This window comes from Taudactylus pleione, unplaced genomic scaffold (genome assembly GCF_031769625.1).
Source record: "Taudactylus pleione unplaced genomic scaffold, aTauple2 ptg001314l, whole genome shotgun sequence".
NCBI classification, from domain to species: Eukaryota; Metazoa; Chordata; class Amphibia; order Anura; family Myobatrachidae; genus Taudactylus; species Taudactylus pleione.
Window position 1 is genome coordinate 2,813,113 of NW_028285714.1, and position 144,179 is coordinate 2,957,291.

General features: G+C 45.8%; 1 protein-coding gene across 1 annotated transcript; it reads left to right on the forward strand.

Annotated features, from left to right (window-relative positions):
• Positions 1–45,623: 45,623 nt before the first annotated feature.
• On the forward strand, positions 45,624–111,015 carry LOC148443209 (elastase-1-like). The gene is made up of 6 exons (XM_088463032.1): positions 45,624–45,791; positions 66,536–66,645; positions 70,772–70,866; positions 72,594–72,874; positions 102,230–102,393; positions 108,529–111,015. The coding sequence occupies exons 1-6, from the start codon at positions 45,695–45,697 to the stop codon at positions 108,706–108,708; spliced, it is 927 nt and encodes a 308-aa protein (XP_088319158.1). The 5' UTR covers positions 45,624–45,694; the 3' UTR covers positions 108,709–111,015.
• The last annotated feature ends 33,164 nt before the right edge of the window (positions 111,016–144,179 follow it).

Consider the following 144,179-nt stretch of genomic DNA (forward strand, 5'->3'; position numbering starts at 1 on the left):
AGCCTGGGCTGGCGGACCGGCAGCCAATCCGGAGCAGCCACTCCAGATTGGCTGGCGGTCCACAAGCTGTGATTGGCTCACGGCCGTGCCATATTTGAAATGTTGATGCAGCACTACTACCAGAGCCCCCCGGGCTCTCTCAATATTTTAAATTCTGTTGGCGCTGATTCTCGTTGGTTGGCTGCCCCCAATGCAGCCAGTTGAAGACATTTTAAAACAGATACCCTGCTAATTACTTAATCCCTGACATAGCCCTGTTCTCCCCATGCCCCAGTCCAGCCAGCTGTCCCTGCCCGCTCCCCCCCATTCCAGCCATTCTTTCTTGCCCTGTGCTTCCCCCCCAGCCCTGCCATCCTTCCCTGTCTCCCTCCTAGCCCTGCTAGCCTTCCCTGTCTCCCTCCTAACTCTGCCAGCCTTCCCTGTCTCCCTCCTAACCCTGCTAGCCTTCCATGTCTCCCTCCTAGCTCTGCCAGCCTTCCCTGTCTCCCTCCTAACTCTGCCAGCCTTCCCTGTCTCCCTCCTAGCCCTTCCATCCTTCCCTGTCTCCCTCCTAAAACTGCCAGCCTTCTCTGTCTCCCTCCTAGCCATGCTAGCCTTCCCTGTCTCCCTCCTAGCTCGGCCAGCCTTCCCTGTCTCCCTCCTAACTCTGCCAGCCTTCCCTGTCTCCCTCCTAGCCCTTCCATCCTTTCCTGTCTCCCTCCTAACTCTGCCAGCCTTCTCTGTCTCCCTCCTAGCCATGCCAGCCTTCCCTGTCTCCCTCCTAGCTCTGCCAGCCTTCCCTGTCTCCCTCCTAACTCTGCCAGCCTTCCCTGTCTCCCTCTTAGTCCTGCCAGCCTTCCTTGTCCTGCCCCCCCCCCACCACAGGTCTTAATAGCATTAGTGGTAGATAAGGATTTATCAACTATATGGAGTAGTGTCTCCTTATTTACTACTTTTGCTACTAAGACCTGTGAGTGCCGCCTAGACCCTCTCTCTATGTGTTTGAGGGTGGGGGCCCCAAACTGGTATCTTTCCTAGGACCCCATGAGGTCTAAATTCGGCTCTGCTCTGCTGTGTTAAGATTATGGGATGTAAGGGAATTGCATCACAGCCACAATAATTTCCAAGCACGGGCTTCCAGTGGTACCTCTGTTACAGATGAGCGGGTCTAGTTCTCCAAGAAACGGACCCACCTGAACACACGGGATCCGAGTGTGGCTCGGGTTTTCCTGCCTAACTCAGAATCCAAAGCTAGGAAAAACATCATCATCCCGCTGTCGGATTTTCGCGGGTTTTGGATTCTATAAAGGTCCCAGTGATCGGCGCCATTTTCACTTCGGCTGTGGAGAGTGTACAGAACAGACATGCTCTGTGCTGCTCTGTCTGCATCCCGACAATACTGCACCCTTGAAAAGTTGAGAACATGTGTAGTGTGTAGGGCTGAGGCTGCTGTCACTGTTGTCCTGTCAATCAAGGGGCTGGGGCTGCAGTACATAAAGGGGTACTGCTGTGTTGTCCATAAAGGGGCTGGGGCTACAGTACATAAAGGGGGCTGCTATTATTGTTTGGTAACACTGCCGGCCAGACTGCAGTTTATCATCCACGTATTGTGCATAAGTCGTAGCGCAGTGTGTTATTCTTATTTATAAAAAAATATTGTGACACTGTAAGTGGTAGCAAAGTGTATTATTCTTTTCTTTTTATTCATAAAAAATATTGTGACACTATGGGCCTGATTCAGATCCGCTCGCAAGATGTGGCTGCTCGCTTCCAGCATATGAAAATTCATCTAAGTGATGTCAAGGCAGGCGCTCGCACAGCAAGGCATAAGCACGCCTACTATGTCTTGGTGAGCAATCACTTTGTGTTTACAGATGCCCACCAGCCTGTCTTTAGCCACCCACTAGTGAACGTCATCTCCAGGAAGTATATTCAACCATCGGTACATCGGGTTCCATCGGATCTGACTGCAGCGCTTGCAGTTGACTGTACCCTACCGCAAGCACTGCGAGCACTTCAGTGTAAAATTCAACCAGGTGACATGTACTATGATGCTGGCGGTTAATTATGCACACCTCTGAAACGACGTTGAAACACGCCGGCACGCCTGTGTCCGCAACTCCACTTCCCGTTAATACTGCCCTGGCCCTGTTACCACCCACAAATGGCCTCTCCTCTCACTCATTCCACTTGCATTTGCAGGGCGAGCGAGCGCACTCCGGTCGCTTGTACTAGTTTGCGCACGCGCTCTGCGAACTATACACATGCGCACATTAGCGAACATCGCCAGCAACGAGCCGAGTGCTTGCTGGTGAGCAGGTCTCAATCAGGTCCTATAAGTGGTAGCGCAGCGTATTCATAAAAAATATTGTGACACGGTAAGTGGAAATGCAGTGTAATATTCAACACGTATTGTGACACTGTAAGTCATTGATACTGCAGTGTAATTTTTTAAATTGGTACAAATTGACGTGTGTGCTGTACCCCAATTCATTTGTGTTTGTTGATATGGAGAACAATCAGTTGAGAGGAGAGCAGGAACCAAATACTAATGCTGGAGCTGCCGCCAGTGCCACCAGACATGACGATACTAGTCCGCCTACGTCATCTATTAAAGCCAAAGCTCAAGGGCTTTGGCTTAAGTCAGGGCATAAAATCAAAGAAGCAATCTTTTACATTGGTAAAGAAAAAAACATCAGAGGGAAAGTTAGCTGCAGAATCGCTTCGTTTCAGCTCCTCCTTCAGTTTCTCAAGTTGCTTTCCAACAGTCTAATTAGAGGAATTACCTGACTCAAGCTGGCAGTATCTGAACTCACTTGACAGGTGACTACTTCGAAGGGTTTTAGCACTTTGCACAACACGGAAAGTATTTTCCACTGAGCTTGAGTAAGGTATATTCCTCCTCCTGTTTCTCCATCTGCTGAAGCATGGAGTTCTACCTTGTAACTACCTCTTGCTACAGCTGGTGGCAGGGCAAATTCAACATTTCTTGCAGGTACTGCAATCTTCTACATGAGCCTGCTGAATGGCGAAAATGTACAGACATTTTTTGTCCCACAGAAAGCATCTCCTGCGCGGCCCTTTCATTTAAAAAAAAAAAATTCACCACCAAGTTGATTGCTTGATAAAAACATAGGACGTGTTGGAATTCACCCAGCTGTAATGCTCTCACAATATTGGTGGTGTTGTCAGAAGTAAAAAATCCTGAGGAGAGTACAAGCGGGGTAAGCCATTTTGCAATGACTTCCCTGAGTTTTTCTAAAAGGTTGTCAGCGGTATGCCTCTTAGTGAAACCGGTCATACACAGAGTAGCCTGCCTCTGAATGAGCTGCCGTTTCTTAGATGCTGCTGCTGCTGTTGGTGCCACTGAAGGCAATACACTCACCCAGTGGGATGCTACGTCATTTAATCCTGCGTTTTCTCTGTTCTGCCTGCCCACATATCTGTGGTTAAGTGGACAGTGGGTACAACGGCATTTTGGAGGACACTAATTAAGTTTTTTTAACATCCCTGTTAAGGCTGGGAATTGCTTTTCTAGTGAAGTGGAATCTAGATGGGATTCGGTAGTGGGGACACAGGACCTCAATTAACTGTCTAAAACTCACTGCATTATTGGTGGATATTGGATGCACAGTGATCCACTGTGCAACTGGGTGACTGCTGTCATACTTGCCCCCCCTTACAAAGGATTATTTAACAGTAAATTATTTGGGGTTTTTTTTAACTAGTATTAGTAGTCTTCTTGGTAACCTTCTGGGATGAAGATCCACTCCCAGCAGCAGGCATAGCGCTCAAGGATTCTTCTGGGGCAAGGACTGATGTGAATGACTTAAATATTTTTTGTAAATGCCTCCCCTCCCCTCCTCCCTCATAAGTTTGCTTCGGAATCAAAAAATGAAATGAAATTTACTACTAATCAAACCTTCCTTTCCCTGCCTTCAACTACATACATACTCCCAGGGCTGCCGACAGCTTTGCCGGGCCAAGGTACAGGGAGGGGACGTTGCCAACATGGGGAGGTGTGGCCAGACCCCCTCCTTACTAAAGATAAAAAAATAATGTCCTCGTGGTCACATGTGTCCGGGGATGGGTGGTGCAATCGCACCACCCTTGCATATAATGCTGGTAGCGAGAGAGAGCTAACTGCATCTGCAGAAGCCAGCAAACAGCATGACAGCAGCGCATGTGTGCTGGGCTGGGGAGAGAGGCCAGCCCTGGGTAAATAGTACCTGCCCCCCCTCAGTGCCCCTGCATATTCCAACTCCCTGAGGCCTCTTGAATAATAAAAACATTTGTTTTCTGATGTGCGATGTTGGAAGTTGAACTGCCACAGCTGCTGAAATCTTCTACATGCAGTTGCTGAAAGCCAAAAAATGTCCAGAAATTTTTATGGCCACAGACACCATCCCCTATATTCCCATTTCATTTAAAAAAAAGTAAATGTCTGTTTACAGTGTGTACTATTTAACAGCACCTCCACAAGCAAGGCCACTGCATTTCTATTAGATGTACAAGAAAAACTCCTCCAGATCAAAGATGTATTTTAGGAACTGAAGAACTTGATGCTACATTGATTTCACCTCATAAATTTTCTTTAGAATCAAAACATTAAAATAATAAATTTAAAACTAATCAATCCTTCAGTCCTTTCCCTGGCTTCAGTCCAAAAACATATTCCAACTCCCTTGGGCCTTTGACCTAGTTCTTGATTAATGAAAACATTCTTGGTTTTTAAACTTCCTATGGGGTCGTATAGTTTATTAAACTGCCATCCTGCCAACCACTGCAGTGCCATGTTGGAAGCTGAACTGCCACATGTTAGTGCCACCCTCTGCTGTCGCTTAGCTTAGTCAGCCAGCTAGCTCGATGCAACCTTTTGGCCTAAACTGGATTAAATCAATATTGTGAGCTGTGAGGTGGTCAAAATTGACTGGAAATTACTGGAAATAAATGTTATTGAGGTTAATAATACTGTAGGAGCAAAATCAGGTCCAAATTGTGTGATTTCAGCTGTTTTTATTAATTTTTAGAAAAAATACAGATCCAAAACACACAAGGGTGGTTTTGTGAAACCAAATCCAGATCATTAACCTTGAAAGAGATACAGATCCAAAACCAAAACATGGGGTCGGCGCACATCCCTACATATTACAAAGGAATTGGATGACACCTACAACAATTCTCATTCTTCATATACAAGGAAGAAATACAGTTAGCAAACAGATAAGACATAGCTAATTTTAGAGCACTTTTTTTCCCTTTTTTTCTTTACTACTTAATATTTTTTATATATTGCTAATAAAAGTAAAGTATTATTTGCAAATAAATCCTGTAATTGCTGCACCACATGTAGATCCATTACATGTATTTTCAGATCTGAGAGTTGCATCTTTTAGGATTACTGGACTTTATTTTCTAAAATGTGCATAGTCAGTGGGAAAATCCTATTCCATGAGGAAGCTCTACTTGATCCATTTAAACACATCTTATTTAATCCTTGCACCAGGATCTGCTCTGGAATTGCTACCACTACCAGCCATAGACTATCACATCCTGACTAAAGATAACATAAATAAAGCAAAATTAGTGTGTTCTTATTTTTATAAGAATTATCAAAGCAAACTGGATTTTTTATTTAGTTTAAAAAAAAAAAAAAGTCACAAAATCAAATGCTCCTTACTAGAAATTTGTGCTGACAGTAAATATAAGTATCAATAGTGACAAACTGAAGGTAAGCAATATAAATGCCCTTTAGGGAAGTCACACACTTATTTGAGTGCAAATGATAACGTTACGCTATAACACTGCTTCCAGCTCTTCATCAGGACGGGCTCTTATTGGACCTCATCTCCTGGCAAGAGGATTTTAGTAAGCTTGCTTGAAGATAGTTATCTTCACGTTGCAATTTTACGCAAAAAATATTTATCATATCCACATAAAAAATGTGGATTGTGATAAATTAGTCCCCAAGTAGTCATTGCTTTATAGTTGTTTCTGTTTATTATTAAGTGACCACTATGTGGCAGTAGATTCCCCTAACAGAAAACATATGTGCAATACAATTAAATTAGCAAACTTTATGCTGCTGTTTGGTGTTCTTTTGTTTTTTATTACTTTTTTGAGGTCCGCCCAAATATTCAACCCCTGGGGCAGGAGGATGAACGGGTAATATATGTTGCACTATAGTGTGTTACATTGAGCACCCAAGTATAGCAATAAATTGATTACTGTGTCTTTGTTCCTGTATGTCGTGTCTTGTTCATTTGTTGTCTGTTTTAAATTTATTGGTCCTTGTGTTTTTGTTTTTCATATTGTTCCCTTGTTTATGTGAGTGGTGTATGTTATAACTGTCTGTAGTGTCTTTATTTTTTTGTGCCTTTTTATGTCTTTTTTGTGGTTTGTGTCGGAATGGAGATTAGGAGGAGAGGTAGAAGAGGTTTTTTTTTCATATAGTTCCCGTGTTTATGCGAGTTGTGTATGTTTATAACAGTCTGTAGTGTCTTTATTTTTTCTGTGCCTTTTTGTGTCTTTTTTTGTGTTTTATTTTGGAATGGAGATTAGGAGGAGAGGTAAAAAGAAGCATAGGGACAGTAAGAAACAAGAGCAGATAGAGGAGGAGGGTGGAGAGGTGGCTGAGGATAGAGGTAGTCAGCCTCACCCTTGAAAAACTTGATCTCTACACAATGTGTGGCTTACATATGCTTAGAGCATTGTTTCCATGTACAATATAAGTGCCTTTTGGGAAGCAGGGGTTTCTGAAGCAATGAGTGCTGTTAGGAGAATAAAACAAACTGTGGACAACTGATGCAAATGGTTGTGATCTTACAAGAAGAATGAATCAGAAATTATCAGAAGAGAGGAGAGCTGAAGTCAGTGTCAGAGTGGGGCATGAAGGGCCCATTGGTGGAATGTAGTGGTAGAGACTCAAACTATTAGAGAGAACATAGTCAGCCAGGGGTGTATACAGAAAGCCCACTTTGATTGGCAGAAGGGCAAATATTGGTGTAGTTTCCATAAAAACAAACCAAGCACCCAAGTTCATCCATGGTCCTGCACCACCAAGTTATGATCCCTCTAGTAGAGTAACAATCTGAAACCTAACCCCTAGAGGATGGGCCCACAGACAGTGGGGATTTCCCATTTACACCTGTGGGCTAGCCCGACCCTGGCCGAAGCAAGGACTGGAGGTGGGCCATCCTTCAATACTGAATTTGCTTCATATGAGGAGGCGCTGTGACAAACTTTCACCCCTGACATCCTCAATGACATCCACAACCATCTGTTTCTCTTTGCACCCTTTGTCAATCATATGGGACAGTATTATACAGACTTCTCCAATGTAGTTCTGACACCCTCACTAAAGTACTCTCAGCTGCAGCCCACCCCTCTCCAACAGGGGTGGCTCCTATAGCCACACTGCTCCTGAAGTGACCTCCTTTTAGTGGCAGCTGAGGGTATTTATGCACATGTGACTCTCATTGCCCCTTAAACATAAACATATAGGAGGACTATACTCCAAAGCAGTTCCTCTTACTGGGCTGCTCACACTGCAAGCTTCTGGCTTTTTTTATTCCCAGTCATTCGCTAGGTCATTCTGCAGACCTCTATACTGGTATTTCTCTCCTCTGGCTTAAGATGGGCATTGTGGCAGCTGCCATGGCCTGCCCTTTTTCCCATCCCTCCATAAGATGTCTCCGTAAACGGAGGAAAACCTACATGCTTTATCTGAAAGGGTTTCACTCCCACTTCGCATGACCATGCCCCTTTCTCAGGTGATGTTGTTTGACCATGCCCCTTTTCTGCAAAACTCTCCCAAAGTCTCCAGATGACAATCTTTGGGATGGGCTCTGAACTTTAACACCCAAAGGGATGTTTATCCCAATAACATCCCCTCGAGGGTGTTACAGTATATTTAAGGATGTACTGTATTTGGAGCCATGCCTGAATATATTAAATGTTGCAGTTTCCAGAACCTTAAGGTGCGTACACACAGTACAATATTTATGAACGATATGAACTATAACGATATCGTTCAACAAATCATTGAATTTTATGCAGCGAATGACCAACGAACGATCAACGATGCACGTTCCTGCCTGAACAATAACGATATCTTTGGTCATCCATACATGTAGGCCAACTTGAACGATATCATCAAGAATTGCCTGTTCAGAGATGTGGCAGGATGACTTCACTGAAAGATATCTTTCAAAGATAACTTTCGGTGTGTACACCCAATATCGTTTGTCTGTGGACTACAGAAAGTTCAAGAGAAATCTTTCAACGATAGCGTTCATTGAACAGATAGTACCATGTGCATGCAGCTTTACAGGACAGGAATATTTTTAAACATTGATCATAGGACAGTATCAGAAGCAATCTCAGGGGGAGGTGTTTTCTCCCCCTAGCACTGTACTGACTACACCTGGCATAGAGAGTGCTTCCAATGGGAAGCCACTCCCCTGCTATAATGGCTGCCCTATCTAGCTTCTAGGGCAGGGGTGGGCAATAAGCAGCCCCCAGCTGTTGTAGAACTACAGTACACATCCCAACATGCCCTGCCACAGTTTTGCTATTTGGCCATGCTAAAACTGTTGCAATGCATGCTGGAATTTGTAGTTGAACAGCTGGAGGGCTGCTTATTGCCCACCCCTGTTCTAGGGGCTTCAGCTAATGCAGTCCCTAGAAGCCTGGGCTGCACGTTAATTTCTGTACATGTGCAAGATCGTGATCCCGTGCATGCGTACTGCACAGACCAGCATAGAGCAGAGCAGTGAGCAGACAGGTAAGAGTCGCCGCTGGACAGTATGAGACTTACACATCTGTTTATCTTAACTGTTCCATCACATGCCTACCCATCATGGGCACCTCCACACCAGGATCTGATCAAAAAAAGGCAGAACATTATACTAACTTTGGATCCCAAAGAAAGTCCTGCAGAGGATACCTTGTATGACAATGTTGAAAAGTCCCTCCCCAACATCAGCAACAGACACCATAAGAGCCCGCAGAAGACCCATCTATGGAAATTATCTATGGTCTATAGTACTCTCTATAATATTCACAAACTGTACTTTGTGCATAGCTAAAAAAAACAAATGAGAAACAGAAACCACTTGTGCAAAAAAATTAGCTGCACAGTGGCAGCTTAACATTACACATACACATGCATTGCTATTTACAGGGAATAGACTTTAGGATCATGGAAATGACACAATCTCCAGCATTGCCAGGCCTAGCAGCTGATGACAAAACAGAAAAAGTACATCATATGCCCAGATGCCCTCAACAATTAGGCAACTCGCTACCTACGCGGACCCTGATTCTAGTGATGTTGCCACTACACCTCTCCTGAGTGCTGTGAAGGGTTTCACGGAAACAAACTTGAAAGACATTCCTAAAATGTACAATGTTTTCTAACCTCCCACAATTGGCAGGTTTGTATAGGCTTCATAATGTGTCCTAATAGACTACATATGTGTGCTAAAAGGCCACAGGTGTATGAATGTTTATCTCACCATGCTTTGCAATTTTGGTTGGCAAGTTTTAAACTTGTTGCCTATTATTTCCTACATCTTGTACTTTGAATATTGGATAACTCAGGGCCTGATTAATACCCCTTTCACATCGCCAAAATAACCTGGGTAATTCCCGGGCTGTTGTCTGGTCGACCCTGGTCGACGTGATTTTTAAATGCACCAAAATGAATAACCTGGGTTGACCGACCCGGTATTTCAACCCGGGTTAAAAGGAGGGTTAAACATGGGTCAGACCCGGGTTATTTGGCTCTTAAATGGTATAGTCCCAGGATATTCAACCCGGGTCTGAAAAAATAGTGCTGATTGGCTTTTTCCAGTCAGCTGAGCAGCCTGTACACAGAGCACATGTCTCTGTATTTACATTACTGTCCTGCACTGCACACTTTGGCAGTGCTCGAAGTGTGCCGATATGGGCCGGTATGGCATACCGGCACTTCAAGCAAATAAAATTTTTATTTTCCAAATTGAACGGAGAGAGGGCTGCGCGGGTCTCCGCCCACTAGGTCAGCCCCCTAAGCCAGCCGCAGTGTGTAATGTATCTATGCGGCTGGCTCAGTGAAAACACTGGGCTGTCAGTCAGTGCAGCTCCCGCCCATCCGCTTGCGTGTGCCGTCCGTCCCCCGCCGGAGTCTGGCGTGTGCCTCAGAAATAGTTGGACTTCTGGCCCCCGACTGCTGGGTGTCCGCCCATGGTCTGCATGCACCGGACCCCCGGAGCCGTCCTCCTTCTCAAGGTCTTTGCAGCAACGAAGCTGCAGAGTCCAACAGGTCTGTACCGTCCCTGCGTGTGCCGGGTGTAGTGAGGGCTGCGCTGGTCTCTGCCCGCTAGGACAGCCCCCTAGGCCTAAGCCAGCCGCAGTGTGTATCTTTGTGGCTGGCTCAGTGAAAACACTGGGCTGTCAGTCAGTGCAGCTCCTGCCCATCTGCCCGCGTGTGCCATCCGTACCCCGCTGGTTAGACTTCTGGCCCCTGCCTGCTGCTCGCGTCTGCTGAGTGTCCGCCAGCAGCTTACATGCGCTGGACCCCCGTGCTGGACTCCTGCAGCCGTCCTCCTTCTCAAGGTCTCTGCAGCATCCAAGCTGCAGAGTCCAACAGGCTTGTACAGTGTATAGTTTACCACTGCCACCCTCCTGCCCACCCACCTGCGTTGCCAGGTGCCTGCCCCCAGCGGAAAGACTTTGCAGCAGCATCCTCATTACATGCTGCATGTGTTTGGCATATGTGCCCATCCCCGCTGGTTTCTGTGACAGCCTCAGGAGTCACAGCCTGACCGACCCTCATACTGGCCTCCGCGGTGAGGGGGATTGTCAGCTGACTGAAGGAGCCCTGAAGCTGGTTCAACTGCAGGGGGAAGGCCTCCCCCCTTCCTTAGTACTGCTGTTGGTGCCATTGCACTTCTCCCTGCCTCACTGCTCTGGATGGATCCCTCAGCTATGTGACAGCAACAACCGGTGAGTAATACAAGATTTTAGATATAGTGTGTGCCTCGCCACCTGTTTGTCTCAGCGCTTGGGATCCTGGCGGTTAAAATCCAGACGTCGGCATCCCGACAGGGTTAGGATACCGACACCTGACAGTAGGTATCCTAACCCTCCCTCCCCGGGGCCTAAACATAACCTACCCCCCTAGCGCCTAAACTTAACCTCGCCTCCCTGAAACCTAAACCTAAAGCTGCCCTTCCACTAGACGAGCTGAAAACGACTGCACGATTATGACATTGTAATGATGCAGTCATTTGTCAGCCTGTGATGAGCCTACACTGAACGAGCAGTCGTTCAGTGCAGGCTCATCAATCATCTGCAAACTTGCTGAACCTGACGATATCGTCAGCTTGACCAGCTTGTTTGCACGATGATAGATGTCCAATACCGACCAGCGGTAGCACGCATCACTGGTCGTTTTAGAAATTTTATGAACGATCTTCAAACAATTAATGAGCGGTTGAACGATAACGATGTTGTTATCGTTCAATCGCTCAATTTAATCGCCTAGTGGATGGGCAGCATTACACTCCCCCCTAGTGCCTAACCCTCCCCCTAACCAAACTACTTACCTTCGGGATGCTGTCACCGTGATCCTGACAGGTGTCAGGATCCCAGCGCCGGTATTCTAAGCGCTGGCATCCTCTTTGCCAGGATATTAACCATATCCTGTGTCTCATTACCTGAGTGCCCCACAACATTTTCTTATCGATGCCAATGTGTGTGTGTCTTTTTTTATTTTCCTGTAGCCTATGTCCTTGTTTATTTTCCTATCGGTGCTACTGTGGGCAATTCAATTAAGTGTGAGGTTGAATTGCGCTGGGAATTTGGTCCCAGAGCTATTCTATTGACCGCACTATTACACCTAACTAAAGGAATTTATGCTTGCACTCTCCAGAGGGTGCGAGTAGAAATCCAACTAAAGTGGCGTCCACCATGCTGTTTTTCAATATAGGCGCTGACAGCATCGCACAGGCACTTTATTTTGAAAATGCCGGTTAGCGAACCTAAACACCTGGCTCAAGGTGCACTAATTGGAATTTCCCTACTAAATCGATTGTGTATAAAAACGTTCCCTTTTTCAATCGATTGTGGCAATCTGCAATCGATTGAAAAAAGGAAAGATTTTTATACACAATCGATTGCAAATTGCACAATTGCTGCAATCAATTGCTGATGTATGGGAGCCTTAAAAGTAGGGGGTGGGGGAAATGGTTGAATAGCTCCTGTTTCCCGGTTTCCCGGTGCTATTCACATCACGTTTAATTGAATTGCCACCAATGTGGACAGTATTTTTTTTTTTAGAATTCTTCTTGCAAAACCTATGGGGTTAATTCAATTCCACTGGGAGATGTTTAAAGTAATTGGCACTCAACTAATTAATTATATTTATTTGGGCATGCATTACTTTTGAAGCATCCAGAAGCACTGGGTTTAGCCACGCATAGCGGTTAAACCTGTCTAAACTCATGGTATCAGCACCCAAACTGCCGTTTTGGCATCCAAACTTGGACTTTTGACAGGTTTTTTTTCTCGCCCCTTCCGGAGGCCGCGAGAATCAATGTGTCACCCACAATAATGCTTGCCTGAGTGAGAAGCATTTGAATGAATCCATTGGGCGCCTATTACATTAGGCACCACCCAGAATAATTGAATTCCCCTGTATGTGTTTTATTTCCTGTGTGGCCTATGAACCTGATTTAGCAGCAATCGAAAGTGCAACTGCATATGCAGATTGAGTGATTGTTTGACATTGCCATGTGTATAAGCGGCACTGCAGGTGCGCTGTGATCGCAGAGTGAGTGACAGGCTGTTAGCGTTTGGGGGTGGTGATTGGGGAGTGGTTGGAAAAACCCCAGGCATCCCTGACTGTTTGAACACTGTTACTTGGGTGTGTTATAAATTGGTTACTGGGACTACATACGCAGCTTCAGAGACCACTGCGTGTGAAAAGAGTTGGTGTCTGCGGCAGGTCAGACCTGCTGTAAATGCTGCGTGAGTGGTTGATGTGCGTAGATGGTACCGATGTTTACGCAGGAGAACAACAGTAAACAGATGTGAGAAAGCAGTAGTGGACGTATTTATGCTGGCTGAGCTTTGCAAGCATTAGCATATTATCGCAGTTGCGTTCCGTGCAAATTTGAAAATGTGTTTATTTTTTTCTATACGGCTTACATGATTACTTATTTCTTGTGGGAGCCTATATGTTTGTTTTTTTACCCTATGAGTGCCAATGTGTCTGCATATTTTTTGTTCATGCAAAATCTGTGACTTATATATTTCTGTGGGGCCTATGTGTTTGTCATTTTTCCCTATGGGTGCCAATGTGTTGTGTTTTTTTGATACAACAATTGCCAGTTAAGTTGGAGAATGCCGGTTCTCGTGACTGAACATGGATGTTTAGTCGCGAGAACCGCCATTCTTCCACTAAAGTGCCGGCTGTTAGCGCCGCGCTAAGCAGGAAAACAGCCGTGCGGTCAGCACTTTTGTCAGATTTCTCCTCGCACCCTCAGGGCGAGAAGAAATCCTTTAGTTGGACCAAACAGCGTGGCGAATAGTCCCGGGAGGGAGGTCCCGGAGATATTCAATTCAGCATGGTGCTCAATTGAATCCGCCCTTTAATTTTTAGTTACTCTACAAGCCGGCACTATGTGTGTGTGCGCAGCAGCAGCAGGAGGAAGTTGGAGCTGTCCTGTATACAGCGGCGCTGCTGACCCTCTGCAGGATAATATAACGCTGCGCTGCTGGCTACAGGTCATAATACGAACATGGCCTCTGTACAGCCTGCTAGATCCACCCTCTTCCAGCTGTTCCAGGTATGCTGCAGTGAGTCAGGTAATGAGTTTGGTACATATGTACTATCTATGAGCGCTGTATGACCTGTCTTTAGCATTCACCGACTGGCTATAGGGAGTGGGAGAGGAAAGGAGAGAGTAAGAGGTACAGGGGATGAGAACAGAAAGCAGTGAGAGATGCAGGAGGTTACAAACAGATGGAATAATAGAGTGAGAAGTGCAGAGGGTGAGAAATGGAAGGAGGGAATGAGAGGTGCAAAGCTTGAGAGTAAAAAAAGAAAGAATGAGAGATGGACGCATGACGCCCTCATTTTGAGAGGCCACACTCCTCTTACCACATAGCCACGCCCCCTGATGCATTGACCACACCCATTTTAAGGCACGTACATACACTAGTTCTCCATATCCCCACTTCAAACTTCCCACTTTGACCACTGCACTTTGGGGAAAAAGCAGCTAATAATAACTATATACAGACAGCACAGTGTACTATACTGTACTTTACTTTCACTGGAGGAATCATGGCAAACTGGAGTGATGAAGATATAATGGAGTTGCTGCCGATCAGGGGTGAGGAAGAAATATGTAAACAGATAACTGGCAGTGTCAAGGATGTGATAACTTATAGCAACATCAGCAAAATGTGGGCTGCATCTGTGACATGTGCTCTGTCAGCCATGATTGCTGCACTGCAAGCATTCCCCAGACCCTCCTTTTACTTTACTGAAAACATCATAATAATTGTGAGCCAATAAAATCCTTTAAATATTACATCACACTGTTTTAACTAGGGGTGTGCACCGGCCACTTTTCGTGTTTTGTGTTTTGGTTTTGGATCTGGATCTTTCTTCGTGTTTTGGATCTGGATTGGTTTTGCCAAAACCACCCTTCCGTGTTTTGGGTTCTGGGTTTTGTGTCTTGGATCTGTATTTTTTTGAAAAAAAGCATAAAAACAGCTAAAATCACAGAATTTGTAGGTTTTTCTGCTCCTATGCTATTATTAACCTCAATAACCTTAATTTCCACTCATTTCCAGTCTATTCTGAACACCTCACACCTCACAATTATGAGTTAAGTGTTTTTATGTCCAAAAGGTTGCACCGAGGTAGCTGGATGACTATGCTAAGCGACACGAGTGGGCGGCACAAACACGTGACCAATCTAGGCGTGATACTGCAGTGGCAGACAGGATGGCAGTTTGAAAAACTAGGCCCCAAACTGTACATAATGCAAAGAAAAAAAAGAGGTGCAAGATGGAATTGTCCTTGGGCCCTCCCACCCACCCTTATGTTGTATAAACAGGACATGCACACTTTAACAAACCAATCATTTCAGCGCCAGGGTCTGCCACACAACTGTGGCTGAAATGATTGGTTCGTTTGGGCCCCCACAAAACAAGCTGGCAATTAATCTGTCCCTGCACAAACTGGCTCTACGGAGGCAAGATCTCATCCTCATCCTCCTCATCCACCGATTCCTCACCCTCTTCATCCTCATCCTCACAGAGTATTAACTCGTCCTCCCTGGAATCCACCACCACAGGACCCTCTGTACGTTCTGGAGGCTGGTCTCCCTGGAAGAGCTGATAATTCATTTTGATGAACATCATCTTCTCCACATTCTGTGGAAGCAACCTCCTACGCCTTTCGCTGACAAGGTTCCCGGCTGCACTAAACACTCTTTCGGAGTACACACTGGAGGGGGGGCAACTCAGGTAAAATAGAGCCAGTTTGTACAGGGGCCTCCAAATTGCCTCTTTTTCCTGCCAGTACAGGTATGGACTGTCTGACATGCCTACTTGGATGCTGTCACCGATGTAATCCTCCACCATTCTGTCAATGGTGACAGTATCATATGCAGTGACAGTAGACATGTCAGAAATTGTTGCCAGGTCCTTCAGTCCGGACCAGATGTCCAAACTTGGTCCTGCCTGCCCTGCATCACCGCCAGCGGGTTGCTTAGGATACCTAAGTTTTTTCCTGGCAGCCCCAGTTGCGGGAGAAAATGAAGAAGGAGCTGTTGACGTGTCACGTTCCGCTTCAGCTGACAGTGTGTTCACCAGCAGGTCTTTGCACCTCTGCAGGCTTGTGTTGGCCGGAAAGAGAGACACCACATAGGCTTTAAACCTAGGATCGAGCACGGTGGCCAAAATGTAGTGGTCTGATTTCAACAGATTGACCACCCTGGAATCCTGGCAAAGCGAATGAAGGGCTTCATCCACAAGTCCCACATGCCGAGCGGAATCGCTCCATCTTAGCTCCTCCTTCACTTTCTCCAGCTGCTTCTGCAAAAGCCTGATGAGGGGAATGACCTGACTCAAGCTGGCAGTGTCTGAACTGACTTCACGTGTGGCAAGTTCGAAGGGCTGGAGAACCTTGCACAACACGGAAATCATTCTCCACTGCGCTTCAGTCAGGCGCATACCCCCTCCTTTGCCTATGTCATAGGTGGATGTATAGGCTTGTATGGCCTTTTGCTGCTCCTCCATCCTCTGAAGCATATAGAGGGTTGAGTTCCACCGCGTCACAACCTCTTGCTTCAGGTGATGGCGGGGCAGGTTCAAGAGTGTTTGCTGGCGCTCCAGTCTTCAGCACGCAGTCGCTGAATGGTGAAAGTGGCCAGAAATTTTTCGGGCCACACAAAGCGTCTCCTGCACGCCCCTGTCGCTTTTCAGAAAATTCTGCACCACCAACTTTATTGTGTGAGCAAAACATGGGACGTGCTGGAATTTGCCCAGATGTAATGCCCGCACAATATTGGTGGCATTGTCAGATATCACAAATCCCCAGGAGAGTCTAAGTGGGGTAAGCCACTGGGCGATGATTTCCCTCAGTTTCTCTAAGAGGTTGTCGGCGGTGTGCCTCTTACTGAAACCGGTGATACACAGCATAGCCTGCCTTGGAACGAGCTGGCGTTTCTGAGATGCTGCTACTGGTGACGCTGCTGCTGTTGCTGCGTAAGGTGATACATCTACCCAGTGGGCTGTCACAGTCATATAGTCCTTAGTCTGCCCTGTTCCACTTGTCCACATGTCCGTGGTTAAGTGGACATTGTGTACAACGGCATTTTTCAGGACACTGAGGACACTTTTTCTGACGTTTCTGTACAGTCTCGGTATCGCCTGCCTAGTGAAGTGGAATCTAGACGGGATTTGGAACCGGGGACACACTACCTCCATCAGTTGTCTAAATCCCACTGCACTAATGGCGGATACCGGACGCACGTCTAACACCAACATAGCAGTCAAGGCCTCAGTTATACGTTTTGCTTCAGGATGACTGCTGTCGTACTTCATCCTCCTCGCTAAGGACTGATGGAGGGTCAATTGTTTAGTAAAAGTAGTGGTGTTCCTACTTCCTCTCTGGGATGATGAACGACTCCCAGCAGCAGCAACAGCAGCAGCGGCAGCAGTAGGCGTAGCAATGCAGGATCCTCCGGAGGAATCCCGGATAGGAGAGTCAGTCATGCCAGTGACATGGCCTGCAGGACTACTTCCGATCCTGACTAAGGAGGAAATTGACGAGGAGGGAGTTGACGGTGTGGTTTGCAGGCGCATGGATACAACAGGACAACGGGATTTAGGTGTCCCTGGACTGCTTACGGTCTTAGCCAAAGTTTCTGAACTTGACAGTAACTTTTTATGAACGTGCTGCAGGTGCCGTATAAGGGAGGATGTTCCAAGGTGGTTGATGTCCCTACCCCTACTTATTTCACCTTTACATATGGTACATATGGCAAGACAGTTGTTGTCCGGATTTGGATAGAAATATTGCCAGACCAAAGAGGTGGAATGTTTGGTCTTCTGCCCAGGCATGACCGTGATGGGCTTTTTCATCCCACGGACAACAACTGTCTCCCCCGGAGCCTGATTTAAACAAACCACATCACCATCAGAATCCTCCTCGCCAACTTCCTCCTCAGCGTCAGCTACACCAGTATCCTCATCCTGTTGTACTTCAACAGTGACATCTTCAATTTGCATATCAGCAAGTGGACTGTGGGTGCTGCTTTCAGCACTTGCAGGGGGGCATGCAAATGGTGGAAAGAGCCACCTCTTCCCGTCCAGTGCTGGGAAGGTCAGGCATCGCAACCACCACCACACTTGGACTCTCCTTGGGGATTTGTGATATCTTCTTAGAAAGCACAGTTCTTCGCTGTGCTTTTGTCAGCTTAACTCTTTTGATTATTTTAGTGGGAGGAGGGCTTCCATCGTCATGTTAAGCTGAACCACTAGTCATGAACATACTAGGGATCGACCTTAGCCGTTCCTTGCCACTCCGTGTCGTAAATGGCATATTGGCAAGTTTACGTTTCTCTTCAGCTGATTTAAATGTTTTTTTCAAGGTCATTTTCCTGAACTTTGTCATTTGGGATTGTATGTGCCCTCTACTATGACATTGGGCATCGGCCTTGGCAGACGACGTTGATGGCATGTTATCGTCTATGCCATGACTAGTGGCAGCAGCTTCAGCACTAGAAGGAAGTGGTTCTTGATCTTTCTCTATTTTATTTTCATCTGAGAAAGTTTGGTCCTCCATTTATGTTATATCGATTTGATATATACGTGCGGCTAAACACAGAAAATATTTTTTTATTTTTGCTGGAGAGTAGTGCACTTTGTGGGTCACACCACCCTTTAAGAAATGAGCCAGCCAGCTCTTTACTTATGGGACACAGGCGCACGATTGGCGCTGCTCCTTTGTTGATGCACGTGCGGCTACTGCGCACACAATTCACAAACACAGAAAAAAATTTTTTTTTTGGTTTGGAGTGTACTTTGGTGGTTACAGCACCCTTTAACGGTCAAGCCAGCCGGCCTTTTACTTATGACACAGGCGCACGCTTGGCACTACTTTGTTGATGCACGTGCGGCTACTGCGCACACAATTCACAAACACAGAAAAAATATTTTGTTATTTGGTTTGGAGTGTACTTTGGGGGTTACAGCACCCATTAACGGTCAAGCCAGCCGGCCCTTTACTTATGAAACAGACGCATGCTTGGCACTACTTTGTTGATGCACGTGCGGCTACTGCGCACACAATTCACAAACACAGAAAATATATATTTTTTTGGTTTGGAGTGTACTTTGGGGGTTACAGCACCCTTTAACGGTCAAGCCAGCCGGCCCTTTACTTATGACACAGGCGCACGCTTGGCACTACTTTGTTGATGCACGTTCGGCTACTGCGCACACAATTCACAAACACAGAAAATATTTTTTTTTTTGGTTTGGAGTGTACTTTGGGGGTTACAGCACCCTTTAATGGTCAAGCCAGCCGGCCCTTTACTTATGACACAGGCGCACGCTTGGCACTACTTTGTTGATGCACGTGCGGCTACTTGCGCACACAATTCACAAACACAGAAAAAATATTTTGTTATTTGGTTTGGAGTGTACTTTGGGGGTTACAGCACCCTTTAACGGTCAAGCCAGCCGGCCCTTTACTTATGACACAGACGCACGCTTGGCACTACTTTGTTGATGCACGTGCGGCTACTGCGCACACAATTCACAAACACAGAAAATATATATTTTTTTGGTTTGGAGTGTACTTTGGGGGTTACAGCACCCTTTAATGGTCAAGCCAGCCGGCCCTTTACTTATGACACAGGCGCACGCTTGGCACTACTTTGTTGATGCACGTGCGGCTACTGCGCACACAATTCACAAACACAGAAAATATTTTTTTTTTGGTTTGGACTGGAGTGTACTTTGGGGGTTACAGCACCCTTTAACGGTCAAGCCAGCCGGCCCTTTACTTATGACACAGGCGCACGCTTGGCACTACTTTGTTGATGCACGTGCGACTACTGCGCACACAATTCACAAACACAGAAAATATATATTTTTTTGGTTTGGAGTGTACTTTGGGGGTTACAGCACCCTTTAACGGTCAAGCCAGCCGGCCTTTTACTTATGACACAGGCGCACGCTTGGCACTACTTTGTTGATGCACGTGCGGCTACTGCGCACACAATTCACAAACACAGAAAAAATATTTTGTTATTTGGTTTGGAGTGTACTTTGGGGGTTACAGCACCCTTTAACGGTCAAGCCAGCCGGCCCTTTACTTATGACACAGGCGCACGCTTGGCACTACTTTGTTGATGCACGTGCGGCTACTGCGCACACAATTCACAAACACAGAAAATATATATTTTTTTGGTTTGTAGTGTACTTTGGGGGTTACAGCACCCTTTAACGGTCAAGCCAGCTGGCCCTTTACTTATGACACAGGCGCACGCTTGGCACTACTTTGTTGATGCACGTGCGGCTACTGCGCACACAATTCACAAACACAGAAAATAATAATTTTTTTGGTTTGGACTGGAGTGTACTTTGGGGGTTACAGCACCCTTTAATGGTCAAGCCAGCCGGCCCTTTACTTATGACACAGGCGCACGCTTGGCACTACTTTGTTGATGCACGTGCGGCTACTGCGCACACAATTCACAAACACAGAAAATATTTTTTTTTGGTTTGTAGTGTACTTTGGGGGTTACAGCACCCTTTAATGGTCAAGCCAGCCGGCCCTTTACTTATGACACAGGCGCACGCTTGGCACTACTTTGTTGATGCACGTGCGGCTACTGCGCACACAATTCACAAACACAGAAAATATATATTTTTTTGGTTTGGAGTGTACTTTGGGGGTTACAGCACCCTTTAACGGTCAAGCCAGCCGGCCTTTTACTTATGACACAGGCGCACGCTTGGCACTACTTTGTTGATGCACGTGCGGCTACTGCGCACACAATTCACAAACACAGAAAAAATATTTTGTTATTTGGTTTGGAGTGTACTTTGGGGGTTACAGCACCCTTTAACGGTCAAGCCAGCCGGCCCTTTACTTATGACACAGGCGCACGCTTGGCACTACTTTGTTGATGCACGTGCGGCTACTGCGCACACAATTCACAAACACAGAAAAAATATTTTGTTATTTGGTTTGGAGTGTACTTTGGGGGTTACAGCACCCTTTAACGGTCAAGCCAGCCGGCCCTTTACTTATGACACAGGCACACGCTTGGCACTACTTTGTTGATGCACGTGCGGCTACTGCGCACACAATTCACAAACACAGAAAATATATATTTTTTTGGTTTGTAGTGTACTTTGGGGGTTACAGCACCCTTTAACGGTCAAGCCAGCTGGCCCTTTACTTATGACACAGGCGCACGCTTGGCACTACTTTGTTGATGCACGTGTTGCTACTGCGCACACAATTCACAAACACAGAAAATAATAATTTTTTGGGTTTGGACTGGAGTGTACTTTGGGGGTTACAGCACCCTTTAACGGTCAAGCCAGCCGGCCCTTTACTTATGACACAGGCGCACGCTTGGCACTACTTTGTTGATGCACGTGCGGCTACTGCGCACACAATTCACAAACACAGAAAATATTTTTTTTTTGGTTTGGAGTGTACTTTGGGGGTTACAGCACCCTTTAACGGTCAAGCCAGCCGGCCCTTTACTTATGACACAGACGCACGCTTGGCAATACTTTGTTGATGCACGTGCGGCTACTGCGCACACAATTCACAAACACAGAAAATATATATTTTTTTGGTTTGGAGTGTACTTTGGGGGTTACAGCACCCTTTAATGGTCAAGCCAGCCGGCCCTTTACTTATGACACAGGCGCACGCTTGGCACTACTTTGTTGATGCACGTGCGGCTACTGCACACACAATTCACAAACACAGAAAATATTTTTTTTTTGGTTTGGACTGGAGTGTACTTTGGGGGTTACAGCACCCTTTAATGGTCAAGCCAGCCGGCCCTTTACTTATGACACAGGCGCACGCTTGGCACTACTTTGTTGATGCACGTGCGGCTACTGCGCACACAATTCACAAACACAGAAAATAATAATTTTTTTGGTTTGGACTGGAGTGTACTTTGGGGGTTACAGCACCCTTTAACGGTCAAGCCAGCCGGCCCTTTACTTATGACACAGGCGCACGCTTGGCACTACTTTGTTGATGCACGTGCGGCTACTGCGCACACAATTCACAAACACAGAAAAAATATTTTGTTATTTGGTTTGGAGTGTACTTTGGGGGTTACAGCACCCTTTAACGGTCAAGCCAGCCGGCCCTTTACTTATGACACAGGCGCACGCTTGGCACTACTTTGTTGATGCACGTGCGGCTACTGCGCACACAATTCACAAACACAGAAAATATATATTTTTTTGGTTTGTAGTGTACTTTGGGGGTTACAGCACCCTTTAATGGTCAAGCCAGCTGGCCCTTTACTTATGACACAGGCGCACGCTTGGCACTACTTTGTTGATGCACGTGCGGCTACTGCGCACACAATTCACAAACACAGAAAATAATAATTTTTTTGGTTTGGACTGGAGTGTACTTTGGGGGTTACAGCACCCTTTAACGGTCAAGCCAGCCGGCCCTTTACTTATGACACAGGCGCACGCTTGGCACTACTTTGTTGATGCACGTGCGGCTACTGCGCACACAATTCACAAACACAGAAAATATTTTTTTTTTTGGTTTGGAGTGTACTTTGGGGGTTACAGCACCCTTTAACGGTCAAGCCAGCCGGCCCTTTACTTATGACACAGGCGCACGCTTGGCACTACTTTGTTGATGCACGTGCGGCTACTGCGCACACAATTCACAAACACAGAAAATATATATTTTTTTGGTTTGGAGTGTACTTTAGGGGTTACAGCACCCTTTAATGGTCAAGCCAGCCGGCCCTTTACTTATGACACAGGCGCACGCTTGGCACTACTTTGTTGATGCACGTGCGGCTACTGCGCACACAATTCACAAACACAGAAAAAATATTTTGTTAGTTGGTTTGTAGTGTACTTTGGGGGTTACAACACAGTCCAGCCAGCCCCTATGGACTTTGAAGTAGTGGACACAGCCCCTATTAACAGCAGCACAGCACAACACAGCCAGCCCCTATGGACTTTGAAGTAGTGGACACAGCCCCTATGGACAACAGCAGCGCAGCACAGCACAGCACAACACTACTCTGCACTACACTACACTACACAGCCCAGCCAGCCCTAACTCCCACCCTCCCTCTTCACTGTCCACAGCCGAGTGAGAAAATGGCGCCGACGCGGGTACCTTATATAGGATCCAAAACCCGCGAGACCCGGAAGGCGGGATGATGACGTTTTGCCTCGATTTCAGATCCGAGTCAGGCGGGAAAAGTCGAGCCTGTCTCGGATCGGCCTCGGATCGGGGGGGCTCGGGGGGGTTCGGATTTCAGAAATCCGAACCCGATCACCTCTAGTTTTAACATGGGCAACCCGGGTTGAGTTAAAATGCACCAAATCTGCAATAATCCAGGAATAACCCGGGTTATTAAGGCGATGTGAAAGGCCCAGACCCGTGTTTGCGATGTGAAAGGGTTATAAGAGATGTACGCTAACCCAATGGTTAGCGCACATCTCCGATGTTTGGAGGACTGCACGTGCGCAGCAGGTGCTGCACATATGCAGCCCTCCGACTGCGAGCCCGCTCGCAGTGTGTCCCAGCCGCAGCCTGATTGACAGGCTGCGGCGTTTGGGATGCGGATTGGGGGGCATTCCCTGGCAGCATTCCCAGAAACGTTCCCTTCCCCATTTTCCGGGAGGGTCGATGCCAGAGTCTGCATGGGTGCACGTAGACTTCCTTGCCTCACTAGCTGTCTGTACCTGGCGAGGCTGCGGGAAGCTTTAGCTCCCGCAGCCTGGCCAAAGGAACATCGGCAACAATCGCGATGTTCCTATGGTGACCCCAGGCTGCGACCTGGGTCGCAGAGCTGGGATCACACAAATGCAGCAAGTTGGTGTCTGACACCACCTTCTGCATTTGCATTTTAAATAGGGATGTGCGCCGGACCATTTTTGCCGGATTTGGATTTGGTTCTAATTCGTCGTCCGGCTTTGGATTTGGATTTGCCAAACTGCGGTGACTGGCTTTGGATTTGGTTTTGTATTTGGATTTTTTACAAAAATTTACAAAAAAAAGCTAAAATCACATAAATTGGGCTATATTTTCTTCCTAGAGTACTATTAAACTCAATAACCTTAATTTCCAGTCATTTACAGTCAATTTAGACCACCTCACAGTTTAAATTATAGTTTTCACCATTATTGGCCAAAGGTTGCAGTTAGCTGACTGGTTACCAAGCGACAAAGCAGCATCACAGACACCACAGTTTAAAGCACAGCAATGACACATTGCCACACAGCAGTGGCAGAAATTAAAAGTAGTTCACCTACCCAGTGGGGTTCGGCCAGCAAATCACAGTACGTGTTTACAAAGTGGGCTACCGCCCTAGGAGTCACAGTGCACAATCTTATTCACATTACACCGCACATAGTGTCCCTGATTCACATTACACCATAAAGTAGTGTCTCTTATTTATGTTACGACACACAGTAGTGCCCCTTTTACACAATTCCCACAGTAGTGACCTTTTTACACAATGCCCATAGTAGTGACCCTTATACACAAAGCCCACAGTAGCCCCTTATACAATGCCCACAGTAGTAGTGCCACTTATACAATGCCCCCAGCAGTGGTGTCCCTTACACAATGCCCACAGTAGTGGTGCCCCCTATGCAGTCCCCTTAGTAGTAGGGCTCCCTATGCAGTGCCCACAGTAGTAGTATGCCCCCCAGTAGCAGTGCCCCCATTAGCAGGCCCCCAGTAATAGTGACCCCCGTAGTATGCCCCCCATAGTAGTGCCCCCATTAGCTTGCCACCCAGTAGCAGTGCCCCATTAGCATTTCCCCAGTAGTATGCCCCCTAGTAGTATGCCCCCCCAGTAGTATGTCCCCCAGTAGCAGTGCCTCCACTAGCATGCCCCCAGTAGTATGCCCCCCAGTAGCAGTGCCCCCAGTAGTATGCCCCCCAGTAGTATGCCCCCCATTGCAGGCCCCCAGTAGTAGTGCCCCCATTAGCATGCCCCCCAGTAGCAGTGCCCCCATTAGCATGCCCCCAGTAGTATGCCTCCCAGTAGTATGCCCCCCTTAGGAGGCCCCCAGTAGCAGTGCCCCCATTAGCATGCCCCCAAGTAGCAGTGCCCCCAGTAGTATGACCCCCTAGTAGCAGTGCCCCATTAGCATGCCCCCAGTAGCACCCCCTTAAAAACACACAAATAATTCCCGCTCCTGCCTCCGTCTGTCCCGCTCTGCTGCTCTATTACGCACGGAGAGAGCCGGAAGACGGAGCTCATGAGTGAGCTCCAACCGGCTCCCTCTGTGCAGCAAACAATGAGAGTCTGCCTGACTCTCATTGGCTGCTATTACAAACACGCAGTTGCCGCTGGCAGCTGTGTGTTTGTTTCCATGTAGGGCAGACCGCTATCACAGCGGTCTGCCCTACACTAGAAGAGCCCTGACGTTGGATTCTGTCGCGAGAGTCCGACATCAGGAGGCCGCCGTTCAGCCCCGAACAGGGATCCGAGTCAGCCGGGGAACACCCGAACAGGGTTCGGGTGGACTCGGATCCCCTATGTTCGGAGCGATTAGGATTCCACAGAATCCGTACTGCTCATCTCTAATTTTAAATGGATGGAATTGCAGAGCTGCTTGTGTGCGACTGTGCAATTCCGTCCATCTCTGAATCAGGCCCTCAGCACAGCAACTTCCAGCGATGCATGCTCTGAGTTCTGGCTTATCTGGGGATTTATGGCAGGTTAGCCTCTATTACATACAGCTACTCACTGAAAACTCATGAGAAAACCGATGCAAATGTAAAATGACAGTCAGATTACATTCTTGCCAATGTTTCATGGCAGTCATAATTAAGGTTGGATTCCCTCTTAAAAATGTAAAAATATCTATAGGGAAAAACAGAATATTTACAGTTTACTAAATAATTCTACAAATTGTGTTAGACTGAGCAATTGTTTTGTCTTCTGCTGTCTCAGCAGTGGCATTTGTGTCCTGTAGGTATTTATCTCATTTGCATTTGAATCCTTTAATGCTTCTGTTGGACGCTGCAAAATTTCTTGGCAGTTTCTTCTGCAATCCAATTATCTTCCACACAAAGTAATGCTTCCTTGTGCCCTCTGTTCAATAACAAATACAACGGTCATACTGTAATCTAACACGAAAAACTTCCTACAAAAATAACAAAACTGAAATATCTCAATGTTTATGTTACACTTCTTTGCTAAGAATGCTGCAAAATTACATTGAGTAATGTCCAGAGGAATAACAAAAAAAACAAACAGCAACAAAATGGAATGAGAAAAATGAGGTCATCCTATATACAGTCTCAGTGGTATAAAGGGTACAGACACAATGGGCTCTATTTACTACAATCCGCATTGGTAATGCAGATTGTAGTGTGATATTACCGAGTGAATTCGCATTGCGAATATCACAGGGATTTACAACAAATCCCTTGCAGGGACAGAGCTTGCGATAAAGCTCTGTCCCTGCGAATCCCCCTCGGAGCCTTATCACGGTATTTTCGCAAAAAATACCGTGTTTAAGTGCCCACGCATGCGCCGACCGGTCGCCGCTGCTACCCCCACTGGTGCTAAGCCCCGCCCCCCGGCGCTAAGCCCCGCCCCCCACGATCGCAGACCCCCCGCGACCCCCCCATCCCTTAATAGCACTTACCTGCATGCTCCAGGCCTCCGGTGATGTGCTCCATTTCAGGTGATCTCCCATACTGCACTGGGGCCCGATCACCTGATGACCGGGCCGCAGTGCACTGTGGGAGACCAGCTGACCGGAGGGGAGACATCATCGGAGGCCCGATCACCGGTCCCTGGAGTCAGGTAAGTAATTTTCTTATTACTATTTTTTTTTTCTTTTTTTTACAGTGATCAGCTTGTGGTCTGTTTAGACCACACAGCTGATTACTGGGACCGACTCCCGGCTCTGCTCTCCCCGTTAGAGCGGAGCAGGAGTCCGGTAACCGGGGGAGACCCTGGATAACGCCACCTCCAGGTGGCGTTATTATCACAGGGCTTTCCCCGATATTTTTTTCACATTTATTTTTAGTAACTATGGTTGGATCACATTTTCCATTACAGTTATGGGAAATGCGATCTGCTTTACTAAAAATAAGTGATACTTAGGGGTTGGAGTAGAATTTTACGAATTCTACTCCAATTGCCCTATAGTAACTATAGGTGATACTAAAATAATGTGAAAAGGGTGTGAAAACACCCTTTTTCACTTTATTTTAGTAAAAATAATGTTAGTAAATAGAGCCCAATGCCAGGTCACACTCCTCTCCCAGCCTGGCTCATGTTTAGCAGGAAGAAGAGAAGGGACCCCCTTCTGAGCACAAACTGGTCTGGAACATGCTATTTGAAGTCCTGGCTAGAACTACACTGTACATGCCCTAGGTCTGTCCATCAGTGCCACGAGACATTGGACCTCATTCACAGTCGGTCATAAGCGGCCGCTCGGTCGTACGCATCCGATGTTTCCAAACTACGCATGCATATGGTTAGTTGTGCGCATGTGCGTACGAGACCTTGTGATCCAAAATGCTGTCGATCGTAAGGCTTACGAGCAGGAAGTGGCTTCCGAGAGTTGATTGACATGAAAGGCCGTTTGTGGGTGGTGACGGGAGTGGTGGTCTAAAAACGCAGGTGCTCCTCACCGTTTTCAGGGCGTTTTAGGGGCGTACATAAATTTCCTGCTACGACCGACATAGAAGGCCGGAAGTAGTAAAACGTTATTCTGCGAGCAGGTTAGAGGCCTGGCTGATCGTACAGTTTGAGGTTGGGTATGTGCTCTCTCAAGCCCCAGATTACAATCGATACAATCAAATGTGACTGATGTTATGTTTGATGTTTCTATTTTGAGCCACACAATGCAAATAATAATCGTTTGTTGTAGCTAATAACACTGCTAATTGGCATGTAATTGATTCAGCTGTGTTTGCATTAGCGAATAATAAGAATAAATATATTTCAGGGGATGTCTTATTCTATGCATTTTTTGTTAATTTTTTGGTGTAATTTGCACACAACACAATCGGCCGCAACAATAAGAAAATTAACATACAGAGACTGACAACGACTGACAACGATCGACTCGATCGCTAACTGCTATCACTTGTTAGCTAGAGGAGGTGCTTTGTTCATGTATGGGCGTCACTTTGGTTGCGATCGCCCGGCAATGCGATTGTTTTTTTTTCTGATTCTCGATTGTTAGGCGTACGAACGAGCGGGCGCTTACGACCGACTCTGAATGAGGGCCTTTGTGTGGGCTCTAATATAGAAGGAAGGCATGAGCACTTAAGGAACATGGCTATGCCACATTATGCTCTCCTTATGTGCGTGATGCATGATGCTTCGCATACAGGATGCTATACATCCCGCCACTCTTCGCAATCATGCCAGCATTAATTACGCCAGTATGCATGAACAAACACGCAAAGGATAGCTCTTGGTAAGAGCTCACATTTGTGAGTGTGGGACTTCCAGGTCTATGCGCAGAATGACACATGCGCTGCGGGGGGTGCTGGGAGGAACCCCATTGGATCCATTTCACAGCACTCTTCGAAGAGAAGCCCATAGGCTTCTATAGGGTAACGCCATCTGAAGATGGTGTTACCCACCGCATCCAAGCCTCGGAATGCATCACATTCAGAGGCTTGGTGCATATGAGAAATGCGGTGAAACCTCTGAAAACTGCATTTTCGTTGGTTTGACCGCATTTCTTGCTTTAGTGCATAACGCCCTAGGTGTGGTGCTGAGTGAGACATGGTCGCAGGATACTATGGACCACGTATCCTATAGATATGCTTACCATACTATCCCTTTAAACCGGGACACTATTTAATTACACAGTTTTGGTGGCTGATTAAAACTAGGGGTGAGCGGGTTCGGATTTCTGAAATCCGAACCCCCCCGAGCCCCCCCGATCCGAGGCAGATCCGAGTCAGGCTTGACTTTTCCCGCCTGACTCGGATCTGAAATCGAGGCAAAACGTCATCATCCCGCCTTCCGAGTCTCGCGGGTTTTGGATCCTATATAAGGTACCCGCGTCGGCGCCATTTTCTCACTCGGCTGTGGACAGTGAAGAGGGAGGGTGGGAGTTAGGGCTGTGTAGTGTAGTGTAGTGTAGTGCTGCTGTTGTCCACTACTTCAAAGTCCATAGGGGCTGGCTGGACTGTGTTGTGCAGTCAGTTCTCCATAGGGGCTGTGTCCACTCCAAAGTCCTGTGCAGTGTCCCAGTCCTAAAGGGGTGCTGTAGTGTTGTCCAGGGGGTGCTCTGTCCATCAGGGGTGCTCCCCCCAAGTGCTAAAAAAATAATATATTTTCTGTGTTTGTGAATTGTGTGCGCAGTAGCCGCACGTGCATCAACAAAGTAGTGCCAAGCGTGCGCCTGTGTCATAAGTAAAGGGCCGGCTGGCTTGACCGTTAAAGGGTGCTGTAACCCCCAAAAGTACACTCCAGTCCAAACCAAAAAAAAAATTATTTTCTGTGTTTGTGAATTGTGTGCGCAGTAGCCGCACGTGCATCAACAAAGTAGTGCCAAGCGTGCGCCTGTGTCATAAGTAAAGGGCCGGCTGGCTTGACCGTTAAGGGTGCTGTAACCCCCAAAAGTACACTCCAGTCCAAACCAAAAAAAAAATTATTTTCTGTGTTTGTGAATTGTGTGCGCAGTAGCCGCACGTGCATCAACAAAGTAGTGCCAAGCGTGCGCCTGTGTCATAAGTAAAGGGCCGGCTGGCTTGACCATTAAGGGTGCTGTAACCCCCGAAAGTACACTCCAGTCCAAACCAAAAAAAAAATTATTTTCTGTGCTTGTGAATTGTGTGCGCAGTAGCCGAACGTGCATCAACAAAGTAGTGCCAAGCGTGCGCCTGTGTCATAAGTAAAGGGCCGGCTGGCTTGACCGTTAAAGGGTGCTGTAACCCCCAAAGTACACTCCAGTCCAAACCAAAAAAAATATTATTTTCTGTGTTTGTGAATTGTGTGCGCAGTAGCCGCACGTGCATCAACAAAGTAGTGCCAAGCGTGCGCCTGTGTCATAAGTAAAGGGCCGGCTGGCTTGACCATTAAAGGGTGCTGTAACCCCCGAAAGTACACTCCAGTCCAAACCAAAAAAAAATTATTTTCTGTGTTTGTGAATTGTGTGCGCAGTAGCCGCACGTGCATCAACAAAGTAGTGCCAAGCGTGCGCCTGTGTCATAAGTAAAGGGCCGGCTGGCTTGACCGTTAAAGGGTGCTGTAACCCCCGAAAGTACACTCCAGTCCAAACCAAAAAAAAATTATTTTCTGTGTTTGTGAATTGTGTGCGCAGTAGCCGCACGTGCATCAACAAAGTAGTGCCAAGCGTGCGCCTGTGTCATAAGTAAAGGGCCGGCTGGCTTGACCATTAAAGGGTGCTGTAACCCCCAAAGTACACTCCAGTCCAAACCAAAAAAAAAATTATTTTCTGTGTTTGTGAATTGTGTGCGCAGTAGCCGCACGTGCATCAACAAAGTAGTGCCAAGCGTGCGCCTGTGTCATAAGTAAAGGGCCGGCTGGCTTGACCGTTAAAGGGTGCTGTAACCCCCGAAAGTACACTCCAGTCCAAACCAAAAAAAAAATTATTTTCTGTGTTTGTGAATTGTGTGCGCAGTAGCCGCACGTGCATCAACAAAGTAGTGCCAAGCGTGCGCCTGTGTCATAAGTAAAGGGCCAGCTGGCTTGACCGTTAAGGGTGCTGTAACCCCCGAAAGTACACTCCAGTCCAAACCAAAAAAATATATATTTTCTGTGTTTGTGAATTGTGTGCGCAGTAGCCGCACGTGCATCAACAAAGTAGTGCCAAGCGTGCGCCTGTGTCATAAGTAAAGGGCCGGCTGGCTTGACCGTTAAAGGGTGCTGTAACCCCGAAAGTACACTCCAGTCCAAACCAAAAAAAAAATTATTTTCTGTGTTTGTGAATTGTGCGCGCAGTAGCCGCACGTGCATCAACAAAGTAGTGCCAAGCGTGCGCCTGTGTCATAAGTAAAGGGCCGGCTGGCTTGACCGTTAAGGGTGCTGTAACCCCCAAAGTACACTCCAGTCCAAACCAAAAAAAAATAATTTTCTGTGTTTGTGAATTGTGTGCGCAGTAGCCGCACGTGCATCAACAAAGTAGTGCCAAGCGTGCGCCTGTGTCATAAGTAAAGGGCCAGCTGGCTTGACCGTTAAGGGTGCTGTAACCCCCGAAAGTACACTCCAGTCCAAACCAAAAAAATATATATTTTCTGTGTTTGTGAATTGTGTGCGCAGTAGCCGCACGTGCATCAACAAAGTAGTGCCAAGCGTGCGCCTGTGTCATAAGTAAAGGGCCGGCTGGCTTGACCGTTAAAGGGTGCTGTAACCCCCGAAAGTACACTCCAGTCCAAACCAAAAAAAATATTATTTTCTGTGTTTGTGAATTGTGCGCGCAGTAGCCGCACGTGCATCAACAAAGTAGTGCCAAGCGTGCGCCTGTGTCATAAGTAAAGGGCCGGCTGGCTTGACCGTTAAGGGTGCTGTAACCCCCGAAAGTACACTCCAGTCCAAACCAAAAAAAAAAATATTTTCTGTGTTTGTGAATTGTGTGCGCAGTAGCCGCACGTGCATCAACAAAGTAGTGCCAAGCGTGCGCCTGTGTCATAAGTAAAGGGCCGGCTGGCTTGACCGTTAAAGGGTGCTGTAACCCCCGAAAGTACACTCCAGTCCAAACCAAAAAAAAATAATTTTCTGTGTTTGTGAATTGTGTGCGCAGTAGCCGCACGTGCATCAACAAAGTAGTGCCAAGCGTGCGCCTGTGTCATAAGTAAAGGGCCGGCTGGCTTGACCGTTAAAGGGTGCTGTAACCCCCAAAGTACACTCCAGTCCAAACCAAAAAAAAATAATTTTCTGTGTTTGTGAATTGTGTGCGCAGTAGCCGCACGTGCATCAACAAAGTAGTGCCAAGCGTGCGCCTGTGTCATAAGTAAAGGGCCGGCTGGCTTGACCGTTAAAGGGTGCTGTAACCCCCGAAAGTACACTCCAGTCCAAACCAAAAAAAAAATTATTTTCTGTGTTTGTGAATTGTGTGCGCAGTAGCCGCACGTGCATCAACAAAGTAGTGCCAAGCATGCGCCTGTGTCATAAGTAAAGGGCCAGCTGGCTTGACGGTTAAAGGGTGCTGTAACCCCCAAAGTACACTCCAGTCCAAACCAAAAAAAAAATTATTTTCTGTGTTTGTGAATTGTGTGCGCAGTAGCCGCACGTGCATCAACAAAGTAGTGCCAAGCGTGCGCCTGTGTCATAAGTAAAGGGCCGGCTGGCTTGAACGTTAAGGGTGCTGTAACCCCCGAAAGTACACTCCAGTCCAAACCAAAAAAATATATATTTTCTGTGTTTAGCCGCACGTATATATCAAATCGATATAACATAAATGGAGGACCAAACTTTCTCCGATAAAAATAAAATAGAGAAAGATCAAGAACCACTTCCTCCTAGTGCTGAAGCTGCTGCCACTAGTCATGACATAGACGATAACATGCCATCAACGTCGTCTGCCAAGGCCGATGCCCAGTGTCATAGTAGAGGGCACATACAATCCCAAATGGCAAAGTTCAGGAAAATGACCTTGAAAAAGACATTTAAATCAGCTGAAGAGAAACGTAAACTTGCCAATATGCCATTTACGACACGGAGTGGCAAGGAACGGCTAAGGTCGATCCCTAGTATGTTCATGACTAGTGGTTCAGCTTCACATGACGATGGAAGCCCTCCTCCCACTAAAAAAATCAAAAGAGTTAAGCTGGCAAAAGCACAGCGAAGAACTGTGCTTTCTAAGAAGATATCACAAATCCCCAAGGAGAGTCCAAGTGTGGTGGTGGTTGCGATGCCTGACCTTCCCAGCACTGGACGGGAAGAGGTGGCTCTTTCCACCATTTGCACGCCCCCTGCAAGTGCTGAAAGGAGCACCCACAGTCCACTTGCTGATATGCAAATTGAAGATGTCACTGTTGAAGTACAACAGGATGAGGATACTGGTGTAGCTGGCGCTGAGGAGGAAGTTGGCGAGGAGGATTCTGATGGTGATGTGGTTTGTTTAAATCAGGCTCCGGGGGAGACAGTTGTTGTCCGTGGGATAAAAAAGCCCATCACGGTCATGCCTGGGCAGAAGACCAAACATTCCACCTCTTTGGTCTGGCAATATTTCTATCCAAATCCGGACAACAACTGTCTTGCCATATGTACCATATGTAAAGGTGAAATAAGTAGGGGTAGGGACGTCAACCACCTAGGAACATCCTCCCTTATACGGCACCTGCAGCGCGTTCATAAAAAGTTACTGTCAAGTTCAGAAACTTTGGCTAAGACCGTAAGCAGTCCAGGGACACCTAAATCCCGTTGTCCTGTTGTATCCAAGCGCCTGCAAACCACACCGTCAACTCCCTCCTCGTCAATTTCCTCCTTAGTCAGGATCGGAAGTAGTCCTGCAGGCCATGTCACTGGCATGACTGCCTCTCCTATCCTGGATTCCTCTGGAGGATCCTGCATTGCTACGCCTACTGCTGCCGCTGCTGCTGTTGCTGCTGCTGGGAGTCGTTCATCATCCCAGAGAGGAAGTAGGAACACCACTACTTTTACTAAACAATTGACCCTCCAACAGTCCTTAGCGAGGAGGATGAAGTACGACAGCAGTCATCCTGAAGCAAAAGGTATAACTGAGGCCTTGACTGCTATGTTGGTGTTAGACGTGCGTCCGGTATCCGCCATTAGTGCAGTGGGATTTAGACAATTGATGGAGGTAGTGTGTCCCCGGTTCCAAATCCCGTCTAGATTCCACTTCACTAGGCAGGCGATACCGAGACTGTACAGAAACGTCAGAAAAAGTGTCCTCAGTGTCCTGAAAAATGCCGTTGTACACAATGTCCACTTAACCACGGACATGTGGACAAGTGGAACAGGGCAGACTAAGGACTATATGACTGTGACAGCCCACTGGGTAGATGTATCACCTTACGCAGCAACAGCAGCAGCGTCACCAGTAGCAGCATCTCAGAAACGCCAGCTCGTTACAAGGCAGGCTACGCTGTGTATCACCGGTTTCAGTAAGAGGCACACCGCCGACAACCTCTTAGAGAAACTGAGGGAAATCATCGCCCAGTGGCTTACCCCACTTAGACTCTCCTGGGGATTTGTGATATCTGACAACGCCACCAATATTGTGCGGGCATTACATCTGGGCAAATTCCAGCACGTCCCATGTTTTGCTCACACAATAAACTTGGTGGTGCAGAATTTTCTGAAAAGCGACAGGGGCGTGCAGGAGACGCTTTGGGTGGCCCGAAAAATTTCTGGCCACTTTCGCCATTCAGCGACTGCGTGCCAAAGACTGGAGCGCCAGCAAACACTCTTGAACCTGCCCCGCCATCACCTGAAGCAAGAGGTTGTGACGCGGTGGAACTCAACCCTCTATATGCTTCAGAGGATGGAGGAGCATCAAAAGGCCATACAAGCCTATACATCCACCTATGACATAGGCAAAGGAGGGGGTATGCACCTGACTCAAGCGCAGTGGAGAATGATTTCCGTGTTGTGCAAGGTTCTCCAGCCCTTCGAACTTGCCACACGTGAAGTCAGTTCAGACACAGCCAGCTTGAGTCAGGTCATTCCCCTCATCAGGCTGTTGCAGAAGCAGCTGGAGAAAGTGAAGGAGGAGCTAAGACGGAGCGATTCCGCTCGGCATGTGGGACTTGTGGATGAAGCCCTTCATTCGCTTTGCCAGGATTCCAGGGTGGTCAATCTGTTGAAATCAGACCACTACATTTTGGCCACCGTGCTTGATCCTAGGTTTAAAGCCTATGTGGTGTCTCTCTTTCCGGCCGACACAAGCCTGCAGAGGTGCAAAGACCTGCTGGTGAACACACTGTCAGCTGAAGCGGAACGTGACACGTCAACGGCTCCTTCTTCATTTTCTCCCGCAACTGGGGCTGCCAGGAAAAAACTTAGGTATCCTAAGCAACCCGCTGGCGGTGATGCAGGGCAGGCAGGACCAAGTTTGGACATCTGGTCCGGACTGAAGGACCTGGCAACAATTTCTGACATGTCTACTGTCACTGCATATGATACTGTCACCATTGACAGAATGGTGGAGGATTACATCGGTGACAGCATCCAAGTAGGCATGTCAGACAGTCCATACCTGTACTGGCAGGAAAAAGAGGCAATTTGGAGGCCCCTGTACAAGCTGGCTCTATTTTACCTGAGTTGCCCCCCCCTCCAGTGTGTACTCCGAAAGAGTGTTTAGTGCAGCCGGGAACCTTGTCAGCGAAAGGCGTAGGAGGTTGCTTCCACAGAATGTGGAGAAGATGATGTTCATCAAAATGAATTATCAGCTCTTCCAGGGAGACCAGCCTCCAGAAGGTACAGAGGGACCTGCGGTGGTGGATTCAAGTGGGGACGAGTTAATACTTTGTGAGGATGAGGATGTACACACTGAAGAGGGTGAGGAATCGGTGGATGAGGAGGATGAGGATGACATCTTGCCTCCGTAGAGCCAGTTTGTGCAGGGACACATTAATTGCCAGCTTGTTTTGTGGGGGCCCAAACGAACCAATCATTTCAGCCACAGTTGTGTGGCAGACCCTGGCGCTGAAATGATTAATTTGTTAAAGTGTGCATGTCCTGTTTATACAACATAAGGGTGGGTGGGAGGGCCCAAGGACAATTCCATCTTGCACTTCTTTTTTTTCTTTGCATTATGTACAGTTTGGGGCCTAGTTTTTCTAACTGCCATCCTGTCTGCCACTGCAGTGTCACTCCTAGATGGGTCACGTGTTTGTGCCGCCCACTCGTGTCGCTTAGCATAGTCATCCAGCTACCTCGGTGCAACCTTTTGGACATAAAAACACTATTGTGAGGTGTGAGGTGTTCAGAATAGACTGGAAATGAGTGGAAATTAAGGTTATTGAGGTTAATAATAGCATAGGAGCAGAGAAACCAACAAATTCTGTGATTTTAGCTGTTTTTATGCTTTTTTAAAAAAAAATACAGATCCAAAACACAAAACCCAGAACCCAAAACACGGAAGGGTGGTTTTGGCAAAACCAATCCAGATCCAAAACACGAAGAAAGATCCAGATCCAAAACCAAAACACAAAACACGAAAAGTGGCCGGTGCACACCCCTAATTAAAACCAGGTGAAATCCAGGCTTGAAGTCAGCCAGCCACAGAACCATTTCATGAGTGTCTCGGTTTAAAGAGATAGTATGGTAAGGCCGCCTATAGAGACCCAGGCCCGGTTACCTTTTGGCATCCTCAGAAGGTAAGGCACATTCCAATGCTGAGCACACAAGGCTCGTTCACAAACAAAATGAAACTGTAATTCGGACGCATGTATGCTCAGAAGAGTTCTGCTCTTTTTACCTTGGAAGGTTAGAGCAGCATCGCAGGGATCTCACCCAGTTTTTGCTACGAGCACAGTACTGTTCCACACCTGTACTGTTACATTACACTCTCTAGCTACATTATGGTGCTACAGGTCAGAATTCACCATTCCATTCCAGTGATATGATATTATATAATTAAACATGCTTTTAAGGCTTGGTCAGACTGTTTCTATTATTAATGAGATTTTCACAAGGTAATAAATACATTAAAAACAGATTAACAATAGAACTAATAAGAGTCAATGGTGCCACTCCCAATGTGGCATAATTACATTTTAACACTGTGTTTAATCAACATTCCTTAATTGTCATATGCTTTAGTTTACTTCCAGCACAGCAGATTAGTAAAATTGGAGCACAAAATCAAAAACTGTTAAAAAGTTAAAACGCTTTCTAGCACATACTGTATGTGTGAACAAGCCCTCAAAAACATACATGTGCTATCAGTGATGTAACTATAGAGGGTGCAGGGGGTGCGCCTGCTATGGGGCCTGGCGGCTTAGGGTGCCCGCCACCCTAGCAAGCATCCCCCTGCACCCTCTGTAGCTGGTGCAACTGGGAACGCTGGTCTCTGAAGCGATCAGAGACTAAAGACACCTCTGTTCGCTTCAGAGGCCAGCGTTCCCAGTGTTGCAGTGTGCGTCACCCGACATGTGAGGAGCCTGCTCCTGCTGGATCTAGTTAGATCCAGTCAGCGACGGGCACAGACGCCTGAGTGAAGCTGGAGCGCTGATAAGCGCACAGCATAAGGGGCATTACTGGGGGTACAACATTAGGGGCATTACAGGGGGTACTGCATAATTTGCACTGTATAAGGGGCACAACTGATGGCACTGTATACGGGGCACTACTGGGGCACTGTATAAGGGGCACTACTGGGGGCATAGCATAAGGGGTTCTATTACAGGGGGCATTGCATAATGGGCACAACTACAGGGGGCATTGTATAAGGGGCACTGCATAAGGGCACTACTACAGGGGGTATTGCATAATGAGCACAACTACAGAGGCACTGTATAGGTAGACTTATGGGGCCCCCATACCTCTGGTTACGCCCCTGTGTGCTATTATACCTCAGTAGGAACACGTCAAAAGAGTAATGCAGTGCACACCCCCCTCTTTTGTATAGACCTGGGCCAGCTAAATTATGGCCTGCAGCCATGCACTGCATGACCACTGCCAAAACATGCGCGGCCTGGCAACCTCACTGCCGGACCGGCTCACTCTACAGATGCATGTGATTGTCAGTGTAGGCTGTACTGCCATGCAGATTCGGTAGTTGTGGCAATGGACGGACAGGCTAAGGGAGACAGGACACTGACACAGACCAGAAGACATTCGTCAGGATTACACTTTTTGGACAGGTAAGTAATATAAGGGGGGCTGGGCTGGCATATAATGGAAGATCTGTGCTGACACATAAGTGGGGACTCTGGATTGACACATAAGGGAGGCTCTGGGCTGGCACATAAGTGGGTGCTCTGGACTGACACATAAGGGGGGCTCTAGGCTGGCACATAAGTAAGGGTTTTGGGATGGCACATTAGGAGGGGCTCCAGGCTGGCAAAAAGTGGGGGCTTTGGGCTGACACATTAGAAGGGCTTCGGGCTGGCACATAAGCGGGGACTCAGCAAAGAACCAGTACTTAATTGTTGGGAGGCAAACATAAAATATGTTGTGCCTCTCCTTTCAAAAGCATTTTCTTTACATGGCACTCCAAGAATAAAGTTTGGACGCCCTGGTATAGAGCTTGAAAGGTGGGGTGGTCAACTCGACTGACACTGTAAGTTATGCATGAATAGGAGGATGATTATTGGGGTGTTTTTCTCAGCCCAGCTGGGGGCAGGAGCATGATTATGAACAGAGAGAGGAGATGGGTTTTACAAGTTACATTTCTGTATCTACAATTATTCATAAAGGCAGGAGTGTAGGAATTGGGGGGGGGGCAGAGGAAGCTGTTGCCCCCCATGATTTCTGTTGGGTCTACACAAAAATGATGGAATGAGGAATGAAATGAAACTGGGGATGAGGCTGCGGTAATAGCTTTATTTGAACTGGTAAACTGTTTTTGTTTCTCTTTGCCAAAAATATCTTATCTTCATGTTTACTCTGTGTACATTTTCTTCTTGCAAAAGTTCTTTTTTTCATTCTAAAGGTGGCCATACATGGTGAGATTCAAAAGTTGGTCAGATCAGTTGTACGATTTCCCTCGAAAATTCTTCCCTTCAGATACAGGACGATTTGTATTTAAAATACAACTATTTCACATAAGACCATACGATTTGATCAATCACATCACATAATGTGTGCCAATTCCTACACAATCAGTTGAGATCTCTCTGCAAAACCATCTGATCTGCGATCCAACTAGACGACGGCGGGGACGTGCATCGGGGTAACAGAAGACTCAAAATACAACTATTTCCAAATGATTGGTCTGCCCAACCTGTAGAAACTACCCAATTCATGTGATCAATCGTCCCGTGTATGGCCAGCATTAGAAGCCCCGCTCATTTTGCTATAACAATTTGCAGTAGCATAAGCAGACACACGAGACCGGGAAGCTGCACTTCCCATTTACTATTCTTGTAAGTTGTACGACAATGGAACAGAGAGAGTGAATGACTGCGGCCTGCGGATGGTTTAAAACGTTAGCAGCAGTCTCATTGTCGCCAGATAGTAGCATATGCCAGATATAATAGCACATACCATAGCCAGTGAGGCAGTGACTATAGATTTAAAAATACTCCTAATCAAATGAGATTAAGCTGTCAATTAAAATCTGAATATAAACTAGCAGACATGAAAACGACTGCACGTTTACGACATTGTAATCGTGCAGTCGTTTGTCAGTCTGTGATGAGCCTGCACTGAACGAGCAGTCGTTCAGTGCAGGCTCATCAATCGTTATCGTCAGGTTGACCAGCATGTTTGCACGATGATAGATGTCTAAACGACCAACGGGCACGCGCATCGCTGGTCGTTACAGACATTTTTGTAAACGATTTGCAAACGATTTATGAACGATTGAACGATCATTATCGTTCAATCGCTCAACTTAATCATCTAGTGGATGGGCACCTTAACAGCTATTGTACTAATTGGTAGTTAATATTAATAATAATATTTATTTAATACTGTATACATTTTTATAGTAAAATAAACAATGAAACTGAGGTTGGATAACCCCAGAAACACTGACGCAAATTAACATAGCAAATAGGAATGGGAGTCTTTATATATCTACAGTCACTGTTACAACTGCCGTAAAACGAGATACCAAAAGTGAGAAGAAGGGGGCTCCAGGTCCTATAGTAGTCCTTGGCCTTTTGCCCCACCATAAAAATTTTCGTTCCTACGTCCCTCCTTATAGGCTAGCTTTTATACATGTTTTTAATTCATGTTTTATTATCCATTCAGAATAAATAAATATACTGGGTGTTTCATCGCAATCTGTTTTTCTTCCATTTGGTCCTTCACTTATGCACTCCTCATGTTTCTGGTGAGCCCCTAACTGCACTCTTATGAACAGCCTTTTTCCAATGTTGGTCTGTGGTGCCCCCTAGTGGCATTATCTTTGATTCAGGTTGATCAGTACTTTATTCCATTTTTGATTGTTTATTTTAATAGTGTTATTTATATGGGAACGAAGGTATTTATATGGAAATTATTTGTTAAATAAGAGAAGTGCAAATAGATAATTAGATATCTACAGGTGGCATTAGCTGTCCATATCTGCTGCGGTCACCACTTCACACATTCTGGAGATACTTAATTTTTGCTGTAAGACTGGGAAAATGTCAGTTTTCAGGGGCTTTCCAGCAAAATGATTTTGATAAATATGACTCTAAGGGGAATATTTACTAAAGTGTGGGTTTATAGAAGTGGAGGTTTATCTGGTTGGTTGTTATGGGCAACGCCTCCACTACTACTATAGTACTAGGGGAATAGTAAATATTCCCCTAAATGTGGAGTCTGTAATGGCAGATAACCTGCACATACATTGCAAAAGTTTGAAACGAAAGAATCGTTTTTCACATAAATGAAATAGGAACAGTAAAAAAGGGTAAAACTTAATTTTTGTATCACTAAACAGGGCTTACGTCAATTTTTCTGGAAAAAACGGATAATACGTATTGATCTCTGCATGGTATAAAATAAAGTCCAGCACTGTGAAATTTCTTTAACGTAAGCCAAGAAATCGCTCAGACGTCCGTTTTATTATTGACTTGCTTAACTAAAATCATCACTGCTCAGCTCCCTTTTACATTAATGTGTCATACACCTAAACATTCCTTGACAAATGCTCTATAGCAGTGATTCCCAACCTCGGTCTTCAAGGCACACTAACAGTCCTGGTTTTAGTGATATCCAGGCTTAAGCGCAGATGGTTATATCAAAATAACTAAGGTACTAATTAAGTCACCTGTGCTCAACTATGGCTATCTTTAAAACCTGGACTGTTAGTGTGCCTTGAGGACCGTGGTTGGGAACCCCTGCTCTATATAATAGTGACAACTGCATCAAAATCCATCCAGTAGTTCTCGAGATTAGCTCGAACAAACAGACAGATGCCTACCAGGGACTTCATTTTATACTATGTATAGATTGTTGTGTAGAGCTCAGCTTGTCTATGGCAAATTCATGCCGCTAACATATCCTTTAGTTATATTATTGTCTGATTATGTGTGCTTAACCTCTTTGTCTGGTATCCTGGTATCCCATATTGCTCTAGAAAAAAAAATTCTGTGTAAGTTACCTACATATATGGCTGTGTAACACTCAAAGCTCAGCTCTGGTTTGGAAGAATCTGGATTTGGGTTCTTATTTCTTGATTCCTCTATGACCTGTTCCAGCACTGCAATGCTTAGAGTCCTATATAAATACTGTCTTAGTAATATTTTCTTCGTTGTGGTTTTGTTTTTCTTGCATATCTCTGATTTTACATTATTTGACATGTCAATTCCTTGCAAATCCACATATTTACCATGCTATTTTATCTTTTCCCCCATTTGCCTGATCCGGTCTTTTCTCTTTTCGCCAGTTACAGCGTGTTCTACAAGTATCAGCCCATCGACCTGGTCCGGAAATATTTTGGGGAGAAGATTGCCTTATCAGTGTCAGATTAATGTCCACATGGACCTGGAGCTGAAATTTATGTAGGGGCTAATGTGTGCTGCTGCAGGGGGTGACAAGTGCCGCGGAGGTGTGACTAGTGACGTGGGGGTGTGGCTAGTGTTCAGGTACAGATCAGCAGCATGTTTTTCACCACGACATCACATCCTGTCAGTGGAACGCACAGCCCGCTCCTAGCTATGGCACCTATCCGCACTTCTTGTCAGTGGAAACCATAGACCGAGAAAGCACCAATCAGCTGCTGAATTGGTACATTTGGGGAAAGTTCATTTCTTATTATCACTTAATTATTATCTTATTAGCAGCGATAAGTAAATACTAATTACTGGGTCTGAAACCTTATAATTAGTACATAATTGTAGATCTTACAGGGAAATAAAAATTAGAAATGTTTGTTGTGATTGCCTGATACTGGTATACAAATTACAAACTAAAGACACCATAACATTCTTAAAAAATAGACAAATAAAAGTTGAAAAAATATAGTTAAAAAGGGAAAAGTCCACACACTCAACCACCCCATAGGTTAGATAATATTAAAAAGCTCCTGTAGAATCCTGGTGCGAGTTATACGCTTCTCACAGGTCCCAAATGTATATTTAAAGTGCTCTGTAGCTCTATTCCATAGTGAACAGAGGGCTGGATTCAGAGATAGATGGAGTGAGCATTAGTGCTGCGTTTTTGGATGCAGCAGTGATGCTCAAATATTCTAAAACAGCAGGATTTGTCTGTAAGAAAAAGACACCTCCTGTATGCAGCGTTGATCTGAGTGCTGCGTTCAAAGATGCAGCATCAGATCACCATCATGATCATTGGTTGCATTGGTTGCATATATCGGCCATCTGAGTAAGCCGAAGCTTACCCAGACTTGCCGCCAGAACTCCTCTGCTGGGGCCAGGACATCTGCGTCCAAAGACGCAGATCCTGGCACTGGAACACCTACAACATTTTATAGAACAGTCCAAGTCGCCGCCCCCTCTCAGTCCCCCAAACGCAGCAGCATGTCAATCAGCCACAGCATGATGGGGGTCTGCGAGTGATTACACAGGACTCGTTCTGCACATGTGCAGACCCACAAAAATTGGAGATGTACGTAAACCAACGCTATTCCGTACATCTCTGGCCCTGATGTTCGTAAATCAACATATGCTGCCTGCATTGCAGACAACTAATTGGAATACAACCAAATAGGGAAAAATCAAATGTACCACTCACCCCTTCTGGGTTGCAGAGTTCCAATGCTGTACTTGGTTCAGGCTCCAGGGTAGCCAGGTACTGAGATGTCTGCTGCTCCCAGATGGGAATTAGGAGGATTTTTGCCATAAAAAAAGGAATGCCTACACCTATGGCTTGGTGCATCCTTCTGTAAATGTTTCGAATGCCTATGGGGGTGGAGCTTGACATGAGCAGTGGCTCCCATTCTGCTGGCACAATTCCATGTTACAGGGGGAGGAGCTTAGCTTGACTGGGGACAGAGCTTAAGGAGACCAGGAGACTCCCACACTGGAGACACAGCGTTATGTGGCAGGGGGCAGGGCTTAGTGCGAGCAGGGGGTGGATCTTAGTGTTATAAGAGGCTCACACAATGAGGACACAGCTTTGGAGGACTGGGGGCAGAGCATAGTGCAGTGGGTGGGGTTTACAGCAACCGGGGGCTCCCACATTGGTGAGACAGGTTTGGATGGCCGGGGGCGAAACTTAGCTCGAGTAGGGGGCGGAGCTTCATTTGGCCTTGGTGGTCTGTATGGGGGGGGGCTGAGGGGTGTTGATTGGACAGGAAGATAAAGTGCTGGACTGCTGGTAGTGAGTGAGTGGTGACAGGAATCCATTGGGCCTATTTTCATGGGAAAGCCTGGAGCTGTAGTTCCACCCGCCCCATTGTTAATCCAGCCCTGTTCCCACTCATTCTTTCTCCTTTCCCCTTACTCAGCTACTTTAGGAGCTCAATAGCGGACAATGTGATACTCCTACTTCAGGCTGTGACGTGACATTTAAAAATCGGTTCTCTTAATGTAGGTGGTTTCCATCCCCTAGCTAAAAGGTGTAAAATTCTCCTTTATCTTTCCAAACAGAAATTAGATTTAGTGTTCCTCCAAGAAACACATCTAATCTCAATGGATACCTAAATTGCAGATACTGCAATGGAAAGTTGTGGCTGCGGCTCCCTTTAACTCTGGGGTGATCATTTTAGCTAACAAACCGCTTCAGTTGGAGATTACCTCTGTCATTACAGACCCTGATATGTCATAGCAACAGGGTGTGAGTACTCAAAATGCTAGCCATCTTGAGTACTCACAGAAATGAGCAGGGACGCAGAGAGGGAGAGAGCGGGTACTATTTACATGGGCCTGGGCCTGTTGAAGGGGTCCGATGGGGGCCTGGTTCCTGCAGCCCGCCTCCCACCCTGTACCAGCCGCCGCCATTGCCGTCAAGTTCAGGCAGCAGGGAGAGAGGACTGACTGCTGTCACGCTGTGTGCCGAGCTAGGGAGAGAGGCTGCTGCAGAAGCAGTCAGACCTCTCTCCCTACATCATATGCGGGAGGGGGGAGAGGTTGTGCCCCTGACACCTGCGCCCCCTATGCAGAACATAGTAAGTTTTTATTTATTTTTTTGGAAGAAGGGGGTCTGGCCACACCTCCCCAGTTGGCCATGCCCCCTCCCTGTACCTGGGCCCGGCAGAGCTGTCGGCAGCCCTGGAAATTAGTCCTTAATACTGGGTGGTGACTTTAACTTGGTCTCCTCCTCTACCTTAGACAGATCAAATTCCCCACTCTCTCCTCCTTCCCTTCCCAAACTGGGGGGCCTATTCATCATTACTAAAAATTCGATGGAGGTAATTAGGTTTAGAACTCGCATGGAGTTCTACCTAATTACCGGAGGAATTCATCATTCCTCCTCTCCATCAGTACCTATTCCGAAAAGCTGTCATTTTTGCTATGACAGTTTTTCGGGAAATAGATACCTTTCCCTGCCTGCTCTAACTTACCGCTATATTTCAAGTACTGTGTAATCTTGACTTGTGCCAGAGACTGAGTTTGCATAAACAGCCTGATATTCATCTTGTTTGAGCTACTAGAGAAACAGTGCCTAAGTTTGGCAGTGTAAAGAGTGGCATCCATTTTATGTGAAATGCTGATCTGAGTTAAAGAGCACTCTGGAACTGAGTTATTGCTACTGTGCAGTGCTGAATTTAATTGTGATATATTGCAAGTGGAACAATGTTTATTGTGCCTTTTCATTGGAAAGCCAAACCTATTGCTCTCTTGAATCAGGGAAGAACAGCATTAGATGCTAAGCTTATTGCTATTACCAATTGTGGATTACAAATACACCTATGTTATAGATCAGTGATTGTCCATCAACAGAGGTCTTTAACGACAGAACTTCGTGTGCACTTTAGAATAAGTTACTGAACAGTTTTGAGCTTTTGCTAAATCTGATGAGTAATAATATTCAATGCTATTGCTGTATATCCGTGTTTTACAAAGGTTAATGTGTTTTTAAAGTATATTATATTGAGACAATGAGAAATTGCCCTTTTCATAGTTATAGCTAAGAAGGTGCAGCAGCAGAGATAAAGAAGCTTGTTTAAGTATTGAAATAAGTGATTATCAACTGCCTATTCACTACTGTATTGCTAACTACCGTTTCGAAAAATCTATATATTCTTTTATGTGCTGCAATTTACTGTCATATGTATGGTGATCATTATTTTCATACAGTGACCGGCCTTAGATCTACGTCTTCCTACCCCCCTTTAATTACTTGATTATTATATTTACTAAGGCTGTCATGATATGTCATTTTACTATGTGTATGGGGCTAGATGCGCTGGAGCTGATGTCTTAGCTGTAATGTACCATATACACCTAACTTATCTGTGTCCACTATAACAGCCAGGTTACCACACTAGTCTTATATAATCTGGCTAAGATTCATTTGCTATACATCATGATGTATATACAGTGAAACACCTCCATGAACAAATAAAAGGAACCATTAACAAATGACCATAACAACGGTAAAAAATGTTAACATTAATTTCTATTATGTAAAGCTATAAAGGAGCTGTGTTTAAATTTTATACTGAAGAGAGCCATATTTATTTTTCTGTACTATGTAGTGATACCTCACATAGCCCCAGCTGAGCCTGTTTTTTTGCCAGCCGGTATAAAACTGCTGATATTCGTCCCATGGTCAGTTTATAAGAGAATGCTGGGCACATGTAGAACCATCCAGGCCCATGTGTTTTGATCAGTGTGCATTGTTATACGTTCATTTATCAGGAGCCTGGTAACAGCAAAAGTTAATGTTGTGTCCCCTGTGTAAAGCTCTGCACTGGCTCTGCTGTATAAATACCAACACTGCCCTCAGCACAGCAGTTCAGACAACTGGAAATGATTTTAAAAGATCTCCTTATCCTGCTTGTTGTGCTGTCATTAGCACAGGCAACCTCACCCCAGCATATCATCCATCCTAAATTTCTGCACCTGGGTAAGTACATATAGCTCTATTACCCCTGACATAAAGTTTTATTTATTTTTGTTTCAGAGTTAAAATGTATCATAAATTATAAAAGCTTTCTATTTTTGCTTATGATACTATTTACTATTTCTTTAACAGCAGATATTACATATGTTGTGACATTGAGGCACACTGATACCTGGTTAGAAAAATATATTGGTTTATTTTTTTATTGATTGCAAAATGTTTCTATGAGCAGTTGTGTGTTGTTTACAGAAACTCTGAGCAATGGTGACAGAGGGTTCTAGCAATAAGATCCCACAGGGTTCACTGATGGGTAAAGAAGATGGGTCTTTGCTACCGAGCCATCTGCTGAGTACTGGATGCAGTACAAAAGTGCTATTCATTTGACATAATCACACATCACTTCAGAGTAGGGAGCAATGTCGTCCACATTATCAAATTAATTTCACAATATATAATTAATATGTTGATGCCATTCCAGGTGATATCGCCTAAATAGCACCAACATGTCAGTAATACATTTTAGATTGCATTTAATGCGGTGTGTATTGCTCTGTATACTTCTGCATGTATTCAGAAGGCTGATCGAACTGTGAGCACCTTAACCTTGATTTATGGTTTACCAATGCTGGGCATACACTATACAATTATCTTTCAGATATTTGTCCAATCTGGCTGGTTGGAATGAAAATCTGGTAATGTCTGGGAGCAAATGACAATCGACCATTTTCTCACAAACACTGGAAAACAGACAAAAATTGTCCATCAGACAAATTGGTTAAAACACACGAATGTAACCAATTTGAACAATTGTTTTTTGTCAGTTTTCCAGTGTTTAAAACCATATGATCTACTGTCATTTTCTCCCATACATTACCAGGTGTTCATTCCAACCAGCCAGATTGGACAGTCATCTGACAGATAATTGTATAGTGTATGCCCAGCTTAAGGTATGCATCTGACTCCCTCTTGCTATACACATAGACCTGGAATGTGTGCCTCCTAATTATATGGTGGGGTAATGTTTCTACTACTGTATATACGGAAGTGTTCTTTGATCAAAACAAGGCTGCATGGTTATGTCATTAAGAGGGAGATGTACCAAGCCTTGGAGAGTGCTAAAGTGGAGATAGATAAACTGCCAACCAATCAGCTCCTAGTCAATTAACAGTCTGTGTTTGAAAAATGGAATTTAGGAGCTGATTGGTTGGTATCTCTTTCCACTTTATCACTCTCTAAGGCTTAGTACATCACCAACTAAATAAGCATATGAAATAAAAATATATTATGATTTATCAGAATGCAGAGTAAGCTAAATAATAATAATACTAAACAGTCTATTCCGCTTCCCAAATTAAGCATGGAACAAGCTAAACTTTTTTGTAGGACTTTGGTCCTCAACCCAGCCAGTTTAAGTCAGGTTTTACATGCTAGCTATGAAATGACCTTTCATATCAGAAATTTTCCCGTGTAGATCCCTATGTCCACAGAGTTCACACACACCTAAGAGAATGCAGGAAAGAGAATGAATATAAATTAAATTGGGAAGCATCTGCTCCTACTTTTTGCCTTATGTACAAGGGCTAAAGGCTGCATGGTAGGTTTTTGTGCATTAAATGTAGAAGCATACAGGGCCGGATTAAGGGGGGGGTGACAGGGGCATTCGTACCGAGGCCCTCACACACATACCCGGCGACGCAGGGACTAGGGGCAAAGGTGGACTCCTGCCTGCGCTGCTGCATGATCAGCAGGGAGGAGGCAGATACCTGTAAGGGGACAGTCTCGGGATCCGCTGCGCTCAGTAACTTTATTGAACCAGCGGTGCCAGTGGCCGGTACAATAAAGCTTCTTTTGTTTAATCGGTGCAGCGTGCGTGACATCATGACGTCACACAGCGCTGCACCCATTGAAAGAAAGCAGGCAGCTGAGGAGCTGTGCTGCAGTGAGCAGCTGGAAAAAAAATGGTGTGTGGGGGCTGGGCGCTGGGGAGGGACATGCAGTCTGCCGAAGAGGGGTCACCGGGGGGGGGGCTGTATTGGAGGGGGACAAGGGCCCCCACAACGTAGTTGCCCCGAGGATCCCACAAGAGTTAATCCGGCCCTGGAAGCATAAAACTATTGTAAACAATAATACTGAAATATAACAAGTTCAAACTGTTCAAGACACATCATTTTGTGGACACTGACTTGTAGCTGTGACCTTAATACCTGCCCACCACCCCTTCCCTCCTGCCCTCCAAGCACACGAACACATCAATCACAACACAAACATCAGCATCACCTATAAACAGCTCAGGGGCGTTTCTAGAGAGGAGGGGGCCCGTGTGCAGTCTACTTCTAGGGCCCCCTCCTCTCCTTCCGGCTGCCGGCAGCGCACTGAGCGGTGCGCGGCCAGCGCCGCACTTATAGACTCTGGGTACTAGCGTGTGCACAGAGTCTATAGCGCATGTGCAGGTCACCGAGAAAATGGCTGCGGCGGCCATTTTCCCTGTACTGCGCAAGCGCAAATGATGGAAAAATGGCTGCGGCAGCCATTTTCCAGACATTTTTACAGAGCAGACACTGGCGCCGATGTGGGACTCCGGAGAGGTAAGTATAATATGGGTGCAAGGTGTGCAGTGCGGGCCCCCCTGGACCCGTGTGCCCCGCACACCCTTCACCCATTATAAATACGCCCCTGAAACAGCTCCAAAAACCCAGAAGGGTATTCATCTGATGGTCATTCATAATGTCAACATGGCCAAACTGTTGACAGACACCATCTCGACATCTTCAGAATGTTAACAGGTTCACAATATCGACATTTGAACTGTCGCCATGTAAAATTAGGAGGATGCAAACAAATAGGGCTAGACGCCGCCTGGAGGGTTAGCGTTAGGCTGCGGGGGGAAGTTAGGGTTAGGTAGCGGCGGGGGAGGGGAGGTTAGGTACTAGGGGGAAGGTTAGCGTAGGGATTAGGGTAAGGATACAGGGTTTAATACTCACCAGAATACTCAAGCATTCGAGGTCTGGCCCAGACCTGTACCACACGTTACCGCCGTGACACGGAAGAAGACACAGAGGTAGCTGCAGCTACTGGGAGAAGGTAAGACACCACTAGACCACCAGGGACAGCTTGTCGACATACAGTAATCAGGTCGACATGATAACTTTCAACAGATCACCAAGCAGAATGTATGCAATGCTAGTTCCTCCTGTCCAATAATGCTTCCCCTCTGCTCAGTCCACCTACTCTCTCTAAGCTAGTAATATTCTTTAATTATTTCCACCCCAGTGTACACTGCATACATTTATTGCTATCTATAGAGCAACATTCTCTACTCTTCTACACTTCTCAGATCTATGTGTCTGTCTGCTCTCTACAATTTCTATGCTTCCAATATCCCTATAAACCTGGATGTCAGGCCCCATAGTTCCACATTCTGCTAAGCAGGGCTGCCATCAGGGGGGGACTGCCAGGCCTGTAGTCTCAGGCCCAGAGAGAGAGGGGGCCCAGATGTCAGCGATGTGCATTGCACCGGCAGCCTGGGAGAAGAAACGGCACAGGCAGCATTCCAAATAAGTCGCCGGCCGCGAGCCATGTAGAGCTCATGGGATGCCTGCCAGTCAGGAGCAGCCGCAGTGGCCACTCCTGATTGGCTGCCAGTCTGCAGGCTGTGACTGGCTCGCGGCCGACGCCATACTCATAGTGCTGCCTGCGCTGTTTCTTCTGACATCAATGTATTTTATGTGGAGCAGCTATTTCAATGTATTTTATGTGGATTGGATCCGGGTATCTCAAAGTATTTTATATGGTTCTGGCTATATATATAGTGTGTGTGTGTGTGTGTGTGTGTGTGTGTGTGTGTGTGTGTGTGTGTGTGTGTGTGTGTGTGTGTGTGTGTGTGTGTGTGTGTGTGTGTGTGTGTGTGTGTGTGTGTGTGTGTGTGTGTGTGTGTGTGTGTGTGTGTGTATTTTCTGCAGTTTGCTCTCCTATATTGCTGTATTTGTATAGTGTCATATATTATGATAGATTGTCATGTTATAAATAATAACCACACCATAGCCCAACCTTTGAGAATGTTAAACTGGTTTACGCACCAATTGATGCCCCACCCCCGATGTAGCTCCACCCATATTATGCACAGCTCCTCTGCCCCATCTCCTGGGAAGGGGGGCCCTGCCTGTTTTGTCAGTACCGGGCCCCACAATTTCTGATGGCAGCCCTGCTGCTAAGCATATATTCCTGCAGCCCCCGAATATTTTCTCTCCGATCCATTGCCCAACAGGAAACTCTTCTCTCATTATGGGGCCTATTCAACATCGGAGGCCATATGGCCCCTGATGATTAAGTAATGATCTCGCTGCAAGGGATACTTAAGAATCCAACTCGCAGCGGGGGAAACTTTGCACTGGGGCAATTCACATTGCTCCAGTGCGGGAACAGCTGCTCTGAAAAGCAGCTGTCCCCTCGGTTAGTATCATAGAATGGAAGTAGCTGCGTTACTTGCCTCTTCCCTGATAGCGTGACTATGTATGCGTGACCCGAGGTCACACATGCGCAAAGCCACCAGAGAGGTAGTGAGAAGGTGGCAGAAGGATCAGCACGGATCCCTCTTCACATCCCTGTAAGTCCTTCCCATAGGAAGGAGAGGGGATCCGAGAACAAGTGCCATCTGAAGATGGCGCTTGTTCTTGCAAGCAAACTCTGAAAACTTTCAGTTCCCCTATGTTTCTCCAGCCTCATTCCAATGTGTCTCTCCAGCTCTAGTCCCCTTCTGTCTCCCCATCCCAAGACCCCTTCTGTCTCCACAGCCCACAGTGTCCCTCCAGCCCCCATGGTGTCCCCCCAGCCCCGACAGTGTCCCTTCAGCCCTCACAGTATCTTTCCAGCTCCCACAGTGTCTCTCTAGTACATACAGTGTTCCACCAGTCTCAACAGTGTATCTCCAGCTACCACAGTGTCCCTTTAGACCTAACAGTGTCCCATTAGCCCACACAGTGTCTCTCCATCCCCCAGAGTCTCTCTTTAGCCTCCAGGGTCTCTCCAGTCCCCACAGTGTCCCTCCTGCCCCCAGTTATTATTATTATTACTATCCTTTATTTATATGGCGCCACAAAGGTTCTGCAGCGCCATACACAGTACATAAATGAGCACACAACAAAAACAGTTAATAGTAATATATAACACTACAGGACAAGGACATGATTTATAAACATAGCTGCATAACACAAGCAGTAGGACATGAGCAACAAGGTGTTAGGTGCCCTTGTGGGGAGTTAGGAGTAAATTATACTATAAGTAGGGGGAGGAGAAGCACATGAGGGAAGAGGGCCCTGCTCGTGAGATCTTACATTCTAAAGAGGAAGGGCAGACAGATAGGGGCGACACAGAGGGGAAGATATTGAGGAAGGAGCATGGAGCAGTGGGTTAGGATATGTGCTGCGGAATGTGTGTGTATAAGATGACTTGATGTTATGTAAAAATTAAGTCCTTCATACATCTATCTCTATGACAGAAAATAGATTGTTTATGTGTTATTTACATGAGAGATGTACAAAATAAAGTTGTAGCACTTTAATTGTTGTGTGTTACATTTTAGCGTCTATATACAGCCTGACAAAAAATGCAGCTATTATGGGACTATCCCGCCATCCTAATATAGTAGTGACTACTTTAGTCCCAGCTGCTAGGTGCTATGCCATGCTCCTGGGAGTGGGTGTGTCCCTCCAGCCCCCAAAGTGTCCCTCCAGGCTCCACAGTGTCTCTTTGGCCCCCATAATGTCCCCCCCCCAGCCCCCGCAATGTCCCTCCAGCCCCCACAGTGTCTCATCAGTCCCCAAAGTGTCTTTCCAGTGCTCAAACTTACCTTATTCTATACATTCTGGCTGCCCACCATGGCTCCTCTGCTCGGTTGTTCAGCTATGCGGTACACATGATGCCATCACATGCACTGTAACAAACAAAAAAATCTTTACTACGCTGCCCACCACCAGTGCAATAATGCTACAGTGGCTCCCTGGATGGACCACGAACTGCTTCCTACGCTGCTGCAGTGGACAGCAGGGTGCAGGTATGTATGAGGCCCGTGCATGCCTGCACCCTGCTGATCACTGCAGCAGCAGTGCACACAGCTGTTATAGCTAGGTTTGTCTGTAGGCCATTTTGGGGCACCCTGCTACAACTGTGCCCTTAGTCCTCCAATGTCACCAGGCATGCCTATAGCAGGTACAGTGCCTGAATATGGCCTCCATCACTGCGGCTGTCTGAGAATGCAGCCACTTTCACTGGCACGCCCCAGACACTTTTATAACATGCCCATGAGACAGATATTTTTTGCTTTCACTTTAGGCCATCTCCCAGTCACCACCTTGGAACACCTATGGTTTTCTCTCACCATTTCTGACACCATTGGTTCCGTATGCAACAGCGCATTTGTACATACAGTACATCAGTGTAACACATGCATCATAGGGGTTTCCAGAAAATGTTGTGCATGCGCAGTAGCAAGTAATCGCTTAACCATGTGGATATTGGTATTACGTGCAGTTAGCGTGCACCTCTGAGTCAGGTCCATTATATCAGTGTCAGGTTTCGGCCTAGAATCGGCCGTTACTCACCTCAGCGCCGGCTTCCCCTGATCTCTAGAGCGGTCATGCGCCAGGTGCGGTGGCGAGTGATGCGCTGAGGATTATACCTGGAGTCTGCTAGGACATCCATGTGCCCACTCCGTGATGTGGTTTCTGCGGTTACCGTCATAGACGCAGCCATGACAGTCTGTTTTCTCCTGACTAACCCTTTACACAATGATAGCATTGGTTGCTGTCAGCTGACAGTGTCCTCCAATGGACTGCTACCTTAGCGTATATAACCGGGTTCTGGACAACAGGAAGTTGCCTGTACAATGTCGTTGCTTCCAGTGCAAACTTGCTGTTGCAGCGTTCCAGGTTCCAAGCTCCGTTCTTTCTAGTGACTTGTTCCTAGTGTTTTCCACGGTGTGTGTACTCAGAACGTCAGAACGTCTTCTGAGTACAATCTGTTAGAGTCATATTCTGTGCTAACTGTGACACAGTCAGATTAGGGGTTCCTCTCCTGGGTAGAGGACTCCTTCCTTACACACACAGCAGCTGGGAAATAGTACGCCAGACTGGATTCGAGTACAAGCTAGTCGGCGCCAGTCTTTATTGTGCAAAACAGAAATAACATAAAGAAATCATAAACGTAAATCCTAGCCCTGGCTGGGCTCTAACTTTACAGGTGGTTCCCTCACTACAAGAACCTGGCAGGGCCTAATGCCCTCACCAGCAACAAGGCATAGCACAGTACTCACAAATAGGTTTTTCAAGTGTCTCTGAGCAAACTCCCTGCCTGCTCTCCCAGGTGAGACACTCAGCCCTAAACACACTAGGCTATATTGGCCACTCTCAGGTGGGAACCCTAACAAGCCTGTTACCAGGCTGCGAGAACCAAAACCTGGAGTGGCCGTGGGTGGAGCCCTCCCTCTCCTGTCACCCACAACCCCCAGGTCCCAAACCGGCTTTTCAAAAAGCCGAGACTCAAGCCTGCTACACTGCAGACTTTCTCCTGGGGGTTTAGAACACATAAGACAGGAATCTGGGACAAATGTACCTGCCACAGACCACTTTACCAGTGATCCTATCACATATCCCCCCCCCCTTTGTTTCGATCTGTGGGGCGGAACAACTGAAGCCCCCAAACAATGAACGCGTGACAACGCATCTGCATTGGCCAGCTGGCTTCCTGGCCTGTGTTCCACTGCAAATTTAAAAGTTTGTAACGCCAAGAACCATCTCGTAATTCTCGCATTACTGTCCTTATTTTCGGACATCCACTTCAAAGGGGCATGGTCAGTGATCAATTTGAACTTTCTTCCAACCAAGTAGTACCTGAGAGCCTCTAACGCCCATTTATGGCCAACGCCTCCTTCTCCACTGTGGCATAGTTTCTCTCATGTACATTCAACTTTCTGCTAAGATAGAAAATAGGGTGTTCCTCACCCTCCTTGTTCTGGGACAGGACCGCTCCTATACCTACTTCTGATGCATCGGTTTGTACTATGAATTCCCTTTCAAAATTAGGAGTCATCAGGACTGGTTGGGAACACAACGCTACTTTCAACTCCTGGAAAGCTTTCTCTGCCTCAGGACTCCATTCTACCATGACTTTTTGTTTGCCTTTGGTCAGGTCAGTCAGTGGGACTGCCATGGTGGCAAAGTTGGGTATAAACCTCCTGTACCCCCTAATTCCCAAGAAGGCTCTCACCTGCTTCTTATTCAGAGGCCGTGGCCAGTTTTGTATGGCATCAACCTTATTGAGCTGAGGCTTTATCAGGCCTTTGCCAATGGTGTATCCCAGATATTTTACTTCCTCCATGCCTAGACAACACTTTTTTGGGTTGGCTGTCAAACCTGCCTTATAGATGGAGTCCAACACTGCTTGTACCCTGGGTAAGTGAGACTGCCAATCAGGACTATGAATGACCATGTCATCCAGATAAGCAGCCGCATACCGACTATGGGGTCTTAGAATCCTGTCCATCATTCATTGGAAGGTAGCAGGTGCCCCATGTAGCCCAAAGGGCAACATCTTGTACTGAAACAAGCCCTCTGGCGCTGAAAAAGCTGTCTTTTGTTTGGCGCTCTCGGTTAACGGTACTTGCCAATACCCTTTGGTTAGGTCAAGAGTGGTTAAATACCTTGCCGTCCCTAGTCTCTCAATCAGTTCATCCACTCTTGGCATCGGGTAGGCATCGAATTTTGAAACACTGTTCAACTTTCGGAAGTCATTGCAGAAACGCACACTCCCGTCGGGCTTTGGAATCAACACAATGGGACTTGACCATTCACTATGTGATTCTTCAATAACCCCTAACTCTAGCATATTTTTAATTTCTTTCGACACCGATTCTCTTTGTGCTTCTGGTAACCTATAGGGCTTTAGATTAACTTTAACCCCTGGGTCAGTGATGATGTCATGTTTAATGACCGAGGTTTTCCCAGGTACGTCAGAGAACAGCACCCTATTTCTGATCAGAAACTCCTTGACCTCTTGTTGTTGAATTGCCGACAGGAATTTTGCCACTGTCACTTCGGGAACTAAGGGCCCTGGATTTACTGGAGGGGCTCGGACGGCCGACAGTACCGTTCTATCTTTCCAGGGCTTTAACAGATTTATATGGTATATCTGTTCCGGCTTTCTTTTCCCCGGCTGGTAAACTTTGTAATTGACCTGCCCCACTATTTCTAAGATTTCAAAGGGCCTTGCCATTTAGCCAAAAGTTTATTTTCCACAGTGGGAACCAATACTAACACTCTGTCCCCAGGAGCAAAGTTGCGTAACCGAGCATTGCGGTTGTATACCCTCTGATGTGCCTGTTGAGCCTGTTCCAGGTGCTCTCTCACTATCGGCACTACCACAGCAATTCTCTCCTGCATTTGAGAAACATACTCAATCACCGTTTTGTAAGGACTAGACTGCCCCTCCCATGTCTCTTTGGCAATGTCTAGTAACCCCCTTGGGTGTCTCCCATACAACAAGTCGAAGGGTGAAAACCCGGTGGAGGACTGTGGAACTTCTCTTATGGCCAACAATAAATACGGCAATAAGTAATACCAATCCCTACCATCCTTGTTGACCACTTTCCTAAGCATGTGTTTTAACGTCTTGTTAAACCTCTCGACCAGCCCATCGGTTTGGGGGTGATAAACCGAAGTTCTTAACTGTTCGATTTTGAACAGGCGGCATAACTCTTTCATGACTTTTGACATAAACGGTGTACCCTGGTCAGTTAGTATCTCCTTAGGTATACCCAGCCTGCTAAAGACATGAACTAGCTCTCTGGCAATGGTCTTGGTTGACGTATTGCGCAACGGGATCGCTTCCGGGTACCTGGTAGCGTAATCCATTATGACCAGAATATACTGGTGTCCCCTGGCAGACTTCATTAAGGGTCCAACCAAATCCATCGCTATTCTTTCAAACGGCACCTCTATAATAGGCAATGGAAGTAGTGGACCCTTAAAATGTGGCCTGGGAGCATGATACTGACACTCAGGGCAGGATGCACAAAAGTCAGACACCTCTTTATGAAGCTCGGGCCAGAAAAACCTCTGCATTATTCGCTCAGTGGTTTTCTCTACCCCTAGATGGCCTGCCGTTATATGACCATGGGCCAGATCCAACACTGTTCTTCTGTAGGCTTTGGGAACTATTAGTTGTTCCACAATATCTTCCCCCTTCTTAGTCACCTGATATTACAAATCCTGACACATTGCCATGTGGGGATAGGACAAAGGACTATCAGGGTCTACGGGTTTACCATCAACTACTTTTACATTCTCCCTGGCTTTTACCAAAGTAGGGTCATTCAACTGCTCCACGGCAAAGACCTCTCTTCTGACCTCTAAATCAGGCAGACGATCACCTGGCCCAACAACACTTCCCACCTCAATGGGAGGCACATCAGTTGGCGGGCCACCGTCACGCTCCGCATTCTCTAGTACGCCAATCATAGTAGAAAAAGGGAATAACTCTGACTCAGAAGAAACTCCCTCCTCCACTACATCGACAACCTTCTCAAATGTATCGGGGTTGTTCACCTCTGGAACAAAACGGCTTTCCCACAACTTCCAGAAGTGAGCAAAGTCTCTCCCCAATATTGCATCGTACATCAGACCATGCACCAAACCCACAGAAACTATAGCAGAACCACATGGTGTCTCGATGTTCACCTCGGCAGTAACATAATATCGAGTATCCCCATGTATGCAGGTCACACCAACAGTTTTCCCCTCACGCCGCAAGGGGTTCACCAGCTCAGCTTTTATAAGTGTCACCAAGCTACCAGAGTCTAACAGTGCCTCTACTCGGTTGCCATCTACAGTGAGTACACACATGTGCTTATCAGTCTTAGCCTGCCGGTCAGCCGTACAGGCTATCTGTGCAAAGAAAGACCCCCTGCGGTAGACATGAGCAGTATCACATTGCATAGGTTCAGTTGTAAGTGAACAATTAGCGGCAATATGGCCAAAGCCACCACATCGGAAACACTGAGTCATATTAATGTCTAGTCGTTTACGGGGCAAGAACCTTCCCGGCCTGGCAGGCCTGTCTCCAGGTTCTACACCCTCAGTCTTAGGTACATTCCACCGCCCAGCACCCTTCTCCCTGGAACAGTCTTACCAGTGTCTGTGGGAGTTCTCCGGTGCGCCATCAGGGCTCGGTGGGGCATACTCATCAGCTCCTCAGCCGCCACGTACCTCTCCACCAGCTCGACCAACTGGTCCGTGGACTTAGGGTCTGCATGGCTCACCCACTTGCTCAGAGTCACAGGTAATGATCGCAGGTACCGGTCCATCACGACACTTTCCACGATCTGTGGTCCCGTCAGCGTCTCGGCTATAGCCATTTTTAGGACAGATGGACGAGGTCATGTATCTGTGAACGTGGAGGCTTGTCCCTATGGAACTCCCAGCGGTGGACCCATTGGGCACGAACAAAGGTGGTGACTCCCAAGCGAGTTAGGATCTCCTGTTTTAGTTTTTTATAGTCCTTGGCATCAGCCAGGCATAAGTCGTAATAGGCCTTTTGTGGCTCCCCAGACAAAAAAGGTGCCACCAGACTTGCCCACTGCTCCTTGGGCCAACTCTCCCTTTCGGCCGTTCTTTCAAATGCGGTGAGATAGGCCTCCACATCATCGCCCGAAGTCATCTTTTGGAGGAAGTGACTGGCTCGTACGGAGTGAGTGGTGGTGGGAGGACCAGTATTAACATCTCTGGGCCGGGCGACCAGGTGCTGTACCACCTCTTTTATGGCCTGGCTGTTTTCCGCTAAGGCCTGGTTGTTTTCCGCTAAGGCCTGGCGGGTTTCCTCGATGGCGACCTGTTGTTGCCTCTGGGCTGTCTCCAAGGCCAACAGTTGCACCCTGGTGGATTCCTGCTGAGCCCAGTTAGATTCCTGCTGAAGTTTGTTCGTCTCCTGCTGAGCTCTGGTAGATTCCTGCTGAGCTGCTGTAGCTTGGAGCAAGGCCTTAATAATGTCCTCCATTTTGTCCTGGGGTGTAGGTTGGAAGCTGAACCTTGCCTCTCTGAGCATTGGCTGACGCCTCCTCTATGGGACTCCAAGGACACAGCGTTATTTCCACACTCACAAATTGGGTGTCTGTCCCTTTAATTTTTAAACGGAAAATTTTTTCTCTTGCTGCAACTTCAGTGTGTGTGGGTGCCCGCATTCTCCACCATATTGTCACACAGTCAGATTAGGGGTTCCTCTCCTGGGTAGAGGACTCCTTCCTTACACACACAGCAGCTGGGAAATAGTACGCCAGACTGGATTCGAGTACAAGCTAGTCGGCGCCAGTCTTTATTGTGCAAAACAGAAATAACATAAAGAAATCATAAACGTAAATCCTAGCCCTGGCTGGGCTCTAACTTTACAGGTGGTTCCCTCACTACAAGAACCTGGCAGGGCCTAATGCCCTCACCAGCAACAAGGCATAGCACAGTACTCACAAATAGGTTTTTCAAGTGTCTCTGAGCAAACTCCCTGCCTGCTCTCCCAGGTAAGACACTCAGCCCTAAACACACTAGGCTATATTGGCCACTCTCAGGTGGGAACCCTAACAAGCCTGTTACCAGGCTGCGAGAACCAAAACCTGGAGTGGCCGTGGGTGGAGCCCTCCCTCTCCTGTCACCCACAACCCCCAGGTCCCAAACCGGCTTTTCAAAAAGCCGAGACTCAAGCCTGCTACACTGCAGACTTTCTCCTGGGGGTTTAGAACACATAAGACAGGAATCTGGGACAAATGTACCTGCCACAGACCACTTTACCAGTGATCCTATCACATAACTCAACGGCTGAATCCTCAGTGTGTGTACTTAGTACCGTTTCGTGATACCAGTCTTCTGTGTCAGTGCTGCGTCTGAAGCCACATTGTGCGTACTTAGGGCCTGATTCAGTTTTGGGAATAGAGTGAGATAGAGAACATAACTATGAACCAGGACAAACCATGTTGCAATGCAAGGGGTGCGAATACATACATTTTATTTTGCATGCAGGGTAAATACTGGCTGCGTTTGTATGTAGCCTACAAATACTACACAGCTTTACTTTTACACTGCAATTTAGATGTCAGTTTGGACACACTCCTCCCACATCTAAAGCTCTCTGCACATTTTACATCTGCCCCACCTGCAGTGCAGCATGGTTTCACCAATATGATCAGTTACGTGCTGTTTCTCACTCTGGGCCTGATTCAGAGCCGCTTGCTCTGAATCAGGGCCGGGCTTTTTTTTTTTTTTTGAATCGGCCTCTTGGCCACTCGCATAGCTGTGGGTGACCACCCACAGCTATTGCGTGTGGCCATGATGATGGTCGCGATGGTCAAGACCATCGCGACCATCGGGCTTGCATCCAGACCCTTGTGGTAGGGTATCGTGGCCGCAAGCCCCAGAGAGATTTTGGCTCTAACAGAGCCGGAATCTCTCCACTGACATCACTCATGATGTCAATGGGGTCGCCCCCAAACGGCAGGCGTTCTCATGGGAATGCCTCCATTTGGGTAGCCACCCCCCCGGCCCGCCCGCCAAAGGGGGCGAGCTGTCACTCAACATCGACAGCTCGCCCCCTTTGGTGCGAGACCCAGAGCGATGGATTGCCCATCGCTAGCCGGGTCTCGCGCATGCGCACAATGGTACCGGCTCCGTCGTGCGCATGCGCTGTGGGTCACCATCAACCCAGTTGCGAGCACTCAGCGCTTGTGACCGACTCTGAATCAGGCCCTTAGTACATCATCCAAATACTAGTTCATAATAGCAGTCTCCTGTGTCAGTGCTGCATTTGAAGCCACAGTGGGCGTACTCAGTACATCATCCAAGTACCAGTTCACAATACCTATCTCGGGGAAGAGCCCGGGGCTTCCGTCCAAGCCTGGGGTTTTGGGAGAAGGGGACCCCATTTTTGAGGGGTCCCCACCTCCCCTGAGATCCCAGACTTAGCCTGACCGACTTGGGGTGAGAATGCTTTGGCATTCTGAGACCATTCATGTGCGGGGTTGCTCCTCAGCCCAAACTCAGCCATAAATAAAGAATGGTACCAAAACATCCTCTAAGAGCAACTTGTCCCAACCATTTAAGAACAGTTTGGTAATGAGCAATGCCTTTTCCAGCATAATAGAGCACCTTGCCATAAGGCAAAAGTTATAACTGTGTTACAGCATGCCAGGGTGAATTGCAGAGATCTTGAAAAAGAAGGGTCAACACTGCAAATATTGACTCTTTGCATAAACTTGTAATTGTCAATAAAAGTCTTTGACACTTATAAAATGCTTGTAATTTTACTTCAGTATACCATACCAACATCTGACAAAAAAGGAATAAAAACACTGAAGCAGCAAACTTTGTGAAAACCAATACTTGTCTTTCTCAAAACTTTTGGCCATGGCTGTAGTACACCCAAGGAGCTCATTCAGACCTGCTCGCTAGTTGTGGCCGCTCACTCCCAGCATATTTAAATTTTGCAAAGTGACGTCAAGGCAGCCGCTCACTAGGCAAGGCATAAGCACGCCCACTATGTCTTGGTGAACGATCACTTTGCGTTTCTAGATGCCCACCAGCCTGTCTTTAGCCACTTACGTACGTCATCTCCAGGAAGTATATTCAACCATCAGTACATCGGGTTACATCGGATCTGGCCGCAGCGCTTGCGGTTGACTTTACCCTACTACAAGCACTGCGAGCACTTCAGTGTATTTTTCAAGCAGGTGATGTGTACTACAACACTGCCTGTTAACTATGCATACCCCAGAAATGGCGTGAAAACACTCTGGCACGCCTGCGTCCCTAACTCCACCCCCACGTTCCTACTGCCCTGTCCCTGTTACCACCCACAAACGGCCTCTCCTGTCACTCATTCCACTGGGTTGTCTAACAGCGGCATCCCGATGCTCGGAATATACAAACCCTCCCTCCCTCTTCCCCTAACCCTCCTCTCTTGCACCCTAACCCTCCCAACCATTTCGGTTAATGCCTAAACCTAACTGTCCCCCCTTAATGCTTAACCCTACCCCCCCAGAGGTGCCTAACCCTTAATCCCCCCCCCGTGGAGCCTGACCCTAATCCCCCCACCCCAAGGCCTAACCTCAGAACGTGCAGATACAGAAGTTGTTCAGGGCAAAAAAAAGCAAAGTAACATTTTAAGAAAACACCCTTGGTGAATGAGCCCCTCAAATATGTCACTATTTCTGTGTGGGTTTTGTATGCAACTAACACTCATAGATAGCTGAGTCTTACTTTCCTTTTTCCTCTAGCACAAACATTTTACAATGTAGGATTCATAGTGGTAGTCATAGAGATAACAGGAGCTTACATACAGTAGCCAAGTTGAAGTTGTGTAAACCTGAATCTAAGTTGGACGCAGCCATGTCCGTGTCTCAATCTTTTTTGCAGCCGTCCTATGGCAGGTGCACATTTTGCATTAGAGTATGGTCTCCAATGTGAGCGATGAAACTACTATAAGATGCTGAGGTGTGTCTGGGTGCTTTCTTCTAATCCCTGCTGGTGCTGGGATATTCTATTAAAGAAATTCCTGATGGAAATGGTTTGTAAAAAAAAAAACATATAAACATTTTCTTTGTACCAGTGTAACACACAAGGGCCCTCATTCAGAGCCGGACGCTCTGAGCAGAGTGCTCGCTCTGAATGAGGGCCGTCCTCCATAAAAATGGAGCGTCCTCCTGGACGCTCGTATAGCTGTGGGTCACCACCCACAGCTCATACGAGCGTGCAGGATGATGGTCGCGATGGTCTTGACCATCGCGACCATCGCCAGTGCGACCAGAAGCCTGTGGTCGGGGTTTTCGACCACAAGCCCTGGAGTGATTTTGGCTCTATCAGAGCCAAAATCACTCCCACTGACATCACTAGTGATGTCAGTGGGGCTGGCTTCTGACGGTAGGCGTTCCCTTGGGAACGCATCCGTCTGGGAGGCACGCCCCCGGCACGCCCACCAAAGGGGGCGTGCTGTCAATCACCATCGACAGCATGCCCCCTTTGATCAGACACAACGAGCGAAGGAAAGTCCTTCGCTCGTCGCGTCTGGCGCATGCACACGACGGAGCTCCCTCCGTCGTGCGCATGCGCAGTGCACACCATCGACCCACTTGCGAGCGGACAGCCGCTTGCGAGTGAGTCTGAATCAGGCCCAAAAAGCGCTGCTCACTGTGCAGTGAAACAATGTGGATCATAAATTAAACACAATACCAAGAAAATGGATATAAATACATATGTCATCATAAAACTTGCAACATAAAGGTAACAACTCTTGCAGAAACAACAATGTATGCGCTTAGATGCAGGATGGTGTATGGTATAAGTTGTATAGGCTAAATAATGTGCATTGGTAATGCCTCTGCTGGCTGTAGTAGTCCTAAGTCCCACACTTTCCTGGAGGTCCTGTGATCTATAAATGCTGTAACCTCTGGTTTTCTGGTCGGCATTAATATAATAAACACATGTTCTCACAGAAAGGAGATTTCTAATGAAAACAGGGTGCTATGGTGAATGCTATATAGTAATGGGTGCCAGTATTTCTCTCCTTGCATACTGTTTACATACGTATTCAGCAGTACTAAAACAGTTGGCTCCTAATAGGTAGTTTTACTGTGGTACTACTGTCAGCGACGTTCTGCTGAAAAAAGACTTACGGGTAAGTCCCCAGCAGTATTTGAACGCCTTGCTTTGAATATCCCTGGCCTCCTCTGTCTTATTATCCTCTCCAGTGTATAGCTTCCCAGGTGACCTGGTCCACTTGGGTGTCTGTGGCTGTATCACAGTAAAATCTGGTCCAGTTGCAAGTTGCTGTAAATGGTAGGTGGTTCTTGCAGCGCTGTGTATAAGTGTACTGTGCAGGTTAGGCACTTCAGTTAGGTTCCTCTTACGCGGTAAACCCCTTACTAGGGCTTCTTCAGAGATGAAACTACTGTGTACATAAACACTTCAGGGACATGCCAGCGAAACTCCCATACCATGTCTATAAGACGGGCTATGTCCATGCGTCTGAATAACCACATCCCAATAACCAACCAGGAACACCTGGTTGGTTATTGGGATGTGGGGACTACTACAGGGGGCACTACAAGGGGGAGACTACTACTACTGAGGGCACTACAAGGGGGGGACTACTACTAGGGCCACTACAAGGGGAGGGGACTACTACTAGGGGCACTGCATAGGGGGGAAGGAACTACTACTAGGGGCACTGCATAGGGGGGAGATGATTCCACTGGGGGCACTGCATCGGGGGATCACTGCTGGGGGCTCTATATAAAGGGCAATACTGGGGGTACTGCATAATGGGGAGACTACAACTGGGGCCCCTATTTAAGGGGCACTGCATAAGGGTTACCACTATTGGGGGCTCTGCAGGGGGGTGGACTGCTACTGGGGGCACTATATAGGTGGCACTGCATAGGGGGTACCACTACTGGGGGCACTGCATAGGGGCTACCACTTCTGGGGGCACTATATAAGGGGCTTACTACTGGGGGCACTGCACAGGTGGGACCACTACTGGGGGCACTGTATAATGGGGATCACTACTGGGGGCACTACTGTTATGCCATCCTGCTGATTGTTTGTGCATGAGAACCATATAGAATAGGTGCTAAATATGTTTTTTGTCTTGTTTTTGTTTGTTGTTATTTTGTTTTTTTAAGTTTCCAAATGCTTTAGGCTACTGAACTGGGTGAGTGGGAAGTGCAAGACCTCCAGCATTAATAGCAGCAAGAGCTAGTTGTAATAATAATAATAATAATAAAAGCCTTTGTCATTATGCTGCTAGTTACTAACAACACAATACTCCTTTCTCCCAAAGCTACATAACAGACATACAAAGATATCCTTGGTAAATTCTAATACACTGTTAATATAAGACAAAAAGGATAAATATCAAAGCACAACATGCCAGTTCTCCTTACCGATTTTGGAAGCACTGTAGTTAGGCTTACCAAATGCATTCTTTTCATCCTCTCTTAGGCACCCATTCATCGTCACTAAATGTAAGTTAGTATAGTTATTTTAATTTACATTTGTAAAATCCAGGTATCAGGGCTATTCAGCACAGTGGTAATTCTGCATATACTGTATATGGGATATCTCATGCTTACCCTTCATCATTGTTCCTAGTCGCCATCACCATACTGCAGTATGGGGACCATTATTCATCATTTGACTGCAGGAAACTAATCCATCTCCTATGGAAAGGAGATCTGGGATGCAAAAAATCTCTCTGCCTTGTGCCCCCTCCATGTTGTGCATGCGTGAGCTCAGGTCATGCATGCTCACTCACACTGGAAGTGTAAAATTGTTCCACTAGTAATAATCGGTGGAATAGGCTGTGTAAGGGTCCGCACCAGAGTGACATTGGATTGCTCCAATAACATGGTCTCCATCGCCGCAACTCACAGTGACTGAGATACCAAAATATAGGGGGCATTAGGAGAATATTAATAAATATGCCCCTAACTCTCTCTATGGAACAACCCAAAATTGACTCCAGGTACAAGCCATAGGGAATTATGTGACTGGAAGCAACACAATGCTTCCTTATGGTTATTACCTGAATTTGTAGACCACTGCTCTAACTTCTCCCTCCCACAAAATCCTTTTTTCCAGTACATTCAGGTGCCCCACTTTTATTACACAAGCTCTCATTCTAACCATCACACCCACCTTACCCCGTTGGAGTCGCTTTGTCAGTACAATTCATCCTCCAAAGGTCTAATATCCGCTCTTTAACAACAGATTTTAAAACATGGCCATCCATTAAGGACTTATTGGTTGGCAATGGAAAGGGACTCAGGGAGCCCTAAACCTTGAAGGAGTGAGCCAAAATTACATCCAGCCTCACTTCAGCATCTATATCTCTCAGAATTGCTTTAAACTTTTCAATAGCTGGCACTACGTACAAACACGGTTACACTCCATCTTTCCAACCTCCTTAGATCTGTGATGGATGTCCTGTGGACAAAAAGATACTCTGCTGCACATATGGTGGACCTATTGGATTAGTATCCATAATCTCATCTAAACCAAAACAGTACTGGAACCAGACTTCCCGTCATATTAGCTCCCTGCTAATCACAGCCGCACAGGCAGTCCTAGATGTTTTGGCCGATGGGAAGCCACTTCCCTGCTTTTAAGGCAGCCCTTACCAGCTTCTAAGGGCTGCAGCTGTATTAGTATCATAAAAACTTTATATTAAAACATGAAACACAATTCATCCAAACGGGCTTGCTACAAACTTGTGGCTGATTTGTATCAAAGTGATTTCATTGATACAAAGAAGCAGCATGAAATCAATCAGATCAAATTCTTCACATGTGATACAAATATATAATATATTGCTCCTAATTAAAGTACAGCTGACGGTCTTCTCAATAATATCTTCCTGATAGTTTGTGCAAATGTCCAATATAAGGAGCAATTTGGAGCAATTGTCAGTCTAAAGCTGGGCACACACTGATCGATATATTGACTGTTACATTGAATGGCCGATATATCTACAGTACAATGGCAGGTGTGTACACCTGATATGTCTCTGAATTACATCGTTCACAGACATATCGGATTGGCTCTGCAGCACAGCAGATGGCCGATATATCTGAAAGAAGTATCGGTCATGTCTATGGGTGACCTGCTGATGAGCGATACAAGCTGCAGGGACCCACCGATGAGTGACCTCTCAACTGGGCAGGCAAATTTAAATGCCCGCTCAGCTGTGACGTCAAGCTCGGCACATCTGGCAAACAATTGGTAAGTGTGTATGCACTTACCAATCATCAGATAGGTTGGTGGGTCAGTCGAACTGTCGACCCATAGACCTAGTGTGTACGGTGACTTAAGCTATGTACAGACTAGGTAGATGTGCCAGGCTTGACATCACAACTGGGCAGGCATTTAAATTTGCTCACCAAGTTGAGCTGTCACTCATTGGCGGGTCCATCCGGAGCTCCTACCGTTGGGTTTTCACTGTTGGGATTTGGACCGGAATCCCATTCCACTAGTGGAGAGTTCCATGTCAGACCATCAGCTGTTGCCTTCGTCTATCTATAGTCTGCATGCGAATTGCTACATTACAGTGTCAGTGGCTGTGATGGGGGGGCACCAAATTATAACTTGCCTCCGGGCGTCTGGAATGAACTTGCGCCATTGCACAAATTGATTATACCAGCAGTGTTCCCACATTGGTTATGCCAGCAGTACTCCCACTCCAGCAGTGCTTTCCATCAGTGCCTCCACACCCATTTATACCAGTATTGCTAAACACATTGATTTTACCAAGTGTCTGTGTACTTCAAACATTACACCAACAGCTCCACCACCAGCTCCCTGAAACATTACTTCTGCAGTAAATGTGTCCAAAAGTATTCTAGAAGTGCTCCACACAAAAAAAGTCTCCATGGTAATGTAAAGTAGCACTAGGTGATGGGTGAGCCATCAGTCTCATAGACACAGCTGTAGTTATGGACCAATAAATAATGCCAGAAACAGCTAACCATCATATACAAATGGACCAGGCTGTTTGTAATCTGACCCAGTACAGGAGCCAGTGTCTCTGGTGACATCTCAGTGAAAAGTGGAAAACTGTTAAGATTTATTTGGAAGAAAATCTACAGACTATAGTGTACACACAGATTACGGCATCATTTATATGGGAAAAGTCTTGTTTAACAAGTACTTTCTTGACTTACTCAGACTGGCCGGCAGATTGCGGGGTTGCGTTTTTCCAACAAAACACAGCTGGGAGGATTGTGTCTGGGAATGAAGTACGCCCGTTCTCCTGGCCTTGGCAGGTTTCCTTGCAGGTAAAATTATTGTTTTAATATCACTGTACACTATTTAATTTTTATTATATAATATATGTTTTAGATTTTTGTCAATTACATATCAAATATTTCTTTCTGTTGGTTGATTTATGTGAGTGTTAATAGGGAAAATATCCCAATTATTCAGCTCAATATTTGATAGAAAACAGTTTGATCTTGTCAAATGTTATGTTGCATAGATGCATTGTGGTATGTAAAATAGAATTGTATTATGATCATGTGAAGTGACTAAGGGGTCTATTTACTAAGCAGTGTTAGGAGACAGAGTGAAAAGTGATAAGTCTGTGATAAGGTGCCAGCCAATCAGCTCCCAACTGTCATTTTTCAAACACAGCCTGTGAGACGACAGTTGGGAGCTGATTGGCTGGCACCTTATCACTTTCTTATCACTTTTCATTCTGGGCTCTATTTACTACAATCCGCATTTGTAATGCAGATTGTAGTGTGATATTATCGACTGAATTCGCATTGCGAATTCAGGCAATATCACAGGGATTTACTACAAATCTCTTGCAGGGACAGAGCTTGCGAGAAAGCTCTGTCCCTGCGAATCCCCTCCACACACTAGTCACGGTATTTTCGCAAAAAATACCGTGACAAAGTGCCCGCGCATGCGCCGACAGGCCGCCGCTGCTACCCCCCGGCACTAAGCCCCGCCCCATCATTAAGCCCTGCCGCCCGCGATCGCGCACCCCCCGTGACCCCCTCCCTTAATAGCACTTACCTGCAGTCATCGTGCTCCGGTGATGTCTTCCATGCCTCCGGTCAGCTGATATCCCATACTGCACTGGGACGCGATCACCTGATGACCGGGCCACAGTGCACCATGGGAGACCAGCTGACCGGAGGGAGAACATCACCAGAGCCCCGACCACCTGTCCCTGGAGTCAGGTAAGTAAATTTTATTTTTTACTTTTTTCTTTTTAGCAGAGATCAGCTTGCGGTCTGTTTAGACCACACAGCTGATCACTGGGACTGGCTCCGGGCTCTGCTCTGCCTTTTAGAGCAGAGTAGGAGTCCGGTAACCGGGGGAGACCCTGGATAAAGCCACCTCCAGGTGGCGTTATTATCACAGGGCTTTCCCCGGTATTTTTTTACAATTTATTTTTAGTAACTTTGGTCGGATCACATTTCCCATTACAATTATGGGAAATGTGATCTGATTACTAAAAATAAGTGATACTTAGGGGTTGGAGTAGAACTTTACGAATTCTACTCCAATTGCCCTGTAATAACTGTAGGTGATACTAAAATAATGTTAATAAAGAGAGACCTTTGTCTCCTTACACTGCTTAGTAAATAGATCCCTAAGTGTTGTTGGCTACAAATAAAGTCCTGTCTATATAGGCTATTTTAGAATTGTGTTATAATATTATCTAATGATTATATAATGATAGATATTTTATAGCTTTTTATGTCTACAACAAGTGTAGTAGAATTGTACTGATAATATGTTGGCTAAGTGTAGTGGATGAGATGTATCAAGCCTTGGGGAGTGATAAAATGGATCAATTTTCCAAAGTAACCAATCAGTTTTTAACTGTCATTTCAAAGACTGTGTTAGATAAATGACAATTAGTAGCTGATTGGTTGCTTTGGACAACTTCTCCACTTTATCACTCTCCAAGGCTTGATACATATTCCCCAGTGTCTTATACTTGTTTCAAGTTTTCCATACATACTGTAGCATTAGAGTTATCTGTCCCACATCAAAGTGCTCAAGAAAATTAGGCTTTCAATTTTGGGATGTATGTATTTCTTGTAAATACAATATTTTGCGACTAAGTGCTTCAAGTTACTTTAACTCTAGAAAATTGGTATGGACACATTAGTATTTGTTTTATCATTATCCTTTACTGATATAGTGCTAACATATTACATGTGATGTGAGCCAAGTGAGAGCTTTTAATGAAACAAACTGAGGCTGCCTAGGTGGACACCCCAGGAGGAGGGCCAAGGAGTAGTAGCACCACCTAGAGCACCCTTCTAGCCTTGTCTAGGGACGATATCTATACTCACAGGCACTATTAAACTTGTTGTGGTCTCTTAGCATGTGATGTGTTCTTTGGGATTTGAATGCATCAGCAGTGCTGGTCAAAATGGTGATCTTCTGGTCATTATTACTAGCGTAGGAACTGTGCTAACATGTGCTGCATTCTAGATTATCCAGCATTTGTGAAAACAAATTCAATATTTGTATATTAGTATATTTCTGCGCTTGCCAAGGTGATAAATAGTCCTCATATTCAACAAGTGCTGCTTCCCATGCATTGAGTTCTTAGTAGACAAATCACAGATCAACAGAATAGTGACAACTCAGTCATTGATTGATATGAACCATTAGGAGGTGGGTTTGGGGGCACTTAGGGCAGAAATTAAAATGAGTATGTGGATGGTTAATTTAATGGTAGCTATTGTAATGATTAATGTGACGATATTTGGCTTCTAGAGTATATAGCATATTAATAAAATTGTTTAAAGACCCGTTCAGTTCCCAGCAGCAGAATGATCAGACCTATATATGCTGTATTTTATAATGCATAGATATTTTACAGTGATAAAATTGTTAGTGGTATGCTATTTTCATTTATTTCATACAATCAGTTTTTTAGACAAGCTTAACATGATGATGAAGTGTTGCCAGAATTAAAATAAAAAAGTAATTAAAAGGTACTATGTCCCGTCTGAAAGCTATGTTCCCTGATACCTCGAATAGGTGTTGGAGAGGTTGCTCAGAGGAAGGCACCTTTTTTCACATATGGTGGGCTTACCCACGGATCTCGCCAATTTGGCAAGAAGTAATCGGCCTTTTCTCTCACCTACTCCAATGTTGCTATCCCATTGGACCCCAGATATTTCCTTCACCCCTTAAGCCTTCCCACTCTCTCTAGATATCAAATAAGCTACTACAACATGTTTCTGTAGCCATGACATGCCAGATAGCTGCTGATTGGAAAAGACCATTACCATCACCTATGCAGGCGGTCTTGGCCCGGATATGGTATGTCCACAAAACAGAATACATGTCTAGCATAATTAACCACTCATCTAAGTCTTTTAATAAAATGTGGGCCCCCTGGGACCACTCAGCAGGCCTCCTCCCCATTCCACAGTTGACCCCTGAATTGATTTTGATACTGGTAACCTCGCCCTCGGTCCATCCCAACTGGCTCATTACCTACTCTCTTCTAACATACTTTTTAACTTTTTCCTATTCTTGATTCTCTCTCTTTTTTTTAGTTGCTGCCTTGCTTAAGGCTCTCAGGCTCTCTGATTGTTTTTGCAAAACTAGATCACTCATATATCATCTGGTGTTTATAGCAGTTGTATCTATATGTCTATATACATATGTTTATATTTTGTTATTCCACTATTTCTGCTCTTTGATTGATGTATATTACAGTGATCTGATTAATAAACATTACTTTAAAAAAAAATAAAACAGTCATTAAAAAATATAATAAAAAGACAAATTTGCACAATAATTTTATTATTGGAGAAAAATAAATCAGTGTTTGTGTACTTTAAAAAAATGGGATGTAGTCAGGAAACCGATGGTCGAAATCCCGACCGCCATCTTCCCGACTGTTAAATCCACCCGCCTAAATCCCGACGCCCAGCATACCGAACAAAGGTAAGCCGGACGTCGAGAGCGGACAGCCGCTGGGGGGTTAGGTCTCAGGGTACCCGGGGGGATTTAGGGTTAGGCACCCCACCGGGAGGGTTAGGTTTAGGCTAGGGGAAGGGGAGGTTAGGGTTAGGCACCCCCAGGGGGAGGTTAGGATTTGGCACCCCCTCGGGAGGGTTAGGTTTAGGGTGCGGGGAGGGGGGGTTAGGTTTAGGCACCCGTGTTGGGAGGTTAGGGTTAGGCACTAAGGGGGAGGTTAGGGTTATGCACCCCTAAGGGAGGGTTAGGGGTGGGAGGGGGGGGACTTATACTTACGGACGCTGTCTGGATCTTCACCCATGAGGCTGCCGGTGTTGGGATCACACCCAAAAAAACTACCTGCAAACACTTATGCATTAAATTTAGTAACAATATAAAGGCTGAATTTTCAAGATACTTTGTACATAGTTAATTAATTATTATGGTTTATTTTGCAAGGTTCGGGCTAGAGGAAGTAAGAAATATGTTCACGTGTGCGGTGGGACGCTCATTCACAAAAATTGGGTACTCACTGCGGCCCACTGCTTTCAGAAGTAAGTTTTGTCATGACCTTACTGTAATATATTTGAATGTAGCTCATCATCATGTTTTGTCCCCAACTATGTCCCTCCATGGTTGTTTTATAGTCTGTAAACTGTAAAATAAATGTTGCTCCTTAAAAAAAATATTATTTACACCAATTAACAATTAATTAATATTACTTGTTTAATATATGTAATACATATATTGCTGGCATAATACTACTGAACATCTTTCATATGCCAAATAGATATGGTGGCTTTACTTCGTGTTTTCTGGAACTTCTAACTAAACTGTGGGTGAGCAGCTTTATAAGTTTGATAATCACTGAAAAAAACACTACATAATAAGCGATTTTGAGGTTAAAATCGCCAGCAAAACCACTGTTTAGTAAATTTATACCTGTGTAGTGTGTACCAATGAAACAGGAAAAAGGAAACCTATCAGAGAGCTGGGCAAGATGGATGAAATTGCTGCAGATGGTATTTGGGTATTTGCAGATCCTGCTGCAGACAAATGGGGGGCAAAATTTACTAAGTGATGGGTTCTAAACCCCAGCAGTCTGGTGGCGGTTTGACGGCGGAATCTAAACCCCGGTGGTTTAGTGGTGGTTTGACGGCGGTTTCTAAATGACACCAAAACCACTGATTAGTAATTTCAGCCCTAGCCCTATTCTATTCCAAAATGAGTTTTGACGACGGTTTTGCAGCGGTTTTGGCCTTAGTAAATCGGCGGATAGCAAAATTTCCGCCAAACCACCACCAAACCACCAGGGTTTAGAATCCGCCGATTACTAAATTTTGCCCTAAGAAACAAAAGGTAGCATAACTCAAATAGGATGTGATAAAAATCATTTTGTCATAATAGTAACAAACACATCATCCAATGACTGGGATGTTTCAATTAAAAGGAATAAACATTCAAACTACAGGTGATCAATATTAGGGTAAATTTATTTAAAAAAGAAAATTAGTGTTGTCCACGCAACTGTTCCCATTTTTCAGTGTACAAAATACAGCAGATATCTGATTGCTTGTTACCAGAGCCGTAACTAGGCTTTTTGGTGCCCTGTGCCAGAGACAGTATTGGCGCCCCCCTCCATTTTTTAAATAGGGACATAAGATAGTGCACCTGAAAAAGAGCCATGGCTTCATTGGGAAGGGCCAGGGAAGAGATAGAGGAGGCCAGGAGATGCTGGGGATAAAAGAAGAGGAAGCTACAAGTGAGAATGGTAATAAACAGGAAATTTGACAGGCCCAAACAGTGGCCCCTGCCCTGCGGTGCCCTGTGCCATAGCACAGGTCGCACCACCCTAGTTACGGCCCTGCTTGTTATAGTCAACACCAAATTTTTTCTTTGCTGCAGCTTTCAGCAATGTTCCAATTTGGACAGCAGGAGAAGTTCTCCAGGGAAACAATAATAGTAATATCTGCAAACTTTAAAAAAAAGTGCTGCATATTTTTACCCCAACCTTTACCAACCAAACCCTGAACACTTGGGAGTCATAAGAAACAAAAATACATATTGTAATATAAAATTTTCCTTATATAGTTTCATCATTTGTATTAAAAAAATTAAAGCAATTAGTTATACCTCAGTGAATTCTTTAAAAGCGCTAGTTTTATTAGGACAGCTTTCATAAACATTTATTTATTGCTGCAACAAAGAATATTTTTCATATATTATGTTTGTTGCCATCATTTAAAATTTTAATATTAAACTTAATTTGTTAATTTATAAGGGGGAAGGCAGAAGATGCAGCCAACTGGAGGATTGTCCTCGGGAAGCATAACCTCAACTATTCAGAACCTACGGAAAAGGTTTATGATGTAAAGCGGATATACAGACATGAACGCTTCCGCTACCCCCATCTAAATGAGCTGGACTATGATATTGCTTTAGTCAAGCCTGTAGGTGACATTCTGACGACCCACTTCATACATTATGCCTGCCTACCTAAGAAAGAAATCACTCTGCGCCCAGGCCACTTCTGTTGGGTAACTGGATGGGGAGACACCAGAGGTAATTTGTTTGTTTTACAAATCTGACACTTTTAATTCCTTACTTGAAATTGACACTGACATAGGATACAGACTTTGGTTCTGAGTCTAAGTTATTACCAGTTATTTATATTGGGAGCAAATCAAAAAGAGCAAGTAACTTTGTATCTGGAACAATGCAATGTAAGGGGTGCACATTTTTTTTTTGTATTTGCATGTAGGTTAAATACTGGCTGCTTTTGCATGTAGTCAGGGCCGGTGCAAGGTTTCTAGGCACCCTAAGCAAAGATACACAATACCGTCCCTGCTCTTCCCAACCGCTCACATGTAAACTTGACTTACAAAAATATTGGTAAAACAATATAGCAATAACATTAACAACTTTGTGGCCATCATACAATACCGAGAGCATTTTTGTGACCACCATACTAAGAGCATTTTGAGACCGCCAATAAAAACATTTAACAATTAATCTTATCTATATTACATTAACACCTTTACCCTCATAATAAATCCCACATAGCTTACCCTTATACAACTTTCGTGAACTGTAACAATCCCATCCCCTCTCCCAGCAGCTCCACTTACCTGTTGCTGATCTTCTCACCACTGTCACCCTCATGCTGTTGTTGTCACTTGCAGCCTTAGGAAGCAGGTCCCGCGCTGCTGGGGAGGAGGAAGAAACACTGGGGAAGAGGTGGGAGAAGTCTCCTGCACAGCTGACTGGTCTCCCTCTTTTGTGGTGGGAGGTGCGAGCCCCCACCTTCCCTGTCCGCGTTTAGATGTCCCTGCAGTCATGATTGACAGTGGGGGCAGTGTCTAAGTTTAAATTGGTGGGGAGCTCATTTATTGCAGGAAAGTAAGGGGGGGGAAAGCAGGGTCCGGGCGCCCATGCAACATTGCCCTCATTACAGCATATGGCTCATCAGTAATATGACTGTCAGTGACGTGGCCAGCCTGCCCTAGATCAGGAAGGGGCAAAGCGTAGCCAGAGGTACAGTAGTGGCGGATGCGGCTAGTAAGATACGTGTGTGCCGCCAATATCATGTAAATGGAGGAAAGAGACATCCTTCATTTGTGTTGTTGGCAGACTCAGTGGCCCCCCCACAAGAACTGGCGCCCTAGGCAGCTGCCTAATGGTATCGCCGGGTCTGCATGTAGTCCACAAATACTGACACTGGGCATAGGTGATCTAGGAACTTGCCTAGGGTGACCTAATTTCAGAGGGGGCAGCAACAAAACCATGTTGTAGAGATGTGTCCCACTTGTACACATCTATGGCCATCACTAGGACCAGGCATCAGATCCCAACGCCAATAGAGGGACAACTGCAGCTTTTTTAATTTGGTGCCAGCCGTGACAAAATCAGGGCTCTTGGACCAGCAGTCAATCAGGAGCAGCTGAGGCCAGCCAATTGCAAGTCATCATTCCGTCCACTCAATCCAACTTTTATTAGCCAGTGCAAGTGATGCAAAGTCAGTACAACAAGGGGAGAATAAGAAAGAGCTCCCAAGTAGGCGCAGAAGATGCAGCCCAGAAGAGGTGACCCAGAGGGAAGAAGATCAAAGGTGCTGAAAGATAGAAGACCAGAATGGGTGGCAGAAGGAAGACAGAAGACGCCGGTTCAAGCCAGAAGGCTCCAGAACTCCTAAGCCCTGACGACAAGGGGGCTTTTGCTTATGAACTTGCACTGGCCAGCTTGCTGTTCAGGTGAAGTCTGGCAAGAATGAAGTACCCGGCAAAGTCAGGCCAGTGCCGACAAGCATTAGAGGATCTGGCACGGCAAGCTGAGGAGCGATGCTGTGCCCCTCTATGTCCGTGTGTAAGGTCCCAGTGGGACACCCTTTCCTCCTATTACTATCCCAAACCACCAGGGTTGGGCATTAGGACCATATAGGCAGGTGCTAGGCCCGTGATGGGGGTGGTGGGGGGTGAAGGCACCAGCTAGAATCTTGCCCAGAGCACCAAATTGATCAGGGCCAGCCCTGCTACTGGACAACTTTATTTTTACACTGCAATTTAGATTTCAGTTTGGACACACCCCTCTCCATTTAAATCTCTCTGCACATTTTATATCTGCCCTGTCTGCAGTGCAGCATGGTTTTAACAAGAGGCAGAGTTACTTGCTCTTTTTTGCTTTGCTCATAACTCAGAATCAACCACTTTGTCGCTTATGTAATAGGGTGCGAGCTTGTGCCACTGCAGGAATTCATGTGAGTGTTTCCGTTTTTTAAAGCGGCAATCATTTTAAAGGGAAAAACAAGCTGGTTGGCAGTCCTCCATACCCCAAAATTGTTTTAAAACCTGGCTTTTGTTGTTTACAGTATGATAAGAAATGTACATACTTACTGTAATGATCATCTTTTGGTAAAAATGGGTCTTAAAACTTTTTGTTGTATTGTCCTTTTTGTGTGTTGGGAGTAATATCCGCACCTGTACTGTATTTTAACTAAAGATTACTAATAAAAATTACCTTCAGTCACAGCTCTTACTAGCAGCACCAACAGAAGCTGTAACTCATTGCATCATACACACAGAGATAAGACGTCACTGTGATCATTCTGCTGGGGCACCACCAAGGGGTTACTGAGCAAAGACAGCAGAGGCTCCTAAGTAACAATAGCAGTCACAGTAACTACAAAAACAATCACTATCTTTGCTCAGCAACTCCTTGGTGGTCCCCCAGCAGGTTAAGTTGACCCACAGTGAAGAATGTGGGATTTATGATTTACAATTTGTGGCAGCAGGAGAGATGACAGTGATCTGGGAGCCAATAGGCAACTATGTTATGGGGTTTGCATTATCCACTGGGCAACCGGTATATGGTCTCTATTCTCCAATTGTGTTATCAGATCGTGGCTGTACTGGAACACCAGATAATCACTAATTACATCTAACCAGAGAAATGGCTTTGAAATGTATATATGGCCACCAGGAAATTAGTTATTTTATACTTAACACCAGGTAATAAGCACTGGTCACTAGATAACGGGTGCTGTATTGTACACTAGCCACCTTAGCATTTGGGAGCTTATTATTCACTAGCTACAAGGTAAATTATTTCATACTTACAAAAATAGATTATGGGGTGATGTATTGTGTGGGATATCTGTTTTGGGTATAATTTGTGTCGGTCACTTCTTTTATAATAACGGAAATCATTAAAGGAAATTATGTGTGGGGGTTCTAATGGGTAATGTATAAATAGTAATAGTGGAGAAGGTAAATGGGATTCCTTTGCAATGTGTGGAGAAAGGCACATTTTCCCTTTTTTTACCTTACAGGTTTGATCCAATTAGGCGCAAGTTTTCAAATGTGAGTTTGTTTCATGAAACTCATACACTCGGCACTAAAGTGCGCTCCCAGGAAACGCAAGATCCAACTAGAAATGTCAATTTGGATACTTGCTGCAAGGTTGTGTGAATTTTGTACAAAAAGTGAACTGGGAGAAGAGCATGAAAAAGTGGGGAAACCATCATGTACCCCCAAAAAGTGACAACTGAGATAGCAGGACCATATATGTTTTTAGAAGGTGTTAAATATCTGTTTTTTTTGCCCTTAAAATTTTCCAGCATTTTTGGTACAGGAAAATGCTTGTACAGTAATTATGAGGTGTTTTTATACAAGTTTGTACAAAGTCAGAATAAACTCTTTTACCTCTCATCTGCACGTTCAAAGCCCCTTTCTCATCAATACTGCTCCTTCACACACCTGTCCCACATCACCTGCCCTACAGCATGTACATCTCCACATACCTGTCCCACATCATTTACACCTCATACATATCTGTCCCACATCATTTACATCTCCACATACCTGTCCCACATCATTGACACCTCCACATAACTGTCCCGCATCATCTACACCTCCACATACCTGTCCCGCATCATTTACACCTCATACATATCTGTCCCACATCCTTTACACCTCCACATACCTGTCCCACATCATTTACACCTCCACATACCTGTCCCACATCATTTACACCTCCACATACCTGTCCCACATCATTTACACCTCCACATGCCTGTCCCACATTATTTACACCTCCACATACCTGTCCTACAACATTTACACCTCCACATACCTGTCCTACATCATTTACACCTCCACATACCTGTCCAACATCAATTACACCTCCACATACCTGTCCAACATCATTTACACCTACACATACCTGTCCCGCATCATTTACTCCTCATACATATCTGTCCCACATCATTTACACCTCCACATACCTGTCCCACATCCTTGACACCTCCACATGCCTGTCCTACATCATTTACACCTCCACATGCCTGTCCCACATCATTTACACCTCCACATACCTGTCCCACATCATTTACAACTCCACATACCTGTTTCCCATCATTTACACCTCCACATACCTGTCCCACATAATTTACCCCTCATACATATCTGACCCACATCATTTACACCTCCACATACCTCCTACCCTCCAACATGACCCCTTCAACTCAGTACAAAATGCTCTGCTCCTGGACTTCCCACCTAATTAATGATTGCAGACACCTGTGTTGAGCTAGTTAATAGATGAGACAGATGTTTCACTACAGGTCACTGCAATCATCATTTAAGAAGGAAGTCCAGCAGCAGAGTATTTTATACTGGGTCATGTTGGAAGGGGTCATGTTGGAGGGTCTGCATACCTGTCCCACATCATTTACACCTCCACATACCTGTCCCGCATCATTTACACCTCCACATACCTGTCCCGCATCCTTTACACCTCCACATACCTGTCCCACATCATTTACACCTCCACATACCTGTCTCACATCATTTACACCTCCACATACCTGTCCCACATCATTTACACCTCCACATGCCTGTCCCACATTATTTACACCTCCACATACCTGTCCTACAACATTTACACCTCCACATACCTGTCCAACATCAATTACACCTCCACATACCTGTCCAACATCATTTACACCTACACATACCTGTCCCGCATCATTTACTCCTCATACATATCTGTCCCACATCATTTACACCTCCACATACCTGTCCCACATCCTTGACACCTCCACATGCCTGTCCTACATCATTTACACCTCCACATGCCTGTCCCACATCATTTACACCTCCACATACCTGTCCCACATCATTTACAACTCCACATACCTGTTTCCCATCATTTACACCTCCACATACCTGTCCCACATAATTTACCCCTCATACATATCTGACCCACATCATTTACACCTCCACATACCTCCTACCCTCCAACATGACCCCTTCAACTCAGTACAAAATGCTCTGCTCCTGGACTTCCCAACTAATTAATGATTGCAGACACCTGTGTTGAGCTAGTTAATAGATGAGACAGGTGTTTCACTACAGGTGACTGCAATCATCAATTAAGAAGGAAGTCCAGCAGCAGAGTATTTTATACTGGGTCATGTTGGAAGGGGTCATGTTGGAGGGTCTGCATACCTGTCCCACATCATTTACACCTCCACATACCTGTCCCGCATCATTTACACCTCCACATACCTGTCCCCATCATTTACACCTACACATACCTGTCTCCATCATTTACACCTCCAAATACCTGTCCAGCATCATTTACACCTACACATACCTGTCCCCATCATTTACACCTACACATTCCTGTCCCACATCATTTACACCTCTACATATCTGTCCCAAATCATTTACACCTCCACATACCTGTCCCACATCATTTAAACCTACACATACCTGTCCCTCAACATTTACACCTACACATACCTGTCCCCATCATGTACACCTACACATACCTGTCCAACATAATTTACACCTCCACATACCTATCCCACATCATTTACAATTCCACATACCGGTTTCCCATCATTTACATCTCTACATACCTATCCCACATAATTTACCCCTCATACATATCTGACCCACATCATTTACACCTCCACATACCTGTCCCACATCATTTACAACTCCACATACCGGTTTCCCATCATTTACATCTCTACATACCTATCCTACATCCTCTACACCTCCACATACCTGTCCCACATCATTTACACCACCACATACCTGTCCCCATCATTTACACCTGCACATACCTGTCCCCATCATTTACACCTCCACATACCTGCCCCACATCATTTACACCTACAAATACCTGTCCCCATCATTTACACCTCTACATATCTGTCCCAAATCATTTACACCTCCACATACCTGTCCCACATCATTTACACCTACACAAACCTGTCCCTCATCATTTACACCTACACATACTTGTCCCCATCATGTACACCTCCACATACCTGTCGCACATCATTTACAACTCAACATACCTGTTTCCCATCATTTACATCTCTACATACCTGTCCTACATCCTTTACACCTCCACATACCTGTCCCACATCATTTACACCTCCACATACCTGTCCCACATCATTTACACCTCTACATACCTGTCCCACATCATTTATACCTCCACATACCTGTCCCACATCATTTACAACACCACATACCTGTTTCCCATCATTTACACCTCCACATACCTGTCCCACATAATTTACCCCTCATACATATCTGACCCACATCATTTACACCTCCACATACCTGTCCCACATCATTTACAACTCCATATACCGGTTTCCCATCATTTACATCTCTACATACCTATCCTACATCCTCTACACCTCCACATACCTGTCCCACATCATTTACACCACCACATACCTGTCCCCATCATTTACACCTGCACATACCTGTCCCCATCATTTACACCTCCACATACCTGTCCCACATCATTTACACCTACAAATACCTGTCCCCATCATTTACACCTCTACATATCTGTCCCAAATCATTTACACCTCCACATACCTGTCCCACATCATTTACACCTACACAAACCTGTCCCTCATCATTTACACCTACACATACTTGTCCCCATCATGTACACCTCCACATACCTGTCCCACATCATTTACACCTACAAATACCTGTCCCCATCATTTACACCTCTACATATCTGTCCCAAATCATTTACACCTCCACATACCTGTCCCACATCAATTACACCTACACAAACCTGTCCCTCATCATTTACACGTACACATACTTGTCCCCATCATGTACACCTCCACATACCTGTCCCACATCATTTACACCTCCACATACCTGTCCCACATCATTAACAACTCCACATACCTGTTTCCCATCATTTACACCTCCACATACCTGTCCCACATAATTTACACCTCATTCATATCTGACCCACATCATTTACACCTCCACATACCTCCTACCCTCCAACATGACCCCTTCAACTCAGTACAAAATGCTCTGCTCCTGGACTTCCCACCTAATTAATGATTGCAGACACCTGTGTTGAGCTAGTTAATAGATGAGACAGGTGTTTCACTACAGGTGACTGCAATCATCAATTAAGAAGGAAGTCCAGCAGCAGAGTATTTTATACTGGGTCATGTTGGTAGGGGTCATGTTGGAGGGTCTGCATACCTGTCCCACATCATTTACACCTCCACATACCTGTCCCGCATCATTTACACCTCCACATACCTGTCCCGCATCCTTTACACCTCCACATACCTGTCCCACATCATTTACACCTCCACATACCTGTCTCACATCATTTACACCTCCACATACCTGTCCCACAATATTTACACCTCCACATGCCTGTCCCACATTATTTACACCTCCACATACCTGTCCTACAACATTTACAACTCCACATTCCTGTCCCCATCATTTACACCTACACATGCCTGTCACCATCATTTACACCTCCACATACCTGTCCCACTTCATTTACACCTCTACATACCTGTCCCACATCATTTACAACTCCACATACCTGTTTCCCATCATTTACATCTCTACATACCTGTCCCACATCATTTACACCTCCACATACCTGTCCTACATTATTTACACCTCTACATACCTGTCCCACATCATTTACACCTCCACATACTTGTCCTGCATCATGTACACCTCCACATACCTGTCCCGCATCATTTACAACTCCACATACCTGTCCCACATCATTTACACCTCTACATACCTGTCCCACATCATTTACAACTCCACATACCTGTTTCCCATCATTTATACCCCCACATACCTGTCCTACATCATTTACACCTCTACATACCTGTCCCACATCATCTACACCTCCACATACCTGTCGCCATCATTTACACCTGCACATACCTGTCCCCATCATTTACACCTCCACATACCTGTCCCACATCATTTACACCTACAAATACCTGTCCCAATCATTTACACCTCTACATATCTGTCCCAAATCATTTACACCTCCACATACCTGTCCCACATCATTTACACCTACACAAACCTGTCCCTCATCATTTACACCTGCACATACTTGTCCCCATCATGTACACCTCCACATACCTGTCGCACATCATTTACAACTCCACATATCTGTTTCCCATCATTTACATCTCTACATACCTGTCCTACATCCTTTACACCTCCACATACCTGTCCCACATCATTTACACCTCCACATACCTGTCCCACATCATTTACACCTCTACATACCTGTCCCACATCATTTACACCTCCACATACCTGTCCCACATCATTTACAACTCCACATACCTGTTTCCCATCATTTACACCTCCACATACCTGTCCCACATAATTTACCCCTCATACATATCTGACCCACATCATTTACACCTCCACATACCTGTCCCACATCATTTACAACTCCACATACCTGTTTCCCATCATTTACACCTTCACATACCTGTCCCACATAATTTACCCCTCATTCATATCTGACCCACATCATTTACACCTCCACATACCTCCTACCCTCCAACATGACCCCTTCAACTCAGTACAAAATGCTCTGCTCCTGGACTTCCCACCTAATTAGTGATTGCAGACACCTGTGTTGAGCTAGCTAATAGATGAGACAGGTGTTTCACTACAGGTGACTGCAATCATCAATTAAGAAGGAAGTCCAGCAGCAGAGTATTTTATACTGGGTCATGTTGGTAGGGGTCATGTTGGAGGGTCTGCATACCTTTCCCACATCATTTACACCTCCACATACCTGTCCCGCATCATTTACACCTCCACATACCTGTCCCGCATCCTTTACACCTCCACATACCTGTCCCACATCATTTACACCTCCACATACCTGTCTCACATCATTTACACCTCCACATACCTGTTCCACAATATTTACACCTCCACATGCCTGTCCCACATTATTTACACCTCCACATACCTGTCCTACATAATTTACAACTCCACATTCCTGTCCCCATCATTTACACCTACACATGCCTGTCACCATCATTTACACCTCCACATACCTGTCCCACATCATTTACACCTCTACATACCTGTCCCACATCATTTACAACTCCACATACCTGTTTCCCATCATTTACATCTCTACATACCTGTCCCACATCATTTACACCTCCACATACCTGTCCTACATCATTTACACCTCTACATACCTGTCCCACATCATTTACACCTCCACATACCTGTCCCACATCATTTACAACTCCACATACCTGTCCCACATCATTTACACCTCCACATACCTGTCCCGCATCATGTACACCTCCACATACCTGTCCCGCATCATTTACAACTCCACATACCTGTCCCACATCATTTACACCTCTACATACCTGTCCCACATCATTTACAACTCCACATACCTGTTTCCCATCATTTACATCTCTACATACCTGTCCAACATCATTTACACCTCCACATACCTGTCCTACATCATTTACACCTCTACATACCTGTCCCACATGATTTACACCTCCACATACCTGTCCCATATCATTTACAACTCCACATACCAGTCCCACATCATTTACACCTCCACATACCTGTCCCGCATCATGTACACCTCCACATACCTGTCCCGCATCATTTACAACTCCACATACCTGTCCCACATCATTTACACCTCTACATACCTGTTCCACATCATTTACACCTACACATACCTGTCCCCATCATTTACACCTCTACATATCTGTCCCAAATCATGTACACCTCCACACACCTGTCGCACATAATTTACCCCTCATACATATCTGACCCACATCATTTACACCTCCACATACCTCCTACCCTCCAACATGACCCCTTCAACTCAGTACAAAATGCTCTGCTCCTGGACTTCCCACCTAATTAATGATTGCAGACACCTGTGTTGAGCTAGTTAATAGATGAGACAGGTGTTTCACTACAGGTGACTGCAATCATCAACTAAGAAGGAAGTCCAGCAGCAGAGTATTTTATACTGGGTCATGTTGGAAGGGGTCATGTTGGAGGGTCTGCATAACTGTCCCACATCATTTACACCTCCACATACCTGTCCCGCATCATTTACACCTCCACATACCTGTCCCGCATCCTTTACACCTCCACATACCTGTCCCACATCATATACACCTCCACATACCTGTCTCACATCATTTACACCTCCACATACCTGTCCCACATCATTTACACCTCCACATGCCTGTCCCACATTACTTACACCTCCACATACCTGTCCTACAACATTTACACCTCCACATACCTGTCCTACATCATTTACACCTCCACATACCTGTCCAACATCATTTACACCTCCACATACCTGTCCCGCATCATTTACACCTACACATACCTGTCCCCATCATTTACACCTCCACATACCTGTCCCTCATCATTTACACCTCCACATACCTGTCCCTCATCATTTACACCTACACATACCTGTCTCCATTATTTACACCTCCACATACCTGTCCCACATCATTTACACCTACACATACCTGTCCCCATCATTTACACCTACACATACCTGTCCCACATCATTTACACATCCAAATATCTGTCCCAAATCATTTACACCTCCACATACCTGTCCCACATCATTTAAACCTACACATACCGGTCCCACATCATTTACACCTACAAATACGAGTCCCCATCATTTACACCTCTACATATCTGTCCCAAATCATTTACACCTCCACATACCTGTACCACATCATTTACACCTACACAAACCTGTCCCTCATCATTTACACCTACACATACTTGTCCCCATCATGTACACCTCCACATACCTGTCGCACATCATTTACAACTCCACATACCTGTTTCCCATCATTTACATCTCTACATACCTGTCCTACATCCTTTACACCTCCACATACCTGTCCCTCATCATTTACACCTCCACATACCTGTCCCACATCATTTACACCTCTACATACCTGTCCCACATCATTTACACCTCCACATACCTGTCTCACATCATTTACAACTCCACATACCTGTTTCCCATCATTTACACCTCCACATACCTGTCCCACATAATTTACCCCTCATACATATCTGACCCACATCATTTACACCTCCACATACCTGTCCCACATCATTTACAACTCCACATACCGGTTTCCCATCATTTACATCTCTACATACCTATCCTACATCCTCTACACCTCCACATACCTGTCCCACATCATTTACACCACCACACACCTGTCCCCATCATTTACACCTGCACATACCTGTCCCCATCATTTACACCTCCACATACCTGTCCCACATCATTTACACCTACAAATACCTGTCCCCATCATTTACACCTCTACATATCTGTCCCTAATCATTTACACCTCCACATACCTGTCCCACATCATTTACACCTACACAAACCTGTCCCTCATCATTTACACCTACACATACTTGTCCCCATCATGTACACCTCCACATACCTGTCGCACATCATTTACAACTCCACATACCTGTTTCCCATCATTTACATCTCTACATACCTGTCCTACATCCTTTACACCTCCACATACCTGTCCCTCATCATTTACACCTCCACATACCTGTCCCACATCATTTACACCTCTACATACCTGTCCCACATCATTTACACCTCCACATACCTGTCTCACATCATTTACAACTCCACATACCTGTTTCCCATCATTTACACCTCCACATACCTGTCCCACATAATTTACCCCTCATACATATCTGACCCACATCATTTACACCTCCACATACCTGTCCCACATCATTTACAACTCCACATACCGGTTTCCCATCATTTACATCTCTACATACCTATCCTACATCCTCTACACCTCCACATACCTGTCCCACATCATTTACACCACCACACACCTGTCCCACATCATTTACACCTCCACATACCTGTCCCACATCATTTACAGCTCCACATACCTGTTTCCCATCATTTACACCTCCACATACCTGTCCCACATAATTTACTCCTCATACATATCTGACCCACATCATTTACACCTCCACATACCTCCTACCCTCCAACAGGACCCCTTCAGCTCAGTACAAAATGCTCTGCTCCTGGACTTCCCACCTAATTAATGATTGCAGACACCTGTGTTGAGCTAGTTAATAGATGAGACAGGTGTTTCACTACAGGTGACTGCAATCATCAATTAAAAAGGAAGTCCAGCAGCAGAGTATTATATACTGGGTCATGTTGGTAGGGGTCTGCATACCTGTCCCACATCATTTACACCTCCACATACCTGTCCCGCATCATTTACACCTCCACATACCTGTCCCGCATCCTTTACACCTCCACATACCTGTCCCACATCATTTACACCTCCACATACCTGTCTCACATCATTTACACCTCCACATACCTGTCCCACATCATTTACACCTCCACATGCCTGTCCCACATTATCTAAACCTCCACATACCTGTCCTACATCATTTACACCTCCACATACCTGTCCTACATCATTTACACCTCCACATACCTGTCCAACATCATTTACACCTCCACATACCTGTCCCACATCATTTACACCTACACATACCTGTCCCCATCATTTACACCTCCACATACCTGTCCCTCATCATTTACACCTCCACATACCTGTCCCACATCATTTACACCTACACATACCTGTCCCCATCATTTACACCTCTACATATCTGTCCCAAATCATTTACCCCTCATACATATCTGACCCACATCATTTACACCTCCACATACCTCCTACCCTCCAACATGACCCCTTCAACTCAGTACAAAATGCTCTGCTCCTGGACTTCCCACCTAATTAATGATTGCAGACACCTGTGTTGAGCTAGTTAATAGATGAGACAGGTGTTTCACTACAGGTGACTGCAATCATCAATTTAGAAGGAAGTCCAGCAGCAGAGTATTTTATACTGGGTCATGTTGGAAGGGGTCATGTTGGCGGGTCTGCATACCTGTCCCACATCCTTTACACCTCCACATACCTGTCCCGCTTCCTTTACTCCTCCACATACCTGTCCTGCATCCTTTACACCTCCACATACCTGTCCCACATAATTTACACCTCCACATACCTGTCTCACATCATTTACACCTCCACATACCTGTCCCACATCATTCACAAATCCACATGCCTGTCCCACATTATTTACACCTCCACATACCTGTCCTACATCATTTACACCTCCACATACCTGTCCTACATCATTTACACCTCCACATACCTGTCCAACATCATTTACACCTCCACATACCTGTCCCGCATCATTTACACCTACACATAACTGTCCCCATCATTTACACCTCCACATACCTGTCCTTCATCATTTACACCTCCACATACCTGTCCCCATCATTTACACCTACACATACCTGTCTCCATCATTTACACCTCCACATACCTGTCCCACATCATTTACACCGACACATACCTGTCCCCATCATTTACACCTACACATACCTGTCCCAAATCATTTACACCTCCACATACCTGTCCCACATCATTTAAACCTACACCTACCGGTTTCCCATCATTTACATCTCTACATACCTATCCTACATCCTCTACACCTCCACATACCTGTCCCACATCATTTACACCACCACATACCTGTCCCCATCATTTACACCTGCACATACCTGTCCCCATCATTTACACCTCCACATACCTGTCCCACATCATTTACACCTACAAATACCAGTCCCCATCATTTACACCTCTACATATCTGTCCCAAATCATTTACACCTCCACATACCTGTACCACATCATTTACACCTACACAAACCTGTCCCTCATCATTTACACCTACACATACTTGTCCCCATCATGTACACCTCCACATACTTGTCGCACATCATTTACAACTCCACATACCTGTTTCCCATCATTTACATCTCTACATACCTGTCCTACATCCTTTACACCTCCACATACCTGTCCCACATCATTTACAACTCCACATACCTGTTTCCCATCATTTACACCTCCACATACCTGTCCCACATAATTTACCCCTCATACATATCTGACCCACATCATTTACACCTCCACATACCTGTCCCACATCATTTACAACTCCACATACCGGTTTCCCATCATTTACATCTCTACATACCTATCCTACATCCTCTACACCTCCACATACCTGTCCCACATCATTTACACCACCACATACCTGTCCCCATCATTTACACCTGCACATACCTGTCCCCATCATTTCCACCTCCACATACCTGTCCCACATCATTTACACCTACTGATACCTGTCCCCATCATTTACACCTCTACATATCTGTCCCAAATCATTTACACCTCCACATACCTGTCCCACATCATTTACACCTACACAAACCTGTCCCTCATCATTTACACCTACACATACTTGTCCCCATCATGTACACCTCCACATACCTGTCGCACATCATTTACAACTCCACATACCTGTCCCACATCATTTACACCTCCACATACCTGTCCCACATCATTTACACCTCCACATACCTGTCCTACATCATTTACACCTCTTCATACCTCTCCCACATCATTTACACCTCCACATACCTGTCCCACATCATTTACACCTCCACATACCTGTCCCACATAATTTACCCCTCATACATATCTGACCCACATCATTTACACCTCCACATACCTCCTACCCTCCAACATGACCCCTTCAACTCAGTACAAAATGCTCTGCTCCTGGACTTCCCACCTAATTAATGATTGCAGACACCTGTGTTGAGCTAGTTATTAGATGAGACAGGTGTTTCACTACAGGTGACTGCAATCATCAATTAAGAAGGAAGTCCAGCAGCAGAGTATTTTATACTGGGTCATGTTGGTAGGGGTCATGTTGGAGGGTCTGCATACCTGTCCCACATCATTTACACCTCCACATACCTGTCCCACATAATTTACACCTCCACATACCTGTCCCGCATCCTTTACACCTCCACATACCTGTCCCACATCATTTACACCTCCACATACCTGTCTCACATCATTTACACCTCCACATACCTGTCCCACATCATTTACACCTCAACATGCCTGTCCCACATTATCTAAACCTCCACATACCTATCCTACATCATTTACACCTCCACATACCTGTCCTACATCATTTACACCTCCACATACCTGTCCAACATCATTTACACCTCCACATACCTGTCCCACATCATTTACACCTCCACATACCTGTCCCACATCATTTACACCTACACATACCTGCCCCCATCATTTACACCTACACATACCTGTCCCACATCATTTACACCTCTACATATCTGTCCCAAATCATTTACACCTCCACATACCTGTCCCACATCATTTACACCTACACATACCTGTCCCCATCATTTATACCTCCACAAACCTGTCCCTCATCATTTACACCTACACATACCTGTCCCCATCATGTACACCTCCACATACCTTTCCCACATCATTTACACCTCCACATACCTGTCCCACATCATTTACAACTCCACATACCGGTTTCCCATCATTTACATCTCTACATACCTATCCTACATTCTCTACACCTCCACATACCTGTCCCACATCATTTACACCTCCACATACCTGTCCCACATCATTTACACCTCTACATACCTGTCCCACATCATTTACACCTCCACATACCTGTCCCACATCATTTACACCTCCACATACCTGTCCCACATCATTTACAACTCCACATACCTGTTTCCCATCATTTACACCTCCACATACCTCCTACCCTCCAACATGACCCCTTCAACTCAGTACAAAATGCTCTGCTCCTGGACTTCCAACCTAATTAATGATTGCAGACACCTGTATTGAGCTAGTTAATAGATGAGACAGGTGTTTCACTACAGGTGACTGCAATCATCAATTAAGAAGGAAGTCCAGCAGCAGAGTATTTTATACTGGGTCATGTTGGAAGGGGTCATGTTGGAGGGTCTGCAAACCTGTCCCACATCATTTACACCTCCATATACCGGTCCCACATCATTTACACTTCCACATACCTGTCCCGCATCCTTTACACCTCCACATACCTGTCCCACATCATTTACACCTCCACATACCTGTCTCACATCATTTACACTTCCACATGCCTGTCCCACATTATCTACACCTCCACATACCTGTCCTACATCATTTACACCTCCACATACCTGTCCTACATCATTTACACCTCCACATATCTGAGCCACATCATTTACACCTCCACATACCTCCTACCCTCCAACATGACCCCTTCAACACAGTAAAAAATGCTCTGCTCCTGGACTTCCCACCTAATTAATGATTGCAGACACCTGTGTTGAGCTAGTTAATAGATGAGACAGGTGTTTCACTACAGGTGACTGCAATCATCAATTAAGAAGGAAGTCCAGCAGCAGAGTATTTTATACTGGGTCATGTTGGAAGGGGTCATGTTGGAGGGTCTGCAAACCTGTCCCACATCATTTACACCTCCATATACCGGTCCCACATCATTTACACTTCCACATACCTGTCCCGCATCCTTTACACCTCCACATACCTGTCCCACATCATTTACACCTCCACATACCTGTCTCACATCATTTACACTTCCACATGCCTGTCCCACATTATCTACACCTCCACATACCTGTCCTACATCATTTACACCTCCACATACCTGTCCTACATCATTTACACCTCCACATATCTGAGCCACATCATTTACACCTCCACATACCTCCTACCCTCCAACATGACCCCTTCAACACAGTAAAAAATGCTCTGCTCCTGGACTTCCCACCTAATTAATGATTGCAGACACCTGTGTTGAGCTAGTTAATAGATGAGACAGGTGTTTCACTACAGGTGACTGCAATCATCAATTAAGAAGGAAGTCCAGCAGCAGAGTATTTTATACTGGGTCATGTTGGAAGGGGTCATATTGGAGGGTCTGCAAACCAGTCCCACATCATTTACACCTCCACATACCGGTCCCACATCATTTACACTTCCACATACCTGTCCCGCATCCTTTACACCACCACATACCTGTCCCACATCATTTACACCTCCACATACCTGTCTCACATCATTTACACTTCCACATGCCTGTCCCACATTATCTACACCTCCACATACCTGTCCTACATCATTTACACCTCCACATACCTGTCCTACATCATTTACACCTCCACATACCTGTCCAACATCATTTCCACCTCCACATACCTGTCCCAATCATTTCCACCTCCACATACCTGTCTCCATCATTTACACCTCCACATACCTGTCCCACATCATTTACACCTACACATACCTGCCCCCATCATTTACACCTACACATACCTGTCCCACATCATTTACACCTCTACATATCTGTCCCAAATCATTTACACCTCCACATACCTGTCCCACATCATTTACACCTACACATACCTGTCCCCATCATTTATACCTCCACATACCGGTTTCCCATCATTTACATCTCTACATACCTATCCTACATCCTCTACACCTCCACATACCTGTCCCACATCATTTACACCTCCACATACCTGTCCCACATCATTTACACCTCTACATACCTGTCCCACATCATTTACACCTCCACATACCTGTCCCACATCATTTACAACTCCACATACCTGTTTCCCATCATTTACACCTCCACATACCTCCTACCCTCCAACATGACCCCTTCAACTCAGTACAAAATGCTCTGCTCCTGGACTTCCAACCTAATTAATGATTGCAGACACCTGTGTTGAGCTAGTTAATAGATGAGACAGGTGTTTCACTACAGGTGACTGCAATCATCAATTAAAAAGGAAGTCCAGCAGCAGAGTATTTTATACTGTGTCATGTTGGAAGGGGTCATGTTGGAGGGTCTGCATACCTGTCCCACATCATTTACACCTCCACATACCTGTCCCGCATCTTTTACACCTCCACATACCTGCCCCTCATCATTTACACCTCCACATACCTGTCCCCATCATTTACACCTCCACATACCTGTCCCCATCATTTACACCTCCACATACCTGTCCCACATCATTTACACCTACACATACCTGTCCCCATCATTTACACCTACACATACCTGTCCCACATCATTTACAACTCCACTTACCTGTTTCCCATCATTTACATCTCTACATACCTGTCCCACATCATTTACACCTCCACATACCTGTCCTACATCATTTACACCTCTACATACCTGTCCCACATCATTTACACCTCCACATACCTGTCCCACATCATTTACAACTCCACATACCTGTCCCACATCATTTACACCTCCACATACCTGTCCCACATCATTTACACCTACACATACCTGTCCCCATCATTTACACCTCCACAAACCTGTCCCACATCATTTACACCTACACATACCTGTCCCCATCATTTACACCGCCACAAACCTGTCCCATATCATTTACAACTCCACATACCTGTTTCCCATCATTTACATCTCTACATACCTGTCCCACATCATTTACACCTCCACATACCTGTCCTACATCATTTACACCTCTACATACCGGTCCCACATCATTTACACCTCCACATACCTGGCCCACATCATTTACACCTCCACATACCTGTCCCACATAATTTACTCCTCCACATACCTGTCCCACATCATTTACACCTCCACATGCCTGTCCCACATTATTTACACCTCCACATACCTGTCCTACATCATTTACACCTCCACATACCTGTCCAACATCATTTACACCTCCACATAACTGTCCCACATCATTTACACCTACACATACCTGTCCCCATCATTTACACCTCCACATACCTGTCGCACATCATTTACACCTACACATACCTGTCCCCATCATTTACACCTCCACAAACCTGTCCCACATCATTTACACCTACACATACCTGTCCCCATCATTTCCACCGCCACAAACCTGTCCCATATCATTTACAACTCCACATACCTGTTTCCCATCATTTACATCTCTACATACCTGTCCCACATCATTTACACCTCCACATACCTGTCCTACTTCATTTACACCTCCACATACCTGTCTCACATCATTTACACCTCCACATACCTGTCCCACATCATTTACACCTCCACATGCCTGTCCCACATTATCTAAACCTCCACATACCTGTCCTACATCATTTACACCTCCACATACCTGTCCTACATCATTTACACCTCCACATACCTGTCCAACATCATTTACACCTCCACATACCTGTCCCACATCATTTACACCTACACATACCTGTCCCCATCATTTACACCTACACATACCTGTCCCTCATCATTTACACCTCCACATACCTGTCCCACATCATTTACACCTACACATACCTGTCCCCATCATTTACACCTCTACATATCTGTCCCAAATCATTTACACCTCCACATACCTGTCCCACATCATTTACACCTACACAAACCTGTCCCTCATCATTTACACCTACACATACCTGTCCCCATCATGTACACCTCCACATACCTGTCGCACATCATTTACACCTCCACATACCTGTCCCACATAATTTACAACTCCACATACCTGTTTCCCATCATTTACATCTCTACATACCTGTCCTACATCCTTTACACCTCCACATACCTGTCCGACATCATTTACACCTCCACATACCTGTCCCACATCATTTACACCTCTACATACCTGTCCCATATCATTTACACCTCCACATACCTGTCCCACATAATTTACAACTCCACATACCTGTTTCCCATCATTTACACCTCCACATACCTGTCCCACATAATTTACCCCTCATACATATCTGACCCACATCATTTACACCTCCACATACCTCCTACCCTCCAACATGACCCCTTCAACTCAGTACAAAATGCTCTGCTCCTGGACTTCCCACCTAATTAATGATTGCAGACACCTGTGTTGAGCTAGTTAATAGATGAGACAGGTGTTTCACTACAGGTGACTGCAATCATCAATTAAGAAGGAAGTCCAGCAGCAGAGTATTTTATACTGGGTCATGTTGGAAGGGGTCATGTTGGCGGGTCTGCATACCTGTCCCACATCCTTTACACCTCCACATACCTGTCCCGCTTCCTTTACTCCTCCACATACCTGTCCCGCATCCTTTACACCTCCACATACCTGTCCCACATAATTTACACCTCCACATACCTGTCTCACATCATTTACACCTCCACATACCTGTCCCACATCATTTACAAATCCACATGCCTGTCCCACATTATTTACACCTCCACATACCTGTCCTACATCATTTACACCTCCACATACCTGTCCTACATCATTTACACCTCCACATACCTGTCCAACATCATTTACACCTCCACATACCTGTCCCGCATCATTTACACCTACACATAACTGTCCCCATCATTTACACCTCCACATACCTGTCCTTCATCATTTACACCTCCACATACCTGTCCCCATCATTTACACCTACACATACCTGTCTCCATCATTTACACCTCCACATACCTGTCCCACATCATTTACACCGACACATACCTGTCCCCATCATTTACACCTACACATACCTGTCCCAAATCATTTACACCTCCACATACCTGTCCCACATCATTTAAACCTACACCTACCGGTTTCCCATCATTTACATCTCTACATACCTATCCTACATCCTCTACACCTCCACATACCTGTCCCACATCATTTACACCACCACATACCTGTCCCCATCATTTACACCTGCACATACCTGTCCCCATCATTTACACCTCCACATACCTGTCCCACATCATTTACACCTACAAATACCAGTCCCCATCATTTACACCTCTACATATCTGTCCCAAATCATTTACACCTCCACATACCTGTACCACATCATTTACACCTACACAAACCTGTCCCTCATCATTTACACCTACACATACTTGTCCCCATCATGTACACCTCCACATACTTGTCGCACATCATTTACAACTCCACATACCTGTTTCCCATCATTTACATCTCTACATACCTGTCCTACATCCTTTACACCTCCACATACCTGTCCCACATCATTTACACCTCCACATACCTGTCCCACATAATTTACACCTCTACATATCTGTCCCACATCACTTACACCTCCACATACCTGTCCCACATCATTTACAACTCCACATACCTGTTTCCCATCATTTACACCTCCACATACCTGTCCCACATAATTTACCCCTCATACATATCTGACCCACATCATTTACACCTCCACATACCTGTCCCACATCATTTACAACTCCACATACCGGTTTCCCATCATTTACATCTTTACATACCTATCCTACATCCTCTACACCTCCACATACCTGTCCCACATCATTTACACCACCACATACCTGTCCCCATCATTTACACCTGCACATACCTGTCCCCATCATTTCCACCTCCACATACCTGTCCCACATCATTTACACCTACTGATACCTGTCCCCATCATTTACACCTCTACATATCTGTCCCAAATCATTTACACCTCCACATACCTGTCCCACATCATTTACACCTACACAAACCTGTCCCTCATCATTTACACCTACACATACTTGTCCCCATCATGTACACCTCCACATACCTGTCGCACATCATTTACAACTCCACATACCTGTCCCACATCATTTACACCTCCACATACCTGTCCCACATCATTTACACCTCCACATACCTGTCCTACATCATTTACACCTCTTCATACCTCTCCCACATCATTTACACCTCCACATACCTGTCCCACATCATTTACAACTCCACATACCTGTTTCCCATCATTTACACCTCCACATACCTGTCCCACATAATTTACCCCTCATACATATCTGACCCACATCATTTACACCTCCACATACCTCCTACCCTCCAACATGACCCCTTCAACTCAGTACAAAATGCTCTGCTCCTGGACTTCCCACCTAATTAATGATTGCAGACACCTGTGTTGAGCTAGTTATTAGATGAGACAGGTGTTTCACTACAGGTGACTGCAATCATCAATTAAGAAGTAAGTCCAGCAGCAGAGTATTTTATTCTGGGTCATGTTGGTAGGGGTCATGTTGGAGGGTCTGCATACCTGTCCCACATCATTTACACCTCCACATACCTGTCCCACATCATTTACACCTCCACATACCTGTCCCGCATCCTTTACACCTCCACATACCTGTCCCACATCATTTACACCTCCACATACCTGTCTCACATCATTTACACCTCCACATACCTGTCCCACATCATTTACACCTCAACATGCCTGTCCCACATTATCTAAACCTCCACATACCTATCCTACATCATTTACACCTCCACATACCTGTCCTACATCATTTACACCTCCACATACCTGTCCAACATCATTTACACCTCCACATACCTGTCCCACATCATTTACACCTCCACATACCTGTCCCACATCATTTACACCTACACATACCTGCCCCCATCATTTACACCTACACATACCTGTCCCACATCATTTACACCTCTACATATCTGTCCCAAATCATTTACACCTCCACATACCTGTCCCACATCATTTACACCTACACATACCTGTCCCCATCATTTATACCTCCACAAACCTGTCCCTCATCATTTACACCTACACATACCTGTCCCCATCATGTACACCTCCACATACCTTTCCCACATCATTTACACCTCCACATACCTGTCCCACATCATTTACAACTCCACATACCGGTTTCCCATCATTTACATCTCTACATACCTATCCTACATTCTCTACACCTCCACATACCTGTCCCACATCATTTACACCTCCACATACCTGTCCCACATCATTTACACCTCTACATACCTGTCCCACATCATTTACACCTCCACATACCTGTCCCACATCATTTACAACTCCACATACCTGTTTCCCATCATTTACACCTCCACATACCTCCTACCCTCCAACATGACCCCTTCAACTCAGTACAAAATGCTCTGCTCCTGGACTTCCAACCTAATTAATGATTGCAGACACCTGTATTGAGCTAGTTAATAGATGAGACAGGTGTTTCACTACAGGTGACTGCAATCATCAATTAAGAAGGAAGTCCAGCAGCAGAGTATTTTATACTGGGTCATGTTGGAAGGGGTCATGTTGGAGGGTCTGCAAACCTGTCCCACATCATTTACACCTCCATATACCGGTCCCACATCATTTACACTTCCACATACCTGTCCCGCATCCTTTACACCTCCACATACCTGTCCCACATCATTTACACCTCCACATACCTGTCTCACATCATTTACACTTCCACATGCCTGTCCCACATTATCTACACCTCCACATACCTGTCCTACATCATTTACACCTCCACATACCTGTCCTACATCATTTACACCTCCACATATCTGAGCCACATCATTTACACCTCCACATACCTCCTACCCTCCAACATGACCCCTTCAACACAGTAAAAAATGCTCTGCTCCTGGACTTCCCACCTAATTAATGATTGCAGACACCTGTGTTGAGCTAGTTAATAGATGAGACAGGTGTTTCACTACAGGTGACTGCAATCATCAATTAAGAAGGAAGTCCAGCAGCAGAGTATTTTATACTGGGTCATGTTGGAAGGGGCCATGTTGGAGGGTCTGCAAACCTGTCCCACATCATTTACACCTCCATATACCGGTCCCACATCATTTACACTTCCACATACCTGTCCCGCATCCTTTACACCTCCACATACCTGTCCCACATCATTTACACCTCCACATACCTGTCTCACATCATTTACACTTCCACATGCCTGTCCCACATTATCTACACCTCCACATACCTGTCCTACATCATTTACACCTCCACATACCTGTCCTACATCATTTACACCTCCACATATCTGAACCACATCATTTACACCTCCACATACCTCCTACCCTCCAACATGACCCCTTCAACACAGTAAAAAATGCTCTGCTCCTGGACTTCCCACCTAATTAATGATTGCAGACACCTGTGTTGAGCTAGTTAATAGATGAGACAGGTGTTTCACTACAGGTGACTGCAATCATCAATTAAGAAGGAAGTCCAGCAGCAGAGTATTTTATACTGGGTCATGTTGGAAGGGGTCATATTGGAGGGTCTGCAAACCAGTCCCACATCATTTACACCTCCACATACCGGTCCCACATCATTTACACTTCCACATACCTGTCCCGCATCCTTTACACCACCACATACCTGTCCCACATCATTTACACCTCCACATACCTGTCTCACATCATTTACACTTCCACATGCCTGTCCCACATTATCTACACCTCCACATACCTGTCCTACATCATTTACACCTCCACATACCTGTCCTACATCATTTACACCTCCACATACCTGTCCAACATCATTTACACCTCCACATACCTGTCCCAATCATTTACACCTACACATACCTGTCTCCATCATTTACACCTCCACATACCTGTCCCACATCATTTACACCTACACATACCTGCCCCCATCATTTACACCTACACATACCTGTCCCACATCATTTACACCTCTACATATCTGTCCCAAATCATTTACACCTCCACATACCTGTCCCACATCATTTACACCTACACATACCTGTCCCCATCATTTATACCTCCACATACCGGTTTCCCATCATTTACATCTCTACATACCTATCCTACATCCTCTACACCTCCACATACCTGTCCCACATCATTTACACCTCCACATACATGTCCCACATCATTTACACCTCTACATACCTGTCCCACATCATTTACACCTCCACATACCTGTCCCACATCATTTACAACTCCACATACCTGTTTCCCATCATTTACACCTCCACATACCTCCTACCCTCCAACATGACCCCTTCAACTCAGTACAAAATGCTCTGCTCCTGGACTTCCAACCTAATTAATGATTGCAGACACCTGTGTTGAGCTAGTTAATAGATGAGACAGGTGTTTCACTACAGGTGACTGCAATCATCAATTAAAAAGGAAGTCCAGCAGCAGAGTATTTTATACTGTGTCATGTTGGAAGGGGTCATGTTGGAGGGTCTGCATACCTGGCCCACATCATTTACACCTCCACATACCTGTCCCGCATCTTTTACACCTCCACATACCTGCCCCTCATCATTTACACCTCCACATACCTGTCCCCATCATTTACACCTCCACATACCTGTCCCCATCATTTACACCTCCACATACCTGTCCCACATCATTTACACCTACACATACCTGTCCCCATCATTTACACCTACACATACCTGTCCCACATCATTTACAACTCCACTTACCTGTTTCCCATCATTTACATCTCTACATACCTGTCCCACATCATTTACACCTCCACATACCTGTCCTACATCATTTACACCTCCACATACCTGTCCCACATCATTTACACCTCCACATACCTGTCCCACATCATTTACAACTCCACATACCTGTCCCACATCATTTACACCTCCACATACCTGTCCCACATCATTTACACCTACACATACCTGTCCCCATCATTTACACCTCCACAAACCTGTCCCACATCATTTACACCTACACATACCTGTCCCCATCATTTACACCGCCACAAACCTGTCCCATATCATTTACAACTCCACATACCTGTTTCCCATCATTTACATCTCTACATACCTGTCCCACATCATTTACACCTCCACATACCTGTCCTACATCATTTACACCTCTACATACCGGTCCCACATCATTTACACCTCCACATACCTGGCCCACATCATTTACACCTCCACATACCTGTCCCACATCATTTACACCTCCACATACCTGTCCCACATAATTTACTCCTCCACATACCTGTCCCACATCATTTACACCTCCACATGCCTGTCCCACATTATTTACACCTCCACATACCTGTCCTACATCATTTACACCTCCACATACCTGTCCAACATCATTTACACCTCCACATAACTGTCCCACATCATTTACACCTACACATACCTGTCCCCATCATTTACACCTCCACATACCTGTCGCACATCATTTACACCTACACATACCTGTCCCCATCATTTACACCTCCACAAACCTGTCCCACATCATTTACACCTACACATACCTGTCCCCATCATTTCCACCGCCCCAAACCTGTCCCATATCATTTACAACTCCACATACCTGTTTCCCATCATTTACATCTCTACATACCTGTCCCACATCATTTACACCTCCACATACCTGTCCTACTTCATTTACACCTCTACATACCTGTCCCACATCATTTACACCTCCACATACCTGTCCCGCATCATTTACAACTCCACATACCTGTCCCGCATCATTTACAACTCCACATACCTGTCCCACATCATTTACACCTCCACATACCTGTCCCACATCATTTACACCTCCACATACCTGTCCCACATCATTTACACCTCCACATACCTGTCCCACATAATTTACTCCTCCACATACCTGTCCCACATCATTTACACCTCCACATGCCTGTCCCACATTATTTACACCTCCACATACCTGTCCTACATCATTTACACCTCCACATACCTGTCCAACATCATTTACACCTCCACATAACTGTCCCACATCATTTACACCTACACATACCTGTCCCCATCATTTACACCTCCACATACCTGTCCCTCATCATTTACACCTCCACATACCTGTCCCCATTATTTACACCTACACATACCTGTCCCGCATCATTTTCACCTCCACATACCTGTCCCGCATCTTTTACACCTCCACATACCTGTCCCACATAATTTACACCTCCACATGCCTGTCCCACATTATTTACACCTCCACATACCTGTCCTACATCATTTACACCTCCTCATACCTGTCAAACATCATTTACACCTCCACATACCTGTCCCACATCATTTACACCTACACATACCTGTCCCCATTATGTACACCTCCACATACCTGTCCCACATCATTTACACCTCCACATACCTGTCCCACATAATTTACAACTCCACACACCTGTTTCCCATCATTTACATCTCTACATACCTGTCCTACATCATTTACACCTCCACATACCTATCCCACATCATTTACACCTCCACATACCTGTCCCTCATCATTGACACCTCTACATACCTGTCCCACATCATTTACACCTCCACATACCTGTCCCACATCATTACAACTCCACATACCTGTTTCCCATCATTTACACCTCCAAATACCTGTCCCACATAATTTACCCCTCATACATATCTGTCCCACATCATTTACACCTCCACATACCTCCTACCCTCCAACATGACCCCTTCAACTCTGTACAAAATGCTCTGTTCCTGGACTTCCCACCTAATTAATGATTTCAGACACCTGTGTTGAGCTAGTTAATAGATGAGACAGGTGTTTCACTACAGGTGGCTGCAATCATCAATTAAGAAGGAAGTCCAGCAGCAGAGTATTTTATACTGGGTCATGTTGGAAGGGGTCATGTTGGAGGGTCTGCATACCTGTCCCACATAATTTACTCCTCCACATACTTGTCCCACATCATTTATAATTCCACATACCTGTCCCACATCATTTAACCCTTTATTGAGCTTTATAGAGATGTACCTAAACTTTATTGGCTAAATTATACTAGTTAAATCTTTCCAAGTGTGAGATTATTCATTGGGAGGGGTGTACCAGAGGTTAATCACTGTGTCCTGATATGTTTACCTGTAAATAAAGAAATTCACTGCCTTTTCACCTGCTCAGGGGTGTGCGCACAACATTTTTTTAATTTCCTCTGAAAAATCAATGCAAGTTGGGAATTGGATTGCAACTGAAATTTGCGGTGCAAGTTTGCCTTGAGAACGGCTTGCAGTATCCAACTGGCATTTAACTGAATTGAATTAAAGCTTATCCACTGGATGCCAATAACATTGAATCACGTACTGCATTAATTACCACATTCCACTCCATAGAAGTTTTCAATTTCCTGCCCACCCATTCATTCAGCTCATAAACCTACTGTAAATTATCTCAAAGCATAAATAGAAAGCTTACGAGTGGAGATTTTCCAATTTAAGGGTATATTTACTAAAGTGCGCGTATATAAAATTGGAGGTGTTGCCCATAGCAACCAATCAGATTCTATTTATTTATCTAGCACCTTCTAGAAGATACTAGCTACAATCTGATTGGTTGCTATGGGCAACAACTCCACTTCTATAAACCCACACTTTAGTATATATACCCCTTTACTGTTTAAATATTTATTTATTGGTGTTGTACTGCCACCCAGTCACCACACCTTGTGTCTCCATAACTGAATCTGAGTCATTGTGCACTTGGAGGAAATCTTTCAGAAAATTAACAATAAAAAAGCCATCTTTACTAGATATGATATAGCAAAGCCATAAAAATTACAAAAGAGGACAAAACAGTCTATTCCTTGTCCCTCGATGACTATAATAGTTATACTATGATACATACTTATCTAGTATATTAATGCATTTTGTCAAAGTCACCAGCAAAATTGTGCCTAGACGAGAGTGCATAATGCTTCAAGTTGTATAAGCTGCTTAAATATACCAGAGGTATACTGATCAGTGGTCCAGTGTTTTGCTTAGAATCATAACCACAGCTATATAAAGAAAGAGACACACTGTAACTCAGGAGTTAATTAATAATTAATTATGGACATTTTTAGTTTGTTTTTTCTTTGTTAATGTCTGCCAGCCAGTCATATTTGGAGGTTGTCTCTGTAGAGCAAGGATACACAATAATTGGCAATCCACATACTATAAGTAAGAGCACTGTGAAGGAACACAGTTTTTGTAGAAAAATGATTTTCGTGGTTGGGTTCTGAGTTACATACAGAGTTCCCTCCTTTGGACCAGACGTATAGACCGACAGAATGGACTCCTTTCCTAGTTCCTAAGTGAATGGCACTAAATCAAGTGCATCTAACCTGTCTTGAAAGATGCATTGTAGCATCCAAAAGCCTGGTGGTGGGGTTTCAGCTCCTTAATCTATAATCTATTTTCTTAAGGTGGGAAAGAGAACCTGACACTGTCAGAAGTCCTGAACCAAGCTAAGTTGCCCATCATTGACATCAAGACATGCAAGCAGAAAAAATTCTGGGGCGAAAGAGTCCGTGAGTCAATGATTTGTGCCGGCTTCCGAGACATTGGAGGACCTCCTGCTGCCTGCCAGGTAACTTAGCCAGGCTTCTTATAGTCCATTTTACTGTGTCACACAATACTGTTTTATCTGAGCAATTCCGCTTGTTTTATTCTGCAAACAGTTAAAGTAACATACAAAACTACATTTGTATATTGTTTTATCACTATACTATTAAAAACACGAAATATGTATTAGCCCAGAGGTTCCCAAACACGGTCCTCAAGGCTCCCCAACAGTTCAGGTTTTAGAGATATCCATGTGGTTAAATCAAATGTAAATCAAATTAACTATGGTACTATTTAAGTACCTGTGCTCAACCATGGGTGTATATAAAACCTGAACTGTTAGGGAGCCTTGAGGACCGCGTTTGGCAACCTCTGTATTAGCCAATGACTAATCATACTATATTGGACTCACCTTAGGTGACTCACCTAAGGTACAACGCTAGTAAAATCACATACAGGTTGAGTCTCCCATATCCAAAATGCTTGGAACCAGGGGTATTTTGGATAACAGAATATTCCGTATTTTTGAATATTTGCATATCATAATGAAATATCTTGGGAATGGGACCCAAATATACACACACAATGCATTTATGTGTTATATACACCTTATACACACAGCCTGCAGGTAATGTTATACAATATTTTCAATAATTTTGTGGCTCAAGCAAAGTTTGTGTACAGAAATAAAATTAATTTATATTTCATATACACCTTATACACACAGCCTGAAGGTAATTTTATACAATATTTTTAATAATTTGTGTCTTAGACAAAGTTTGTGTACATTGAAGCATCAAAAATCAAAGGTTTCATTCTCTCAGTCATGCTAAAATAATTCCGTATTTCGGAATATTCCGTATCTCGGAGTATTTGGATATGGGAGACTCAACCTGTATTAGAGATACTGTATATAGAATGTGAACAGATTTCTATTCCTGTTTTAAAGGATAGTGAAAGTAAGATGTACAACATAGGTCACAATAGTAAAACTAAGAACATAGGGTCAAGAACATAGGGTCTATGGGCCTGATTCATTACAGATCGCAACTGCGATTACGCATGCAATCGGCCATAATGTTCTGCGCATGCGTATGCATCGCAATGAGTCTGCGTGAACCAGCTACTGCGATCAGGACAGTGATTGCAGTGACTATGCTGACCCATCAGAGAGTGATTGACAGGAATTGCTGTTTGTGGGTGGTGACGGGGCGGGTCAGCGAAACTCAGGCGTGCCAGGGCGTTTGAACGCCGTTGTAGGGGCGTGCATAGCAATTGCAGTGAGATTGCATGCGTAATCGCTATTGCAACATTGGCTAGCATTAAAAGGCTAAAATTAATTTGGGTATCAGGGAATAATGTTGTGACCTCACAGAATATGCTGTATTCAAGTGAAACTTTTTATGGGGCCTAACTGTGACAGACCGCTACCTTTAGAAAGTGACATTTTCAGACAGTGTTCCCGATTTATAAGTTATTTTCCCTAAGCGAGTAGCAAGTATTTTATTTATCTTCTGGTATGACTAAAATGATGATTCCAACAGAAATAGCATGAATCCTATAAACTGATTTTCCCTTTTGCTGCCAAGTGTAATTTCCAGGGTAGTTTGTCTGCCAACTGAAAAGCTCATTTAAGACTAACAATAGGGTAATATTCACTATGAATGATTTATTAGGTGCTTGGTAATCGATATGTAAAATAACCATGTAGTTTTCACCCAAACAGAGGATTTCTCAGGGTCAACATCCACTAGGGGGAAGGGGGGGGGAGCAGGTACTAATTACCCAGCCCGGGCCTGTTGGAGGGGCCCGGCTGGCACCCAGTTCTGCCACTCCACCCCTCAAAGTATACAGTATACTTACCTTGTGATGGCAAGCGAATCCCTCCATCTCTTTGGCACCATCTTCCCAGTGACATCTTTGGGAACATGCCCCGCACAGTGAAAGCAAAGAATCTGCCACTGTGCCTGAGACTTTGCTTTTTAGTGCACATGTGCCATCTTCCTGAATATCACTGGGAAGATGGCGCAGCCGAGGAGTAGAGACCTGCTTCCTGGAGCAAGGTAAAATGTTGATGTTGAGTGAGCAATCACTGGATCTGCCCCTGGATGAGGATCAAACAGCTCCCCCCTCCCTTCCTGTGCAGCACTTAATATTTTATTTATATTTTTTGCGGGACATGGACACGACCCCTACAGTACCTGGGCCCGGCACTACTCTCTATGACCCTGTCAACATCACCTGCAAAGTTAGGCAAGGCTGGAATGACTCTTCCTCTCAAATGGAGGCAATTGCTTTTCATTGTAGGATCACTGGAGCTAGACATGGCACTGTAATTTGGGGTACACACATAAGATCATTAGATCAGGTGACCTGCAGTCCGCTCTAACGATTTGGCAAGGTTATGCACAAACTACCTTGTGCATAAACACTTACCAATCGGCCGCCTGATATGTCTGGCCAGAAGAAACAACTGTGATGTCATTATCACTGGTTCCTGTGGCCAGCATATGGGCCGGTCGGTCGGTTGTGTGTACACACAAGCGGATGTGAAAGATATATATTTCAGATATATCACATCTGCCGCGCAGCACGGACGATATAACATACCTCCCAACTGTCCCGCATTTAGCAGGACAGTCCCGTTTTCCTGGGACTGTCCCGCTGTCCCGCCCGCGGGCCGCAGTGTCCCGTGGTGGGGGGGAAGTTGGGGGCTGCTATGCAGAGCAGCGTGTATGCAGAGGTAGAATAGACGCTGTGCGCAGCGTGTATGCAGCGTGTATGCAGAGTGTATGCAGTGTGTATGCAGAGGTAGAATAGACGCTGTGCGCATGCGCACAGCATCTATTGAGAGTATGGGGGAAGCCCGGGGGCTGCCCAGCATCTCGGAGATGCTGGACATGCCCCATTAGTGATGTAAACGGGGGCGTGACATCTGACCACGCCCCCTTTACGATTAGACTATGCCCTTTTTCGAGCCTCCCTCCCAGCAAATGTTGGGAGGTATGGATATAATATATGTGTTAAAGACGTCCTTCACGGATATATTGCATACCTCCCAACATGACCCTCTCCAGGAGGGACACAATGCTCTGGTCCTGGACTTCCCTGGTAAGAGGTGGGGCTACAGCGCTGTTCAAAATTCAAATAGGGGAGGCACACCAACTGTCATTTCACACGCTGCGCAACATCACTGGCTGGGACTCACTGGCAGTTGGTGTGACTCCCCTATTTGAATTTTGGACTGTACTGCAGCCCCACCTCTGGAGCCTCCACCAATCATAAATGACCAGGGAAGTCCAGGACCAGAGCATTGTGTCCCTCCTGGAGAGGGTCATGTTGGGAGATATGATATTGTATGTACACACTGCCAGATGGACTGAAAGTTATTTGTTTGTCAGCTTTATAAATGCTACATTGCCTAGTGTGTACCCAGCATTAGTCTGTGTCCCTCCATAGCTTATATCTGTTAATCACTTGCAGCATTGTTTGGCTTATTGAATGGCTCTATCTTCCTCATTGGCAAATCAGCACCTCTCTTGGAATACAGCTGGTTTCTGGTGCACTCCTGTGTTGGGCAGGAAGTGTCGGTATTTAGACCGGCGTCATTGCGCCCGCCAGTCTAATAACTACATCCCGTTTCAGTACCCTCTCCATACTGGATGTGCCTCAGTTTGACCCCTTGCCTCATATACAATTCCTAGTTTGACTGTAACAGACTCTCCACTACTCTTTGATCCCTATCAGCACACTGCCCGACTCACATCTGCTTTCCCAGCACCACAGGATACACAGGACCTTCTTCTCTTGACTCTTCCCAGGAATTGCCCAACAGTCAGCTCGCCTCTGCTTTTTAAAAGTTCCGACTCATGCCTCACACTCTTCCCACTAGAGGACAACGACTGTCTCTACCCTGAGACCTGTCCGCGAGAGCTAATCAGTCATTTCCCCTCACACTGGTCTGAAGCAGACTTGCCTACCTTTAGGCTGTCCCTTCCGGGAGGGGACAGCCTGGACGACACTCCTCTCACAGCAGGTGGGCGGAGCAGGGGGGCGTGGTGGCTCAACGCGTCATCGTGGCCCCGCCCCCCGCTGTTCAGAGCCCGTAATACAGGCACTGTACTGCGGGGGGCGGGGCTTCGATGACGCGATTTATCGTGAATCGCGTCATCTGATCCCCCCCCGGGCTGCATATTAAGTGGCCGGCAACGGGGGGTGTGGGATGGCTGCGGCTGGTTTCCGGGAGACTTGCCTTGCCTTCCGGGTGGTCGGGAGCGGCACCCGATTTTCGGGAGGCTCCCGACCAAATCGGGAGGGTAGGCAAGTATGGTCTGAAGGTGAAGCTGAAGCTGCCTCCCGGTTGCCATGACAACTCCAGCTCTCCTTGTGGATGCAGCTGCAATCTCCTATCATTGATGCTTTTGCTGGATATCACAATTTGTTGGCCAAGTGCAGTAAGGGAGTGTTCTCAAAAATGATTTCCATGCAGTTTACAGCAAAAGATATACTCTAGCTTTGGTGCAAAATAGTCAGATGATGATGATTGACTGCTGCTGCTGATTGGCAGATTGTGGGGTCTATTTACTAAGCAGTGTTAGGAGACAGAGTGAAAAGTGATAAGGTGCCAGCCAATCAGCTCCCAAATGTCATTTTTCAAACACAGCCTGTGAGATGACAGTTGGGAGCTGATTGGCTGTCACCTTATCACTTTTCACTCTGTCTCCTAATACTGCTTAGTAAATAGATCCCTGTATCTTGATCCCTACCATTACTATTATTAATGTGTCTGCTGTAATCTATTATCACATTATTTATTTTTAAAGAGGAAGATAATTAATGTTTATATTTGATTGAACTTAAATACTACATTAATGTTGTATTTGCAATTTGCATTTAATTGTATTTTACATAGTGAATTCAACTTAGTATTTATTATTAACATTATTAACTCTTATGTATATGACTCTTAATTAAAGTGTACTATACTGTGTATGAATTGCATAATCCATCTACCACTGTTCTCTCATAGGGACCTATTCATTACTCGCCTCGGTGATACTTATCATCGGAACAATTCGGCATAGCTCCGGTGAAGGGACAGTTGCTCCGAAAAGCAGCTGTCCCCGCATTTAGTTGAGCGTTACTTACCAACCCTGTTGCCAGCTTCTGTGCATGAGTGACCGGAGGTCACACATGTGCAAAGCTGCAGGGTACACGATGAGGAGGCAGAGGGATCCGCTCAGATCTCTCTTCGGAACCCCGGACCTCCTTCCCATAGGAACCAGCGCCATCTGAAGATGGTGTTCGGTCTCGCAAGCAAACTCTGAAAATTTTAAGTTTCTGGAGTCTGCTGAATATTAGGCAGCCCTATGATAAACATAAAATATGTGAAAACTAGCATTTGCGCATGTGTAACAGTCATGATGAATAGGCCCCCTAATATAAAACCAGCACATGCGCTAGTAACGCTACCCTTGCTACTCTTGCAGAGCAAGCCACAAAGTTCAATTCATGTTCTGCAACCTGTGCAAAATGTGTTTCTTATTCAGGCTTATTTTACGCCTTTGTTTATGTCTACTGAATGTTTAATATATACATTTATATAAATTTACATTCCTGCATTATGCCAATTACCAGAGCAATATAAAACATATAAATAAACATAAAATAATTTTTGTATGATTTCCTATATACGTGTGCTGCTTCTTCTTGAATACAACCACAACAGAAAGTCCACTTATAAAGTATAGAATACAAAAGTTTAGTATTGTCTGATAATCTGGGGAATAAGAGATTGCTATGTGTTGTCGCCAATCGTAACGTGACTACGCCGACAATGAGAACGGGGACCATGGTAGGTCAAAGACGGCATGCTGACATGTTAATAATGCAAGTTAAAGCATTTTGACAGTAACGGCTTGACAACTCCTACATGATGGTAAAGCCCAGGGCATTTTAAGTTACAAAATGATGAATGTCATAGATATTTCCACACTGACATTTAAATTTCATCCTTGACATTTTTTAATTATATTTTCTAATATATTTCTTTTCAATGGGGCTTTTACCTTTTATATTTTTTATATACTAATTTACATATTTGTGCATAAATATTATGAATATGTGCCCATTTCTAAATTATATTGAATGTTATTTCCAGGGAGACTCTGGAGGACCACTTGTTTGTCAGAACGGAAGAGAGAGATGGGAAGTCCACGGTGTTGTCAGCTTTGGACCAATCGGTTGCACAGTGGAGAACAAACCTAGCGTCTTCACTAGAACCTCTACCTATATTCCTTGGATTGAGGCCACGAGGATCCGTGATTTCTTCCTGCACTGAAGGCAGGAGCGCTAGTGTGGCAGCTGTTCAAATCTTGGATTGTAAAAAGGGATTTACGTTTATTCTTTATAGCAGGGATTTAGTCTTATCATATGGCACAGCTTGTGAGAACAACATCTTCAGCAATGTTAGATTAGTGTGCAGCCCAGCAGTTACTTGCAGCCAGGAGCGGTCAGCACAGATGGGAACCTGAATCAATGTCTTGTGTTTTGGAGAGGTCAATGTTCCAGAGTTGTATGAAACTACTGACTACTTGTCTGTCTTTTAGTTCTAAAGAGTTCCTAGAAACACTAAAAAGATAGCAAACATTGCAGCTCACATGGTATCATTCAAATATTTACACCTGGTTTAAACAATTCTGTTAGTAACGGTAATCTCAGTTGTCATGCCATTATATATGACGTTTCATACATGAGAACTTAATAGCAACTACATTTTGCAGACAGTTCTGTTGTTGCTGGTGTTGTAGTGTTCTATATTCACCTGTATAGTTACAACATTCCATGCAGCACTATAGTCTATATACATGATATAGTCTATAGATTTTGTATATGTCATTTTCAGAGGCTATTACTTTAGTATTAGCATGAATCCTTTAGATTATGCCCAGTGTGCCAGTGTGTCAAGTGCACAGATGATACCACATCTCAAGGTCAACATGCTACAAAATGCAAACCCTTGTGTCATTTTCTAAGAGAACATTTGCAATATAAAGAATTTCCAAAATCTGTACAACAACCCGAAAAGTCAGATTTGCCTTCCTCTCAGTTCTGTTCTTCTACCTGCTAAGGACAAAAAAAGATTTGGCTGTGCAGTTATTTAATTTCACACAGACAATACATTATAACACTATTAATTCTGTAAGTGGGAAAAAAATCAAACTAGAATGAGAATAAGATCTGAAATGAACTTACATGGTTATAGTAAAAAAATCTTACAAGATTCTCACAATGCTGTTTAAAAAATAAATATAATTAATAACTAAGATTGCATCATGGGGATTTATTAGTCCTTCTTCAACCTGCTTGTGCTAGAGTGATATGTAATATTCAGGCTAGGGCAAGACTGTCCATGAGGCTTCCTAGAAATGGTTTGTTCATTTAAATGTGTTACCCCATGGTCTTGGTCTGTACCAACTACCAGTTTTCAGCAGTAGAAATAATAGTAAAGGCGAGGGTGTTGGTTAGAGAAATTTAAGCATGTTTGGCATGCAATTACTACTTTAGGCCATGTTCACCAACATTGCTTGGGCAGCTCACACTCTAAATATAGCCCTGGCACAAACCCAATTATTTCCATAGATGGCATATATGTATCATAACATGCAAATACTTATACTCTAGGCTTCACACATATTGCATTCAAATCAACACTAAACTTGTGCTTGATACACATCGACAAACCCTAGTAAACGCTTTCTGACATCAAGGCTCCAAAAAACCAATGGAATTGGATGGATCTGTACACACATGTGCTCTCAATGTCAAGAATAATGGAATACATTAGAAGTGCTCATTAGGTAACTATGCTGCATGGAACCTGACATGCTCTGTTAAACACTGAAAGTACATGTTTTGTATATGCTTTACCCAAAGTTGTACTAAACACAAGTACTCTCACTTTTAGCAATATGACAGCCCAAGCAGAAATGACATATTGAAACTTAACAATCAGTGTTTAGAAGAAACTAAAATGGAAAACAGGGACATTTACTACAAAAAGTATGAACATCCTTAAATAATAAGTATTATGTTAACTCATAACTTGTGGGGAAGAAGCGTAACTGTATAATATCACCTCAATATTTTTTATTTTTTTTTGTGAACAAACAGTATTGCCTTTCATTTTACCTTATCAAACACACTGCCCTCAGCAGTTACACTTTATCTTGTTCTTGTTATATTGTATTTCTCTATGTTTCTGAGACTTTTGCATGTGGTTGAAATGCACTTGTACTGTATATTATACTGAAAACTGTCTGTAGAAGAAACAAATGTGTAAACTGATAGCCAGATTGCTAAAAGGCCCATTATTTCATTACCCATACCGATGCTATGCATCAATTCTTACTTGTATCTGACACTATACTCTAACGTGTGCTTTGTTTGTTTTACATTTTATTAAGTTTGCTGTTTATCTATACTAGTATATTTTTCTATATCACATTAAACACATTTAAAGCATTGATTACAAAACCAGTCAGAGCTGAATCACATGATATCTGAGCTGTCCTGGAAAAGAAATGTTATTTCATAAGAGTGGATTGTGGTCATTCAGTATTAGGATTAATAAAGCAATATATACATATATCGTATTTCTGGATTTTTATTTTATTGTGGTTGTTTTTATTAATTGGTATAATTGTAATCATTAAAGTGCTACCTTTAAATGTAACATATAGAATAGAATACTTTATTGTCATTAACAGCACAAGTGATGTCAACGAAAAACCATACTTGGCACATTACCATATAATAAGACAAATGGCAGTTACTTTACAAATATAAAAAACATAAGAATTAATCAGAGATTATTACGACCGTTTGTCATTGGACCGTATATGTCCAGTGACAAACTGTATATTGCTTATAAGTCAGCCTTCACTCAACTAGCAGAACAGACATCTTTTTCTTGTTTCCTACAAAAGACACTACGATAGTAGATGGCAGCACTGTGTTATGGAGGTTAGACACACGGCAGATCAACTTAACTAGGTAGAAGCAGGTAGCGGGATAACACAGCATTAACAGTAATAGGCAGCAGGTACAGGATACAGAGATATCCAGTTGCATCCAGGAGAGTTAAAGGGTTGTGCTGGGAGTTGTGGTGCGCCAGTGCACACATGCTGTATATGGAGATTATAGTGGTGGCAGCAGGATTTGTATAGTGCACTGTGGAGGTGGCACAGTGGAGTTTGGTGTCTGTGGGCTCTATTTACTACAATCCGCATTAAAATGCAGATTGTAGTGTGATATTACCGGCAATATCACAGGGATTTATTAAAAATCCCTTTCAGGGACAGAGCTTGTGATAAAGCTTTGTCCCTGCGAATCCCCTCCGCACCCTTATCACTGTATTTTTGTGAAAAAATACAGTGACGAGGTGCCACACATGCGCCAACTGGCCGCTGCTACCCCCCTCGTGACCACCCGCCCCCCCTCGACTTCCTCCTTAATTTCACTTACCTCCGTTGATTTGTGCTCCGGTGATGTCCTCCATGGCTCCGGTCAGCTGGTCTCCCATCCTGGGATTCTGGGTCTGATTCAGAGCCGGATGCTATTTGCGCTCGCTCGTTCAGAAAAAGGGGGTGGCTATTTAAATTAACCGTTCGCTCTTTTCGGTCTGTTGACGCCTCTAGGTCTGAACGAGTGAACAAAACATGCGGACGTTCTTTTGTAAAAAATGCCCCCTGGCCGCTCGCATCATACGTCATGTCCGCTATTTATTAGATTAATCGAGTACATCGAACGGCGTATGAACTGCTCGCTATTCTTGTGGTTGGTTTTTCCTACCGCAATCATGCGAGCAGTTCTGGCTAAAAGACACCCAACCGACGTGGTCGATGACGCTGCTTTGTTAATTATGCACACCCTTAAAACGCCCGTTTTGACCGTTTGGCACGCCTGCGTTCGGATCTCCACTCCCTGTTTTTAAGCACCTTCCCCTGTTACCACCCACAAACGCCTCATTCTGTCACTCAAAATAGCAGGCATTCGCTATATTGCGAGCACACGATTTCTGACTGCACTGACTGGTTCGCACATGCGTACTGAAACCCATACGCATGCGCAGATGTGCAAACATCGCTCGGAACGAACGAGCGGCCGCTTACGAGCGGCTCTGAATGAGACCCTCTGTGAGGTGTCGGGGATCCCGACGCCAGCATCCCGACTGCCGGGTTATAACTACATTCCACAGAGGCAGTTCTGAGAGCTCCTCTAACACTATTTTCCCTTTTGCCAATTTAGGGCAGAATGTACTAAAGGCGAAAATGTGGTAAAACCCCGAAAATGCCGCTTTCAGGGGTGTCACCACATTCCGGTGCTTAATCCCGATGGGTAACGTCACTTTCAGGTGGCGTTACCCAATAGAAGCCTATGGGCTTTTTATCGGGGAGCTCCCTCTTGGGAGGGATCTGATCGGATCCCTCCCATCACCCCCCGCGGCCCGCAGCCTTCTGCACATGCACAGAAGGACGCCAGAGGGACTTCTGGGTGTTAAACTCTGAGCCTCTGGCATAGATTATAGGATTTATTTTATCCCTCTATGCATCACCATATTGATGTAGTTCACCTGGAAAAAGAAATTAACATTTATTTGTCAGTCCATGAAGGAGAGGAGGAAGGGAAGTCAGACTCTAATATATATTGTTTAAAAATAATGTCAGTAACTTGGCATTTAAAAAAAAAGCTTGACAAGACTGTACCTCTTGGTGCAAACTATCACATATTTCATGAGAAGGAGGGGGTGGTGCCAGTGCGCTCTCTCACCCAGGGCATTGGGTTGCACTGGGCAGTGGGCCTGATTCAGAGCCGCTCGTAAGCGGCCGCTCGCTCGCTATGAGCGATGTTCGCACAACTGCGCATGCGTATGGGTCGTAATGCGCATGCGTATGGGTCGTAATGCGCATGCGCAAACCAGTCATTGCGGTCGGAAATCGTGCGTTCGCAAAACAGCGAGGGGCTGCTAATTTGATTGACAGAATGTACCGTATGTGGGTGGTAACAGGGGAAGGTGCTTGAAAACGGGGGAGCGGAGATCCGAACGCAGGCGTGCCTAACGGTAAAAAGGGCGTTTAATGGGAGTGCATAATTAGTAAAGGAGCGCCATCGACCACGTCACTTGGTTGTCTTTTAGCCTGAACTGCTCGCAGTGATAGCGGTTAGTAAATCCTACCACAAGCACTGCGAGCAGTTCAGATGCCTTTCGATTAGGGGTGTGCACCGGACACTTTTCGTGTTTTGGTTTTGGATCTGGATCTTTCTTCGTGTTTTGGATCTGGATTGGTTTTGCCAAAACCACCCTTCCGTGTTTTGGGTTCTGGGTTTTGTGTTTTGGATCTGTATTTTTTTGAAAAAAAGCATAAAAACAGCTAAAATCACAGAATTTGTAGGTTTTTCTGCTCCTATGCTATTATTAACCTCAATAACCTTAATTTCCACTCATTTCCAGTCTATTCTGAACACCTCACACCTCACAATAGTGTTTTTATGTACAAAAGGTTGCACCGAGGTAGCTGGATGACTATGCTAAGCGACACGATTGGGCGGCACAAACACGTGATCCATCTAGGAGTGACACTGCAGTGGCAGACAGGATGGCAGTTAGAAAAACTAGGCCCCAAACTGTAAATAATGCAAAGAAAAAAAAGAGGTGCAAGATGGAATTGTCCTTGGGCCCTCCCACCCACCCTTATGTTGTATAAACAGGACATGCACACTTTAACAAATCAATCATTTCAGCGCCAGGGTCTGCCACACAACTGTGGCTGAAATGATTGGTTCGTTTGGGCCCCCACGAAACAAGCTGGCAATTAATCTGTCCCTGCACAAACTGGCTCTACGGAGGCAAGATGTCATCCTCATCCTCCTCATCCATCGATTCCTCACCCTCTTCAGTGTGTACATCCTCATCCTCACAAAGTATTAACTCGTCCCCACTTGAATCCACCACCACAGGTCCCTCTGTACCTTCTGGAGGCTGGTCTCCCTGGAAGAGCTGATAATTCATTTTGATGAACATCATCTTCTCCACATTCTGTGGAAGCAACCTCCTACGCCTTTCGCTGACAAGGTTCCCGGCTGCACTAAACACTCTTTCGGAGTACACACTGGAGGGGGGGCAACTCAGGTAAAATAGAGCCAGTTTGTACAGGGGCCTCCAAATTGCCTCTTTTTCCTGCCAGTACAGGTATGGACTGTCTGACATGCCTACTTGGATGCTGTCACCGATGTAATCCTCCACCATTCTGTCAATGGTGACAGTATCATATGCAGTGACAGTAGACATGTCAGAAATTGTTGCCAGGTCCTTCAGTCCGGACCAGATGTCCAAACTTGGTCCTGCCTGCCCTGCATCACCGCCAGCGGGTTGCTTAGGATACCTAAGTTTTTTCCTGGCAGCCCCAGTTGCGGGAGAAAATGAAGAAGGAGCCGTTGACGTGTCACGTTCCGCTTCAGCTGACAGTGTGTTCACCAGCAGGTCTTTGCACCTCTGCAGGCTTGTGTCGGCCGGAAAGAGAGACACCACATAGGCTTTAAACCTAGGATCGAGCACTGTGGCCAAAATGTAGTGGTCTGATTTCAACAGATTGACCACCCTGGAATCCTGGCAAAGCGAATGAAGGGCTTCATCCACAAGTCCCACATGCCGAGCGGAATTGCTCCGTCTTAGCTCCTCCTTCACTTTCTCCAGCTGCTTCTGCAAAAGCCTGATGAGGGGAATGACCTGACTCAAGCTGGCAGTGTCTGAACTGACTTCACGTGTGGCAAGTTCGAAGGGCTGGAGAACCTTGCACAACACGGAAATCATTCTCCACTGCACTTGAGTCAGGTGCATACCCCCTCCTTTGCCTATGTCATAGGTGGATGTATAGGCTTGTATGGCCTTTTGATGCTCCTCCATCCTCTGAAGCATATAGAGGGTTGAGTTCCACCGCATCACAACCTCTTGCTTCAGGTGATGGCGGGGCAGGTTCAAGAGTGTTTGCTGGCGCTCCAGTCTTCGGCACGCAGTCGCTGAATGGCGAAAGTGGCCAGAAATTTTTCGGGCCACCCAAAGCGTCTCCTGCACGCCCCTGTCGCTTTTCAGAAAATTCTGCACCACCAAGTTTATTGTGTGAGCAAAACATGGGACGTGCTGGAATTTGCCCAGATGTAATGCCCGCACAATATTGGTGGCGTTGTCAGATATCACAAATCCCCAGGAGAGTCTAAGTGGGGTAAGCCACTGGGCGATGATTTCCCTCAGTTTCTCTAAGAGGTTGTCGGCGGTGTGCCTCTTACTGAAACCGGTGATACACAGCGTAGCCTGCCTTGTAACGAGCTGGCGTTTCTGAGATGCTGCTACTGGTGACGCTGCTGCTGTTGCTGCGTAAGGTGATACATCTACCCAGTGGGCTGTCACAGTCATATAGTCCTTAGTCTGCCCTGTTCCACTTGTCCACATGTCCGTGGTTAAGTGGACATTGTGTACAATGGCATTTTTCAGGACACTGAGGACACTTTTTCTGACGTTTCTGTACAGTCTCGGTATCGCCTGCCTAGTGAAGTGGAATCTAGACGGGATTTGGAACCGGGGACACACTACCTCCATCAATTGTCTAAATCCCACTGCACTAATGGCGGATACCGGACGCACGTCTAATACCAACATAGCAGTCAAGGCCTCAGTTATACGTTTTGCTTCAGGATGACTGCTGTCGTACTTCATCCTCCTCGCTAAGGACTGTTGAAGGGTCAATTGTTTAGTAAAAGTAGTGGTGTTCCTACTTCCTCTCTGGGATGATGAACGACTCCCAGCAGCAGCAACAGCAGCAGCGGCAGCAGTAGGCGTAGCAATGCAGGATCCTCCGGAGGAATCCCGGATAGGAGAGTCAGTCATGCCAGTGACATGGCCTGCAGGACTACTTCCGATCCTGACTAAGGAGGAAATTGACGAGGAGGGAGTTGACGGTGTGGTTTGCAGGCGCTTGGATACAACAGGACAACGGGATTTAGGTGTCCCTGGACTGCTTACGGTCTTAGCCAAAGTTTCTGAACTTGACAGTAACTTTTTATGAATGCGCTGCAGGTGCCGTATAAGGGAGGATGTTCCTAGGTGGTTGACGTCCCTACCCCTACTTATTTCACCTTTACATATGGTACATATGGCAAGACAGTTGTTGTCCGGATTTGGATAGAAATATTGCCAGACCAAAGAGGTGGAATGTTTGGTCTTCTGCCCAGGCATGACCGTGATGGGCTTTTTCATCCCACGGACAACAACTGTCTCCCCCGGAGCCTGATTTAAACAAACCACATCACCATCAGAATCCTCCTCGCCAACTTCCTCCTCAGCGCCAGCTACACCAGTATCCTCATCCTGTTGTACTTCAACAGTGACATCTTCAATTTGCATATCAGCAAGTGGACTGTGGGTGCTCCTTTCAGCACTTGCAGGGGGCGTGCAAATGGTGGAAAGAGCCACGTCTTCCCGTCCAGTGCTGGGAAGGTCGGCATATCGTCTATGTCATGACTAGTGGCAGCAGCTTCAGCACTAGGAGGAAGTGGTTCTTGATCTTTCTCTATTTTATTTTTATCGGAGAAAGTTTGGTCCTCCATTTATGTTATATCGATTTGATATATACGTGCGGCTAAACACAGAAAATAATTTTTTTTTTGGTTTGGACTGGAGTGTACTTTCGGGGGTTACAGCACCCTTAACGGTCAAGCCAGCCGGCCCTTTACTTATGACACAGGCGCACGCTTGCCACTACTTTGTTGATGCACGTGCGGCTACTGCGCACACAATTCACAAACACAGAAAATCTATAATTTTTTTTTTGGTTTGGACTGGAGTGTACTTTCGGGGGTTACAGCACCCTTTAACGGTCAAGCCAGCCGGCCCTTTACTTATGACACAGGCGCACGCTTGGCACTACTTTGTTGATGCACGTGCGGCTACTGCGCACACAATTCACAAACACAGAAAATAATTTTTTTTTTGGTTTGGACTGGAGTGTACTTTCGGGGGTTACAGCACCCTTTAATGGTCAAGCCAGCCGGCCCTTTACTTATGACACAGGCGCACGCTTGGCACTACTTTGTTGATGCACGTGCGGCTACGGCGCACACAATTCACAAACACAGAAAATAATTTTTTTTTTGGTTTGGACTGGAGTGTACTTTCGGGGGTTACAGCACCCTTAACGGTCAAGCCAGCTGGCCCTTTACTTATGACACAGGCGCACGCTTGGCACTACTTTGTTGATGCACGTGCGGCTACTGCGCACACAATTCACAAACACAGAAAATAATTTTTTTTTTGGTTTGGACTGGAGTGTACTTTCGGGGGTTACAGCACCCTTAACGGTCAAGCCAGCTGGCCCTTTACTTATGACACAGGCGCACGCTTGGCACTACTTTGTTGATGCACGTGCGGCTACTGCGCACACTATTCACAAACACAGAAAATAATTTTTTTTTTGGTTTGGACTGGAGTGTACTTTCGGGGGTTACAGCACCCTTAACGGTCAAGCCAGCCGGCCCTTTACTTATGACACAGGCGCACGCTTGGCACTACTTTGTTGATGCACGTGCGGCTACTGCGCACACAATTTACAAACACAGAAAATAATTTTTTTTTTGGTTTGGACTGGAGTGTACTTTCGGGGGTTACAGCACCCTTAACGGTCAAGCCAGCCGGCCCTTTACTTATGACACAGGCGCACGCTTGGCACTACTTTGTTGATGCACGTGCGGCTACTGCGCACACAATTCACAAACACAGAAAATATATAATATTTTTAGCACTTGGGGGGAGCACCCCTGATGGACAGAGCACCCCCTGGACAACACTACAGCACCCCTTTAGGACTGGGACACTGCACAGGACTTTGGAGTGGACACAGCCCCTATGGAGAACTGACTGCACAACACAGTCCAGCCAGCCCCTATGGACTTTGAAGTAGTGGACACAGCCCCTATTAACAACAGCAGCAGAGCACAACACAGCCAGCCCCTATGGACTTTGAAGTAGTGGACAACAGCAGCACTACACTACACTACACTACACAGCCCTAACTCCCACCCTCCCTCTTCACTGTCCACAGCCGAGTGAGAAAATGGCGCCGACGCGGGTACCTTATATAGGATCCAAAACCCGCGAGACTCGGAAGGCGGGATGATGACGTTTTGCCTCGATTTCAGATCCGAGTCAGGCGGGAAAAGTCGAGCCTGACTCGGATCGGACTCGGATCTGGGGGGCTCGGGGGGGTTCGGATTTCAGAAATCCGAACCCGCTCACCCCTACTTTCGATGTACCCGATTAATCAGATAAATACCAGAGATGACGTGTGGTGCGAATGGCAAAGGGGCGCCTTTACAAAATAGCAAGCGCATTTTTCGTTCGCTCGCTTGCTCAAACAGAGGCGTCAACAAATCGCAATGAGCGAGCACACAATTTAAATAGCCGGCCCCTTTTTTGGAATGACCGTCCGCAAATAGCGTCCGGGTCTGAATCAGGCCCAGTGTTAGAGACTGTTACCGCACAGCAGCCACTGGGCACTAGGACGGGTGGCTCTCCACGGACATGCGCCTTCTGTGCACCTCGCCGCGTCTTTCTTTCCATCCAGCATATACGGACGTGCCCCTGAGTAGCCCACAAGTGTGGGAGCACCATAAGATCCCAATATCCACTGTGCCACCACCGGATGGGGGTGGTGCTGACAAAAGGGGGAAGGCTGGAGGAGTGTGGGCAGGGCCAGATTAACAATGGGGCGGATGGAGCTACAGCTCCAGGCCTCCACATAAAAATAGGCCCATTGTCATGACAATATGATGTTGACTGGCCATCTGCTCTCCACACAGTCGGCCATAAATCATAAGTATAAAAATTGTATTTCTATTTACCTCACCAAATGAAGCATTTTTTTTCTATTACATATTTAGAGAGACATTGGGTCTGAGAGTATAAGGGGTAGACGCTCACATGGCACTGGCCACACCTCCTCTCTTCTGATAATAGGCCCTTGGTCATTTTCAGCTTCAGGCCCATGTGGCCCTCAATCCAGCCCTGAGTGTGGGGGAGCCTGTTTTGAGTGCCCCAGGTCCCCTGAAGGCTTAATACAGCAGAATGTCGACATTTCAAATGGTGACATGTTGACATTCTGGGCATGTCGACATGGTGCCTGTCGACCTATTGGCCCATGTCGACATTCTAATGTCAGCATTGTGGTGTCAACATTATGAGTGTTGACATGGTTACTGTTGACCATCTGACCGGATACTTGCCATTTAATAGCTCTGTTTGTCATTTCATCTAAATCTTACTGTAGCACGGTACTAACCCTACATAACTTACAGAGCTCAGTGTCATAAGCAAATATGCACACCTCACTTTGTAGGCCATCTTCAAGGTCATTCATAAAAAACATTGAAAAGGACAGGGCCCAATACCGATCCCTGTGATACACCATTAATAACATTAGTCCAGTTTTAATATGTCTTGTTTAAAACTACCCTTTGGGATAAATTTAGTAAACAGCATTTTCAGTGGTTTTGGCCTCTGGATTTAAAGGGACAATAGGCGTGATTCATTACCGATCGCAATTGGGATTACGCACTCAATCTGCCGATTGTTTTGTTCTGGTATGCATTGCAGAGTAATTGACAGGAAGTACCATTTGGGGGTGGTGACGTGTGGGTGGTCGGCGAGACGCAGGTGTGCCAGTGCATTTGAACGCTGTTACAGGATCGTGCATAAATTAGCCACTGCGATGCCATACACAGATTGGGCTTTCACTACGTCGATGAGGTTACCAATTTCTGAGTAACGTCAGGCCTTGTGCAAGTGTGCATGAGAATGCGATGGTACTCGATGTTACCGATGGTTTCACAGTCTAGCTAGGTATTACCAATATGTGTAAGGCAAAGTGGGCGTCCTTATGTTAGTCTGCGTATGGCATTGCGATTGCAATCATAAGCATATCTTCACAGCTAGACTGCGTGCGATTACATTAGCGATCCTTACTGAATCAGGCTCAATATTATTAAATATAAAAGTTCATAATACAAAAGACAAGACATTTGTACACGTATACAATTATTCATATGACCCCGTATTCTTGTTTTTGTGAATAGTGGGCCTGATTCAGACCCGCTCGCAAGCGGGTCGATGGTGGGCCAGTGCGCACGTACGGCATGTGCGAGCCCCGGAGCGAGTGTAAAAGCACTTGCTCTGGCGCTCGCATCCAAAAGGGGCGGCTGTCGATGTTGATTGGAAGGCGGGGAGGGGGGGTGGCTGGGCAAACAGAGGCGTTCCTACAGGAACACCTGCCGTTTGTGGGCGGCCCTACTGACATCACTCGCGATGTCAGTAGGTGGACTTCCTGTTCTATTTGAGCAGCAAGTCCACTGGGGCTTGCGGCCATGCGACCCTACCGTAAGGGTCTCGTCGCAAGCCCGATGGTCGCGATGGTCTTTACCATCGCGACTATCAGATCGTCAAGACCATCGCGACCATCACCTGGCTGCTCGCATAAGCTGTGGGTAGTCACCCACAGCTATGGGAGCGGCCAGGAGGCCGCAACTTAAAAAAACAAGCGCCCGCCCTGATTCAGAGCGAGCGCGCGCTTTTTGCGAGCGGCTCTGAATCAGGCCCAGAGTCTGTTGGGGTGCCAATGTTGTCTTAAGGTCACGCACATTAATAATTTGCGCCACCTTACATATAAAGGTTGCCTGGTTTTGTATTTAATATTATTGCCCCTTTAAAACCAGTGGCCGAAACCACAGAAGATGACTTTGAAAAGCACTTAGGCCCTCATTCAGAGCCGCACGTTAACAACAGTACGCTCGTTGCGTTCCGATGTTGACTAACCGCGCATGCGTCGGTGTTACACTGCGCATGTGCGTACGGCAGATTGCGAGCTTTTTTTCTCTCGTTCCTAAAATAGCGTACAGGAAGTGACATGTCAAATGTGATTGACAGAACAGGGCGTTTTTGGGTGTTGACGGGGGTGGAGATGAAAAAACGCAGGCGTGGCGAGGCGTTTTTGGGGCGTACATACATTAGCAGATGCGAACGTCAAATGTGTTCGGACCGTCTCATACGTCACTGGAACATCCGCTTTCCCTTCAAAATGCTCGCACAGCTTAGGGTCAGGATTACTCGACCACATTGGCGATGGCCTTCTCCTCCGTCCCGGGACTCAACGATGGTGCTGCGATTAATCGCGGCTGGTCAGTAAAGTAATTAGTGTTGGATTGAAAACCGGCTTGGTATGTGTTTGGAAAGCAGTTTATTGGGATAGCACAAAAGCGTACGCAGGTGGAAATCAGAGCTGCTAATGTCATGATTACACAATCAATTAGCGTACATTTTGGGTGTTTTATTTTGGCCACAATTTGTTGGTTATGGCCTATTGTAACAATAATGTCATCATGTTTTAATTAGCTCCCCTTTTTTTTGGTTTACTGTGGAATTTGCATCGCTATTTGATTTTTTAAACGTTCCTTAAAGAGGCCTTTTTTTTTTTTTTAAGAGGGTCAGTTTTTGCCTTTAGGGCCAGGATTAAATGTAACCCATTTGTACAATAATGTCACAATACAATGTCAGTTTTTTGTTTTAAATTTATTGTTTAAACACAAACAAATTGGCCTAATATTTTTTGGCCTTTTTTTTGTGGCAAAGATATTTGTTTTAATAAAAAAAAAAACATAACTGGTAACATAAACGTAAATACCAAATTTAAAAAAATTTCACAAGAAAGGAGAGGGAAGTTTTGACCAGAAAGGAATATGAGCCAAGCACAGAAGGAGTGTGGGCAAAGTCGCCATTGCTGTCACCGTTTTCTCGCCCGTTTGGCTGGGTGAGGGTGGGCGCCAGACCGGGTCCGGGATGCCATCGGGCTGGCCTGTCCAGAGGCAGATGTTGTGGCCTCTGGACTAGGCACAGGGCTAGGCACATTTGGAGGATTGGCTGATGTTGTGCCAGAGGTGGAGGATCCGGATGTTCCGGCAGGAAGGGAGGTCGGCTCCACCATGTGCTGGCGAACGAGCTGCTCCAGGGCATCGGCGATGCGGATGTTGGCCCTGGTATTTTCCGCCAGGGCCTGAGCAATGGTCACGTTGGCCGCAGCATTCTGCTCCAGGGCCTCAGCCACCCGTATCAGACTGGCGTCCATCCTCTGCAGAATCTCCGTATGGAAATCCGATTTAAAATTGAGTTCTGTGAGGAGGCCCACTGCCTGCGAGGGGGCACGCCCTGGACTGGCTTCTGCAGGGTCCTCAGCCGGATGTACTGGTTCCTCCCCTGCAGAGCCAGCAGAAATTCTGCGGCCAAGGCTCCCCTCTGGAGCAGACTCATCCGCCTCTGTCTCTGTTAGGAAAATTGCGAAAAGACTCACATTAGAATCTACATATTGGCACAATAGCATTTCCGAGTTGGTGACATCACAAGACTTACCTTGGCCAACATGAGGAGCCGCAAAGTCTGGCATGTCCGTATCCATGTTGGACACGCCAAACACCTCCACAGCCTGCACACACCCCTGTGTCAGCTCTTCTAAGTCTGTCAACTCCAATGACACAGGGGTGGGACCCCCACCTGTCCCCCTTGCATGCCTAGCCCTGTCGGCAAGTTTTTGCTTGAGACGATATTTGAAGTCTGCCCATCTGTGGAATGAAATTGGAACCATTATCCTTTGTTTTACAATGGGGTTTGTTTATAGGATGGGAAAGTGTTTACTTACCGCCGTTTGACATCCCGGGCTAGACGGACATAATCACCCACCCTATTGACAGCAACGGCGACCTCCTCCCACATTCTCCACTTCTGGCTTTGGCTCATATTCCTGGCTGCCTGGGGCAGGATGTCAACGCACTTCTGGATCAAAACCTCCATCTCCTTGCTTGTGAAATGTGGCTGCCTTTTTTTTTTGGCAGCTTTGGCGGGTTGACTGGGGCCAGCAGTCTCTTCCATGTCATCCTCCTCACCTATTTGGGTAAATATGCAGATTTAGCCACTTCACAACTTGCACAATATTATGTTTTAAAAGAATCATTGAGACAAAATGCATGAAGGCCTTACCGCCGGATTTTTGGCCATTGTTTCCCTGGTCTGAAGCCATGTCTCTGCTTCCAGAATGAAATCAACCAGAAATTAAATGTGATTTCGTGACGTATTTATACATGCGTCCTTAGTTTGCGGCCGCATCATTGATTGTGCGTCCCTATGATTCATCCTTAATTTGTGCGGGAAAATAAACACTATTTATGGCTTGGTGTGTGTGGAGTCGAGGTTGCGTTGTTGGATTGTTGGCGGTTAAGTTGGTTGGATTTGGTTGTTTGCGGTTGGAGGATTTGGCGGAGTTTTTTTTTTTGTTGTTTTGCTACAGTTGTTTTGGTTTTCCGTTCGCATTTTTTTGGTTTATTTTTTTCCATCGTTTCCTGATTTGGTAAGTTTTGTGCAGTCTAATTTGTGGCCAATTGGTGTCTACTTCTGGTTTTTGGTTTTATATTTTTTTTTTTACACTAATTTCATCTATTTTAGTTTGTTTTGGCTTTCGGACCCAAAGACCTTTTTGTTGGAAATCTTATATATTCGAGTTGGGTAAGTCCATTTTTTTTCTTGCATTTGCGAACTAATTAACACATTTTTGACTGTTGGTGTAGTGACTTGCATTTGCGAACTAATTAACGCATTTTTGACTGTTGGTGTAGTGACTTGCATTTGCGAACTAATTAACGCATTTTTGACTGTTGGTGTAGTGACTTGCATTTGCGAACTAATTAACGCATTTTTCGAGGCTTATTCATCATGTAAACCAGTTTTGCTTTTCCCTTTTCCATTTTTGGGGTCCATTTGACCCCTATTTGACGTACGGTGTGCAATGTCGTTTTCATCGATGGCCAAATGTGTGTTTCGCCTATTTTATGTGTTGGCTTGCACCAATTTGACAAACAAAAAATCACCCTCTAAATTTTTGATGTCTCATTTTTGGCTTTTTTACAGTTTATACGTATCATGACAATACCCCGGCATGTAAGCAGCTATGGATGGTATCATAAAGCTAAGTTGTTTTATGTTACTTTTGGGGTGGCTCAAAAGCCTGACATTGTAAACTTTGAATTTCAGGTAGATCTGGGGCGAATTGTTCTGGCCCTGCTCCCGGAAGACGACCAACCTCAAACTCGTCCCAGGCGTAGGCATCGTAGGCATGCAAGGCCCCAGATATTTCGAACACGTGTCACCCTTTTTGGAATGCCCGATGATGAGGTTTTAAGACGCTACCGTCTACCTCCCAAAATCATCATAGACACTCTCTCATTAATAGAAAGTGATCTTGAGCGGCAAATTGACAGTCCAACAGCAATACCACCACTGACGCAATTTATGGCGGTGTTACATTTCTGTGCCTCAGGATCGTTTCAAACAACGGTGGGAATAGTGGCGGGCATCTCCCAATCCTCCTTTTCCCGGATCCTGAGGGCAGTGATGGAGGCACTTTTCAAGCACCTCCATCATTTTATTAAAATGCCTTTGGATATGGGTGCCCTTAGTGTGGCCAAGGCCAATTTTTACCAAATAGCTGGCTTCCCACACATCATAGGGGTTGTGGATGGTACTCACATACCACTTCAGCCTCCAGCACGGCTGGAGGCAATATTTAGAAACCGTAAACACTATCACTCCCTGAATGTAATGGTGGTATGTGATGCCTCCCTCCAGATCCTGTCCCTGAATGCTAAATTACCAGGAAGTGCTCATGACTCCTTCGTCATCCGGCAATCAGGGATATGGCAGAAATTAACCAACCTACAAGCTGGTGATGCGTGGCTTCTGGGTAAGTGGAGACCTTTAGTACATAACAATGTTAAGCTTGATACACAGTGTTCCTGATGTTGGCTATTTTTTTTCACAGGAGACAGTGGATACCCTTGCATGTCCTGGCTGCTCACTCCTTATTTGGCTCCCACACCAGGGCCACAAAGTGCGTATAATTCCGCACTTACAGCCACCAGGCAAGTGGTGGAGCGCTGTATCGGCCTTTTAAAAGGCCGATTCAGATGCCTCCACCGCTCTGGTGGCGAGCTCATGTATGTGCCGGATATGGTGTCTAAAATTGTGGTCCTGTGTGGGATATTTCACAACACTGCCATAAGGAGTGGTGTCCCAATGCAGCCAGAGGATGCCTTACCTGAGGATGGCCCCCCCGAGGTTGGTCGGAGGTGAGTATGTGGGGGGGCCATACGCGATGATGTGGTGGCCAGATTTTTTAGGTAAGTTGTAACAAAACTACAGTGTTTATACTAGGGATGTGCAGGCTCGGATAGGTTCGAGTTTGCACATGGAGTTCGGATTTTTCCCTCCAAAAAAACGGAACTCAGAACGAGGCAAAACGTCATCTTACATGGACGAACATCATCATTCCTGGACAAAAGACCAGGAATGATGATGTTCGTCCATGTAAGATGACGTTTTGCCTCGTTCTGAGTTCCGTTTTTTTGGAGGGAAAAATCAGAACTCCACGTGCAAACTCGAACCTATCCGAGCCTGCACATCCCTAGTTTATACCTAATGTGTTTGTGTTTGTTTGCGAACATCTAATTTTGTGTTTTTTTTCTCACCATCTTCTGTTTGTTCACATAATCTTTGGCACTCCAACGCTCACTACTTCCTGCTACCCTTACCAAACCTGGATCTGGTCCTTTTGGGCATATATTCTGGAACCCATATTGCAACGCCATGTTTGTGGAATCATGTTGGCATGGTCCTTCGTCAACCAGTTCTTGATTTTTTGTTTTTATTTAATTATTTCTTGGTATGTGTTGTATTTGAATTTATCACTGTGTTCTTTTTTTGGGAGTGACCACTTTGTTTTCTCTGTTATGTTGTGAATAAATGTTTGGAGAGTGAAATGGTCTTCCTTTTTTGGGACGTTAACAGCAAGTGTAACCAGGTTAACACAAGTTACATTTGACTAAGGGGTAATCCAGTACTGACGCCAGTTGAGCTAAACTGAAATATGTTTTCAGCTTCCCAACCCACACCAAAAGGAAGCCTGGCCCAACCTTGGGATTTGTAAGATTGGCCTAAGCAGCTTGCGCACCAACTAGGAACCTGTAAAATGTAGAAATATGTAATTGACACTACACCCAAAAAGGGAAATGACATTGTTACTGTTATGTGTTTCTTGTGTCTGTTTGACATACAAAGACAAAACACAATCTAACTTTTAAAAAAGGGAAATCCTTGCAGGAACAGTCTACTTATGTCATGCTAAACTATCTTGGTTTTGGATTTAAAAAATGAGCCAGAACGTATATTTGTCAGAATAAATTTATTTAGAAACGTTAACAAAAAAAAAAAACTACTGGCGAAGGAGGCCAGACAGCCGGTCGAGGGCCACCAGAATGCCGATTACATGTTGCCACATCTGGCCAACACAATCCGCCACCTCTTGCCGACGCCTCTGTTCCTCTGTGGGTGAGAAAAGTGTGTGGGTTAATACAACAATAGGGAATCCACATTAAAAAAACAAAAACACAACCAAATCACTCCTAAACCTAAAAAAAATAAATAAAAGGGGGTGCTGCCAAAAATACAAGGCCTATGTACAAATTCCCACAGGTGTGATATGTGTATGTTGAAATCACCAGGAAGAGGTAAAGGCAAACTGCAAAATCACCAAAAGTCAAGCCACAAAAACACGAAGAAAGGCACGACACATGATTACATACAAACAGTTTGTGCTTTAAAAAAAAACAAAATAAAAACATACCGGGAGCCAAAACGGGAGCTCCGGAAATGCCTCCATGATCCTCCTCGGAGGATCCGTCATTCCCCAAAGAATGGGGAGGAGTTATGATGGACTCCGGGGAGGGGGTAATTGGAAGAGGGGTGGGTGGAGGAGAGGGGGAAGTGGGACGGAGGGGAAGGAGGCCCGACATTTCAGGGAGAGGGTCTGGGAAGGATGGGGAGGAGTGGGGAATAGGGGAAAGATTTGGGGTGGAGTGTTGGCTGGGGGTTGGGGATAGTGGCCGGGAACGCCATCTGGACGGACGGTGACGGCGGAGTCTTGGCTGTCCCCCTAAAATATGTCAAAGAAATTGCGGTTAGTTTATGGACAAATCCGGGCACCAAAACTAAAAAAAAAAAAAAAAACCAAAAAATAAGCCAAATAGGAGTAGAATGAATAAATCAGAAATAGAGGGAAAACATGCACACGCAGATATGAGTACAAATAATAAATAGGACAGACAGGAAAACATGCACACGCAGATATGCGTACAAATAATAAATAGGACAGACAGGAAAACATGCACACGCAGATATGAGTACAAATAATAAATAGGACAGACAGGAAAACATGCACACGCAGATATGAGTACAAATAATAAATAGGACAGACAGGAAAACATGCACACGCAGATATGAGTACAAATAATAAATAGGACAGACAGGAAAACATGCACACGCAGATATGAGTACAATTAATAAATAGGACAGACAGGAAAACATGCACACGCAGATATGAGTACAAATAATAAATAGGACAGACAGGAAAACATGCACACGCAGTTTGCCCCACAAACACAAACATTAAAACCACAATACATAACACTTACTTTCCAGGATCTGCATGCGAAATCATGCCAGCAAGCGGGGCGTTCGCCGTTGCAGGTCGGACCACCTGCGCTCCAGCTGCCCGATGTTGCGGCGTGAGCCGAAGGACCGCAGGCGGGACCGTGCCTCCGCATATGCGGAGCGCTTCTGCCGGTTGGTCATGGGTTGAGGTTGGCTGGTGATCCGGCGATCCATGACCTCCGTAAGCACCAGCAGCTCGCGCCTGGTGAATGCGGAGGCTCTCATGATGGCAATGGTGTTTTTCTTTAAAATCATTTTTGATAAAGTGTGTAAAAATTTTCTGATTGGCTAATGTATTTTGGAAATTAACAGGAGCAATTTTATTGGTTAGTGTATGAGTCATGTGTTCGACAGGAGAGTTATGATAGGCTTGATGCAGTGACATGCGTAAGCAAATTTAAATAAAGAAATGAACCCAGGGAAATATGCGGGGATCCACAGCAATAGAACAATTGTTTAATTGTGGTTCACATGTTTTTTGAACAATAAAAGCGAATGTTTCATCCGTACGTATTCTGCGGGTAAACACAAACACGGACAAGAGTAAAGTTTCTTGCATTGTGTTTAAAAAAAAAAAACAATTAAGCTAATTGATACATTGATTGGCATGATACGATTGAGGGAGGTAGGCAGAATAAAGGAGCAGGCAATCGACATCTGACAAGGCCACTTACTGTTTATACTTGTGCGTGCGTTCCTTTCAAGCCATTTCGGGGATGTACGCTCGCTATTTCGTACGCTCGTTAGTTAGAGGAGGGGTCGTCAGAGTTTAGGGAGGAATTTTAGATGCGAACGAAAATACGAGCGAGCCATTGAATTTAAATATTTTTGTACGTACGCCTAACGTACGTGCGCCCGCTTGCGAGTGGGTCTGAATGAGGGCCTTAGTACATTAAACTGTCTTCTAACTTTAGCCAAATTTTCTACCCATCTACATACATTTTGCCCATACCTTGTACTGTCACCAGACTGTTATGTGGAACAGTATTGAATGCTTGAAAAAATCAAATATATTGCATAAATAGAAACACTAAGATCCAGTTTGAAACTTACAGTAATTAGGAAAAACTAATGTAATTTGTTAGGCAGGACCAATCCTTCATGGCTGACATAGTTATTTAATACTAGAATCTCATCCCTTACATACTGTAGTTATCACAGGGGCCTATTCATCATTACTTAAAACTCTCTGGAGGTAATTATGTTTAGAACTCGCATGGAATTCTACCTAATTACCAGAGGAATTCATCATTCCTCCTCTCCATAACTATCTATTCCGAAAAGCTGTCATTTTTGCGATGACAGCTTTTCGGGAAATAGATACTTTTCCTGCCTATACACACCTTACCACAGTTGTAATCAGTGCTGCGCATGCATAAAAGCAGCGCATGCGCAGAACTGCGTACAACTGTGTAATTCTGTCCCCCCCACTCCGCTCACCTCCCCCTGTCCCCCACTTACCTGGCCGCTGCAGCCGCCTCAGACTCCATCTGCTGTGCTGGTGGCACAGTGGCGTTTGGTGTCTGTGGGCTCTACTTACTGCAATCCGCATTAAAATGCAGATTGTAGTGTGATATTACCGACTGAATTCGCATTGCAAATTCAGGCAATGTCACAGGGATTTATTAAAAATCCCTTGAAGGGACAAAGCTTGTGTTCTCCTGGCAGAACACAGTAAAGTTTAGAAAATAAAACAAATTTTTTTTTTTTAAACTTTACTGTGTTCTGCTGGGAGAACACAGTGCCAGCATAGGAGACAGAGCCTAGGAAGGGACTAGAGCACCGGAGGGAGCAGAGGAGGACCTGCCCAGCTAACAGCAGGTAAGTGTCACCCGCTGTACCCCACCTCAGAGTGGCATAGGGCACAGGTGTATCTAGGGATCCAAGCGCCCCTGGCAATGTAATGTACTGGCGCCCCCAGTAGTAATCTCCCAGTAGTAATCCCCCCTATGCTGCATTGCCCCCAGTAGTAGTCCTCCCTATACAGTGCCCCCAGTAGTAGCCCCCCTATACAGTGCCCCCAGTAGTAATCCAGCCTATGCTGCATTGCCCCCAGTAGTAGTCCCTATACAGTGCCCCCAGTAGTAGTCCCTATACAGTGCCCCCATTAATAGTACCCAGTAGTAGTCCCCCCTATACAGTGCCCCCAGTAATAGTACCCAGTAGTAGTACCCCCTATACAGTGCCCCCAGTAGTAGTCCCCCCCTATACATTGCCCCCAGTAGTAGCCCCCCCTATAAAGTGCCCCCAGTAGTAGTCCCCTATACATTGCCCCCAGTTGTAGACCCCCCCTATACAGTGCCCGCAGTGGTGGCCACCCCCCCTAAATTGCCCCCAGTAGTAGCCACTACTGGGAGCACATACACAGTGCTCCCAGTAGTGGCCACCCCCATAAATTGCCCCCAGTAGTGGCCACCCCAATACAGTAGCGGGCACCCCCCATAAAGTGCCCCCAGTAGCGGACACCCCCTATTTCAGTGCCCCCCCGTGCCATGCTTACACACACACACTCAAAGAACAAAAAAAATTCAACTTACCTGGTCCCCGCTCCTGACGCGACCGCCGCTGTCAGAGTCCCGGCCCGCTCTTCTCCTGCATGGGAGAGACGTCATGACGTATGATGTCTCTCCCATCACATGCTGCGGGGGGAGCCGGGACACGGAGCTCATGAGTGAGCTCCAGCCGGCTCCCTCCGCGGACAACGCAGCAGCTAATGAGAGTCAGGCAGACTCTCATTAGCTGGCTGCTATTACAAACACACAGCCGCCGCTGGCCGCTGTCTATTTGTAAACTGTGTAGGGCAGACCGCTCTCACTGCGGTCTGCCCTACACTTGTGGGGCCCGGGGGACTTGTCCTTGGCTACTGGTGATACTGCCGGGCGGTACCCCCCCTTTGGTTGGCGCCCCTGGCGAGTGCCATCCTGGCCAATGGGTAGATACGCCCATGGCGTAGGGACACCATCAAATTCCGAAAATACATAATTTTTGGAATTTGATGAATAGCATAATTTCCATATCCCCATACTAATGTATGGGGAGCGTGGAAATTAACCCAGGTGGACTTAACTCAGGAGATATCAGTGATATCTCTTGTGTTAAGTGTCTTCATGAATACTAAAATAACGGTAATTAAGGAAAATGTCCTTAAAAATGTTATTTTAGTGTTGATGAATAGGCCCCACAGTCTTTTCAGTAATGTATCCCACAATTTTCCTTCATATAATTTACCCTATTGGCAGGTCCACAGAATATACACATATACTATGTACAGTTGCAAACAGGGGCGCCGAGAGGAGGGGGGAGCAGGTACTACTTACCCAGGCCGGTTGGAGGGACATGGGTCATTTGTTGAGGGAAACCTTGTCCCCCTTTGCAGTGCTGCTGAATCAGGGGCAGATCCAGGGGAGGGGCAATCAGTTTGATCGCCCCACCTGTAAAACTTCTCTGTCCACTACCGCTGGCTACAGAAGGGCTGCCATCAGCAATTGTGGGGCCCAGGATGACAAAATAGGTAGGTCCCCCCATTCCCCCCATGTTTCTTTAACTCCAGCCCTGCAGTGTCTCTTCAGCTCCAGCCAGCCCCCTTCTGTCTCTCTAGCCAGCCCCCCTTCAACTCCCCAGCATCACTCACTTACCTTATTCTGCCTTCCAGCTGGCAGTTGTGCCCCCCTGATGGCACCTCTGGATGGCAGTGTAACTCAGTACAGGGAGAGAGAGCCAGGCCCCAGAGGCAGCCTGGACCCTGTATTACCCCTATTCTCTGCACCTACTGTACCTACGCCCTTGCCTGTGAGTGGCAGCTTTTCTACCAAAGATTGGAAGATTGTGTACAGTGATACAATCCTTTCAGTAGATTGTTTTAGCAGATGCATATATGAGATCTGCTGCAAAATTGGACAGCTGTGTAGGCAAATATTGGATTATGAATCTGTGTCCAGCTCTCCGGTAGGATTGTGTCAACAGTCTGGTCTGGAGTAGAGATGAGCAGTTCAGATTCTGTGGAATCCGAACCGCTCCGAACATAGGGGATCCGAGTCCACCCGAACCCTGTTCGGGTGTTCTCCGCCTGACTCGGATCCCCGTTCACGAGAGAATCCGACGTCAGGGCTCCTCTAGTGTAGGGCAGACTGTTGTGATAGCGGTCTGCCCTACACAGACACAAACACACAGCCGCCAGCGGCGGCTGTCTGTTTGTTATAGCAGCCAATGAGAGTCAGGCAGACTCTCATTGGCTGCTGCACGGAGGGAGCCGGTTGGAGCTCACTCATGAGCTCCGTCTTCCGGCTCCCTCCGAAAGTAATAGAGCAGCCGAGCGGGACGGACGGTGGCAGGAGCGGGGATTCAAGTAAGTTTTTTGTTTTTCTTTTTTTAATGTATCTGTGTTTTTAAGGGGGCGCTACTGGGGGGCATGCTAATCGGGGCACTGCTACTGGGGGGCATACTAATGGGGGCATGCTACTGGGGGCATACTACTGGGGGGCATGCTAATGGGGGCACTGCTACTGGGTGGGCATGCTAATGGGGGCACTAATACTGGGGGGCATACTACTGGGGGCACTGCTACTGGGGGCACTGCTACTGCGGGGCATACTAATGAGGGCACTGCTACTGGGGGGCACTGCTACTGGCGGGTATGCTAATGGGGGCACTACTACTGGGGGGCATACTACTGGGGGCATGCTAATGGGGGCACTGCTACTGGGGGGCATACTAATGGGGGCACTACTACTGGGGGCCTGCTACGGTGGGCATACTACTGGGGAGCATACTACTACTAAGGGGACTGCATAGGGGGCACCACTACTGGGTGCATGGTGTAAGGTACACCACTGCTGGGGGCATTGTATAAGTGGCACTACTACTGTGGGCATTGTATAAGGGGCATTACTACTGTGGACTTTGTGTATAAGGGTCACTACTGTGGACATTCGACCTCATTCAGAGTTGGTCGTAAGCGGTCGCTCGTTCGTACCCAGCGACGTTCGCTAAACTGCGCATGCGTAATATTCGCAATGCATGTGCGCAAACTAGCTGTTGCGATCAGAAATTTCTCACTCCTAGAACACAGCCAGGTCGTTAGTTTAAGTGACAGAATGAGCCGTTTGTGTGTGGTAACAGGGGAAGGTGCTTGTGAACGGGGGAGTGGAGATCCGAATGCAGGCGTGCCTGACTATGCGAACGGCGTTGAATGGGAGTGCATAATTAACTAAGTAGTGTCATGGCACACGTGACATGGGTGGTTTTTACACTGACTAGATCGTAGTGCTTGAGAGAGGGTATGGTCAGCCTTAAGCTCTGCAATCAGCTCCGATGCGTCCCGATGGTCTCGATTAATCCTTATAACCCCGGAGATGACGTGTGTTGCGATCGAGAAGGGGGCGTGTTTTTAGTCTTACGGCCGCTTCTTACCCTCGCTCGTTCAGCTAACAATTCCATCTTAGCGACGCAACTTGCGATCGCTTCATTTGCATATCCGGCCCCTTTCCCCTACGACTGAGTGGCCGCTTACGAGGTCCATTGTGTAAAAGGGTCTCTACTGTGGGCATTGTGTAAAAGGGGCACTACTGTGTGTCGTAACATAAATAAGAGACACTACTTTATGGTGTAATGTGAATCAGGGACACTATGGGCCTGATTCAGACCCGCTTGCGAGCGCTCAGCGCTCGCTAGCGGGTCGATGTTGGCACAGAGCGCATGCGCATGCACGAAACCCGGATAGCGACGGGCAAGCCGTCACTCCGGGTCCCGCTATAAAGTGGACGTGCTGTCCATGTTGAGTGACAGCACGCCCCCTTTGGTGGCCGTGTCGGGGGCGTGGCTGCCCAGACTGAGGCGTTCCCATGGGAACGCCTACCGTCTAGGGCCGGCCCCACTGACATCACAAGTGATGTTAGTGGGTGGACTTCTTGCTCTTACAGAGCAAGAAGTCCACTGGGACTTGCAGCAACGAGACCCTACCACAAGGGTCTCATCGCAAGTCTGATGGTCGCGATGTTCTTGACCATCGCGACCATCATCCTGGCCGCTCGCACTAGCTGTGGGTGGTCACCCACAGCTATGCGAGCGGCCAGGAGGCTGCTCTAAAAATACAATAGGCGGGCACTGAAAGAGCGTCTGGCTCTGAATCAGGCCCTATGTGCGGTGTAATGTGAATAAGATTGTGCACTGTGACTCCTAGGGCGGTAGCCCACTTTGTAAACAAGTACTGTGGAACTTATTCAGACCCGGTCATTAGCTCTACGAGCTCGCAACCGGGTCGATGTTGCTCCAGTGCGTATGCACACGACGGCGCGTGATCCATCGATAGGGGTCTCGTAGCAGACGGGGCAAGCTGTCGAATTTGAGTGACAGCTCACTCTGTTTGTTGGGCGGGCCGGGGGCATGCCCGGCCAAACGGAGGTGTTCCTGTCGGAATGCTTGCCATTTAGGGGCGGCCCCACTGACATCATCAGTGCTCAAACAGGAAGCTCCCAACAGGACATCATCCTTAGGGTCTCGTCGTCAGCCCCGATGGTCGCGATGGTCTTGACCATCACCCTTAGCGGTCGTTAGAGCTGTGGGTGTTAACCCACAGCCTAACGACCGGCATGGAGGCAGCCGTGAAGGATGCAAACGGCCGCCCTGTTTCAGAATGACCGCTTGCATCCTACGACCGCCTCTGAATGAGGCCCTGTGATTCAGCTGGCCGTACCCCACTGGGTAGGTGCACTACTTTTAATTTCTGCCACTGCTGTGTGGCAATGTGTCATTGATGTGCTTTAAACTGTGGTGTCTGTGACGCTGCTTTGTCGCTTGGTAACCAGTCAGCTCACTCCAACCTTTGGTCAATAATGGTGAAAACTATAATTTAAACTGTGAGGTGGCCTAAATTGACTGGAAATTAAGGTTATTGAGGTTAATAATACTCTAGGAAGAAAAAAAAAGCCCAATTTATGTGATTTTAGCTTTTTTTTGTTAATTTTTGTAAAAAAATCCAAATCCAAAGCCAGCCACCGCAGTTTGGCAAATCCAAATCCAAATCCGGATGACGAATTAGAACCAAATCCAAATCCGGCAAAAATGTCTGGAGTTGTATCCCGAAAGTTTGGACAAAATGTACCCATCTTCAGTCATGTAGTGTCATATCAGATGAATAATATGCTTTATTCCTTGTGTATAATAAAAAACTGCAGATAAAATGGGGGGATGTGCCTGAAGGGGTAAGGGTGACCGGTCAAAATTGGTTATATAGTCCTTACCTGAAAATGTTATTCAGATTCTTTTTCCTGAATATGTTGCTATTCAGGACCTTATGTGAAGATATAATCCTAAATCCATATTAGTAGTCATTATCCAGAATTGCTTAAATAAAGCTGGAACTATTCAGAGAGTATCAATGTAGGAGAAAATGTCACCACAAAATGGCTGCCAGTAGCTGGGCATCCTTTATATAGGGCTGTGATCTGTATTGTGACATCACAATGCATGAAGACATGGCTGTAGATTAGATCAGCTCTGAGCCCAGATACCCTGCAGCAGCATTCTGGTGAGAATAGAAAAGCCGAGGCTCAGGAGATGGCAGTGTAACAGTGCAGGGAGAGGGCCAAGTCCCAAAGGCAGCCTGTGTCCTGTAGCATATCAATTTTTTGTAGCTACACCCTCACACGCGCACGCAGGGGGGGTTTCTGAGTACCTAGAAACCCCCCCTGCCAGCTGTTCCATCGCCGCGCAGCTGAACTTTTTTTTTTTGTAAAGAGAGTCTTCTCACTCTCCTGCCGAAGCTCAGGCAACTGTGCCTGCTGTTATACTGTGCTGGCTGTAGGGGGAGCTGTAGCTGCAGTACGCAGCCCTCCCAGGCAGTTCACATGAGAGCACCAGCATTGGGAGAGGCTGAGAGTTGCTGCCGGCGTTCTCTCCTGGAGCCGCACCGCAGGTCTGTGTATCACGTGGGGGTGCGGGGTGCTGGCAAGTGGGCGGTGGTGCCGGCAGGGTGGGAGGTGTTATTTAATAAATGATGCCAGAGCTGTATTTATTTGTGTTTTGAAGTGAGAGGTTTTGTGTGTGTGTCAGTGTAAAATGTTTGTGTCAGTGTGTGTGTCTGTGTAGTCTGTGTGTGTCAATGTTTGTGTCAGTGTGTGTGTCTGTGTAGTCTGTGTGTCAATCTTTGTGTCAGTGTGTGTGTCTGCGTAGTCTGTGTGTGTCAATCTTTGTGTCAGTGTGTGTGTCTGTGTAGTCTGTGTGTCAATGTTTGTGTCAGTGTGTGTGTCTGTGTAGTCTGTAAGTGTGTGTGTGTCTGTGTGGTCTATCTGTGTGTGTCTGTGTAGTGTTTGTCAGTGTGAGCATGTCTATTTTTCCATTGGAGGACTGTGTCGCCTTTTTACTTCTTCTTGGAGGGGCTGAAAAGCTCCACATGGGATTTCATTTTATATTTGAGCTAAACCAAACTTTATTCAATTCATCCTGAGTGCTGGACTATGGAACAAAATAAATAAATATATATATATATATATATATATATATATTATTCAGTCAGATACAGGCAGTACTCCTCGGGTACTCAATAATCCAAGCTCGTTAGTCCGTTACTGTGCAACATTTCAGATGCATTTTCCTTCATTAAGGCATTGACGAAATATGTCATAAATGCATCTGAAATTTTGCACAGTAATGTATTAGCAATCTTGGATTATTGAGTACCCAAGGAGTGGTGCCTGTATGCGTTTCGATTTTTTTTGTCATTGGTTTGGAAACCCCCCTTTCAAAATCCTGCGTTTGCCACTGCCCCTCGCCTGTGAGTGGCAGCTGGTCTGCCAAAGATTGAAAGAGTATGTACGGTGACACAATCCTTTCCTTTTAGCAGATATTTTTCAGCAGATGCAGATCTGAGATCTGCTGCAAAATTGGACAGGTGTGGAGGCAAATATTGGGTGTTGAATCTGTGTCCAGGTCTCCAGTAGGATTGTGTCAACAATCTGGCCTGGAGTTGCATCCCCGGAGGATTGGACAAGTGTGTACCCATCTTAAGTCATACAGCGTCATATTCGATGAATAATATGAGTTACCCATTGTTTCTAAATTAAAAACTGCAGATAAAATGGAGGTAGGTGTCTGAATGTTTAAGGGTGACAGGCTGTAGCGGGGAAGGTCAGACTACCAATGGGAGACTGAGATGATGCAAACAGGTAAGCTTTTTATTTCAGGCGTGAAAAGGTAGAACCAGTGTAATAATAACTTCTTACTTAAGGCAAACACAGTTCAGGAAAAATAATACAGCTCACATGAGACAGCAGTTTAAACAAGCAGAGTATTCCCAGCACAGCCATAGTTCAGATTGTCCAGCATAGGGAGAGCTGCTAAAGGTGCAATCTCTCCCTCACATTTCCACTGACTAACTAAAAATTTACCATGTTTTTATACCTTAGCTGGTCTTAATTGAGGTAAGGGTGTGATTCCTCCCTGGCTACAGGGAGGTTAACCCTTTCCTCAGAATGTGGGAGAGACCCACTCTGTCACACAGGCCAAAATGTGTTATATATTGCTTACCTGAAGATGTTACTCAGGTTCTTTTTCTGACGATGTTGCTATTCAGAACTTTATTGGAAGATATAATCCAAAGTTAATATCAGTAGTTGTTATCCAAAGTTGCTTAAATAAAGCAGGAGCTTCTCAGAGAGTGTCAATGTAGGAGAAAATGTCACCACAAAATGGCTGCCAGTAGCTGGGCATCCTTTATATAGGGCTGTGACCTGCATTGTGACATCACAATGCATGCAGGCAGCAGCTAGAGATGGCTGTGGCTTAGATCAGTTCTAGGCCCAAATGCCCTGCAGCAGCACTCTGGTAAGGACAGAAATGCCAGGACTTAGGAGATGGCAGCAGGGCTGCCATCAGCAATTGTGGGGCCAAGGACTGATAAAATTGGCAGGTCCCTCCAATCTCCCCGTGTTTTTGTAACTCCAGCCCTGCAATGTCTCTCCAGCTCCAGCCAGCCGCTTCTGTCTCTCTAGCCAGCGCCCTTTCTGTCTCCCTAGCATTACTTACCTTTTTCTGCCTTCCGGCTGGCAGCGGCTCCTCTTCATCTCGCAGCTCCTCTCAGCAGCATGAAGCATGACACATTAAAAATAAAAACATTTATTGTCTAGTTCATGCCCCTGTAACTGGACCTGTAAAATCGTCCCTTCACAGGGGAGCCAGGTGCTGTGGGCCTTGCAAGCCACTGAGGGGAGCTCCGGGAACTGTCCCAAACTCCCGATGCTCCTGGACAGTAGGAGTCAGAAGCGAGACCTCCTCTCTGTCTAACTCCAGTCCCGGCAATCCCCCAATGATGGCAGCCCTGGGCCACAGTATAGCAGCGCAGTGGCAGTTTGGGCAGAGAGAAAGTAGACTGCTGCAGAATTCAGGAGTCTATTGCAGCTGAGGAGCAGCAACAGCAGCAGCCTCCTCTCTTCCCTGCCCTCTGTGCTGCTGCCGCACTGCTATACGACGGGCAGCGGTGGTGGGCAGATGAAGGGACAAAAGTGCACTTGGTCTATTTCAGTGGTGCTCAACATGTCCTCAAGGGACACTGGAGCTGATTCAGACCCGCTTGCTAGATGTATTTGCTCGCTCCCAGCATATGCAAATCTAATGTACGCCCAGCAAGGCCGGCGATCATACGGCAAGGCATAAGCACGCCCACTATGTCTTGGCTTGCGATCACTTTGTGTATGCAGACACCCACTAGCCATTCATTAGACGCCAACTTGCGCACGTCATATCCAGGAAGTGCATGAAAACATTGGTACATTGAGCACCATCGGATGTGCTCGCAGCGCTTGAGGTTGACTATACCTGGCCGCAAGCACTGCGATCACTTCAGTGGGAAATACAACCAGGTGATGTGTACAATGACGCTGCCTGTTAATTATGCACGCCTATGAAACGGCATTGAAACACTCAGGCACCCTGCGTCCGTACCTCCACTCCCCGGTTTCTAGTGGCCTGCCCCTGTTACCACCTACAAACGGCCTCTCCTGTCACTAGGTCAACTGGGCTGTCTATGCTGGGCGAGCGAGTGCTTCCCGAACTTTCACAGTGGTTCACGCGCACGCATTGCGATGTATACGCTTGTGCACTTTGCAAATATCGGCCAGCTATGTGCGATCGCATCCTAGCGAGCGGGTCTGAATCAGTTCCACTGTGTTTTATGTGTAGCCCTTCTCATTTTCTATGCTGTTGATGTCCCTGCATGTTTGCCTCGCTCTCCAGTACTTGTCCCCATTGTACTCAGTGCCCCATTTAATAATTAACCTAAATACCAGCGGCATATTTTGTTTAGTATCGCACTGATACAAACAAATATGCCACTGGTATTCATCATTACTTACCTCGCTGGTGAAGTCCAGCAACGTTCTCCTTGACGGCAGAGTCCTTTGCTCTGCTGCTGGCAGCCTGTTGCTGCCAGCGATGGGCTACTCTGAAGATGGCGAGAGCGATGCATTGACAATCAGCGGTAATCTTAGATTACCGCTGTTTGTTAAATACAAAAAGGATTATGTATCGTTGTTAAATGGGGCCCTCAGTTACTTGCATGCTCAGTGGCAGTGGGTGTGCTGCATTTCCCATCTAATCCTCAGGTTATGACGACAGTCCCAGTAAAGGCTGTGTGTACCTACTCATTCATCTCTTTCCACTATGGCACCATTTGGTGGGTTCTGACGTCAAAACCTCTGTTTTCAGACGTGCTGGGCGATATAGTTTCCAGCATTAAAACAATGTTGGATAGATCCCTTCTGCTGGTGGCCCTCCTCCCTTGTCACTCAATTCCTGGGACATTGCTTTCCTATAGAGGTGAGCAGTGCAGTTAAGCTCGGTACACACTATAATATCATTTGTCCAATGTGGCTGGTTGGACCAAAAATGTGTTCATTTATGGGAGCCAAGGCTGGCGCCACCATTAGGCAGCTTCAGGCAGCTGCCTAGAGCGCCGTCCACTGGAGGGCACTGCTGAGTGCACCAAACTAAAAAATGAAGGATGTCTCTATCAGCTACATCCTTCTTTCACACTGCACTGGCGGCACCCGTGGGTGTAATTAGCCGCAGCCAGTGGCGTAACTACGGCCCCCGCAGCCCTCTGGGTGACTAGGGGGCGCCAGGGGCCATTGCTTCGTCACTGCAACTGTGAACGCTGGCCTCTGAAGTGATCAGAAGCTAAGAAAGCCTCTGATCAGAGGCCAGCATTCCCAGTGATGCAGTGCGCGGGTGACATCATGACGTCACCTGCGACGTGAGGAGCCTGCTCAGCTACGCCTCCTGGATCAAGTTAGATCCAGTCAGTGCAGCAGCGGTAGTAACAGGCCGGACGACGGCCGTGTGGATTCAGGTAAGTACTGGGGGGGAGGGGGAAACTACAGGGGCACTACTTTAAGGGGCACAACTACAGGGGGCATGGCATATGGGCACAACTACAAGGGCACTGCATATAATCACAGCTACAGGGGGCACTGCATATGGGCACAACTACAGGGGGCACTGCATATTGGCTCAACTACAGGGGGCACTGCATATGGACACAGCTACAAGGGGCACTGCATATGGGCACAACTACAAGGGGCACTGCATATGGGCTCAACTACAGGGGGCACTGCATATGGGCACAACTACAAGAGGCAATACATATGAGCTCAACTACAACAGGCCCGGCGAGAAGGGGGTACTAAGGGTACCCCCGTCCTGGGCCCCAAGGTACAAGTGGCTGTGGCAAACCACTTGATAGACCCTGCACTGCAGAGAGGTGCCAGGCTGTAGAGACGCTCTCCCTGCAGTGGCTGCTGGGTCCATTGATGCTGCTGCCGGTTCCCGCTGCGCCTGTCACACTATGACATGCAGTGGTAACCTGCTACAGACAGAAGTGCGGCTGAGCCTAGGAGGCTCTTTACAAAGTCCCACCTCTGGCTGTTCCCCCTCCTTCCTCCCCTCACTGCTCCTCCACTGCGCTGTACCAGTGCCTAGTAGGGCCTGGCCTTTGACATCAGGCGCTGGTCAGGAACATATTGGCGGGACTCGGGACATCGGCGGGACTTGCACTGCAGAGTGTCCGTGCCGTGCTGTGTGTCCGTGCTGGGTGGCAGCCAGACAGTGGGACTCCAAGATGCGGCCAGCACCTAGTGGCTCTACAGTCAGTGCGCAGACTACTAAGAAAGGAGAAAGGGGGTAAGTCTGCCTGGTAAGGGGGGTGGGGTTCTAAGTGTGCCAGGTAATGAAAAGGGGGGGGTGCTAGGTGTGCCCAGATTGGGGGAGGTGATAAGTGTACCCAGGGGCTGTTTGCCTAGTAAGGGTAGGGAGGGGTGCTAAGTGTGTCCAGTGAAAGGTGGAGCATTGTTAAGTGTACCCAGTAAGGGAAGGGAGGGTTGTGCCAAGTGAGCCCAAGATGGGAGAGTTCTGTCCTGGCACTGTCCCCTCTGTCCTGTTTCTGTCACCTCTGGGCCTTTCACCTCTGTCTCAGTTTTGTCTCCTCTGTCCTGGCCCTCTCACTTCTGTCCTACCCTGCCCTCTGTGTCCTGTCCCCTCTTTCCTTCCCTGTCACTACTGTCCTGGCCCTGTCTCCTCTTTCCTGTTCCTGTCACCACTCTCTGCTGTCCCCTCTGCTGTCTTGGCCCTGTCACCCCTGTCCCCTCTTTCATTGTCCTGTCACCACTATCCTGGCCCTGTCACTCCTCTCTCCTGTCCCCACTGTTCTGTCTTGGCCCTTACCTCTATCCTTGCCCTTCCGTCCTGTCCTGTCACCTCTGTCCTGGCCCTGTCTCTTCTATCCTTTCCCAGTCACCTTTGTCCTGAAATTTATGTGAGTCTTTCTAATATATATACCTTGCGGTGTGGGGGTTCAGTGTTTTTAGTCCCAGGGGGATGGTGCTGTGAGTAGGGGGGCTCCCAGGGACTTCATGTACCGGGCCCCATGATTTCTGTTGCCAGCCCTGACTACAGGGGGCACTGCATATGGGCTCAACTACAGAGGGCCCTGCATAAGGGGCACTACTACAGGGGGACTACTACAGAGAGCACTGTTTGGCATTATGTGTTATAAGGGGCATAATGTGTAAGGGGCAATACTGTGTTGCATAATGTGTTGCAAGGGGCATTACGGTGTGGCATAATGTGTTATAGGGGCATTAAGGTTTGGCATAATTTGTTAGAAGGGCATTATGGTGTGGCATAATGTGTAAGGGACATTACTGTATCATGAAACCACACACCTTAAACATTGTCTTTGGGTGTGTTTGTTTCTTGGGTGGGGGGCGCCTGAAACTTTTTTGGCAGGGGTGAGTAAAATTTATAGTTACACCACTTGCCGCAGTCGCCTTTATGTCGACCCCACACATGACCTCACTGCACTGGTCACTCACCGCCAGTGCGAGATCCACACCAGACTGCTGATTCCCACACTCGGCCTGTTAGCGCTTGTGACATGAACCACTGGCACTGTTAATAAGCATGGATGTCCGCCCCCTGGCCGGCCAGGCTCCATCCACCCCTATAGTATCTCCTCTACTTCCTTTAGAGAGGAAGCCGAGCAGCAGGCTGCCCGGTAGACATCAAAATCTCACACTAATATATATATATATACACACACACACATACACAATCCTCATGGTGCAGCACTCCTGGAAATAATACTCTAAGACAGCGTGTAGGGTGGCAACGTTTCAATGCTCTTGGCACTTTCGTCAGGTCCTGACGAAAGTGCCAAGAGCATTGAAACGTTGCCACACTGCATGCTGTCTTAGAGTATTATTTCCAGGAGAGCTGCACCATGAGGATTGTATTCACATTTTTCGTGCGGGCACCCTGTATTCAGCATATTTAATGGGGAGAGCCGGATCTGTGGAAGACGGTGTGAATACATGTGTATATATATATATATATATATATGTATATATCTATATATGTATGTATCAAATTGCACACACCTTGAGATATCTATTTGTGGGTGCTAGGTTTAGTAAATCCAGTAGCAATACCAAAGGTTATCCAACATACAGTAGGTAAACTTAAGGAACCAGCACACCACCATATTGTAAATGTCCAAGATATCTTATTTAATATTGTATCAAAAAAAGACATAAAAAGCCATCATATGCAAAAGATGTTAGTACTCATCCAATTCAGGAGACTTAGCAGCAAAATGGAAGCAATAACTGGCCATCCCACTGGGACGTTTCGGCATTCATGTAGCCTTTTTCAAGGGCTGACCCTTGGTTTGTGCTCTGACATGCACTGTCATGTGTGGGACCTTATATAGACAGGTGTATGCCTTTCAAGATCATGTCCAATCAACTGAATTTACAACGGGTGGACTCCAATTAAGCTGTAGGAACATCTCAAGGATGATCAGTGGAAACAGGATGCACCTGAGCTCAATTTTGAGCTTCATGGCAAAGGGCGTGAATACTTATGTACATGTGATTTCTTAGTGGGTTTTTTTTTTTTTTTATTAAATTTGCAAAAATCTCAAAAAAACTTTTTACACGTTGTCATTATATATATATATATATATATATATATATATATATATATATATACTAGCTGGAGTACCCGGCGTTGCCCGGGATTTTAAAAATGTTTGTTTACACATCATCCTCCAACAAACCTCTCCTTAGGCAGGCCTCACGAACAGTGTGACAAACTTCCCCATCCACAGTCCTAAGGTCTTTGAAGGAAGTAGGACCTGTAATGGTGTAAAGCAAACTTCGGAGATAGAAGCATTCAAAATTTGTCGGCTGTACAGTGTAAACACGGCCAAGAGCTTCTGTTGCTCTGATACCAGGATGACTGTGTACTTCCTGGTTGCTGGATCGCACTATGAAATGCCCAGCAACTACTTCCAGTTCCTTGTGTAGCTGTTTCTGGCATTCAGGGTCTCCACAGTGTACAAGATTCATCCAATCGGTTTTACCCTTCAGGGGCTGACAAAGGAATGAACCGGAAGTAGCCTCTGTGCGTTCCATTGTGTGGTCCAGCAACCAAGGAGGTAGACAAAAACGTTTGGTCGCCACTGTTGACACCATCTAGTTGTGTAAGCTGATGCATGAGCAAGTATAAATAAAAATTTGTGCTGCAGAGCTGAGTTTTTGCATCCAAGCATAGTTGCCATTGTTATGGGCCTGACT

Excerpts from the sequence above, each read along its gene's own strand:
- LOC148443209 (XM_088463032.1), top strand. The coding sequence starts at position 45,695 with ATGATTTTAAAAGATCTCCTTATCCTGCTTGTTGTGCTGTCATTAGCA. Across the intron at positions 72,875-102,229 it reads TGGATGGGGAGACACCAGAG|GTGGGAAAGAGAACCTGACA; the intron begins GTAATTTGTTTG and ends TATTTTCTTAAG. Across the intron at positions 102,394-108,528 it reads GACCTCCTGCTGCCTGCCAG|GGAGACTCTGGAGGACCACT; the intron begins GTAACTTAGCCA and ends TGTTATTTCCAG.